The sequence below is a fragment of the Mangifera indica genome, chromosome 17 (assembly GCF_011075055.1).
Source record: "Mangifera indica cultivar Alphonso chromosome 17, CATAS_Mindica_2.1, whole genome shotgun sequence".
NCBI classification, from domain to species: domain Eukaryota; kingdom Viridiplantae; phylum Streptophyta; class Magnoliopsida; order Sapindales; family Anacardiaceae; genus Mangifera; species Mangifera indica.
In genome coordinates this window covers 6,634,364-6,778,542 of record NC_058153.1, presented here as the reverse complement: position 1 = coordinate 6,778,542, position 144,179 = coordinate 6,634,364, and the positions used below count along the sequence as shown (strand labels likewise).

Sequence of the window (144,179 nt, the reverse complement as noted above, 5' to 3'; positions counted from 1 at the left end):
GGATTATGGTGGTGGCTATGCATTTCCTCAGCAATGAAGAATGTGTTGGTTGTGAAGTTGAATTCATTATTCAAGACAAGGTATTTTATAACCATTGGCATAAAAACTTCACAGTCTCCACTTGCTACATCTTGTTTTAGTATGTCTTAGATAAACCTAAACTTTAACAATTATGGGAGCTCTAATGAGAGGATATCCTTTGCAATATAAAAATTACTTGTCTTCATAAGGTGTGGCAGTGTCTTTTATGGTGCTATCAACTTATTCATTATCTCTTTATAAGTATTATATGTGGCGAAGTCGTATAGTAACAACGTCCACTTGCTCAAAACCAAGACGTCGTATACCTAGTGTTGGTTGTCAAAGTTAATGGGAAATAATACTTGGCAAACAATCCATGTGACAAATATGATTTAACATTACCTAAACCAAACAAACAAGTTAAAATTTGCCATCTTCTCAACATTGCTCCATGCTCGAAAATATTTATTTAGCGATTGGAGGACGACATCATTAATTTGATGTATGAAAAAAGAAGGCCACTTTATTTCCAAACACATGTGTTTGAACTTTCAACATAAGCTGAGAGTAATGCCATGAACTAGGTAAATATCGTAGTCCAGTTACTATCCGGATAAGATTTTTGAAGTATTCCTAGGAATGATTCAACATGATGTGTTCGAGAAGAAGTTAAATCCTAAATTGAATAGGAGTACCAAAATAAATTAAAACATAAGAATAATGCATATTATGTTATTCAATCATCGCCCCGTTGTGACCAATAGGATCCACTAGGCACCATTGCTTATAAGGCCAACCGTCTCATCGAGTCTAGTGAGGAGGACACCTCTGGTGTCATTATTTGAAACATTATCATATCATACATTGAATTCTCTATAGAACTAGCCCAATATCAAGTCGATAGGTTAAACATTTATGGCCTATTTGTTTTTCACTTGACTAGCCTTTTGTGTCTTGGTTGGATCTTTGAACATACTTATCAATTGTTTTTCTTTTTGAAAAACATGACCAAATGTTGAATGTTTTTCAATGTCAGAGCCTTCTCAACTTTCTTAGGTGGGACATTTATGGGAATCATCATGCTGGGGCACATCACCTTCTTAGGGCATACCATTCACCTGAATAAATAACGTTTAATGTCATTTTATTATAACATATGCAAATAAAAGAAAAAGACAATTAAAAAGAATATGAACCTACAATAGTCCTAATATTTGAACATATGAATCATCAAGTGTTGTCATCTGAGACATTATAAAGGATTAAAGTTTCTACATCTCCCAACGAAGCATCATGGTTTGTTATTGATGGAGTTATATATCTCCCCTTAAAGTATTACAACCTGTTACTAATGAAGTTTTTGCATCTCTTCACGCATCATCACTACTTGTTGTTACAAGAGTTGTTACAACTTGCCCTGCATTATATCAGCTTACTAGTCAAGGTGTTATTGTATTTGACTGTTGACCATGGAGGCATATTACGAGATGAGCTGTTAGAGACGAACCTCTAATATATTACTACAAGTAGTCCTATGAAATAAATGCCTTGCGGGGGAGGCCTTTTAAGACTCTTGATAGTGGGAGGCATAAGAGGTAGACATACATGAAGGTATATTGATGGAAATGACGCTAAAGAGTTGGTGGTTGCCTAGTCAATCTTGAAAGGTTCATATAGGGAATTGAGGGCTGACTACCTATGTAAGGGATACCCGAGCAAGGGGAGTTGGCATGGGGAGATTAGGGTTGACCACCCATACAAAGGAAACCCAAGTTAGGGGAATTGGTATGGGGAATTGGCATGGGCAACTTTTATAATTAGTATTTATGATCGTTTGTATGAATTTTAACAATCTCAAACAAGCTATGCTTATCAGGAATACAATGGGAAATCTCATAATCAGGTTACATAACAATAAGGATTGGCCTCTTGTTAGACCGATATTTCTGTAGACAATACTTGTATCTTGTCTACATGCCCCGCCATATTGAGTTAATTGTTTTATTTTATGACACCAAACACCAAAGATAGCGATTGAATGCATCAAATGCAAAAACTGATCTTTTATGATGTTTCTATCTGCCCTTAATAGTCCCATATGCGATAAATATAATGTGACAAACTTCATCTCATCATCTCCCCATATTTGTGCCTCCACTACGCTCTGGATTTCATTATAATTTAATGACCTATTCAGACCTATGAAGTATTCCTCCTTTAATTAAGGCGTTCCTAAATTATTAACATAATTTGACACCTCCGTATCATGCTCGAACAACAAACCAATCACTACAACAAACTCTACAGGGCTGAATTGAACATTAACATTGTTTATTTTGAACCAAAGTTCTCTTATTGAGTCCTCGTGGTTAATCATATGAGTAGCATGGAATGAATAAAAACAACGCTACACTAGGGCTTTTACAATTCCATAAAACATCTAAAACTTATTGTTTGAAACATCTCTCTCTGAATCATTATTAGCTTCTCTTTAATAAAACTTACTATGTCCATCTTCATCAGAGCGAAAAGGTGCATGTGAAATTAGAACGCCTTTTCCTAGTTGTTAACCGCATATTCCTGACATAATGAGAAAGGTGATAATTTATTACAAATGCAGTAACCAACAAAAAACAATAACCAACTCAAATAGATCTAAGATCCAAATCAGCAAGATAAGGTTAATGACCACGCCAACCTTGGGTTAGCCAAGTCGCTAACTCATTCTTTTAATAAAATAACAATCTCTAACTATAATAATGCTCAACTAACTAACAAATCAACCCAATCTTCGTACCCAAGCCTCATTTTCCTACCCAATCCCTAAATCTAACCAAATTACGCATCAACTGAAAACAAGGTTGGGTTGGCTAGGTCGTCAAGGGTTGGCCAACTGGCTAACCAATTCTTTCAAACAAAAACATAGCTGCCAACTAAAAATCATGCTCAACCAAACAAAAAGCAACAATACAACAAGATTTTTCATACCCGACAACTAAATCTAAGAAAACAATGCATTCATCATCAACATGCCATCAACAAGGAAGAATTGCTCACTTGTCATGCTATCATTGCATCGCCGTCGGAGTTGTTTGATGTTGCATTGTCATCAGAGTTGTTTGCGATATCTAAATGTTGCGTTGTCATTGGCTATTCTTGGTGAAGTGTTGGTTTGGAGAGTTTTATTTCAAACAAAACATGAATAATGTTAAGCAAGGATATTTTGGAGTTTCTGTAGATTTTGTGGTATAAATACAAAAGTATGATATTTATATATGGCAATTACCTTTTATGGTAAAAATTTCAATATCTTTTTATTTATTTATTATTTAGGGATTGACTACTTGCAAGCATCCCCATCGTAGTCAACAAACCGGCTCAGTTTCACCGAGATGAAACAAAAGTAAAACACAAATCACGCGCATACACGACAAATTACACTTGCTGTCTCAGTCGCAGTGTCGGCCGATAAATAAAACACCGCAATTTTCTCGTCTTTCCCCGCAATCAACTCTGTCTGCAGACCACGTGTACTCTCACTTTTATTTGCTTCAAAATTTATAAAATCCAAATAACAGTAAAACAAATATTTCACACACTTCTTTTTCACTAGAAATTCTACTATGTTATAACAAAATGAGCTGGGAAAGAGACAACTGAAAACCATGTTTAGCCGTGACATTTTGAACTTCTTGATCAAGAAAGATGTTAGAAAAATTCTGAAGCGCAAGGATAGTGATGCTGGTGAAAAGGGTATTTTCTTTCTGTTTTCACTTAATAATTTTTTTCCTTAATTTTTTTAGTTAATAATGTTTCTTTATTTTTTTGAGCTTGTATCTAGGTTATGTAATGTTGTCTTAATTTACTTAAATTACTAATTTTTTTAATTTGCTGATTTGAAGCAAAAATGGTAAATTCTGGTTTGAATATGTTTTGAGTCTAGGCATACACTAGATTCAGTTGAATTGGTGGACGAGGATGGAGATGAATTTGCATGTAAATGACAGGGAAATTAATTTGAAGCTAAGTTAGCTTCAAGGGGTTCTTTTTGTTATAATGCTAATTTCATTATTGTGATAAAAACCAAAGTATTCATACATAAGTTAATAACTGTAATTGAACTGTTTTTTTTTTTTTTTTTTTGTACATTTTTGTATGGGGAATCTTGTGCCTGAGGCATTTTGGCATATTAGTTAACTTTTTCTCACAATGGGTGAATTCAGGGAGGGCTCTAGAAGAGCTGCAAGCCTCTTTGTTTAACAGATTTCGGTCTTCGGAGGGTGCCAAGCGTAGTGAACAACATATATTTGGCCCCATTGTTGCTCTTACATTCAACTTTGTGGTTGCAGTTGGCATTATTTTTATGAACAAATGGGTTTGTGTACTAACTTTTTTACGCTTGACGGATTCTAGATGTGTGTGCTTTTGGTAACTTGTTAGTTTTTTTTTTGTCTCTTTTCTCAGGTTCTTAAAAATGTTGGGTTCCACTTCCCAATTTGCCTCAGCTTTTTACACTATTTAATGAGCTGGACCTTGATGGCCATTTTAAATGCTTTTGGTCTCCTTCCATCGTTTCCTGCCTCAAAATCGAGCCGTTTATCTTTATTCACTCTCGGTTTTGTTATGTGTTTTTCTACCGGCCTTGCTAATGTTAGCTTGAAGTACAATAGGTGAAATTAATGGGTTTCTATTTGCTGCCTCGAGTTTTTTTTCTCTGTTTACCAGTCTGAAGTTGTTGATTCTGTATACTTTTCTAGTGTGGGGTTTTATCAGATGGCCAAGATTGCTGTTACACCATCCATTGTTTTGGCAGAATTTTTATGGTACAGAAAGAAAGTTTCTCTCTTAAAGGTAACTTTTCCTTTCTGGCATTTGTTTAACTACACCTTCATGTCCACACTAAAATTTGTATTATTATAAAATGGCTTCTTTTACCACCTCAGATGTAGTAATAGAGAGTATTGATTTGCTTATATCCACGTATGATTTATAGTCATCTTCAACTAGAGAAGTGTAATGTGCTTCATTGTTAGATAGGACACAGCTGTATGCATGCAAAAGATTGCCCTGATGTATATCCAGAGTAAAATTCTTATCATTGTAAATATGGATGATGCTCTACTAACATATATTGAACTTGTTGTTTGACTCAATACCCACATTGTGTATCTATCTGAAATGTATAAGAGAATAATCTAATTAAAAGTTTGTAGGCATAATTGTTTTTAGCGTTATTTTTTGGCCACTTGTCCATGTTAGGGTCCACTATTTCCATGTTATTTGGTTGTTATGTAACCTATACATCAAGTTGATTTCAGAATTCTGGTGATAAGATGAGAGGTCTACTTATATCTTCATTCTGTTAATATAATGTATCAAAAGAGATCAGAGAGCTTAATTCTTGAAATATCTATATGTTTAATTTGGTAGAATCATTTAATTCGGAATTTTCACATACGAACTGTTGGCTGTTGTTGAAAAAGGCAGAAGGTCATCCCTGTAATATGTCACCATCTTTTAAACATTTGATGTCTTAAAGTATATATGGAGGATTTGAATGTTTGCCTGGCATTTTTCTTCTAAACCTTTCATTTTCTGCTGTATTTAAAAACCTCAGAAAATTTCAGAAATCTCCATATCATTTCTATGTTTTTATTTTTTCTGTATTTGTTTAATCATATAGTTCTATAGTAATTTAAAATATGGTGCCTAAGTTGCTATGCTCTTAGGAGGGGGACAAATATAGGCACACCATGGATCAGCAAGTTCATAGTTATGTTGGAATGCATGCAGATCATTTCTCTCCTTTCTTTTGAGAACGACCAACAGTTGTCTACCATAAAGTTGTTGAATGTTTTTCTATGCCCTAAGAAAATAGATTTCTAGAATTTCACTTGTGCTGAAGTAACATCTGACAAGTTTTAAGAATAAGTTGGTTGATCTGGTCATTTATTACTTTTGACATCACCACTCGTAACAATAAATATGTCATTCATGTGAAGCTCTTTCTGAGTTCTTTCAGGTGATTACACTTACTGTTGTGTCCATTGGTGTTGCTGTTGCTACTGTAACTGATCTGCAATTTAGTCTCTTTGGTGCTTGTGTGGCATTGGCATGGGTAATTCCTAGTGCAACTAACAAGATACTGTGGTCCAATATGCAACAACAAGAAAACTGGACTGCCTTGGCGTATGTTATGTACCAGATTGAATACTCAGACTTTCATTTTTATTACTCTGTTACTACAATATTTCAAATTTGTTCTTTACCTTAGTTGTGAAATTGTCTTTCAGGTTAATGTGGAAGACAACACCAATCACTATGCTTTTCCTTGTTTCTTTGATTCCTATCTTAGATCCTCCTGGTGTCCTCTCCTTTGACTGGAACCTCACTAACACATTGGCAATTCTTATGTCTGCTTTTCTTGGCTTCTTGCTTCAGTGGTCTGGTGCTTTAGCTCTTGGGTAAGTGACATTTTTTCATTCTGATTAAACTGGATGTGCCATACCTTTTTGTTGTGTGGTTGCAAATGTAAGAGTTTCAGTCCCTGCCTTTATTGCATTTGGTTAGTTGCGGTCTATGCATTTTTTCTATTGAGATCAGGATTCAGGGTGATAATTTGGTGAATTAAAGACTAAGACTGTAAGACTATTATTAAGGTCACATGAATTCAATGGCAGAAAATGTTTCTTCGTGACCTGGCAATTAGTTTGAAGCTTGCTATGAAATGTTTGGCCACATGATTTTTTTAAATTAAAAAAAAAAGTTTTTAAGTTCAGCTCATACAGACTTTTAGTGCCAGTATTTTTCAAATTCATATTTCTTTATGCAGTTTGTTGGAGCAGAATGTAAATAATTAATGGCTTCGTTTTCTTTTTTGCATATTGTCCACCATGTTTTTGGAAACTTAAACTGTGGCAGTCATTGAATGGGAGATTTGTTGTCCCTATCAAATTGACAACAAATTTGCTGGTCATTTATGTTCATATCACTTGAATATGCTATCCTATCATTGCTATCGTAAAGTACCTTATTGGGTTCTTATGATTGTTATTGAAATTATAATGACCACAAGAAAACTTATATTTTTGATGTATGATTTATTTTAAAAGAACCACTAGTATTAGTTATTCCATTTATTGTCACTCAAAGTAGTTTAGTGCTTTAACTAGGCTATGGTACCATTGTTGTCATAGTAAAACTCTATTGGGTCAACGATGCTTAAAACCACACCAAGTTTAGAAATGAAATTCTTGATGCAAACTGCATCCTTGGTCGCATTCAATAATCCTATGTACTTAGCCTATGTTGTAGAATTCGCCAAAGTGTTTTGCTTTGAGCTTTTCCAATAAACTGCAACCCCATTGAAACAAAATACATAACGTGACTATGATTGATAGTCATCTTTATCAGTCTAGAGATTGATATCACTATATTCTTTGACAATAAACTCATCATTCTATCTAGAAACGAGAAAACATTTTTATTCCTTCTCACGTACTTAAAAGTTTTTTTGACTATCTATAGTGATGCTCACTTGGATCCAATTATATCTATGACAGGTACTTAAGACATATGAGACATAAACCCGAGTGCACATATGGAACCTTACTTGTCTTTTCTCTCTCATTTTGTATGCTAGGACACGTCTTTAGAAAGATACATGCTTTGTGTCACAAGGAAAAATTCCTTCTTGGACTCTTCTATGCTGAATCATTTTAGCAATTTGTCTAAGAAGTATATAGGTTGCTTCTCCCAAGTCCTTTATAGAGAAGAACTTGGATAAAAAAAGTTTTTACTAACTGCAAGTTTAGATATCATTTCTAATAAATAATATGTTATCGACATAGAATATTAGAAATACAACTATGTTTCCATTGACCTTCTTGTACATAAAGGGCTTATTTTCGTTTTTGATAAAACTGAATTCGTTGATGACTTAATAAAAAATGAATGCTTTAGTTCTTTGAAGCTTGCTTGAGTTTATAAACGGAGCTCTACAACTTGTATAACTCACTAACTTTTCCTCTAAGAACAAAACCATTGTTCTATGTCTTATTTACATCCTTTAAAAGGTTTTCATTCTAGAACATGATCTTAACTATATATCAAATTTCGTAATCGTGGTATGTAGCAATTGTAAGTAAAATACAAATGAATTTTAACATTGCAATCAGTGAAGAGGTTTCATCATAGTTTTTGTTATGTCTTTTTTGAAAACCTTAGCAACTAACCAACCATCCATGTTAGTCTTCTGTAAGACCTATTTATACCTGGTGAATTTTATCCCTTTAGGTGGATCCCCTAGAGTCCATTATTGGTTCTAGTACATGAAATTCATCTTATATTTCATTGCTTTAAGTCATTTGATGATATTTGGATATGTTACAACACCATCGTAGGTCGTGGGTTTAACATCTTGTATGACCAGTACGTTGTTGTGCTAAATCATGAAAAATCCTTATTCTTAGGCTCGTGACATACTCTATCAGACCTATACAGCTCCTGTGTAGCTTGAGGTGGATCACTTGGTTTCTCTGGGTGTTGAATGACCTTCTTTGCTATATTTTTTTTGTCTTTGTTGAGCTATATCAACATCCCAAGGTCTTTGTGAACAAGATCACAGCCCATTCGACATTATTCTGTGTCAGGTGGTATTAGAGCCCAGGTTGCAATGGCTCCTCATTGTCTTAGCTCTTATAATGAGAACCTAGCTAACATTTATGACATATTTAGCATGAAGGAGATAGCAGCAGATTTTCAGCAAGATTTACAAGTCTATGAGCAATTTATATGTAATGATGCACAAATAATTCATGAGAGTTGTGATTCCAGAATTGGGGGAATGACTTGGTGATACACTTGTGAGCAAGGTGAACTTTGAATAACCCTCATAATTGAATGAAGAATCTGAAGTGAAATTAAGGTAGAAAATGAGGTAAGATCCAGAACTGACGAAAAAGTTGAAGATTTGAATGTTATTTGTATTAGATCAAAGATATTCTCTCTCCATTCAAGAGAATTCTGAAGTTGAACAAATTGATAAGATGAATGCTATCTGTGTTGATCAAGGTGATCTGCTCTTTGTTCAAAAAAAATCTAATCGTGGTAAATCCAAATAGAGAAGAGGAAAGCTTAACATGTATAATATTGATTAAAAATAGAGAAATGCAAACCAAACAATGCTTAGAGAAATTAAAACAATGACTAACACAAATTATAGCAAAAAAGGCATCATAGACTATTCAAAGAACTGCCTCCCTAAAGCCAAAGCTTCCCCATCCAAAAAGCCTCGCTAATGCTCGATGCCTCTAGGCTATTTTATTCCTTATGCTTAATAGTTTCTCCCCATCTCCCAATCCTGGTTGAGCATGTGGTCCTCACCCATGATTAGAGAATCATTTGCAATCTTCGCATTACGTAATCCCTTATTCCAACGACTACCCCTTTTTTGATACATATTCAAATTGGAGCTCTAACAGTGCTCAATTTTAACTATATCTATCTGGAACATGGCCTTCTAGTCCATCATTTTCTTGCATGACATTTGGAGTCTCTTGGTTTATTATAGATGATATGCTATGATAAGCTAATATGGAGGTAAAACTGAAAATGCTTGGGGGATTTAAATTCTAATGGAGCCTCCTATTCATTATTATTTTCAAAAGTGGATTCAAATTGACCAAAAAAAAAAAACCGTATAATAATTTAAGATTTGTAATTAATGTTTTCTGTTTTCAAAATTGTCACTTATTGTGGAACACACAGAGGTGGCAAAATTTATGTACTGTTGAATGGAGGAAACATCAAAAACAAGTTGCCTTTTATCAATGAAGGATTAAAGATTACTGAAACTTGTCTTGGAAGTGTCGGAACAAGAATGGAACCACTTTGGAAAAAAGTTTTTCTTGAAGTATTGTCTATGACAGTGCTTTATAGAGAAATTTGTTCAGTGTAAAAATATATGATTTATAAAATTTTTGAATTAATTTTATTTTAATATAGTTGCTAAGTTTATTTTATTTTATTTTTTTTTTGAAATTTCAACACTGAAGAGCCTTTATTTGGAAACAAAATCAAGAGGAAGAATTGCTGATTGGATGCTAGAGTTATAGCCAAACTGTCAACTGAAAACTAAGGGAGCTGTTAGCATCATAAATTCGGTGACGGTATTTTAATGTTACACAAGGGAGTCTCCGTTGCTGCTAGAGATGGCAACGGGGAGGGGATCTCAATCCCCATCCTTATTACGAGGATAAAAATGATTTCCCATCCCCTCTGCAGGAAGAAAAATGCTCTCCCCATCCCTGTGGGAAAAATTCCCTTTTTGTACCTGTAAAAAAAAATCTCCTCCCATACCTTCTAAACACAATATATATATATATATATATATATATATATATATATATTAAATAACAAAATTAAGTAAAATTAAAACCAACTTACTATTTCAAATGTCACAATTATAGTATATTAACTATTTTAATATGCACAACAAAAACCTAAATAAATTTGAAAAAATATAAATAATTTTAAACTATAAAGATATGTTAGTGTTTTAAGTAAATATATTAATATAAAGGGACAGGGCCGGGGGGGAGGGGGGAAGGGGGGCGGTTTGGGGACAGGACGGGATGGGACACATGTATCCCCGTCTTCGGCCTATCCCTGATTGTAGGGATTTTTTTCATCCTCATCCTGGTCTGTTTTTCCTTCCCCTTTCCCTTCCCTGTTTCTATTGAAGAATCCCCTTCCCGTTAGGGTCAGGGCCCCTAAAGTCGGGCCAAAATTGTCATCTCTCATTGTTGCTAGGAACTTCTCAATGTTGAGTTAATACATTGTGATTCCACATCAAGCATCTCATCTAATTGGACAAGTTCTTAGCCTCCAATTAGCATAGAGCACCTGTAGGAAATGTGGATTTTAGTGGTTTCATTGGTGTATGGATGAGATCACCTGGGAAAAAAAAGTTTAGCTTGGGGAATAATTAATTATAGATGTAGTACATGCTACTTCTGTTTTTCGTTGGACAATAGTTTGTAGACACATTTGTGGGTTGGTATAAGACTAAAGGATATAAATTTATTCTCCATAATTGATGAAGTGTAGTATAGCCCTGGAAAATTAGGATACTATATGTACTGTAAAGAAAGTATCGACAACTGAGTTGGAAAATTGGAATAGGAAAGAAATATATTGTATGATTACATCAGTTGGAGAATAAGCAATCAATTTTAAGTATAATTATGATGAAAACAGTTATAAGAAGATGGAAATGCTTTGCATTTTGGCAATATAGGGGGAGGCAGAGAATATATCTTTGAGTGACTGAACAGAGATTGAATATATCTTTGAGGGAATTGATCCTTAGAAAGATCTTAAGCAGAACTCTCTTATGTTTTTATTTTGTCCTCTTAAATATCTTTGGGATGATAGCTGGGGCATCTGCCTTGGCTTAGTTAGAATGTTAGACCGTTTTTTTTTTTTGACTAGGCAACCTTGTCTGGCACAGGTAAACCCCGATGCAGTTCAAACCCAAGTTTTCTTATTGGGGAATCATATAGCTCTACCACTTTTGCTAACCTTTAGGGTTAAAATGTTAGAGCTTGCTTTATTCTTATCCATTACTTTTACCTTTCTATTGTCAAGAAAAAGATATTTCATCACCTTTGTTAGTACTTTCCTTGGTCACTATAGAATTTTTATACCTTCACTTTGTAACTGGGGTCGGGTAGAAAACATGAATTTTGGGTTTAGGAGGAATGGAAGGTAGAAAGGTTTATATTATTTTTGTCTTTTAGTTAAATTTGAATGGATAGATTGATAACTTGACAGAAACACTGATAATCTCGGTAGGACGACAAATTCTATTGCTTTCAAAATTTTCCCACAAGAATGCCTTATATCTTTGGCTGCTGGAGTGTACTTCAGGATTAAGTGATGCTAACTTTCGCTTTCTTGAACTAAACTGCTTTTTCTTACTTGGGTTTTGAGTTAACTCTGAACAGTTGACAAATGATCTTGTCAATTTAGATGCTTGATATTTCTTAAATATTCTTCAAAAGGTTTACCCGAAAGAACTGTACAATTGGATACAGTTACTTTTTTTCTTGTGTTTTCAACTGATATATGTCGTTGAACACATGTAATAGCTTTTATATCTTAAAATCATACCTTTCAATGTTATTCTTTGCTTTTTGTTTTTGTTTTTGTTTTTATATCTTAAAGATGTTGGATATTGCTTTGATGGTTATACAAGCAGGTTTAAGTTGCAGTTAAATATTTGATATTGAGTTGATTTTATTCTCTTTCTCCTTCAGGGCAACATCAGCTATCTCACATGTGGTCCTCGGACAATTCAAAACCTGTGTTATACTTCTTGGAAATTACTACCTCTTTGGTTCAAATCCAGGCACAACCAGTATTTATGGAGCGTTTGTAGCTATTGCGGGTATGACTTTTTACACCTACCTTAATTTATACAATAAGAAGCCACAATCAGGTAAACCGTCTCCAAGAAATGGTTCCTTTTTACCCAAATCAAAACTGAGCAAAGAAAATGGGGGAAACCATGATGTTTATGGTACTGAAACTGTTTAATAACGTGCATATCGTGCTTGAGCAATGAGAAATTTCATCGGATCATGCATTCATAATCCTTAAATCACTTCCAGGATACTTTGCTTATGTTTATCTTAATGTGATTTTAATTAGTTTTAGTTTAGATCTAACCAAAGTGTGAAATTTGGCTGGATTAATTGCTGATGTTTTTTACAGCACAAAATTTAGAAGGGCTTGTTTGTAGATTGTGGAGTTGTTTGGTAATCTCTTCTCTGGGCTGAATCATTGTACATGTAAATTATTTGAGAGATTGTTTCCACTGATGCAAGCAATTTTATCACTCTTTCATATATGTATTCTTTGTGCTTTATTTAATTATTTAATTTTCTCTTCTTCTTGTCTTAAGAAATTTTAACATTTATCAAGTCTTTTACTGTTTTGTCTATAACTACCAGTTCTGTTGCTTGCTTGATAGATTTCTTCTGGGGTCATGATTAGCTCATGGGATTGGAAATGGAATGATTTGCTTTCAGTAGAAAGTCTTGTTGGAATGGAATCCTTCGAAGGATTCCATTCCAATACATTATTTTGATGCTGTACTTAAACCGGACTAATTAAAATCTTCAACTGATTATTAAAAAAAAAAAAATCTAATTAACGAGTGAAATCTTGAGCTCTTGCAAATGAAATTATATGCTTATGAAAATTTTATATATTTTGTATTCAATCATTGTTATTACATGCAAACTCCAAAAGTGGTAACAGAGCAATCTGGCTCATTCTATGATCCATACGACAGGCCTTCAATGTATTCATGATTACTTGGTTAGTTCTCTATTTGTTTATCAGTTTGGAGATAATAGACAGTATTGAAAACTAAAGTGGTACTCAGATCTTTATAAGCTCTGTCAAAATGTTGAAACAATTATAGTGTATTTGTCTGACACAGTTGTCTTGGGCATTACATGCAATTTGATGATCTCTCTTACATAATTTTGACTCAACTGATTTATACTTGTAGTATCTCTGATCGGGATGAAGAATTTTGACATAATTAACCACTATCTACAGTGTATTATAACCACCTCTAACTCTTAGCAAACCAATAATTAAAATGTATTGTTATTTTCACTCGAGAATATTCAAAGGTTGTAACCTTCTTGATAGTCGTTGATGTTTGGCTTTCACCTATTGACATACCAAACATCGAGACGCTTAATCTGTTAAGTCTTTTATACATGACCATTAGAATGATCTTTTCAAATCTTGTTACATTGTGGGCAATGTGAAGGGAATTATGAGTCTTTAAAAGAATCTTACTCTTCAACTCATCATCTTATGAAACACAAACTCGACCTTTAAGCCTCAATATGCCATCAACAACACTAAAATTTGCCTTAGCACCCTTGATGACTTTTAGGCACATCCGAATACACTAATCATCCAAAACTTGCGTATCACAAATCTTCTCCGATAATTGGTTGAACCTCTAAATCCCTTGTATGCTTCTACTAGCCTTGTTTAACTACAAAACAACATAACAAAATATGTGTGTGAAAATACTCAATAAATAGGTGACTTATCATGACCCCAAAATAATAAATGAATTCATCTTGGCATTCGAATATTATACTTGTGTTATTGACATTCCTAATGTCTATACCTAGATATTTTCTAACATCCTTAATGTCTATCCAAATTGAACTTTGACATCCTACCTTCCTTTCTTCAAAGGATATTGTTATTTCAAATGACTAGTCCTCAATTTATGGTATCATTCAAACACTTAGCTCCATATTTCAAACATTAAATGTCCTATGAAAGCAAATATGATATGACATCTTATATTTCTAACTACTACTGGTGTATAGAGTACATTATTTGTTGGGCTTTTGGTTGTTTAAGCATTAAAACCTCGGCTACACAAGAAATTTGGTTGTGGTCCCTCCGTTTCCATGTATGCATAGCTATAGGACTATTGACTAAAAAACCATCATTGTATGACCACTAACACCGACGTATACATGAAACATCTTGCTAAACACATGAGAATAAACCAATCTAGTTCCTTTTTCCATGAACCCCTTAGTAAAATGAACTACTTGCATGCCCTATAAGGCTAGCCAATTAGAGCGCCATGGCATGACATAACCCAGAGGCACAATGGGTCATATCGAATTTGTCCTAGCACGACCTAACATGTCATGTCTTAGTGAAAATAAGTATTTCATTTCTTTTGTTGATAATAACATAAAATAATGTTATATGTATTGCTAAGAAGCAAGTACCAAACTCTTGTTAAATTTATTTTTTACATGAATGAAGCTAAGAATCAACTCAATAAGAAGATTAAAGTGTTGCAAAGTGACTGAGGTGATGAGTATGAATGACTGTTTCATGATATTTGTACACTACACATTATTATACACGAAACCAAAATAACTTATTTGCGGTATTCAAATAGATTTGTTGAGCGAAAGAATTGATGAACATAATAAGTTTTGGGTTGTTTTCAAACATGTGGACGGAAGCCATCTTATTAGCCAATTACCTTTTAAATAAGGTACCCCATAAAAGAAAGGACAAAAGCCTTTATGAATTATGCAAAAGAAGGAAACTTTCATACAAATACTTGCGAGCATGTGGTGTCTTGCCAAAATAGTTGTACCAATACCAAAAAAGGTAAAATTAAGTTTGATAACGGTTGATTACATTTTCAGTAGTTATGCATATAATATTAGTGTTTATCGGTTTCTTATGTGTGAGTCTAACATCCTAGATATACACAAGTACATGATAATAGAATCTACAAATACATAATTCTTTGAACATGTATTTCCTTGTAGATTCATAAAAGAGTCAACTTTGTTTAAACGAACTTCTTCAAATATATTCAAAAACAAGAACAAGAGGTTGAAATGAACCAAGACATAGCAAAAGAACTAGGTCAATGAAATCTTTTAGTCCAAATTTTCTAACTTATCTATTACAAATTAGAATAGGAACCTCAAACTTTTCAAAAAATTGCGAGCTTTTCAAAAGGACCTTTTTCAAAAGTTGTTAAGAGTAAAATTGATTCTATCCTTAAAAATCACACAAGGGAACTAGTGGTTCTTCCTCTAGTATGTAGACCTTTAGGGTCCAAATGGATTTACAAGACAAATTTAAAAGTAATGGATCAATTAACAAGTACAATGCTAGAGTGGCCCAGATTACTTTGATACTTATTCACCTACGACAAGAATAAATTCTATTAGGATAATACTCGTGATTGCATCTTTACGAAATCGTGAAATTCATTAAATGGGTGTAAAAATAACTTTTCTTAATGAAGATTTGGAAGAAAAAATCTACATGGAAGAACCCCAAGGTTTTTCACCTTAGGGCAAGTGTAGAAAGTTTGTAAGCAAGTCAAGTTTTTTATATGGATTAAAATAATGGCATGAAAATTTTGATAATGCAATGATGGCTAGTGGATTCAAAATCAGTGAATGTAACAAATATGTTTATGTCAAAGAGACTAATGATGGTTATATCATTCTATGTCTTCATGTTTATGTCATGTTCACTATTGACAGTAATGCTAAAATGATCAATTGTATCAAAGATATGTTGAATTCAATATTTGACATGAAATATGTTCATTATGCTATAAAAATTAATGATTATAGTATAGTAAAAACACCATTAGATACTGGCAAACATTTATCGAAGAACAAAAGAAAGAGTATTTCTCACTTAAAGTACTCTAGAATTATAGGAAGTTTGATGTATCTAATAAGTTGTACTGGACCAAACATAACTTACATGGTTAGTAAATTGAGTAGATACATGAGTGATCCTAGAGTTAATCATCGGAAAGCAATAATAAAAATACTTATGTATTTATTGTGCATTCAAAGTTATGGACTACATTATACTAGATATCCTGTTGTGGTATAAGGATCACTTAAAAAAAAGGCTTTAATGAGGAAAAAAAAAACCTAGCAGGTAAATATATTTTTGTTAAAACTACTAATTTTATAATTTTATTGAGAAATTATTTATACTTTTGTTAACTTTTAAAGAAATTATTCTTTTAACAATGAATTTTTTAAATCTTTTATTATAAATTGAGTAGATACACGAGTAATCTTGAAGTTGATCATTAGAAAGAAACAATAAAAATACATAGGTATTTATTATGTACTTGAAGTTATGTGTTATATTATATTAGATATGTAACTGTAGTAGAAGGATCACTGAAAAAAAAAAAGTTTTAGTGAGAAAAAAATGACTAATAGATGATTATTTATTCATGAAAAGTACTAATTCATGGTTTTATTGAGAAATTATTTATACCCTCATTAAATTTTTAAAAAATCAAAATTTTAAATATTTATACTTTTTAACATAAACTTTTTGAACCTCTCACTAAACTGACAACTTCATCATTATTAAGCTAATGTATAGTGGGAACATATCTTACATAGGCTAAAATATGAAATAGATGGCATCCTTTATGTCAAAGATGGTAAAAGAAAATAAAACTCTCTCAACCCTTACTGTTTTTAATTCTATGGCTGAGCCAAATACTTGAACTGGAACTGTTAAATTGACATTCACTTTTCATTTTGATTCCCATTAAGGGTGTTTAAAATTATCCAGTAACCAAATCAAACAGATTTTTGAACAGAAAGCCAAACTAAAAAATAGATTATTCAAAAAATCGATTTAGATATTGGTTAAAAAATATAGAAAAATCGATTTTTCAGTTCGGTTACCAATTTATCTAATTTTCAAAACTGCTTAACTAAACTGAACCGGTTTTTAAAGAATTTAATAAAAAATTAATAAAATATTGAATATATTTTCAAAAAAATTAGAAAAAAATAATAAAATATGATATTTTTTAAAAATTCGATTCAAAAATCAATTAACCAAAATTTCGGTTTGGTTAATTAATATTTTCGGTTTGGTTTAAGATCGGTTAATCTTTAAATTGGTTTTGTTTCGGTTTATGATTTTTTTAAACCGAAAATTTGGTTTGGTTAAAAAAGTTGGCAAACTGGTTTGGTTAACCGGTTTTGAACACTCCTAATTCTTACTCAGAGATGTTTTACCATGGGTAAGTTTTGATAGAAAATTTTGTAGAACCAATTGATTCTAGTTTCACCCTTAAGAAATTGAAACCGACCCAAAACCAAATTCGAAATCGTATGATAAAAAATGTTTGAGTACCCATCATATAGTATGAATTAATGTAAATTAGTGTTAACTAATTGAGAATAACATTCATTAAAATTTCAAAATATAATTGATTTAGGTTTAACAATGAAATCATAGTATAACAAAAAAAAATATTATTTAATTTTAAAATAATTAAAATATTTGTAATATGTCGACTTTGATACTATCTTTGTAAAAGTACATTTATCTTATAGTAAACACATTAAGGGGGTTGGGTCAGTTCAAGTCTTCTTATTTTGGCATGACTCATGGGGGCTTGACACATATTGTAGTAACCAATGTCTTAACCTGCGGGTCGTGAAATTTGACTCAATACTGTACATAATTTTTTTTTAAAATTATTAATTATTTTTAAAAAAATTATTATATATTTATTATTAGATAAGGAATCCAAATAATTTATATGGGGAATCCAAAAGTATTCATTAATGTTATGGAAAATTACAAAAGTGATAATAAAATTATTATTAATTTTACGGGAAAACCAAAATATCATTATTTTTATAGAGAAAATTAAAAAATAGTATGAAAAATCTAAAAGACAACAAAAAATAATAAAAAATTGAAAAAAAAATAAAAAATATATAATTAGTAGGTTGACCTGTTAAAGGTCCGACATTGCACGACTCGTTGTAACATGGGTCGTGTTATGGACCTATATTTGTGGCTGTGAATACTTGTGGCTGTGAAGGTCTTAGGCCCAGCATACCAGGTGGGCTATCCAAAGTAAACTCGAGACAACCCATTGTTGTATCTATTCTATAGCCCTAAGTTTCTTTTTTTTTTAAGTGGATATAATGACGTAAACTAGGTATCTAATATAAAAAACTTAGAGTTTACTAGTGAATATGTGTTCACACTAGGAGGTGTAATTGTTCCATGAAAATCCTTTAAACATATTGTTATAGCTAGATCCACTATAGAATCTAAGTTTATAGCTTTGGATAAGTGTGGTGAAATAGTCAACCAGCTACACCAATTCTAAAATGATATTACAAAGAGGCCAAAACCTATTCTAGGAATTTGCATTCATTGTGATAATCAATTTGCAATTAGAAGAATATAGAACAATATGTATAATGGTAAATCTAGACATATAAGATATCAACATAATATCATTAGATGATTAATCTCAATTGGAGTTATCTTTATTGACTAGGTAAAGTCAAAAAATAATTTAATAGATTCGATAACTAAAGAGTTAAATAAACAGATTGTTGACAAAATTATCAAGGGAAATAAGACTAAAGCCTACAAAATAATAAATTGATATAACAAAAACTTAACTTATTTGACTAAAAATCCCAAGAATTAGGTTCAAAGAGACTACTTAATTATAAAGACTTAGATGGGTCACAATGAGAACTATTGTCGATGCATTCCTGTGATTTAGATGAAATAGTGATGCCAATAGGAAAAAAGGTTAAGCAAAAGTTTTTTAATGATTTTTTATGCTTTGGAATTTTGAGCAGAGTAATATAGTTTACTTTTAAAGAGATCATCCATGTGAAAAAGAAATAAAACCTCTTCTAAAGGAATTGTTAGAGCTTCATTCTAAAGAAATTATAACAAAACTAAGGATATGTTCATGGCCAAAACAAACATAATACTGAGAATTAAATAATGTCAGAAAGGATTCTTCTGTGAAGTATGTCATCATTTACATAAATGATATAATAGTTTAAAGATATCTCGTCTATTAATCAGTCAGTCAAATAAAAGTATTTTCACAAGAAAAGGTTCAAAAGGTAACACCTATCTATGTTATGTAGGTTTCAACCATTAAACTCCATCACTACGTTTGTATATAGGTATGTTTAATTCATTCATGTGGGGGATTGTTCAAAATTGAATGAATTTATCTAATTTTTTAAGAGGTTAAGAAGTTAAAAGGTGAAAAGATGTTGAAAGTAATGGAGTTGAAGGTGAAAGCTTTCGATTTATGGTGATATTCATTGCCTTGTGCTCCTTAGAGTAGTAAAAAAATAAGGCTCCTTCTCTCATTTTAAACATGCAAACAAAGAAGGAAATGAGATAATGGAAACGAACTAAAAGATGTGAGTAGTTTGGTTGTTGAACAAACAAAGATAAGTCGGATGATGTCATTCACAAGATGTTGACGAATGAAGTGGCAATCATTTTCAATAGGCGAGAAGACTTGTTCCACAGAAGGTGCAGAGAAAACTCGCACTCTCACCCTTCAATTTTCAAAGACCTGAATACCCATCCATGATCAAATTTCTATTAAAATTTTTAGTTAGAGTTGACGATAAAATTGTTATTTTAATAATATTATTAAAAATACATATAACTTATTATATTTTTCTCCTTAAGTTTTAAAACTAACCATTTCACCTTTATCCAAAGTTTTCTAACTTCAAAAAATCATATTTTCCCTTCAAATCTAGGGTTTCCATATTTTTCCAATTTCAACCACCCCTATAACTTTAAAAAATTACAGTTTCACCTCATTTTTGAATTTCAGTTTTTGGCATCCTCTCTGTCCATCTCTAATGTCCTTATTCACCTGAGCTGAGCTAACATCGACCTTGCTTTGTCGCTCTATCCACCAGCGACATTGATGATAAGAAATGTCTTTGTGACAAAAAGATCCTCATCTCTTCGTCGCACGATATGACCAAACATCTTCAGTGCAACAAAGAGACATATCTTCATCACACGATATTTTTCCATCGCCAGTGGATAGCTCAAGTAAGGCAAGGATGACATCGGCTCAAACCCGACTCAAGCAAAAAGGAGGACACTAAAGATGGATTGAGAGGATGTCAAAAATTGAAGTTCAAGAAATGGGTGAAATATAGTTTTTAAATGGCCAAAGGACTATTTCCCACCCAAAGTATGTCCAAAGAAAGTTTTTAAATGGATGATAAGAAATGTCTTTATGACAAAGATGTCTTCTCCTAGGAAGACGATCGTCTACCCAGACGAAGACTGGGGAGACGAAGTGTTTTATCTCCCGACGAAGCTCTTTAACTTTTCAGATGAAGACGATTCCAGATTTAGGCTGATTGACATTTTAGAGAAGGGAAGAGAGGTCGTCGAAGCATGGTGGTGCATCAGGAAAGCTTCATCTTCAGTGATGGCGTCAGATTTGGCATCGAGGATTGAAAATTAAACCTTAGGGGGGAATGCTATTTTTTAAAAACTTGGCCTAGGGGGAAATGATTAGTTTTTAGGGTTTAGGGGAGAAAACTAGATTAAATTTTAATTTATTTTTAATATTATAGATAAAATAACGATTTTACCTTTTAAACCGTTAATTTTAACAGCCCATGGGTGAGTAAATGAGATTTTCAAAGTTAACAGAGGGAAACTTGAGAAAATAACATATCTTAGGTGGAAAATAGTCCTTTGGCCTTTTCAAATTTATGAGGGATGATTGAAATTGGAAAAATATGGAAACCCTCAGTTTAGGGGGGAAAAATATGATTTTTTAAAGTTAAAAAATTTTGGATAGAAGTGAAATGGTTAGTTTTTAAAACTTAGATGGAAAAACTAATGAATTATATTTTTTAATATTATTATTAAAATAACAATTTTATTATTATCTCTAACTAAAAATTTTAATAGAAATTTGATCGTAGGTGAGTGTTTAGGTTTTTAAAAGTTGGAGGGTAAAACTTTGAGTTTTCATTATACCTTGGGTAGAAACAAATCTTTTGGCCTTTTCAATATATTTAGTCCATTCATGAAACACATCATTTTGAGATATTTGAATCGCACTCCAATTATCACAATAAATAGAGCTGGTTGAAGAGTAAGAAACACCTATATCAATGAGTAACCAACAAAGGTATAAAAGTTTGGCAATAGCATAAGCTAGAGCACGATATTCAACTTCAATACTAAATTAGGTAGTCATAGTCTGTTTGTTACTTTTATAAGCTATTAATGAATCTCCCAAGAAGAAACAATATTCAGTAGTAGAATATTAGTCAGTAGGATCACCAATCCAAATAACATCAGAGTAACCAATCAACTCTAATTTAGAATGAGAGGAGAAATTAAGACCATGAAACAGGATACCTTTAAGATATTGTAGGATTTGAAGGATTGCAATAAAATGAGTAGTCCTCGAGGCACACATGAACTGACTAACTAGATGAAAAATATAAGTTATATCATGATGAGTGACAGTAAGATAAACCAAGCTGCCAACCAATTGGCGATAACGTGTTGGATCAAATAGTAGTGTGTCATCCATAAGTGTTAAGTGGATATTAGGCTCAAATGGGATAGTAACTGTTTTATTATCAGAGAGTCCAACATGATCAAAGTAAATTGGAAGCATACTTTGCTTAACAAAGATAATGACCATCAGTAATAGAAGATACTTCAAGTCCTATAAAGTAACTGAGACGTTTGAGATCTTTCATTTCAAATTATTGACAGATATAATGTTTGAGGTCAAAGATACTTAAAATATCACTACAAGTGATGATTATATAGTAACAAGAGAACAAGTATGCGATTAGTTTGTCAGATAAATAAAATAAAATCATAGAGGCTAGAAGTGAAGCCAAGACAACATATTGTAACGGTGAACTTAGCAAACTAGACATGAGGGCTTGCTTAAGACCATATAAGGTACATCAAAGCCGACAACCTTGCTTTGGACTATTTGAGTAACGAGGGGGTGGTTGCAGGTAGACTTCCTCATCAAGATCACCATTAAGGAAGACAATTTTTACATTCACCTAAAATAATTTCCATTGTTTAGCTGTTACAACAGTTAATAAACTTCTGATCGAGGTGATATAAGCAACAGGGGAAAAAGTCTCTTCATAGTCAATCTTATAGTCTTGTGTATAACCTTCAATAATGAGTCAGCTTTATAACGTTCCACATAACCATTTGAGCAAGTCTTAATTTGGTAAACCCATTTACATCTAATAGAATTCTTTCCCGGTGGAAGATCAGTTATATCTCAAGTATGTGTTTTCTCCGAAGCCTATATCTCTTCCAATATTTCTAGTTGTCAAACGAGGTCAAAACTAGCCTCTCGATAAGAATAAGGTTCATACAATGAATTAATGGTAGAAAAATAGTGATAATCACTAAGTTTGATAAAATGCTCTTTTACCTATGTTGAGCAACAAAAAGCATTGGCAAATGGACTCTCATTATGAGATGGGAAACTTTCAAGAGGAGTAGGGTCCCCAAGTAGAATCGATTTTGATGAAAAGGCCAAAGGTGACAATGGATTGAACTCTACAAAAATACCTATATCATATTCATTAAGAAATAATTGAATATTGGGATTAGTGAAAAAAATAGTATGAAGGTAAGGAGAACTCATGAAATTCGGATATGGAAGAGAACATGGTGTGTTCCCAAAAGGTAACATGTCAAGAGATGCAAAGGCATTTTGTGACAGGATCCCAACAATAAGAACTTTTGTGTTTTATCCTATATCCAAGAAAACAATATAACCAAACATGAGGTTTGAGTTTAGTATGTTAATGAAGCTGAAGAAGAACAAAACAAGAACAACCAAAAACTTTACAAGTATTATAGTTGGGAGATCTACTAGACAATTCTTTAAAGGGAGATACATTGTGAAGAATGGAGAAAGGGATATGATTAATAGTGTATATGACTATGAGTGTAGCTTCTCCCCAAAAGGGACATGAGGTTGAAATAAGTAAAACACGAACAAAATCCAAAATATGTCTATGTTTACATTTAACACAACCATTTTGTTGAGAAGTTATAGGGCAAGAATATTAGATAAGAGTGCCTTGTTGCTGAAGAAAATAGACAAGATAAGAGTTTTGATACTTCACGACATTATCAGTATGTAATATCTTGATTGTTTGAAAAAACTAGGTCTTAATCATGGTTGCAAAGATAATGTAAATTTGAAGAATCTCAAATCTATTTTTCGAGAGATATATCCAAGTAAATCGTGAGTAGTCATTAACAAACAGAACAAAATATTAGGAACCTCTTATAGTTGGGGTCGGAGAGGACCTCATATATCAGAATATACTAATTGAAAAGCTGTAGGACAAGAATAATTACTTTTATTAAAAGATAATATTAGTTGCTTTGCAAATTGACAATGTAAACAATTAGGAGACTTAGTTTTAACGGAACTTAACATGCCACTAGACAGTAAAGGGCGTAATTTATTCAAAGATATATAATCTAAACATAAATGCTAACGATGAAGGGGAGTGGGGGTAATGACCAAAATGGTACGAGGAAGTTATGAGATATGAAGGAAATTAAGCTCAAACAATTGTCCCACTCTACGAATTGTCCCAAGAATTTGTCCCATATGAAGATCTTACACTCAACAACCATAGAAAGAAAAATGTAAGTCAAAACCAAGTTCACAAAGATGTCTAACATAGATAAGAGTTAAGGCTAACTTAGGTACTAAAAAGGTATTAGAAGTGTGAGATGAGATGTAGAAATAGGACCAATATGACTAATATGCATGTGAGAGCCATTAGAAATATGCATTACATGAGTGATGGGGTTTGTGTATGTAAAGGAAAGAAGAGAAAAGTTAGAGGTCATATGATTACAACATTCTGAGTTAAAAGCCAATAGGATGTACTTGGTGTCATAGATAAAACAATGGAGGATGAAACATTAGAAGAGATAACCTGTTTCAAAAGAGATTCTAGATCACTTATAGTAAATCTAGGTTAAGGAGAAAATGGCTTAGTGACGAGTTCAACAACAATAGCAATGGAATGGGATTTAGTTTGTCCTTCTTTGGATTTAGGAGGTCTAGTGGGGCAATTTTCTACAATATGCCCAAGTTGATAACAATAACAACACTCAATGGTAGGACATTTAGAGAGAATATGACTAGTCTTGTGATAATATTTGCAAACCTTCTTATTGGAGTGAGACTGTGGAGCATAAGAGTTTGTTAGAGCACTAGAAGAGGTAGTCAAAACAATGTCTAAGGAATGAAACTTTATAGGGCCTAAACATGTCTTTTCGAAAATAAGTTTAGCAATGACATTATCAAAGGTTGGAAGAGGGTCCCTATGTAACACTATTAACTCACTTGAACAAGATCAAAATCAGAATTGAAAGCCATAAGGAAATGAATGAGATGCATTTGGCCCTTACTAACTTTTGCTTGAGTGAGTTGTTTCCAAAAGAGTTGTATTTGTGCCAAGAAATCATTGATGGATTGTTTTGCCTCTTGTTTCACATTATGAATTGAGCTCTATATCTAGTATTGGTAGGCAAGACCAATAATTGTATATTTGCTAGCAAAAAATTCCCAAATTTCTTTGGCAATCCAAATTGCTCAAACTAGATAAGTATGAAAGGAAGAATTGTATCGCAGATGTAAGTAATGACTTAATGATTTTTACTTTCCCATTCATCAAGGTGATCAAGGCACTTGTCTTCATTCTCATCAGTTTGTTAGATAGGTTTGGAAACTTGACCTATGACTACTCACCAAAGATGGCGTCCAATAAGAAAGTTTCAGATACATTAGACCCAAAGATTGTAATTGGCCCCATTTAAGATTATTTGAATGGAATGAGAAACTTCAATTTTGTCCATTTTGAGAATGGAGATAGCTAATGACAAAATAGAGTTGTTTAGATAGACGACTACTAATAATAAAAACTAATTTGACGGTGACTTATGGTGATAAAGGCAGTTGAAGATAGATCGACAACTGACAATCGATGATCAATAAATCAAGCTATATGAGAGGCAAGACATGACAGGTAAAGCACGCCAGTGAATAATAGTGACATAATACTATGCAAAATAGAAGAGAAAAAAATTGAAAAATTTTTAAGAAAAGAAAAAGGAATCTAAAAACTCTCATACCATGTTAGCAACAAAAAAAATATTATTTTATACTTTATTTGATATAAAAGGAGTTTATAAAATAGATATTTATACAATAATGAAAAATATATACATGTTTGTTGATTGATTGAGAAAATCAAATTTTGATCGATTGATTAAAGAAACCATGTTACTAACATAAATTTTGTTTTGATACAAACAAACCTTTGGCCTCGCAATTTAATCTCTAGTAATATATCTTCTACCAACTAATCGGGTAAGTTAGCTTACATTATATTAATTCAATAGGAATTGGAATTCATAGCTAATCGATATATTGGATCCAATGCTGACGAGCATATGATGAATTAACCTCCCAAGCACTGACTCCAATGCAATATATATATATATATATATATATATATATATATATATATATATATATATATATATATCATACACACACACACACATACAGGAAACTTATTCACAATGTTATGTATGTGCCTAGTCTAGCTCAGAATCTTTTGAGTTTGGGTCAATTATTGAAGAATAGTTATTATGCCACATTTGACAACGGAGAATATTTTATCTTTGACAAAAAAAAGCACTAAATTGGTGTATTCCATGAAGATGTCAGCAAATAAAATGTTTCCTATCAATTTTTCACATCTTGATTTTAATGCCTTTAAAGTCTCATGTGATGATGCAATGTTGTGGCATAGAAGATATGCACATCTTAGTTTTGGTGGGTTGAATATACTATATAAAAAAAAAATGGTTTCAAGCCTACCATTGATGCAGTTTATTGATAACAAATGTGAACCTTGCATTTTTGGAAAACAACATCAGGATAAGTTTCAAGAAGGAAGTCTTAAAGAGCTAGCAGACCGTTAATGCTTATTCATACAGACATTTGTAGTCCTATGCAAACTCCATCCTTGAGTGGAAGTAAGTATTTTCTCATCTTTGTTGATGATTTTCGAGAATGACTTGGGTGTATTTTTTGAATGAGAAATCAGAGGCTTTCAATTATTTCAAACAATTCAACGTAATCGTAGAAAAGGAATCTGGAAACTCAATCATAAAATTAAGGACTGACCATGGGGGTGAATTTACTTCCCAAGAATTTCAATTATTTTGTAGAAATGTTGGTATACAAAGACAATTAACGACTAGCTACACACTGCAACAAAATGGTGTAGCGGAGCGAAAAAATAGAACCATCATTGAAGCAGCTAAGAGTATGTTACGAGACAAGAATCTTCCAAACAAGTTTTGGGCAGAGGCAGTAGCTACAATAGTGTATGTAATCAACCGATCACCAACACGAGCACTTGAAAAAAAAACTCCTTATGAAGCTTGGTGTGGTAAGCAACCAAATGTGAGGCACTTGAAGATTTTTGGATCCATTGCCTATGCTTTTGTTCCAACAGAATTAAGGAGGAAATTGGATGAGAAAAGTGTCAAGTGTATTTTCATCGGATACAGTGAAGAAACAAAAGGCTACAAGCTCTTTAATCCCATCACCAAAAAATTAATTATTAGTCGGGATGTTATTTTGAATGAAGATTAAGCTTGGGTTTGGGAAGATGATGCTCCACAGACTTATAAAGAAATTTTAGATATTGATTCAGAGTTTACAAATACTCTTTTTGATGTTCCTTTTACTACAGAATCTATTACAAATTCTCCTCCAAAGAAAGTAAAAAGTTTATCAGACATTTATGCTTCCACAGAATTTGTCTTTTTTGTTGCAGAGCCCACTTGCTTTGAAGATGCAGTCATTAGTGCAGAATGGGTGAAAACGATGAAAGAGGAGATAGCAGCCATTAAAAAAAATCAGACATGGACTTTGGTAGACTTGCCAGAAAAAAAAATGCAATTGGCTTAAAATGGATCTACAAGTCAAAGTTTAATCCAGATGGTACCTTAAAGAGGAATAAAGCTCAACTGGTTGTGAAGGGCTATTCTCAAGTTTCAGGTACAGATTTTACAGAAACATTTGCTCCTGTTGCACGCTTAGATACAATGAGGTTAATTTTAGCTATAGTTGTTTATCATAATTGGCCTATTTTACAATTAGATGTTAAATCAGCCTTCCTTAATGGTGATTTAACTGAAGATGTATATGTTGAACAACCCAAGGGGTTTGAAGTTAAAGGAGCAGAACATAAAGTGTATAAATTACACAAAGCACTCTACGGGCTCAAACAAGCGCCACGAGCATGGTATAGCAAAATTGATTCTTATTTTGCTAAAAATAATTTTCAAAAAAGTGTTAGTGAACCCACTTTGTATGTTAAGAGTTGTGGAGATGATTTTTTGATAATATGCTTATATGTAGACGATATAATTTACACTGGAAATTCCTTTGAGATAATGGAAGCCTTTAAGGAGTCCATGATGAAGACTTTTGAAATGTTTGATTTGGGACTACTCCATTATTTCTTGGGTTTAGAAGTTGTGAAAGATGCAGTGGAATATCTCTTCATCAAAAAAAGTATGTTGTGGATCTTTTGAAGAAATTTAGAATGTCAAATTGCAAAGCTGCCAATAGTCCACTTAATGTGAATGAAAAATTGAATTTAGATGATGGAGTTGAAAAAACAGATGAAAAGTATTTTTGAAGCATGGTGGGTGGTTTGATATATCTCACAAACACACGACCAGATCTTATATTTGTCATAAGTCTCATCTCTTGATTTATGCATAGTCCAAGCAAACATCACCTTGGAGCAGCCAAAAGAATTATGAGGTATGTCTAGGGAACAATCAGCTATGGGATCAGGTATGAGCAGAGTACACGCAATGAACTTTTGGTTTTCATGGATAGTGATTAGGCTAGTTGTTTAGATGATAGGAAAAGTACAATAGGATATATTTTTTGTCTGGGGACTGGAGCAGTTTCGTGGATGTCAAAGAAGCAACAAGTCACTGCCTTATCTAGCACAGAGGCTGAATATATAGCTACTACAGCCACAGCTTGTCATGATGTCTGGATAAGAAGAATATTGCAAGATTTGAAGCATAAGCAAGCCCAACCAACAACAATTTTTTGTGACAACAGATCCACCATTGATATCACAAAAAATCCAGTTCACCAAGGAAGAAGCAAGCACATTGAGACTCGATTTCATTTCATTAGAGAACTAGTTACCAAAGGAGAGATTAATTTGCATCATTACAAAACTGAAGACCAACTTGCTGACATGTTAACAAAAGCTTTGATTGAAAGAAAATTCGAGAAGCTGCGAAGTATGGTTGGAGTAGTTTCCCTTGCTTGAATTAAGGGGGGAATGTTGACTAATTCAACAACTTAGCTTATTACGTGTCTTTTTTAGACTTATTCAACAAGTTTGTGGCTCATTTTGGTCCTAATCTTATGAGTTGTCCTTGTCTTAAGGAGAAAATAATTGAGATAAGTTAATATTTTATTTATTGCTATTTTCCAACGTCACAAGTCTATATAAAGGCTTGTTAATGAATTTTCAGTATACTCTCTGCCACTCATTTAATAAAGAAGAGATTAGAGTTGTTTTCTCAAAATATTTGTGTCTAATTTGATTTACTTTCTGACTAACAACAATATTGAACAATGAATTCATCGATGATGAGTCGGATCTGCCGACAACCACATGAAGTTTCCCATCTTCACAGATTTCAGCATCGGCCTATAATGGCTCATGTTCATTAAGATATACAACATCAAAATCAATCCGGAAAGAGAAAAATATTGAAAATTACATAATAAAATAATAAAAAGAAAAGAAAAATAATAAGAAATTAATATTAATGGATACCTCATATTTGTAAGAGCAAGTATAGGTTTTAGAAATCATTACTTGTATAGTTTGACCTGTTTTTGACCCTTACCCGTTTTACTCACATCGGGCCTAACCTACCTGTTTGCCAAACTATTTTGGAGAATGAAAACAATAGATAATTTCAAATCAATTCAAATTGTGCAAGGTTAATTTGAACGTATATAAAGTTTGGTTATAGTTGAAAAATTTTGACACAAATCTAATTCGAATTGGATTAAAGTTGAGTCTCTAATCCAAAACCCGAATTGATACGATACGAATACCCAGTAACATATACAATAATATATTTACATGAATAATGAATCATAATGAGTTCAAAAATGAAAATTGAAACTCAAATAAGACCATAGTCATATTGGTATTTTAATATGAATAAAATTTCAATTTGAGGTTTGAAACTGGGAGAATTATAATGTTTAACACGATCAAACTAATTAGATATTTATACAAATAAAATTTCTATTAAAATTAAAATTTAAGAAACTAAACTAAGGAATTTATTATATTTATAAGTATTATATATAAAATATTTGATATAAAATTACAAACTATCTTGTTAGAATTAGGCCTATTAATCGGACCTAACTTGTTCAAGCCTAAACCCAAAAATTTCGGGCTTGGGCTTTAGGTATACCCATTCAAGTTTTATAATGTTTGGTCAAGCCCAATTCAATAAATTGAATCAAGGTTCGAATCTATTTCGGACTTGCCAATTTAAATTTGAAAAACTATAAAAATATTCATACTATTTTAAAAAATTATTAAAAAAAACATCCCACTAAAAAGAATGACTAACTTTAACAATCATAAACTATCATTAAAATTTATAGTTAATATTCTTTGAGGTTCATGAAAACAAAATTAAAAAAAAATTGTTTTAGACATCAAACTAATGCATAAAATAATTTAATCTTGTAATATGAATGATTTAAGAAAATATAATTAAAGAAATCTTATAATCCCATTAAATATAAATTAAAAAGTTCAACTTGAAAAAATTTAGTTTTAGCTACACTTACGTATGTAACATTTAAACTTATTTCAAATTTATTTTTTTTCAAATATAAAATGGATTAACAAATATTTCTAAATATGGCATTAACATAAATTAAAAAATGCTACTCTTTTTGGGCTTTGTTCAAGCCCAAGCTTGATAATGTGATGAGCAAATTTTTTTTGTTCAAGCCCACTCAAGACTGAAATTTTGTTCAACTCGAAAGTAATTTTTGGGGTCAAATAATTGAAACTCGACTTTACCCACCCTAATTGATAGGTCTATTTAGAATATATTAGATAATTTAATAAAAAAATAAGGTTTAAATAGAGATTAAATGATAGTAAATGGTATGTCAATGCATTCAACGGATAGTATCAATTAAAAGATTTTCACTCGTAAATATTTATAAGGCAATTGACTATTTCCCACCTAAGGTTTGGTGCAAACTTAACTTTCTATCCATTAACTATAAAAAATTTAAATACTCACACATTTGCTAAATTTTATGTTACTGTCAAGAGTTAAATTTCATGTTATTTAAAAAAAAAAAAAGTCTTTTTCCCACAATAGTTTTAAAAACTAATAATTTTTCCCCTAGTCTTAAATTTTCCAAGTTTAAAAATCGACTTCCCCAGCCCCCCCCCCCCCCCCCCAGTCTAGGGTTTGCACAACCTCCATATTTTTTGCATTGACACCACCCCCAAGCCTTCTAAAAAACTTTAAGTTTCACCCTTACTCCAATCTAGGGTTTTCAAATTGTTGTCGGTGACTTTCTCCTTTCCTTTCAGGTATCTCCACCATTAAGAATGAGTCGTCAGTGTCCATCTCCATGCCATATCGTCATCATTCAATGCAAAAAGTTGATTGAAATCGAGCAAGATCTCTTGCTTGATTTTGGTTAGCCTTTGCATCAAACGGTGATAATATGACATGGAGATGGATGCCAACAACTCATTCTCGATGATGGAGATGTCAAAAATAGAGTAAGAAGGTCACTGGTGGCAATTTGGAAATTGAAGGTAAAGTGGGGGTGAAACTAAAATTTTTTAGAAGGTTGGGGGTGATTGTTAATAGGGAAAAAATATAATTGTGCAAACCCTAGGCTAGGAGGGGTGGGGGGAAGTCAATTTTTAAACCTTGGAAATTTGAGGCTAAGGGTGGAATTATTACTTTTTAAAACTAAGGTAGGAACAAGATTTTTTAAATAAAATTTTAAAATAATATTTTTACTCTTAACAGTAACAGTGAAATTTAGTAGAATGGTGGGCATTTGAATTTTTGATAGTTAACGGATGGAAAATTGGGTTTGCACCAAACCTTGGGTGGGAAATAGTCATTTGGCCTATTTATAAACTATATATATATATATAGAGAGAGAGAGAGAGAGAAAGAAAGAGGCATGTGAGTATGTATTGTTCTAAAACCAAAGAGTTCTTCCCTATGTACGGGCATGAGTAGTACTACAAAGGCTTAAAGATATAATGATTTTTCATCATCAACCAATATACACAATGTAAAGTATTGTAGAAATAAGGTTAAGGTAATAGTCATTAGAATCTGATTAAACTTTAATATCTACTACTATGTAATGTGAATACAGAAGAACAATTTAAAGAATAAAAAGAATGAGACATAAAAATTTTAATGCGGTTTGACCTGATGGTCGAAATGCATATGTTAACAGTGTAACTATTAACTTAGATGTATTAGGTAAAGAATGAATGTAATAAATAAGTAGGTTTGAGTGGCTCAAAGGATAACATACAACTTCCGGTGCTTTGCCTTCAGTTTTTCTTCTATGAATCTCTCTCCCAAAATGTCGTGTGTGTGTATATATATATATATATATATTTATTTATTTATTTATAAAGCAACATTTAAGGAGAAATTATATTCAAATTAGGATAATCAGGGGATTCCTAATTCAAATAAGATTTTAAGAATTTTTTCTTAATCTAATCAAACTAAAAAAAAAAAATTATTTACAATATTTGAAATATCCTAATTTGGAAGGTGAAAATGGCATCCCATTGTTGATACGGATGAGAAACAATATTTACATTATGAACATATTTCTAGATAAGCAAATAACTTCTCGTGACCTTGAGCTGGAAAATCTAACTGTATCTTTTGTTGGTTGTCAAATAGGAAATAGTTAATCCACTACCTAGTCATTGGTCTTGATAACTTAGATCTTTGAAAAGGGTGCTTACCAGATAGAAATTCTACAAGTGGGATAATATTGAATAATAATTCCCTCCCAGCTCTTGGAGTGCAATAAGAACTACTAGAATATTAGTCATTATTTACATTGAATAGGTTGTTGCAATGTGGAGATAACCATATCTTTTTTATTTGATATCATAATGACTTTGTAAATTTTGAGCTATGTATCAATCTTATCATTTCATTTTCTCATTGAATGTGATCAATCGTGCACTATTTCATCTCAAGATGGCCAACACATGTATAAGGGTACGATTGAACGACTAACATGGATTATTATTAACTTCTATGTCTTAGCTATAAAAGGAGTGGGAGGGCCACTTAAGCTTCTTATATTTTACAAAATGTTCTTCTCTTATTATTTTTGTTAGTCTTCTAAAGGTTTGGTCTTCTTGTTAATCAAAGAAATATCATTATCGACCTATGAGATGATGAGTCTCTCAATCCTAAGAATCTTCAATTGTGTAGATTCTAATAAGTTTTATTTTTTCATTTACATAGGTGAAAGTTAAGGTGATCATCTAGCTTTGACAAAAAAGGAAAGTTCAAAGTCTTAGTCATATTTAGAGGGAGAGGGAATGAAGGATAAGTTATTTGACTTTCTAGATCAATCAATAACATGTATATGCTCGCTTACCATTGTAGTGAAAAAATTATGTACATCTCGTGGATGCATGAAGGTGCCTTATACATGAAGTCTTTCCTTATACAGGTGTGTTGTTAAACCTCCATAAGTTACCACAATCCTAGGGCATATTCAATGTTTCATTATTTCCTTGGCTCAGGGTCCGTCTTAAGGGCTCAACATTCTTATAGTACCCATCTTTCCTATGAGGGCAATACTATGGTGATGATTTATACTTATGGAATTATCTCTTATCTGATGTCGTATGAATGCTCTTGTGTATGCTAGTAGTTTTTAGGCCTTATTCTCTCCACTTATATGTAGAGAGAAAATGACATGAAGGTATGTCTTGGATTCATAGGTAGAGTTGATGTAAACCCCATAGGTATGTCTTAAGGGTAAAATCATTATTTTTGCTTAAATTTATTTTTGAGTTCAAATTTACAAATTCTAACAAAATATTCTTGATCTGTGTAGAAAGTTGTATAGGATGATATAAACTTCAGAAAAGTGATGACTTTAACAAAGTGATGATATAAACTTAGGGGTAAAACCAGTTTGACACAAATTTGTTTACTATTGATTTAATAAAGAGTCTATGGATCATACACAAAAAGGAATTAATCAAACTCTACAGCATAAGATTTTTTTAGTCGAATCCAAGTTAAATCCGATCTGGATTTGAGATTGAAGGTTTTGAGTCTTGGAAAGGTTTTTAAACTCAAAAATATATTTTATAATACTTAAAAACTAAAGTGAAATAATTCTGAATAGTTAAGATTGTATATGATAAAGTAAAAGATTGGATTTTATTAGACATAGCAATTGGGTTGGGCCAAATTGAGGCCCGACCAGGTATTGTAGCACCATGGGCCTTTTATAGTAGGTCGTGGGCTTTAATATTAGGCCCATAAGCAAGCCCAACCTAACTCAATACTGTTCACAAATTTAAATAAAAGAAAAAGGTAGAAGTAAGGCTTCTGCACAGAAGCCTTTATGGCTTTTGTCCGCCACAAGCAGATGCCTTGGCTTCTACTTGTGGCAATTATTTTTTTAATTTTTAATTTTTTTAATTCAAAATAATCAAAATCTTTTTTATTTTCAATTTTATTTATAAATCTCTCAATTTTAATTCTTTTATTATATTCTCAATCTCGTTTTATTTCATCAAATCTCTTTCAAAAACTGTATGAATTTGTAAATAATAATCTTTTGTGTTTATAATTTTACTTTTATTTTAATTTTATTATTACAAAATATTACAAATGAATTCAATATCAAATGAATCCAATGTCCAATAAATTCAGAAATTTGGATGTTAAGGACAAGTAGATAAATAGTATAGTATATATATTTTATTTATGTTTGTAATTATACAGTATGTATTGTACTATGTTATAAACTTATAATATTTTTGATCATGTAACCATGGTATTCTTTCATCACAAGTGAAAAATTATAAATAAAATGTTTGGGGTACTATCTTTGGTTTTAATATTTGAAAAATAATTTGTATTTAATAGTTTTAACTAAAATTTTGAAAAAATTGTTTAAATGGGTCGACCTGATTAAAGCCCGTGAACCAGTCTAATTCGATCCTATATATATAGGGTCATGCTTTGAACCTTCAAAAATTCATAGGTCGGTCTAGCCTAAAGCCCCATTATTGTGTGGGTCCAAGGCCTAATCCGACCTATGAGGCCAATGAGTTGTGCCAAAGCCAAGAACGCCTCGAAAATTTATGATTCCATTGCATCATGAGTCTAAAATAATATATAAGAAAAAAATTATAATATATATATATATATATATATATATATATATATATAAAATAAAATAAAACCCATGTGTGTGGGACCGCAAGTGTGCACATATGTGTACACACACAAAGTTTCTGACATAAAATTAGTGAGAACACATAGTCATACGGAAAAGTTTCAACTGTCATCATCGAAACTTTTGAGGAGATGAGGAGATCAGTCTCTTTTGGACCATCGTCGTCGTCCAGACGAAGGTGTGTACATATGTTTACACATTCTAAGTTTCTCACATAAAATTAGTGAGAACACATACTCACGCGGAAAAGGGGGTCTTGGCCGCCAAGGTGGGAAAAGGGCATTTTCTTCTCATAGAAGCAAGAGACAGGCACACATTATATGTGTGAAAAAACAATAGTGTTATCTATGTAGTTTTTATATAAATAATTTATATTATTATGTAATTAAATAATTAAATGAGAATATATTATTATTTATGTATAAAATTATATTTATAATATTATTTATAAAAAAAAACCTAATCACATGTATGAATTTCTCTTCCATCAATGAATTTCTTACAAACCACACATACCATCTTCAAAGTTCTAGCAACATTTGAGCATAGTTTCAACTTCTTTTCTTATTTGTTCTCTATGTAGATTCCAAAGTTTAAACTTACATTTGGTTTTAAGAATGACTTCATAACTTGTCATCTTCAATGAAATTCAAAAGAATTGTTTACATATGTATATTCAATAAACCTCTTATGAGTATAAATAATATGTTTGTAAATCAATTATCTTATACAAAAAGGTTTTTTTCTGTTATATTTGTTTATTTATTAAAATTTTTAATCGTTATTCTGTCGTTTAAATATTGTAAATTTCTTACGCCACAAGCATGATGCAATGAGCTCTGCCAATTTTTGTTATCCATTGAGTTTGTAAACATAAAATCTGACACATTACTATTTGTGTTTCAACAAAGTCCACCAATTATGTATCTATTAAATATATGGATGATTCGATTATTTTAAATAATAATGATGGACTTCTTCATAAATTCATCAATCAATTCTTTGAAAAATTCTCAATCTAAGAGCTTAATAGACTCCCCAATTTTAGGAGTTGAAGTTCTTCCCACTAATCATGCTATATATATATATATATATATATATATATATATATATATATATATATATATATATAAAATAAAATAAAAAATGGGGCCTGCAAGTGTGTGTGCGTATATATATATACACACAATGTTTCTCACATAAAATTAATGAGAACGTACATTTATGCGGAAAATGGAGCCCGAGCAGCCTAGGTGGAAAAAGGGGGCATTTCTTCTCACGGAAGAAAGGGATAGGCGAATTTCATGTGCATACAAAAAACAATAAATTAAAAAACAATATTATATGTATAATTTTATATATAAATAATTATATTTTATTATGTGATTAGATAATTAAAAATTAAAAATAAAATAATAATTAATTATATAATAACATATTATTAATTATGTAATTATTATAGAAAAAAAATCTAGCTACAAGTATGAATTTCTCTTCCTTTCTTGAATTTCATACAGACCACACATACCATCCTCAAAATTTTAGTAGCCTTTGAGCATGGTTTCAACTTCTTTTCTCATCCGTGCTCTGTGTAGATACCAAGGTTCAAACTTACACTTGGTTTTGGGAATGACTTCATAATTTGTCTTCTTCAATAAAATTCAAAAGAGTTGTCTATACAAATATATTCAATAAACACCTTATGAGTATAAATAATATGTTTGTAAATTAATTATCCGACAAGAGCGATCCGAAATGGGTTTTTTGCGTTATATTTGTTTGTTTATTAAAATTTTTAATCACTATTCCGTTACTTGATGGCCACAAGTTCCCCACACCACAAGCATAATGCAATGAGCTCTTCTAATTTCTGTTCTCCATTGGATTTGTAAACACAAAATTTGAGACATCATTATTTGTGTTTCAACAAAATCAGCTAACCATTTATTTATTAGTGTATGTGGATGATTTGATTTTTACAAGTAGTGATGATGGACTTCTTCACAAATTCATCAATTAACTCTCTGCAAAATTTTCAATCAAAGATCTTGGTAAACTTTTCAACTTTTAGGAGTTGAAGTTCTTCCTACCAAACATGGTATCCTACTATCTTAACAAAAATGCATTCATCATTTTTTGGACAAAACAAAAGGCCAAAGGACTATTTCCCACCCAAAGTATGCTCATTTCTCAAGTTTTCCTCCGTTAACTTCGAAAATCTCATTTACCCAGCCATGGACCGTTAAACTTAATGATTTCAAGGGCAAAATCGTTATTTTATCTAAAATATTAAAAATAAACTTAAATTTGATTTTATTCCCCCGTAAACCCTAAAAAGTAACAATTTTCCACTAACCTAAGTTTTCAATAACTACATTTTTCCCCTAGGGTTTTCAAACTTTCAAATCCAATTTTTTCAGCTACGATTGACGATCTTCAAGCACCTACTCTTCCTTTCTGGCACCTCCTTTTTTTGGTCATGCATCTTCTGATGTTATGTTACTTTGTCATCAACGAAGACGATGCGTCTTCGTCTCTAAATGAAGACGATTCATCTTCGTCAAAGACAAAGAATTTGTCTTCGTCGACAATGACACCACACAACATTGGAAGATGCATGGTGGGAAGGAGAAGGCACCGAAGAGGAAGAGTAGGTGCTTGAAGATTGTCAATTGTCATCGAAAAATTGGATTTGAAAGTTTGGAAACCTTAGGGGGAAAACATAGTTTTTGAAAACTTGGGTTGGAAAAAATTGTTAGTTTTTAGAGTTTATGAGAGAGAAATGATATGACTAACAGACTTAATTAATTTTAATGGTTTATAGGTGAGTAAATGAAATTTTCAAAGTTAATAAGGGAAAACTTGGGAAATAAGCATACTTTGGGTGGGAAATAGTCTTTTGGCCCAAAACAAAATTGTTTGAGGCCAAGGATACCATTACACTTATGTCTCCCAACAACATACCAACACTACATGATATGACATCTCTAATTAATCCTACTTAATGTCGCTCTGTGGTAGGTGCATTGCAATATCTCTTTTTAACAAATCTAGACATTGTCTTTGTTGTTAATAAATTATTTTAGTTCATGTACTATCTAATTACTCAACAATGGTCTACTATATAATGGCTACTTCGATATCTTTGTGGCACTGTTACATATGGGTTATTTCTTTGTAATAATTCTCTCATGTCGCTTCAGGGTTTTTTAGATGCCGAATGGGTTGGCTACATAGATGATCACACATCCACTAGTGCTCATCTTGTTTTTCTTGGCCACAATGCAATTTCTTAGAGTTCTAAGAAACAATGATTAGTTGTCTACTCCTCCACCAAAGTGTAATATCGTGTTATAGCCTTTATCACTGTTGAAATCATATGACTATAATCCTCGCTGCAAGAACTTGGAGTTCATTTAGCCACTGTTCTTGTTGTACATTGTGATAACATTGATGCAACTTACTTATGTACAAATTTAGTCTTCCACTTGAAAATGAAGTACATTGCTATTGATTTTCATTCTGTATGTGATAAAGTCCAAAATGGCAAACTACGAGTCTCTCATGTCTCTTCCAAAGATCAACTAATAGACGTTCTCACAAAACCTTTATCATACCAATGACTACAATTTCTTTGTTCCAAGATTAGTGTTCTCTCATTGAACATCATCTTGAGTGAGCATAATAAGGAAAGATCATAATCATAATAAACATATGAGAATTATAGTCAACATTGCTTGATTCAGTTTGATCCTGATTCCAATTTGATCTAATATAATTCACAAATTCTTCATCATGAACATCTGAATAACAAAGAGTCAGTGAAATACAAGAATTGGTCAATTATTCAGTTATTGTGCAATCAAAAATTTTCATTAACTAATATCTCGTCAAGTTTGAGGCACATAAGTAGTGTATCTCTCATAATAAACTTTAAATTATATTATTTGATTTCAATAAGAATAGTCGAATATAATTAAATTAACAACACAATTACATAATTGTCATAGATTTAAGTGATTGTCACCATCCAATCAGATGAAAATAAGTAGTGGTGTCACTACTAATAAAGTGTGTATAACCTCATATATGTTCATGAATATCAAGAAAATAAGTAGTGGTGTCACTGCTAATAAAGTGTGTATAACTTCATATATGTTCATGAATATCAAGATAAAGCATAAGGCCATGATGGTGCTATTTGGTTAGAGAAGTTAAAATTGACATGACTGATTTATGTGTGAAATATTTTTGAATTAATTGTTACAAATCTTAGTTTAAAGCTAAGGCTATAAATGATTTGATAAATTTTTGAAATATTGGCACTAATAACAGTTCAATTTGAAAAGACTTTTTATAAATTTTTGATAAATTTGATAAATTTTTAAAAGTATTTTTATCTTAAAAAATTAATAAATAAAAATAAATTATAATAAAATCAATATTATTTGATAATATTTTAATATTTAACATCAAAATGGTAAAATTATCCTTATAATATAAGATTATTAAAATCTTTTATTATCAAATAAAATAAATAAAATTATAAATTATAAAAATAATTTTTAAATATTCGAATCAAATGCTGGCCTTTGTTTCTTCAACAAGTCTAGATTATATTCCTGACTTAATGTCAATTAGATCTTTGAAAGTCAAAAGTGATTGACATTAATAAAAAGAAAAGGAAGAAAAAAAATAAAGTAAAAGGAAAAAGAGACATAAAGATAGCTTAAAAAAACAGGAGGCTTAAAGCCAAAGCTAAACATCATGGCCTGTCTGTCGATTCCCCATGACTTTTTGGTTTTTGTTTTCCTCCGTTGGAGTACCAAAAAAGTTGATATGACGTTGGACCCACCTCAAAAGTTTGAAGCACATACCTATTTTGGACCTACGGGAGGAAGAAGGAAACTTCAAGATTCAACATTGAAGCAAACACCCAACCTAAAAAATCATAATTAAAAAAAATATATATAAAGATATTATCATTTAAAACACACAAGTTTATTGAACTATCATAAAAAAATATACCTTTAAAAAATTATCATTCAGACAACACATAAGGATATTTAACTTTTATATATAAATATGTCATTATAAATAAATAATTTGAATAAAATTATTTTTAATTTTATTGAATTTTTTAGTTTCTAAATTTTTAATGTCTTTTTAGGTTTTGTATTTAAATTTTTTATTACACTAATTTGTTATTAAATTTTAGGGGTATATTATTTTGCGATTTGTACAATTATATATAATGATAAAATAGGAAAAGATTAAAGTTATAAAGTAAAAGCCAAAAGATTATTCCCACTCAAGATTACATAACCGTAGAGTTTTAAAAATTCAAATACCACCCACGTATTGTCAAACTTAACCAAAATTATTAGTTATAAGAGATAAAATTATCATTTAACTATTAAACCCTACAACATAAAAGTTTATGTCATTTTTCCCTCTTGATTTGAAAAACTAACAATTTTTCCTTAGAATTAAATTTTGAATAATTAACTTTTCCTCCTAACGTTTTTCTTCTTTCTTCAATGACCAAAATTTGTTTTCGCCAATAGTCGACATTTCTATCATCTTCTTCTCCCACCACTAGCCTTCCTACCGAAGCAAATTTGTTAAACAAAGACATATTGCCTTCGTCCGACAAAATTGTTTTTGTGGAAAGGTCAACGATGGAAAAAGAAGATGGTGGGAATGGATTCCGATTGTTGGGGAAAGAAGAAAAAGCCTAAGGGGAAAAGTTAATTTTTCAAAACTTAATTTTGGGGAGAAATTACTGGTTTTTCAAATTAAGGGAAAAATTAATAAAAACTTTTAAGGTTTAATAGTTAAATAACGATTTTACTTTTTTCCCTAATAAAAAATTCCAATAGATGTTGAATAATAAATAAGTGTTTAAGTTTTTAAAACTCGGCGAGTATGTATTTTAAAACCGACTAAACTTTGGATGGGAATAATCTTTTGGCCCAAAGTGAAACATTCAACAACAGCCTTATTACGGTGGCCTTATATTATATTATCTAGGAAATTCTTGCAGCTTCTATCACTTCTTTTCACTTTACACCTCTCTACCCTCTCACTTCTTTAACTTATACCTTACGTGATGATGCTTGTGAATTTTAACTTTATACCTTACTTGATGAAGCTTGTGAAGCAATCTATATGTTGATAATGAGCTTTTTACCGACATCGGTGAGACTGGAGGCGCTGTCTCACCTACCAAATGGCAATGAGAGGTCCTTATTGCCTGTTTTACACTCTATTCATTTATTATTATTATTTGACAAATTTTACTTTATATTCATAAACTTAAACATAACGCATCACAAAAGTTCTATCACTGTCCGAATAATCGAGACTCAAATGCTATAATAAAAGCTAGATAATGAAATATTGACATTTGAAACATATTTTGTCTCAATCTTCAGCCACAAATTGCTCGATCTTCATGAAAACTTGCATAAACTCTCAATTGAAATGCCAAAATACAAATGTTGAACACTTTGATTGAAAAATTGCATAGATGTTTCATTAAAATAGGGTCATTTATAATAATTTTAAATTTATTTAATATGTATAAGAACTTTTTTATACAAATTATGAATTGAATTAAAAATAAATAAATTAAATTAATAAATATTACATATCAAATAAATAATGTTACTACATTAATTTAGAAGGAATAATTACAAAATCGTTATGTTTCTTTTTCTTTAAGGTAAAGAGATCTCATTTAATTAGGTCAAACCTCGAAATGACATCGGATGTCGGCCCATTACTAATTTTCCTTTAGCCAAAAGACTTATTCCCACCTACGGTTTGGTGAAATATTAAATTCTCATATGTTAACTTTTAAAAATCTATATACTAATCTTTTTATTAAAATTCATTATTAGAATTATTAAAAAACCTAAAAATTTGTTATATTTCTCTCTTACTTCAAAAAAATAACAATTTCTTTCTATCTAAAGTTTAAAAACTTACTTTTTTCCTCTAGAGTTTTAATTTTTTTCCATAGAGTTTTCGACGAGCTTCTGCATACTCTCTTTCTCTCAACACTTTTTCCTCTCCGACACTCCATTCCTTGCAAACATTGCCAATTTTGTATATTGCCTAGGAACAAAAACTGGATTTAAAACCCAAGAGTGGGTTTCAAATTAGTATGAACCATCATTAGGGCTAGGTTTCATCTATCGTCTTTCTTAATGCATCATCTCTGTCGTCATCTTCCTTCGTGTGTCATCATTTGTCCATCTTCCTTTGGACATCATTCGCCGTCTCATTTCCTTCGTTGACAAAATCAAGCATTTTATTCGTGTCGATCTAGAGGGATAAAGAGCATTGAAGAGGAGAGAGAATACTACCAGAAAAAGAACAATGAAGAAACTCATTGGAAAATCTAAGAAAAACTTAAAATCTTAGGAAGAAATAATCACTTTTCAAATTTTGAATAAAAAATATTTGTTAAATTTTTAAATTAAGAAGGAAAAATATAATAACTTTTTAGTGTTTTTAATATTTTTAGCTAAATAATATTTTTATTTTTAATCCTAATAATAAATTTTAACAAAAAAGTGAATATACAAATTTTTAAAAATTAACAAATAAAAATTTAAAATTTTATCATATCTTACATGGAAATAAGTCGGTTGGCCTTATCCTTTATCATCAAGAAATCTAATTCTTTCATATTGTCAACTCTCAAAATACCCTACCATGTGTCAGTGAGCATATGAATTAGCTCATAAATCTTGAATTTTATTAACTTATTAAGAAAACATTCTGTCAATTGAATGCGTGAATTAACTATTAAATTAATTGTAAAATTGTATTTACTTTTCATTACAGTTTTAAATTTAATAAATATAATTCCTAAATTTCATTCTTTTTAAATTCTTGGTCAAACAGTACTTTCCCATTCATCCTTAATTTCATCAATTAACTTTATTTGTCAAAGAGACAATAAAATAATTAACTTTAATTATGCAAAAGTGAAGAATATTTTATGATGAAAAACGAAAAGCCGGCAGGTGATCCCGCAGCGATTAAAGTTTCGCATGAATTTCTCAATACGATAGACGAATTCTTTGAATATCTCACAAGTCTTTTACACAATATTTTGAAAAAACAGACTAAATTGATTGGTTCAATCAATTCAATCAAAAACCGTCATGCCATTCACTCTAATTTTTATGTAATTATTAACCAATTAAAAAAATTAGTTAAATTAAATCAAAATCAATTATATAAGTAATACAAAAACTTTAATTTATAATAATTTTGTAGATATTTGGTTGTAAATGTAAAAATGTCTGTGTTATTAAAATTTAAAGTAAAAAACTTGTAATAAATTAAATACAGTTTATGTGAATTATTTATATTTTAATATTGAGCATATAAATAAATAGATTTAAAATCATACCGATATTTTTTAGTAATACATTTGAGAATATTTAATAAACGATGCTTATATTAATTAATGAAATAATTATATATTATTAAAAAATATTTATTCAGTTTTTTATAATTATTTATTTTATTGTAGTGATTTAGATTGAAATTGGTTAATTAAATAATTAAATCGATTAAACCAATTAAACTATAAACCAATAAAGAAATCAAGTGACTTCTCATTTAATTTTCAAAACTTTTATTTTTGGTAAGTAATTTTCAGAACATCTGTTTCATAAGGCCAATGAACTATTTCCCACCCAAAGTATGCGTGTTTCATAAGTTTTTCCCTTTAACTTTGAAAATCTCATTTATCTACCCATAGACGATTAAAATTAATTGAGTCCGTTAGTGATATTATTCCCCCCCGAAACCTTAAAAACTAACAATTTCAACCCCAACCAAACTTTTAAAAAACAACGTTCCCCCCCTAAGGGTTTCCAAACTTTCAAATAAAGTTTTCTGACAAAGAAAAACTTCTCTGACGATCTCCAGACAACATACCCACCCTCCCGCGCTTCCTCCTTCCAACTTGGTAGGCATCGTCTTCGTTCTTCGATGACGACGAAGACAAGTTGTCTTCGTTCTCCGACAAAGATGGCTTCCTGCTAGTCGAAAGGAGTGCTGCTAGAAGGAGGATGCACTGGAGGGTGGGTACGTTGCCTAAAGATCACTGGAGAAGCTCTTCTTCATCGGAAAACTTTATTTGAAAGATTGGAAACCTTATGAGGGAAAACGTTGTTTTTAAAAAGTTTGGTTGGAGGTGAAATTATTAGTTTTTAGGGTTTATAAGAAAAAATGAATTTAAATTTAAGTTTATTTTTAATATTACAGATAAAATAATGAATTTATCTTGAAAATCATAAATTTTAATCATTTATAGATAAACAAATAAGATTTTTAAAATAAAAAATGAGAACTTGACCAAAAAAGGTATACTTTGGGTGGGAAATAGGCCTTTGGCTGTTTCACAAAACTTCTGAAATCCTCAAGTTCCAAGTAATTTCAAAGCAACTAAAATCCTGATCGTTGGACAGGCTTCAGTCTAAAAAAGCCGTGGAAATCAACTAGCCGTTAAATGTTTGAATAAGTTTGAAATGGGCGAAGACTTCAAAGACACAGATTTCGCTGAAACTTTCGTTCACATTAAAAAAAGAGAAATATGACATCTCAAAAATTGAAAACATACCCTCAATTTCTTTAATATATTCTATATCTAATTATTAAGTAGATAAAATCATTTTAAATATTATTTAAATAATTTATAGCTTGCTCGTATAGGATAAATCCGATTCTGACGGATCCCTTCGGCCAAAGCCAGATGGCAAATGAAAACAGAACTGAGAAGCACGTTGTAGAAAACATACCACGATGTTCATGGCCACGCGTACAGTACAGGCATACACGCAAGCCACGCTGCACGACATCATTTGTAACTGAGTTTGATCATAAAGCCAACTGAATTTAATAAATAAATATAACCGCTTAATTTGATTACCGACAGACAATAACCAGTATATAATCTATTTATTGGGGCCAAAGAACTATTTCCACCCAAGGTATACTGCAAGCTCAAGTTTTTACTCTTTAACTATGAAAATATCAAACATCTACTCATAAGCAATTAAAATTAACGATGATAAGGATAAAATCGTCATTTTTTCTATAATATTAAAAAATAAACTAAAATATAATCTATTTTTACCCCCCTAAACTTTAAAAACTAAAATTTTCCTTCAGCTTAAGTTTTAAAAAATAGCAGTTTTACCCTAAGGTTTCGCTTTGAAATCTCTGATGACATTACTGATGACCTCTCCCTCCCGAAGCATCCTCTCCTTCCGGCGATCTCTTTCCTCCCATTTGGACGCCCGATCGACGTCAGAGAAACCGTGGAACACAAAGAACTTTGTTAGGGAAGACGAAGTTTTTCGTCTCCCAAGACTTCTTCGATACCAATCGAGAGTCCAAATGAGAGGAAAGAGATAGCCTGAAGGAGAGGTTGCTTTGGGAGGGAGAGGTCGTTGGCAATAGAGCCGGAGATGTCGCTAGAGATTTCAAAACGAAACTCTAGGGTGAAACTGTCATTTTTTAAAACTTAGACTGGGGAAAAAATTTTAGTTTTTAAAGTTTAGGGGGGCAAAAAAAGATAAAATTTTAAGAGATTAGGGTTCTATGAAATTTAACCGGTCATGGGTAGGTGTTTGGTGTTTCCATAGTTAAAGGGTGGAAACTTGATATTTCAGCATACCTTGGGTGGGAAATAGTCGTTTGGCCATTTATTGGGGGTTCCGAAATCAGAACCCGCTCTTAAAAATCAGAACCCGCTCTTAAAAGCAAAATACTAGACTCTCACTTGACCCTGGGAAGAAGCTCCGGCAACAGGTATACTAAAACAAGTAAACATATGAAAACGCAGCGCGTTTTATTTCAACAGTTTTAATTTTTGTTTTGTCCTTTACTTGTCGTTGTTTTAGTCTTTTGCTTAGTTAATCGTCTTTTTTGTTGAAAGTCTGGATACAATTTTCTTACTATTAAAAATGAATAAAAATAGAAGGTAAATTATAAAAAAGGACTTGAAGACTTTTTCTACAAAGTATAGAAAGGAGTGATTGTTTTGCTAAGAGAGGAAGCGGTTTGTTTTTATGAGTAGCTTGGCGGAAGAATCGGAAGTGAGATTGAGGGTGCCATCTCTCCTGCGACAGTGAAAATGGATAACATAGTAAGGGAATCGTCTACTGACATGGAGGCAGCTACGTGTTTCTCTGATGAAGACAAAAATCCTTTCATCATCACTAGAACTAAGGACGCTACCATCGAACGGCTCAGGCGTTGGAGAGTATGTTTCTTCTCCGCTTTGTTTCAGCTTGTAATTGATTTTACTGATCAGGCATTTCTTTAGATGTAATGGAGAATGACTGTTTGGCTCAACTCTCAGTTATTTATTAACTTAGGATTTTCTGGCTCAGTAGGTGTTGCATTTTAATTTTAAGTATGTTGTTCTACTTTTTCTTTTGCTTTAAGTTGATTTTTGTGCTTATTCTAATTTCAATTGGCTATTTATAATTTGATCCAACTTTTATTGTTTATTATAATAGAGAATGACCGTTTAGTTCAAGTCTCAGCAATTAACTTATGATTTCCTTACTCAATAGGTGTTTCATTCTAATTTTAAGAATATTGTTCAACATTTTTTTAAAAATTTTATGCTTGTTATTTCTTTTTTCTTTTTTCCTTCCGGGAATTCTTTTATTTTTTTGGTTAATTGGCTATTTATGAGTTGATTCAACACTAATTTGAGAGCAAATCTGTATTTGTTTAATTTTTATGGAGAAAGAAATTGACTATGATGCAGAAGCCATTCTGATATTCCAAGTATGCTGCAGGAATTAACAAAATATTTTCGTTCTTTAATTACAATGGAGAGTGACCATTTAGTTCAAGTTTGAGTTATTAACTTATGATTTTCTTACTCAATAATAGGTGATGCATTTTGGTATTAAGTACGTTGTTATACATTTTTTTCACTTGCATTCACTTTATTTTTTATTCACCTGTGGGGATTTTACTTTTGCTTTCTTCAATTAGCTATTTGCAAGTCAATCCAACATTAATCTTGGAACAAATCTGTATTTGTTTAATTATAATGGAGAAAGAATTTGATTATAGCACAGAAGACGTTCTATTATTTAAGTATGATGCAGGAGTTAGCAAAATATATTCATTTTACATATGGTAAATAAATGTGATTATGTTTTTGGAAAAGTCATTTAGCCGTTTGTATCCAGTTTACTTAATTTTCATTGACTATGTATTAGTTTATATTTTTAATTTATGTGAATTTTAAAAATTGTTTAATGTATTTGTGAAAGTATTTTCAAAGAAGCATTTGGGGCTTTTAAAATTGATAATTTAGCAATAATGTGTATATGTTTCAGTTTTGTGTATATATGAGGTCTTGGTTCATATGCAACTGCATATTGATGGATTAGTTAGGAGTAACAGTGTTAGGTGTAACAGTCTCGAGTTTAATGAAATCACTCAGTTTAGGCATCATATTATCTTATGTACCATGTTACTCTGATGGCACAGTGTTTTCCTAATACAAGGTTTTGTTGTTTATTGAAGATGATTTAAAATTTTTTTTTTGATGGCTGTACTTACTAAATTTGTTCTGCTGTAGCAAGCAGCCCTTGTGTTAAATGCCTCTCGTCGATTCCGGTACACATTGGATCTTAAGAAGGAAGAGGAGAAGAAAGAATCATTGAGGAAAATTAGAGCACATGTGGAAGCCTTACGAGTATACCATTTATCATAGAATAGATTTTTTTGCATAAATGAAGTCAGACACACACGTATATGTATATATTTTATCGTTGTGCTTTTTTGTTTTAGGCTGCATTTCGCTTCAAAGAAGGTGTTCTACCAGGCAATGGTACTAATCTTTTTGGTGCCTAAGATTACATGAAGTATTCATTAGCATCAGAATCATACAATATATTTTTAATAAGGCTATTTACTTTTAATATTTTCACTGGAGTAGCATTCTTCTTTGCGTGATATCCTTCTTCATAATCTTATTGTTCTACTTCATATGTTGCATATTGTTAGAACAGGGTTTGTTGGATCATTTAAATTCTCTATTTGGATTTTCTTAGATGAATTCTCTCCCTGCCTAATTGTAAACTTTGACTGTACCTTATAGGCTATTCTCTCTCTTTTGCTTTCTGCAAATCATACTGAGACTACCAATGCTGTCTCATTTATTCTGTAAATCCATTTTGATAGTTTTTTTCTTTAGAAGGAAGTTAATTTTTGTTCTTTACTTGGTTTCTTTAGTATGATGTGATTGTGAGTTTACTTTTTGTTTTTACTTTGTGTTTGATATCAGTATTTGGAGCTGATCCTATATAGATTCAACAATTATCATTCATTCAGTGCTTTTAATATTCAGGTGAATCACCGCAATTTTCTTTAGTTCCTAATGGTGATTTTCCAATTGGGCAAGAACAACTTACTTCATTGACAAGGGATCATAATATTTCGGCCCTACAGCAATGCGGGGGGGCAAGTCCACCTTCACTTGTGTTTTTGTTTTATTTTTCTAAAAATTTTTAGGCTATTTTTATTGATTTTCCTTTTTTTTTTTTTCGTATTTCTGCTGATGCATTAGGTTAAAGGGCTATCTGATTTGTTAAAAACAAATTTAGAGAAGGGAATTAATGGTGATGATGCAGACTTGCTGAAACGAAGGAATGTATTTGGATCAAACACTTATCCCAAGAAAAAGGGAAGAAGTTTTTGGGTAAATTTTATTATGAAATTGAATCTTTTGATTGTAGTTTTTCTTTTCTTAGTACTGAATTTCTTTACGAACCTTTTTTCTTTTAAGAGATAATTTGTGATAATTTATTCAACTTATATGTGCTATATCATAGATGTTCCTCTGGGATGCATGGCAAGATCTGACTTTGATCATATTGATGGTAGCTGCGGTGGCTTCTTTGGCACTTGGCATAAAGACAGAGGTAAGCCAAGGCTGGGCATAGCCTGATTATGCTTCTGTTTTTGGAGTCTACATTGTTAGAGGAAGTCATTGGGAGAGTTCATAGATGAGTTCTTGGAATTTTTGAACCTTTCTTCCTGTTTCATTCCTGAGGCTACTCAATACATCTGCTGTAATAAATAAGGAAAGAGAAAGAGGATCTCCTTGTCATAATCTTCTAGTAGCATGAGTAATATAGATTCTCAAAATCAACAAATTAACAATTATCAAATAAATTGAACTTTTGCCATCAATTTACTGTAATCATCTTCACTGCCACAAGTCAACTTGAAGCTGTTAATCTTCCGGAAAAGGCCAAAGCTTGCTAACAGTTTTATTGCTACTAATTTGTGAATGGTATAGTTTAAGTTAGTACTATTGCTGCTGTTTCTATAATGAAATGGCTGACAATGACTGGGAAGCACCAATGGATCAACAATCATCACAAGAGCATTCTGTCTTCTGTCCTGGTGTTTGTTACTAGTAGCTGTCTTTGGAATTCAATTTTGAGTTGTTGAGAATCTTAGGTTTGAACTCTGCACATGCTATATGTAGTTTCATCCTTATTACTTTATTATTTCCATAAATTATACAGGGTATTAAGGAAGGATGGTATGATGGAGCGAGCATTGGCTTTGCAGTTATTCTAGTTATTGTTGTGACAGGTATGAAATTAAATTTGTACAGTTGCATTTTAGGGAATAAGGTGTCTGTACTCTATTGTTTATGTACTTGGGTTAATCATAGGCCTGGAAGGTGTTAAGCTTGTGTCAGTAATTATGGTTTATACATTTGATAACATTTTTTTATGTTGCTCAAAATCTTGAGTTAAATGACCATGGAATGAAATGCTTTGGTAGTTTTGATTATAATAATCAAAACCATCTAGTGCTTTTAGAGTCATCTAAAGAGTGCAAAATTGTATTGAGTGCATTTATTAAGTCTGTTTTAATTTGGATAAGTCTATTTATATTTTGAAATGAAAAATCTCCTTTGTTGATATGTGTGTGTGTGTGTGTGTGTGTGTGTGTGTGCACACATGAGGATTTTATGATGCATTACTGCATGAAAATTTCATTATCCAGGTGCCGCATCATAAAAATTGTATTCTGTGTGTGAAAGTGTGAGACCATTAGGGTTAGTGCTATTGCCAATTGGTTAGGGTTGATAAGTTTAATTCATGTCAGTTTTAGATTAACTAATTTCACATGTGTTGGTCTGAAAAATTTCTAAATCTATTTATTTGTGATTCGGATTCGGAACAAGTAGGTAAGAAATAAGAGAGAAAGAATGGATGAGACCTAAAGAAAGGGGAGAGGACTAGAGTAATTACAAGGGGGAAAAAACCCAGGAGCTAGGTGGATAAATGCAATTTTCACTAGTCAAATATAAGATATAATAAGGAATAAAACATTTGAGCCAAGTGTTGAACAAGACAAAAATCTTCAGTAGAATCTGAATTCTTACTTTTATAAAAAATCTAATTATTTAAACTGAATCTAATTGAAATAAGCTAAAATCTAATCAAACATCTAAATTTCAAATATGATGAGACTCTTGGGTTTGTAATGAATTGAAAGTGAGAAAAAAAATGTGGCAATTAAATTAATACTAAACTCTTTATTGAAATAAAAAATTAGAATTACAACTCAACGGGGCCACTCTTCTGACAAACTCTTTTGAATAACAACTTTTTTCCTCCTACACAATGCTAATTTTCTATATTTGAGCTTTCCCACCCAAATGAAAATTCTAGTCCTAATCAATTTGATTACCATAACCCAATTGGTAATTATTGAGCCACTCTTATTTGACCTTAAATAAATGTTGTTCCTAAATAACAAATATTATTCCTATATAATTAACCATTCCTAATTAAATATAATCCTGAATAATATTTGATTAAATATTTCCTAAATAATATCTTGGACTATGTAATAGGAAATATTTCTTTAATTGTGTAATATATAGCTAAAAAAAGGGTCCTTGACATAGGTTGGTTTGAAAAATTGCCAAAATTGTGTCAGCAAAATGTTGTCAATAGACTAGATAAAGCCAAACCTTTTATCATTTGTGGATGTAGGATATATTAATGCAGGTATCTACTGTTGATACAAGGTGATCCACTAGCTTAGGAGTGGTTGAATGAAGCTTTTAGTACCATTGGCATAGCTTTGAAGTTGTTTCAAGGACAATGATTCTTCAAACATGGAAGTTATGTTGACTAGGTAGTTTTGGGTACAAGACATGCTAAAAAAATAAGATATTTAAAGGTTGTTGAGCTAAACCCTTGTCATAAAAATTTCTTGCTCACATAATTATGATATATAATTTGCTGGATATAATGTATTTTATTATTACTAGTATTATTAATATAAATTCACTTGTTGAGAGTGGTTTGAGGATTCAAATTAAATTTCAACAATGGTTTTAGATGTATAATGATATGAACTTTAGAAGAACCACACTTCAAGAGTTAGCTATTATTATTGGAGGGTCTAAACCATATAAATCGTACACTAAAAGTCCATACTTTCTAATATGGGATCCAATGCTTATGCCTAGCATTTTGAATCTTAACATATCACCACTTTTTTAGCCTTGACGTCCCATGCGAGCTGGTTGTATACTAGCTCCTAGCTAGCCCTAGATTAACACTTCAACATCGACATCACCACCTACATCACATTGGGAGACGTGATAATATCTCTGATACCAAATGATATGAACCTTAGATAAGTCATACTTTAAAAGCTAGCTATTAAAATTTGAGAGTTCAAAGCCATATATATCCCACACTAAAAGCTCATACTTTTGAATATAGGATCCAAATCTCATATCTTGCACTTTGGATCCTAACATATAACAATAAACTAGGTCTTGAACCTTTCTTGTTTTGTTCAACTTCATTTGATTGATTTATGTTGACCTTTCATTCTGCATATGCCCTTATAGCTACTTGTATATCTGTATATTTTTCTTTTAGAACACTGGTCTTGAATATGTGTAGTTATTATTATTATGTAATGTGTCTTTTGTGAATTAGTATGTAAATGGAAACATATTTAGTTATGAAGAAGTTCTAACCAAGATAGATGACATTAGGGCATAGCAATTTTGATGGTGGGTGTTTATATGATTCTACTTTTGAATAAGTTGCATACTAGATATGAGCTACCACATATTTCCAGTTGATACGTAATGGATACAGTTGCCTTACCTGAATTGTGTACTTTACTTAACTCAAGGTTGTTCATTATTTGTAAACTTAAGTTTAAACAGGTCATGTTATCTAACTTGACTACTTTATTCCTTGTTAGCTATAAGTGATTATCGACAATCTCTTCAATTCCAAAACCTTAATGAGGAGAAGCAAAACATACATATGGAGGTAAATTCTTGAATGGCTAATATACTTGATGGTGGATATTGTTTTTCTTCAATTTTTATATTTATAGGTGTAGTGTTCTAGGTCATTAGAGGCAGTAGAAGAATAGAAGCCTCAATATATGATATCGTTGTTGGTGATGTTGTGCCCCTCAACATTGGTGATCAGGTAAGTTGTTTGCAATTTTTAACATTATTTATTTGACATTCTATGAACATGTTGATAGATCACTATTGAATGATTATGCAAAACTCAGCTAAACACACACAAAAACCAAATTCACAAGCACAAAGAATTGTATGGGGAAATCAAATATTATATATGTTGTAAGTTGATGGTAACAACCAATCCAAACTCTACTTCAACTATTCGAGGAATCAATATCCTCTCTAATACAAAGTTTCTAAAAAGTAATCATATCCCTCTAAGAAGCGTCACTCCTTGCATATATTCCTTCCAATTCATTATAATATTCCCTTTTTCTCCCCTGTTGCCATGTAGCCTTCTCTTATAATTGTTTTACCCTTCAATTCTTTTTCTCCTTCAAGTGCTCATTTTCTTCTTTGTATATATATCTTGAGTGGTCTATCACTCAACCTATTTCACCTTGTCTTCAAGGTTAAAAATTTGGAAATTTTGCCTGAATTAAATCAAAATCTTTCCAAGAGCTTTCAAATGTAATACGTACTTGGGTTTTACTTCCTTTAAGACTATAATGTTTCTTCAAACCAGCAAAAACCTCCTACAGACACCTGCACGAATAAATCTAGCCACACACACGCAACAACTATGGAACAATGTAACCACAATTTGGAAGATAAATGACTGCTTGTATTTATTTATTATCCATGCTACAATGGCCTAAATTATTTCCAGTACAATCAAACTATTGTTTGAACTATTCTCATTGCAATGGAACTGTATAATTAAACAATTTGCATGACATTCAAGAGGCCAACACTCTCTTTTTGGTCTTCTTTCTTTTGCAAATTCTCCTATGCTTTCCCCCTTCTTCCTTCCTTGGCTTTTTTATTGTAATTTTTTCTTTGAGTTTTGCCAACTAGGATTTCTAAATCTCCAGCTCCCACTTTCCTTTCCTATCACCAATTGCCTCCTTTGACTTTGCTTTCCTTGGATTTCCAAATCTATAGCTTCCTTTTGCCTTTCTTTCACCAATTGCCTCTTTTTACTTTGCTCTCTTTTTTTACGTGAAACATAAAAGTTGGACCTAACATTACCCCTTCTATCCAAAGACACTTTGTTCTCAAGATGAAAGTGGGGAAGAGCTCTTTAAAGGTTTTATACACCTCTCAAGAATTCTCACAATCGGATAGTTGGTGTCATTTGACAAGTATCTCAAGTTCACCGTGAGGTAACGATAGTCTAATATCTCTAGTGATTGAACTTCAAGTTTAACATCCTCTAATAAGCATTTTGGTAAGGGTTTGTTGATTATGGCTAGGCCTATCCGTTTCTTTGATTGCGACACATGGAAAATGGAGTGTATTTTGACCATTGAAAAAAGGGACAATTTGTGTGCAACCTATCCAACCATCTCTATAATCTCATAAGGGTCATAGAAATGTGAACTAAGTTTTTCATTTGGGCAAGATGCTAATGAAGAAAAATGATAGGGCTGTATCTTGGGAAATACATAGTCTTTTACTTTATATTGCCTTTCTCTTCTCCCCTTCTTTGCAAACCTCTTCATCATTTGAGCTTTAATTAGCTATTAACTCCTTTCATAGACCAATTTTTTTAAACTCCTAATGAGAAGAGCTTTATTGATAAAAACAATAGGTCGCCTCTCTTGAATCAATATAACCTCTAACCCCAAGCTTAAAACATTTGTATCAACCGCAAATTCTTTAGAAAAGTCGGGTATCCCCATATTTAGAGAAGTCAGACATTGCAAGTACAAGGACATATATCATAGCTTTTTTAAGGCCTCAAAAGCCCTTATAACCTTTTTATTCCACCTAAATGCATTCTTTTTAAGTAGCTTTGTCAACAAATTGGCTATCTTACCATACCTCTATACAAACTCCAATATTATCCCATAAGTCTTAAAAATCCCAAGTCTCTCAGATCTTGTGGTACTGACCATTCCCTTATGTATTGGATATTTTTGGGGTTTGCTTCCACCCTTCAGGCCAACACAGTGTGACCTATTCGATCCTGTCCAAAGGAATACTATTGATCACTAGTTGATTGTCTCTTATGAGATTTAACACTATTTGTAAGTGAACCAAATGTTACTTAAGTTGCCTATCATACACAAGGAATTTGTCAAAGAACACCAATACAAATTTATGCAAATATGGTCTAAACATATCATTCATCAAACTTTAAAGAGTTGTTGGGGTGTTGGAAAGACCAAATGACATTACTAACAACTCGTAATGGCCATCATGAGTCTTGAAGACTCTTTTCTCCATATCTTCCCATACACAGATCTGATGATATTCAGATTTTAAGTCCAATTTACTGAATACGGTAGCTTTTAATAGTTCATCTAACAACTCATTTATTGTTAGTATAGGAAATTTATCGAGTATTGTAACTTGATTTAAGACTTGGTAATCTACACAAAATCTCCACCTATTATTTTTTTTTTTGACCAAGAGTACTGGATTGAAAAATGAGTTTATACTCAGTTGAATTATTCTTGTAGTTAATATCTCTTGCACTATTTTTCAATTTCATTTTTTTAGAAGTGGGGTTACCTCTAGGGATGATTATTAGGTGGTTATGCTTGCCTAATTAGTTTGATTGCGTGGTCCTAATTTCATTTTGAGAGGAGACTTGTAGGTTCTTAAAGAGTGTTTCAAACTTCCTTAACATTTCTACCACTTTCGACTGCCACATTTGCTCATTGTCCTCATTTTAAGTGTTAAATTTCATCATCTCCATCTAGTAACCTTTTCCGCCATTTTTCATTGAATTCACTAGCATTCTTAGCGAAACTTCCAGTCTTGCTAATAACACATCTTGTATTTTTATTTTTTTTCCTTCCCACTCGAACTTTATGGTTTTCTCCCTCTTATTAATCTTCATTTCTCTTAATTTACAAAACCAATCTACTCCAAATATAGCATCGACACTTTTTATATTAAATGGGAAAAAAATATGAGTTATAAAATTACCTTGGAATTGGAGGTTGGCTTCTTTGCAACGGCTAATGCTTCGAATTTTTTTGTTCATCTCTCAATGTCATTGTAGAGTGAGCTAGTCTTGTTAAAATTTTTAGTTTGGTAACCAACTTACTTGAGAGGAAATCATGAGTGGCTTCGATGTCCAAGAGAATTACCACCTCTTTCTCTTATATTTTTTTCAATGAGCTTAGTAGTTTTAGGTGAATCTAGACCTAATACCGAACTGGAATCTAGATTTAGCTTCAATTCTTTGTCTTTGATTACAACTTCTTCGAACTCTTTTTTATAAGAAACTTCTCCCTTCTCTTCCTCCAAAGTGATCATAATCCACAGTTGTCGAAACTTGCATTGATAATTCAAAGTGTATTTCTCTTCACCTAAAGCATAATCCTTTCTCCTATTTGGATTGTAATTCTTCATTGGAAAGAATTTCGTCTTGGCTTGGGTTGGAGGAAGATGCCCTTACATTGTTAGAAAATTTATGAGAAGGGTTGTTCCAATTTGTAAGTGGTCCTTTTTTGTTCGAAAGTAGGTAATGGATAGTAACTTGATTTTGGTTTGGGTATGGGTTACGGAATCACATTGGTCTTGGTTGGTCATTGGAATTGGGTTATGGGATGGCTTGGTTTTGGGTTTGATTAGAGGAAGGGTGTGGGTGGGGTTGATGTAGAGAATGTGATTGGGTTGAGTAATTATGTGTAAAGTGTGAGCCTGTGTTGAAGGTGTTAATAGAAAATTGAGTTGGACTTAAATTGTTGGCTTTTGTGTAGGTGTGGGCAAACTTGGATTAGGGTTGAGCATCAATGACCTAATTTTTCTTTTTGATCTGTTGTGCTCTCTTTATAACGTCTTTGAGATTTCGGGGAGAAAACAGTTTGGCCTTCGCCCAGATGTTTTCTCACAACCCATTAATGAATGCCCCAAGGAAAATGTTGTCTAACATATCACTTAACAACACCAAAATTGACTTAAAATAACATTCGAATTTGCTTATAGACTCACCTTATTAGAGTGGCTAGAGTTCCTCATATGAAGTTTTATCCTGTGATAGTCAAGTCCTTTGCAATAGGTTATGTTTCAACTTATCCCAACCAATGAAAGAGTGTCAGGATTCTCTCCATTACAACAAATTCAATGTGATCCCCTTCATACAAATTATCGTTGTTGTCATCTTCTTATTTTTTGTTACTCGGTTAATAATAAAGGAACTTTCAGCTCGAAAAACCCACTCAATCAAGTCTCACCTAAAATGATAGTTAATCCAAGGTGACAATGATAAGTTTCTTGTCTTACTCCTGAATATCACTAGTGTGGTTAACACTAGCCACACCTTCTCGTACCTTATTTTCATTGGTCTCATTAAGGGTGGTGGTGTAACTTCTCACACTGACAACAAATGTGAGGGAGATGGTTGGTGTTCCATTGGTGTCTTGTCTCCATTGCCATTGCCACCACGTCAACATTTCCCACAATTCACGTAATAATACCAGGTTGATACATACTTGGATTTTTTTCTCTCAAGACCGCAATTTTTCTTTAAACTAGCAAGAACCTCCTACAAACTCCTATACCAACAGATCTTGTCACACACACATAATAACTATGGAACAATGTAACCACAATCTAAAATTGACAACTTGTATTTATTGTCCAGGCTTCAATGACCTAAATTATTTTTGGTATAATAAAACTATTGTTTAAATTATTCTCATTACAATAAAATAGTGAGATGCAACAATTTGCATGGGGTTCAAGAGGTCAACACTCTCTTTTTAGTCTTCTTATTTTTTGTAAATTCTTCTATGCTCTCCTTCTTCTCTTTTCCTTGCTTTTACTATTTGTAATTATGCCCTTGAGTGTTGCCAATTGTGATTTCCAAATCTCTAGCTCTTACTTACCTTTCTTTCACCCAATTCCCCCTTTGACTTTCCTTTCCTTGGATTTCTAAATCTCCAGCTCCTTGTTGCCTTTCCTTCACCAATTGTCTTCTCTGACCTTGCTTTCCTTTTTTGCTTAAAACATAACAGTGGACCTAACAAAATCTAGGAGCCCTTGTCACTATAAAGGGACTTGCACACCCCTATCCTCCAATTTTCATACATTTTTCATTGTTGCATGCAAAAGTTGCTGTTTTAGATCAATAGACAAGCATAAAGGAAGAGGTTGTCTATTAATCTTATCTCTAATTGATTTTTTTAGTTGAAATATATAGAAAACATGATGAATTTTTGCATTTGGTGGTAGGGCTAGTTTGTAAGCTACTTCTCCAATATACTCCAACACTTTATAAAGGTCATAAAACTGTTCGCTACGTTTATTGTCGGAGTGTCGAGCTGAGCGTAAATAGAACGGTCATAGCTTAAGAAAAACCCAATCACTCATCTACAATTTTGCTTCCATTTTATTGGTATCTGTATATTTTTTTATTCGTTATTGAGCTTGAACAAGTTAGTTTTTAACTCACCTAAATTAATTTGTGTTCTTGAAGCTTATTAGATACTTCTTCATTGAAAGAATGTTCTCCCATAAAAAGTGTTGGAAGATTGCGACCGTATAAAGCCTTAAACAAAGTCATACCAACAAGTCCATGGAAGGCCATGTTAAACCATTATTTGGTCCATAGTAGCCATTTAATCTATTTTCTTGACTCTACACCTACAAAACAATTAAAATAAGTTTTCAAATTATAATTCACCACTTACTTTTCACCATTGGGTTAGGGATGATAGGTTGAACTATATTGTAACTTTGTATCCATGGTTCTAAAAAGTTTTGACCAGACATCAGAAAAATCTTGTTGCAATCTAAGACAATTGAGGTAGAATAGTCATGTAATTTCACGACATCTTCAGCAAACATATCAGCTACTTCCTTAGCTATGAATGAATAACAAAGTGACAATAAATAGACATATTTGATTAGCATATCAATCACTAATAGGATAAAATTGAACCCCTGTGATTTTGACAATCCACCCATTGATAAATGCTCCTTTCAACAACTCCTTTATGTTTTTAAACAACATGACTAATGTTTTAAATTGAGCTTTGTATTCCCCAACTATTCTCATTTGTTTCAACGCCATAACTTGTTCATGTGGATTTTCATTTTGTGTCGACCTGAAACGTCTTAGCAAAGCGATCTTAAACTCTTCCCACATAGTGACTGGACATTGTGTTACAATCCATTGAAACCAATTCAAAGCTGTATATTTCATACACATTATCGTCGCTCAAGATTTTCTCTCATCCTTGTATTTGGTTTTTTTGAAAATGCCTCCTATCTCTATACACCTACCCCATAAGATCTTCACCACCAAAAACTGGTAACTCTAGTCGTTAGATTTCTGCTCGATTGATTTGACCTCCATTTTGACCTAATTCTCCGCTTCCAATTGATAATTTTGAATCTGAAACTTGTTTGTGTACTGAAGTTTTTGTTGCTTGAGTTGATCCTTCCACACCTATCATCTTTCAACAATTTTTTTTCATCCAAAGAGATTTTACATCTTTTACGAATGATCTCAAAAGCTCAATGGAATCTCTCATCTTAGACACATCTTCCTATATTTTCAACTCTTGGTTCCATTCTGGTTTCAACCATATTCTTGCTTTGATACCATTTTGATAGACTGTTGAATAATCCCGCAATACTTAGCCAAACACACACAACATACAAGCCAATCCATGACCAAATTTACAAGCATAGAAAATTGTATAAGGAAATCAGATGTTATTTTTGTTGTAAGTTGTTGGTAACAACCAATCCACACTCTACTTCGGCTATTCAAGGTGTCGATATCCTTGTCAATATTGAGTTTCTTCATAGTATTCATATCCCTCTGACAAACATCACTCCCTACATATATTCTTTCCATTTTGTCAAACTCTTCCTTTTTCTCTCTTACTACAATGTAGCTTTCCTTTATAATCGTCTTACCCTTCAATTCTTTTTTTTCCTTAACTTGCTCCTTCCCTTCTTCTTTTATATACCTTGAAAGGTCTATCACATGCTCCTTGAATATTGCTGACTAGGTAGTGGCTTCCAATATGTAATTTTAATGAATTTTAAATATGCACTACTTATTCTACTATTAAACTTTGTCTCTAGGTCCCTGCTGATGGAATTGTAATTTCTGCTCACTCGTTTTACATTGATGAATCTAGCATGACTGGAGAGAGCAAGATTGTAAGACTCTTATTAATTTCTTATATGTTTGACTTACGTTTGTATGTATTTTTTATAACTCTTAATGTTTTACTTGTAGGTTCACAAGGACTCGAAGGATCCATTTCTGATGTCTGGCTGCAAGGTTGCAGATGGCAATGGTGTCATGCTTGTAAGAATTAGATAATTCTCTCTCTTTTTTTTTTTGGGTATAGTCCATGCTAGTGGCATCTTATTATGACATGCTAGTTTTTTTGGTTATATATATTGCAATAGCCATGAGTTTCCAAAATGAGATGATTAGTATTTGTTCTTCTAGTAAATATACAAGTGAATATTATTTCTTATTTAATGTGGATCATGACTATTATCCAGAGCCCTACTCTCAAGTTTGTCGAAGCATTAACATACTAATGGTTCTTCACTAATTTTAGCTAGAGAATTTTATCATAGTCCGAGTTCTAGAGTTGACAAATAAAAATAGATTTAATGGAAAATAAACCCAAACCCTATATCTAAAATTCAATTGCCACTATTTTGTGTTAGACACAGTTGGTTACTACTACTCTCACCACCATCATCATGTTCTCACTTTTCTGTATCACTCTGCAATGGTATCTCTTGGATATAAACACTTAAATGTCATATGTAATAACAACAAAATTTTTGGTCTACCATGAACTAGTGTTATCCAGAGCTCTACTATTCATCTTCATTATAAAGAAACACTATTTTTTTAGTGTTTCCAAGCTTGACATCTTTATAAGAGAATCTCAAGCTACTTTGTCGTCTTTGGGCGTGGAGCCAATAGAAGTTTTCCAGAGCATTATTTTGTGATTGTTGTATAATCTCTATCAGTTTTGGCCTCATTGAGTATTTGTTTGTTAGGTGTTGATGGTATGCTCTTGGGTTATTGAGAGGTGAACATGCATTGTTGAGGATTAGGGTGATTAGTTAATAAAATTGAACAGAAATACTTGTGTTATATGAACCCAATATGATTTAATATTTTTTTTGAGGAGATTAAGAGTGAAGTCAAGTTATGTAGTGTTCTTTTCATTTAAGTATGACCTAATTTTACATGCCTTGTAAGACTGCCAAGTCAGAAAGACCCTAATGATCTTTTGAAACTATTGAATGCACCTTGATTTAGGCCTCTTGTTTTTTTTTTTTTTTGGTTGATATTTTCAAGGAGGTTTTGGGTAATTTAAGGGGATATTTAACAGTTTTAAAAAATAACTGGGTTGCTTAAGACTTTGTAATCTCTTACGGGGACAGATAAAACTAACACTTCAATCATACATTATGTTTTTTCTGTTTGTGGTATACAAATGAGGCAAGAACAAGTATGTACAACAAACAGTATGAACTAGATTATTATAGTGGAGGTCTTGGCAAATATTTAACGAGATCTTATCTCTATAATTTTTTATTTTAATACGAAATTATGAAATTGTAATGAAATCTAAGAAAGTTGAGGTTACAAGGGTGTGCCAGAGGTCCTCTCCCAAAATAGAAAAAATAGAAGAAGAAAGTAGGAAATAGATATGAGAAGAGGAAAAGTAAAGTTACATTTGATTTGGAATTTGTATTTGAAAATAATGATGTAAGAAATTTTTACCAAATGTGCATGGCTGAAATATTTTCTGGATGTGATTTTTAAATTCATTTAAAATATAATAGAAAAAGCCATTCCCAGTTAGATTTCATTTTTTTTTTTTGAATTTGAAAAGGTTTCAGAAGTCATTTTGAACTCATTTTGTGGTATTAGAGGCATATTATATGGATGCCCATGAAAAACATGTTATGAGAAATTTAAAATATAATTTTGAATTTGTAGCATTATTCTTGCATTAAATTGTATGAGAAGTGATCAATCATAAAATAAAAAAAAAAAAAAAGAAAAATTGGGAATGGAGCAGTATCCTCTATCTAATTTCTTTTCCTAAACCCAACGTTTACTTGCGTCTCCTTAGCATAAACTTAGAATTGTGCTCATTCAACTGTATAATAGTTGATGTAAATTAACACCACAAAGTGGAGCCAATCCAAGTCAAATGAGTACCATTTAAACAAAATCTGGAGAATCTGAATTCAGAAATGGAAAATCTAACCAACAAAATAATAACTGAAAGTTTCTTGTGATATAATAGTAAGGGTCCAATACAAGAATGATTGATAGGCTCGAAATATGATTGCATTTGTCCTATTAAAAAAAAAAAAACAAGTTAATAATTTTATTCTGCAGGGGCATACTTTTATGTAGTTTATAATGTTTAAATTAAGTTTGAACCATGTTTCTGTTAATGAGACTCCACTTCTTGGATTTATTTTGTTGCTCCTTTTATGATATTAGCTTGGGAATACTCCTTTTCTTCCTACACTTATTTTCCTGTTTGTCAAATCTATGTGCATGGGAGGGGAACCTTGTGTGTCTTCCATCTATCTATATTTCTTTTATGCTGTTGGTTCCTTAACCAGATCTGTTTTTTCTTATTTTGACTTGATATACTGTAGTTGTGTGCTGGTGGTTACAAAGTGTCTGTAATAATACAAAAAATACTTAGTTGCCTTTTGATATGCATTGGATAGTGGTTGTAGCAAGAATATGCCTTCGTAATGTAGGGCACTTTTCTTTCAGATGGGGGAACAATTATGACAATACTTTCACTGATGTATAACTGCAACATTGTGTGGATTGGAGATTGTGAGAACCTTTCTTTTTATTGTAAATGATGATCTGTGTCTGTGGTTTCTATTGGCATTTGTCAACTTGCTTACATATCTGTCCTCTTGCAGGTAACCAGTGTTGGGACTAATACTGAATGGGGAATGCTCATGGCTAGCATTTCAGAGGACACTGGTGAAGAAACACCTCTGCAGGTTAGGTTTTTTGTGATTATTGTTTATAACACTTCATGTTTTTTATGTTATGATTACCGAATCTTTTTTTGAATTTTACAAAGGTACGCCTAAATGGGGTTGCAACTTTTATTGGGATTGTTGGGCTCACAGTGGCTTTCATAGTCTTGGTTGTCCTTTTAGCTAGGTAACTCAGAGTTAGTATATGCATCTTCTCTTCCTCAAGCTATTTATCTTCCTATCCATACATAGAATTAATAAAGTCTTATGTATGACATATATCTTTGAATTTGTGCAGATACTTTTCTGGCCATACCAAAAATGAAGGTGGAATCACTCAGTTTAAAGCAGGAAGGACCAGTGTTGGTGATGCAGCAGATGGAGCCATTAAAATTTTGACTATTGCCGTATGTTCTATTATTTTCCATTTCATAGGTTCTCATGTGCTTGCAAGCTTGCCTAGGCTTCCCTTTGTTTATGACTGATATCTGATATCCCGCAGGTGACTATTGTTGTAGTTGCAGTTCCTGAAGGGCTTCCCCTGGCTGTTACCTTAACGTATGTCTATCTGTTCAAAGTTCTTTTATATTCTCAATCTGTTCATGTATGTAGTGGAAGTCACCTGGTTTTGACAATATTACACACTATTTTATGTCACAATCTGCGCATAGTTTCAATGTGTATGTATATTTATTGTTCTTCCCCTTGTTTCCCTTTTCTTAGTTGTTCTTATTTTCTCTGAATATGATGCAGACTTGCCTATTCAATGAGGAAAATGATGGCAGACAAAGCGCTGGTATTATAAATTCTTTTATCCTTGGTCTTCAAATGAATTCTACATATCTTAATTCATTGTGAAATGCAGGTGAGAAGGCTTTCTGCCTGTGAGACAATGGGCTCAGCCACAACTATTTGCAGTGATAAGACCGGAACTCTAACTTTGAATCAGGTTAATTATATTGCTTATTCCTTGTATGATACAATGTCCAGACTATGCATTTCTGATCATATTGTATTAGAGTGACTTATAGTTGATTCATTGCCTAAAGCAATGCTAACAGAAGTTGTAGTATATGCGCTGAAGAGAGATGCTTGTTCTGTGGAGGGCATTATTAGCTTTCATTAGGCCATGTCTTGCCAATTCCCAATTAATGCTTGTTCACTGAATTTTCTAAGTGTAACAGAGTGTGGATGGGCTAATTTGTTTCAATTTGAAATATATATTTTGCAGATGACAGTTGTTGAAGCTTATGTTGGTGAGAAGAAAATCGATTCTCTGGATGGCAATCAGTTGCCTCCTATGCTGACCTCATTACTTATTGAAGGCATTGCACAAAATACAACTGGCAGTATCTATGTGCCTGCAGTAAGCTAAATAGGATTATGCTATTCTAATTAGAATAATTGACAGCATCGACTCAAATATTCACTTTTCTTACAGTCATAATTATAATATGCTTTTGCTTTTTCAGCAGGGTGATGCAGATGTAGAGGTTTCTGGATCACCAACAGAAAGAGCAATTCTTTATTGGGGAATTAAGGTGTCATTTTACGTTATTCTCATTGCTATTCCATGGTGAATTTAGAATTTAAGAAAAAAATCTTATTCATTGATAACATTGCAGCTTGGGATGAACTTTGAAGCTGTTAGATCTGAGTCTTCTGTTATTCATGTTTTCCCATTCAACTCTCAGAGAAAACGGGGTGGAGTTGCATTGCAATTGGTAATGTGACTACATAGTTATTATTCCAGAGTCAGCTGATTTTTGCATGCTTACCTCAGTTATTATTGGAAAGGGAATTGAATTCTTATTTCGGCTTCAAGTGATATATTTATGAATTTGATACATTTTGTATCTGAACCTAAAGCATTCAACAGAGTTCCCTTTTTCTTTTCAATAATTTTTTTTCTGTATACCGGTGGTCCTGAATATTAATGATGTGTACGTGTATGTAAATTCAAACAGTGTAGTACTAGAATGTGTGACCACTAGCAAGTCAAGTTGTGGTCCAAGAAGGATCTTTTTCATTAATTTTTTTCATTAACAAAATAATTTTAACTGTGATTGTGGTACATTCCCAAGGAACAGTGCCATTCCCAGGGAACATCAATTAGATTTGTTGATATATTCACTAATGTGTAGATTTTTATTTGAGAGAGCAAAGTATCTGTATATACATCTTGAGAAGAAACAGCTTAGATCAGATTTTAATTCAGTCAAGCAAATTAGTTAGTAAAAATTAAAAATATGCTAAGTTCATTAATCTTCTTGTGGAAGGAGGTCTTCAAGTAACCCCCGAATACAAGTTTGTGTTTGGTTATGATTTTACATAACACGTCTTTTTCACTGTTATAAGTTTGCAATGGATAAGTTTAGGAAGTACAAACAAATTTAATGAACAATAATGGATTTTACTTATTCTTCAGATGATTATTATAGCATCTGCTGAACAATTGAATCTCAAACTTCATTATTATTATTTCATTTTGGGTTCAAAATAAATTCTTATGAGCCAGGGAGGATCTGTAATATTGGAGATACACTGTTGCATGTTTATATATAGTGAACTTTTACCCCTCTTCTTTGATCCTCTTGTCCTTCAACATACAGCCTAATTCTGAAGTTCACATACACTGGAAAGGAGCTGCTGAAATAGTTTTGGCCTCGTGCACTCAGTACATTGACTCAAATGATTGTTTGGTAGCCATGGATGAAGAAAAGGTTTGAAAAAATAGCTTCCTTTTGAGGAAAGCATTATGTTTTTTTTCATTATGCATGCCTTTCCTTTATGGTTTTTTTTTTCACTTTTTTTTTTTTTTTGGTAATTATTCTTTTATTTTTGTTTTTGGAGGGAGGATTGGTTAAGGTGGGGAATTTGTTTTTTTTTTGGGATTAAATCTTACATGTGAATATTCTTGGATCTGTTGTAGTAGATATTGTTGAGTGTCAAAAGGTTTAAACCAAGATGTATAATCCAGTTAATGTTTGTGTTTGTTTTTGGGCTTTCCATTTCTGTTGCAATGTGTTTCATGACCCTTGTGTTGATCTGCAGGTGAACTTTTTTAAGAATGCTATTGAAGATATGGCTTCTCGTAGTTTACGTTGTGTTGCAATTGCGTATACAAAATATGATAGACAAAGTGTTCCAGTGGATGAGGAGCAACTTTCTCAGTGGGTATTGCCGGAAGATGACCTTGTTTTGCTGGCTATTGTGGGTTTAAAGGTATACATGATTGTCTTCGTGAAACACAAACTAAAAGACCTTGCATCTGAGTGAATTCTAGGGACTAATTTACTTGTTTCAATCTCTTATTTGAGTAAAGAGCTATGCTGCATCTGTTTGATGACTTTCTCCTTTATAGTTTTACCGATTGGCTAACCTCTTTCGTGCCTCAGCATCTTATAGTACCTAACTTGTTATGAAATTATTATTATTATTATTTTAAACTTAATTATTTTGCATTAGATGGCATTATTGGCTAAACTAAGAGATTCTACATGGCAATCGTGTCCTTTCCTCTTCAAAATTGTACACTGATCACTACCTTGGGAGGACACTGTTAAATATTTTGTGATATTTTGCCAATTGTCTTTGGGCATTTTTTCTTTCTCTCTCTAATATTCTTATTTGGTGGACATTACTTTCCTACCATGATCTGTAAAGAATGGGCATATTAGAAGCAATTATGTCATTACATATGTGCTTCCATGGATTTTTATTGGGACAAAGCTATAAGTTGTGGGTATCTCTTTGAGATTTTCCATCACCTCTTTTTCTGGATGTTACCCATAATGAGTAGTTGGCATCTCCTATGACATGAAAGGGAGTATTCAACTTACCTGTTATAGCCTGAACTGATTTCCTCAGCAAAGGGTATCTTTTCTATATTTAATGACCCATACATGTATAGATACTATGGTTAGCTTATTCACTGCTTTATTTTCAACTGAGTGCCCCCTGAACACAACCCCCCCCCCCCCCAAAAAAAAGAAAAAAGCTTATACAGTGAAATATATGCAGGATCCATGTCGTCCCAATGTCAAAGATGCAGTGCAACTATGCCAGATTGCTGGCGTAAAGGTATTTTAAAATTTTCAAGTTTAGCTTCTTAACATGGTGACAACTCATGTAATCTGATATTTCCAGTTCTGGTTGATCGATACATTTGATTTTCATTCTTTGTATTCTGTTGACTTAATCCTCGGAGCTGCATGCTTGGCACTAATCCATGCAGTGGCTTCTTTGGAAGATATCTCTTTTTGGTTGGCAATTGTATCATTTGACAGTCTGTGTTTCTCTTCTGAATTTGTCAGCATGTCCCAATATGTTTAAATTTGTTTTTGGTATATGATGCCATGTTCTGCATATGAGTGGCAAAGGTTTTTATTTCCTTGGTGCAAATGCTCTACACTTGAAATCCCAGTTACATGGAACCGACCTTTTTTTCAGCCTTCCAATTTATTCTGTGCTGAGAAGTGATTCGTAAAGTTTTTATTTTGTTGTGAACTTTCCCTTACATTTTTTTCTTAAAGCATAAGTTTTAAGCTAAGTTTCTTTGCCTGGAAAAATTAAAAAAAAAAAAAAAACTTGTTATGCTCATAGTGGAATTGGAAAGACTGCTTGTAATGGTGTCACATATTGGGCTAATATCCAGTAACAACCTGTCTGTGTTGTGTAGTTTTGTTTGTATTTCTGTTTCTAGGGTTTACAATTAATGAAATAAATCTTATTAGATTTTTGTTTCATCCATTCTCTTTCTTCTGGGCTGATAGGTCTGCAATATTATCAAAATGAACTTGATGCTTATTTTTTTAAAGTATAATTTTTTTTCCTAAGAACTGTGTAGATTTTAGTGTCAGTTGTGAATGGTTGCATTGTGGCTAAGCTTTTTTTGGTCTCCAAAGTTCAAATTTTCATTTATGTCCTGTAATTTCATGATTGTTTTTCCAACTAGCATATCTTATGGGTGGTAATGTTTCTGTCTACTTGCCCTTAAAGTTTCTTCTCCTAGTGAATTTTTGTTTTTGAAATATCATTAATTTCAATGCATTGTGAAACTTATACTAGTAGAGGGGCATGCCTCATTTTAACTCTGGATTTCGTAGAAGTTGGAATTTTTTGAAGTAATGAAATTATGGTTCTACTGTTGATTTTTAGCTCTTCAAGTTTTCTCAACTGGCTAAACTGAGATTTTTGTGGAATGCATGGTTTCTTGAAGCTGTAAATAAAAAAATTCAAATCTTATTTGTACATATGTATATCATTATAGCATTGATTCAATGCCCACTTCTCTTTATTAGGGTCCTTGTATTTTTATTTATTTTTACTTTTGGGGTTCTAAAAACCTCTAACTGAGGGCTACTTCCAGACTTTACAAGCCTGGCATTCAAGAAACTTGTAGGATACAATATTGTGAATAGATGACTAGATTTTAAATTTTTGACCTTTTTGTTAAGAGTCAAAGGCTTTACTACTAAGCACAACCCTTCTGGTTTGCTTAGAACGTACAAAAGTATGAAATATTATGATTAACCTTGTATTCTTATTTTAGTTTAATTTTTTCATCTGAAATACATGGGTAACAGTTCTGCAGTATTCTTTCACATTTGTCTGTTTTGAGTGAGATGCCTTTTATCATTTATATTTTGTTTTTATCTGATGAAATAGTTGAACAGACTTTCATTGTGAACAACAGGTGCGCATGGTGACAGGTGATAATATTAAAACTGCAAGAGCAATTGCTTTGGAATGTGGAATATTAACTTCAGAGATGGATGCTACCGAACCTAATATTATTGAGGGAAAATATTTTCGTGCCTTGTCAGTTGCACAAAGAGAAGAAATTGCTGAGAAGATTTCAGTATGATTCAGTATCCATCTTTTTCTTTTCTTTCTTTTCCCTTAATTGTTTGTGTAAACTTTTTGTATGGCGGAATTTGTGGTGTCTGACTTTTAGAAAGATGAAAATTTCATTTTATGTTAGGTAATGGGACGTTCTTCTCCCAGTGATAAACTACTACTTGTGCAAGCATTGAGAAAGAGGGGACATGTTGTTGCTGTAACTGGAGATGGTACTAATGATGCTCCTGCACTACATGAGGTGTGACATTGTCATCCTACTTATTCATTATTATAAAACATGTATACAAATTTCACACAGCTTTAATAATACCATTGCTTTCAAATTATCCAGAGTCTAATCTCAACTGGTCAACATTGATTGGGGATTTGCTGATTTTATTTATTTTTTTATATTTCTTTCCACTGGACAAGGGTATTTAATTGTATGTTTTGGGGGATGGGTGATTGCTATAAGCAATTTTACCAACCGGATTGGTGTTACAAATGCCCTGATTGTCTGCATTTTATTTAGTGTTGTTTGTAAAATGAATTTATTTGGTAAAGATTTCTAATGTTGATAATTATGTTTAATAAGTTGTCGTACAATTAAGGATTCTAATGGTCCTGTGCTGAGACAAGAGTAGTTGAGTTGATGAACTTGTAATTACTGTTATTTTGCTTATCTATGATTACCTATCTTCATAATTCCATCTCATTTTCACTTATTAGTTAAAGATTCTGTTTTCGAGTTCAGGCAGATATCGGTCTTGCAATGGGTATTCAAGGGACAGAAGTCGCCAAGGAGAGCGCAGATATCATTATCTTGGATGATAATTTTGCTTCAGTTGTGAAGGCTAGTCTTTGTGCTACGAACATTTATCATTGCTATTGATGTGGGAAATTCTTGAATGGCATCTGTCCTGAATTAGTTTTTGCATGTATGGCTGAATAATTTCAGGAAAAAAGCAGTGTGGCATTGACCAAATTGTTTCTTTCATTGTGAAGCTAAATTACCTTGCTTTGTTTGCTGTTTTGAGCAAAATGAATATCAGATTAAAAATTAAATATACTAGTTGAATGGAACGATCTGAGATACTTACTCTAAGCTTTAAGAAATAATTTTTTAACGGGAATCATGTTTGGAAAGAGAATTCATTTAGGGATATTGCATTTATTGTTTTCGATATGCCACATGAGCACATGGTTTGTGTTGTTTTCTTTTACAATGCAGTATATCTTGTTTGACACAAATTATTAGAATTGAATCGCTCACCATTTAACTATTTTTCTTTTGGGTCAAAACATCCTCTATTAAACTTACCTTCTTTCTGAATTTAGGTCGTGAGATGGGGCCGGTCAGTCTATGCAAATATCCAGAAATTCATCCAGTTTCAGCTTACTGTTAATGCCGCAGCTCTTATTATTAATTTCGTGGCTGCAGTTTCCTCAGGTGATGTTCCCCTAAATGCAGTACAGGTTTGTTTCTCTTTTCTTAGACCCTCTCTCTCTCTAAACAATTGTCTGCAAGCGTGGGCTTATTGATTCTCCTTATTATTTTTATTTATCCAGCTTCTTTGGGTTAACCTTATCATGGATACACTTGGAGCCCTAGCATTGGCTACTGAACCACCAACAGATCACCTGATGCAAAGGCCCCCAGTTGGTCGAAGGTAGAAAATTGAAAAGTGTTGCAGAACCAATTTTCTGTTAAAACTGAATTCATGTTTGTTTACAGGAAGACTTAGGGGTGTTTGGAATGAATAGATCATGAATTATAGGATAAACTTAAATAGACAGGAACCTATACTCAAACTTACAGACACTGGTTTAGTTGCTTGTTTCATTATGTTTGCTTGTTTTTGTTATGTGTGAAAATTTGGTATATCTGATGTAGGAGAGGAAGGGGAAAAGGGGAGGAAATAGAGAAAGGGAAAGAACGAAGGGAAGAAATGGGGGAATTTATGCATCAATGATAAGCCTATCATAAATGACAATCCAGTCTTAAACTCTAGATCCCTGAGCTGTATGTTAACTTCTGTCATGTCCTGAGGGTCTCTATGATAATCAATATATATCGTTAATCTTAATCAATGAATGTTCAGTTTGGATTAGAATGACATGGCTAAACAAATTAAACGTATTTTAAAATTTATTTTGTATTTAATAGTTAATTGGTTTGGGTGATATCGGGCTGTAGCTAGAAATTTCCTTTGCAGTGTTTAATCATTTTGTGTACTAATGACATCCTGCATATTTTCCAGAGAACCACTTATAACTAACATAATGTGGAGGAACCTTATAATACAGGTATGTATACTTAAGTTTTCGAAATTATAAATATTTTATTCTTGTTACAAAGAAAGTTTTTGTGGTTGCTAGTGGATATCTGCATTCTTGTATAACCAATATTGTCAATGGTATTATGTAACTTTCAGGCTATCTATCAATTGAGCGTTCTGCTCGTTTTAAACTTTGAAGGAAAGAATTTACTTAATTTGGAGGGGGATGATCGGAACCATGCTAACAAAGTAAAAAATACACTGATTTTCAATTCTTTTGTCCTTTGTCAGGTAAGTCACAATTCCAATCAGTAGGAATATTTAGTTAATTTTTGTAACCTTAATATTTTACTTTATGTAGATGGGACTAAGCTGTTAATTACTAAAGAAAATTAGATTTGCTATCGTGCTTTACAATGATCTAAATTACCAAGAGTGTGGTTTCTTTTGTCTTGTAGTAAGAGTGCAACCTGTCTACTGCTAAAATTAAACGAAGAGAATAAAAATTTCCTATTTCTTCCTAATTAGAAGCTGCTATACTGTTTTGGCTTAGTTTTAAAGTGATACATTGTCTGGCTAGTGGCCAATATTTTTTGTGAATAACTGATACTGCTGAAAGGCATGATGAAGTGATAATGGATTGGAATGCAGATCTTTAATGAATTTAATGCTCGAAAGCCAGATGAAAAGAATATTTTCAGAGGTATTACTAAAAACCATATTTTCATGGGTATAGTGACACTAACCATCGTACTTCAGGTGAGACTTACGTAATCAACTTTGTTGTCTTCTTGGGCTTTATAGCTGTTCAATTGCCTTTTGATAATTTGTTTGTTGCATGCAGATAATCATCATTGAGTTTCTTGGGAAGTTTGCGAAAACTGTCAAGCTCAACTGGAAACAGTGGGTCATCTCAGTTGTTATTGGTCTTATCAGGTTATTAGACCCTTCTGTGTATTCTTTGTGCCCAGCTTATTTCTTTTTGAATGAGTTTGTTCTGCCTGAACTCCGTAACATCCAATCATGTCCTGTTCTACTCCTTGGCCACAAGTAGAGACTCATTTTGTACCCACTGCACCTACTTCTTCTCTTACTTGACACTTCTCTTATAAAAGGGATAGTTTATATGAGATAAAATATCTGGGTAATGAATCCAGACTCCCTACCACTAATCTCACCTTCTTGAATCCATATCATAACTACCTTAAACCTTTAACCTCAAGTTTGACGTTGCATAATTATTTAGTTTATTATCATCAATTTGTTTTCTAACCAAGGGGAACTGCCTTCCTTTTTTCTTACAGTTGGCCCCTTGCCTTTATTGGGAAATTTATTCCTGTACCAGATACTCCGATCAGTAACTTGTTCAAAAGAAGACGTATACCAAGAAATTCTCAATGTAAGAATCTTGCCTTTTCTTTCTAGCCCATTTATAAAGACTAAATGTTGTTTTGATGTAGTAATTAATTTGTTTAGTTTATTCTTCCTTTGCCTGAACTGCAGCAATCAACTAAAAGTGAATATACTAGCCTTGTTGAAACCTATCTCACTCGGCACACCGGTACAACTTAAATTTTACGAGTTTCAACCCATACAAAAGCATTATAATTAGTTTGTTTTTGGTTTACTGAGCTTGTTTACATATTCTAACAAGGATGGTTATTCTGATGGGTACTTTACTGACATTAAGGAAAAAGAAATTGTAGTTCAGGAAAATACATCATGTGGAAATCACACCGAGCACAACATATATGCAAGAAGAGAAATTGATTGCTTTATGTACAATCTGGGAACATAACACCAATTTATGTATGAATTTCTATATTTTGTCATCATATTTGATATGTTTTATTTTCTTTTTTGGGGCTAATTTCATTATATAAATATTTAGCTTGGTCCCCCTTGAAATTGAATCCTAACTCTGCCATTGGTTGTAGAGAAGAAAAATGAATTTTTAAAAAACCATGAATCACGTACAACTGGATCCACTTCATTGCTAGAAGTAGTTATCTTTATAATATAAGATTATCAAAATATTTTATTATCAAATAAAATAATATAAATAATAAATTATAAATTATAAAGTAATTTTTAAATAGTGGAATGAAATGCGGCCTTTGTTTCTTCAACAGCTCCATATTATATTCCTGACATAATGTCAATTAGATCTTTGAAAGTCAAAAGTAATTGACATTAATTAAAAAAAAAAGAAAGAAAAAAAAAAAGTAAACGGAAGAGGAGCCATAAGATAGCTTAAAAAAACAGAAGGCTTTAAACAAAGCTAAACACCATGGCCTGTCGATTCTTCATGACTTTTTGGTTTTTGTTTTCCTCTCCTGGAGTACAAAAAAAGTTTATAAGACGAAGGAAACTTCAAGACTCAGCATTGAAGCACACACCCAACCACCAAAATCATAATTAAAAAATATATATAAAGATACTGTCATTTAAAACACACAAGTTTATTGAATTTTCATAAAAAAAATATATACCTTTAAAAAATTATCATTCAGACAATACATAAGGATATTTAACTTTTTTATATAAATATGTCATTATAAATAAATAATTTGAATAAAATTATTTTTAATTCTACTGAATTTTTTAGTTTCTAAATTTTTAATGTCTTTTTAGGTTTTGTATTTAAATTTTTTTATTACACTAATTTGTTATTAAATTTTAGGGGTATATTATTTTGTGATTGTACAATTATGTATAATGATAAAATAGGAAAAGATTAAGGTTATAACGTAAAGGCCAAAAGATTTTTTCCCACCCAAGGTTTAGTGCATTTTATACATAACCATGAGTTTTAAAAATTCAAATATCACCCATGAGTTGTCAAACTTAACAAAAACTGTTAATTATAAGAGATAAAATTATCATTTAACCATTAAATCCTAAAAATTTATATCATTTTTCTCCTTTGATTTGAAAAACTAATAATTTTTTCTCAAGATTAAGTTTTGAAAAATTCACTTTTCCTCCTAAGGTTTTTCTTCTTTCTTCAATGACCAAAATCTATTTTAGCTATAGGTTGGTCTTTTTGCCATCTTCTTCTCCCACCACCAGTCTTCCCATTGAAACAAATTCGTTGAACAAAGACAAACTGTCTTCATCCGACAAAACTGCTTCTATGGAAAGGTCAACGATAGGAAGGTTGGTCGATGGTGGGAAGGCTGGTCGATGGTGGGAATGGATTCTGATTGTTGGGGAAAGAAGAAAAAACCTAGAGGAAAAAATTAATTTTTTAAAACTTAATCTTGGGGGGAAATTATTAGTTTTCTAAATTAAAGGGAAAAATGATAAAAACTTTTAAGGTCTAGTAGTTAAATGATGATTTTACTTTTTTCTCTAACAAAAAATTTCAATAGTGTTGAATGATAAATAGGTGTTTAGGTTTTTGAAACTCGGTTGGTGTATATTTAGAAATTGACTAAACTTTGGATGGGAAGAAGTCTTTTGGCCTAAAGTAAAACATTCAACAACAGCCTTTTTATGGTGGCCTTATATTATCTGAGAAATTCTTGCAGCTTCTATCACTTCTTTTTACTTTACACCTCTCTATCACTTCTTTTACCTATACCTTACGTGATGAAGCTTGTGAATTTTAACTTTATACCTTACTTGATGAAGGTTGTGAATTTTAACTTTATACCTTACTTGATGAAGGTTGTGAACTTTTTTCCGAGAGTCGGTGAGCCTGGAGGCGCTCTCTCACCTACCAAATGGCAATAAGGATATCTTATTGCCTATTTTACACTCTATTCATTTATTATTATTATTTGACAAATTTTACTTTATATTTATAAACTTAAACATAACGCATCAGAAAAGTTCTATCACTGTCCGAATAATCGAGACTTAAATGCTATAATAAAAGCTAGATAATGAAATATTGAGATTTGAAACATATTGTCTCAATCTTCAGCCTCAAATTGCTCGATCTTCATAAAAACTTGCCTAAACTCTCAATTGAAATGCCAAAATACAAATGTTGAACACTTTGATTGAAAAATTGCATAGATGTTTCATTGAAATAGGGTCATTTATAATAATTTTAAATTTATTTAATATGTATAAGAACTTTTTTATACAAATTATGAGTTGAATTAAAAATAAATAAATTAAATTAATAAATATTGCATATCAAATAAATAATGTTACTACATTAATTTAGAAGGAATAATTACAAAATCTTTATGTTTCTTACTCTTTAAGGTAAAGAGATCTCATTTAATTAGGTCAAACCTCGAAATGACATGGATGTCGGTCCATTACTAATTTTCCTCTTGCCAAAGACTTATTCCCACCCAAGATTTGATGAAAAACTAAATTTAAACTTTCAAATAAAGTTTTCCGACGAAGAAGAGCTTCTCCCCAAGGGTTTCCAAACTTTCAAATAAAGTTTCCGACAAAGAAGAGCTTCTCCGACGATCTCCAGGCAACATACCCACCCTCCGGCGGGTCCTCCTTCAGGACCCGCTCTTAAAAGCAAAATACTGACTCTCACTTGACCCCGGGAAGACGCTCCGGCAACAGGTATACTAAAACAAGTAAACATATGAAAACGCAGCGCGTTTTATTTCAGCAGTTCTAATTTTTGTTTTGTCCTTTACTTGTCGTTGTTTTAGTCTTTTGCTTAGTTAATCGTCTTTATTGTTGAAAGTCTGGATACAATTTTCTTACTATTAAAAATGAATAAAAATAGAAGGTAAATTATAAAAAATGACTTGAAGACTTTTTCTACAAAGTATAGAAAGGAGTGATTGTTTTGCTAAGAGAGGAAGCGGTTTGTTTTTATGAGTAGCTTGGCGAAAGAATCGGAAGTGAGATTGAGGGTGCCATCTCTCCTGCGACAGTGAAAATGGATAACATAGTAAGGGAATCGTCTACTGACATGGAGGCAGGTACGTGTGTCTCTGATGACGACAAAAATCCTTTCATCATCACTAGAACTAAGGACACTACCATCGAACGGCTCAGGCGTTGGAGAGTATGTTTCTTCTCCGCTTTGTTTCAGCTTGTAATTGATTTTACTGATCAGGCATTTCTTTAGATGTAATGGAGAATGATTGTTTGGCTTAAGTCTCAGTTATTTATTAACTTAGGATTTTCTGGCTCAGTAGGTGTTGCATTTTAATTTTAAGTATGTTGTTCTACTTTTTCTTTTGCTTTAAGTTGATTTTTGTGCTTATTCTAATTTCAATTGGCTATTTATAATTTGATCCAACTTCTATTGTTTATTATAATAGAGAATGACTGTTTAGTTCAAGTCTCAGCAATTAACTTATGATTTCCTTGCTCAATAGGTGTTGCATTCTAATTTTAAGAATATTGTTCAACATTTTTTTAAAAATTTTATGCTTGTTATTTCTTTTTTCTTTTTTCCTTCGGGGAATTCTTTTAGTTTTTTGGTTAATTGGCTATTTATGAGTTGATTCAACACTTATTTGAGAGCAAATCTGTATTTGTTTAATTTTTATGGAGAAAGAAATTGACTATGATGCAGAAGCCATTCTGACATTCCAAGTATGCTGCAGGAATTAACAAAATATTTTCATTCTTTAATTACAATGGAGAGTGACCATTTAGTTCAAGTTTGAGTTATCAACTTATGATTTTCTTACTCAATAATAGGTGATGCATTTTAGTATTAAGTATGATGTTATACATTTTTTTTATTTGCATTCACTTTATTTTTTGTGCACCTTTGGGGATTTTACTTTTGCTTTCTTCAATTAGCTATTTGCAAGTCAATCCAACATTAATCTTGGAACAAATTGTTTTTATGAGTAGCTTGGCGAAAGAATCGGAAGTGAGATTGAGGGTGCCATCTCTCCTGCGACAGTGAAAATGGATAACATAGTAAGGGAATCGTCTACTGACATGGAGGCAGGTACGTGTGTCTCTGATGACGACAAAAATCCTTTCATCATCACTAGAACTAAGGACACTACCATCGAACGGCTCAGGCGTTGGAGAGTATGTTTCTTCTCCGCTTTGTTTCAGCTTGTAATTGATTTTACTGATCAGGCATTTCTTTAGATGTAATGGAGAATGATTGTTTGGCTTAAGTCTCAGTTATTTATTAACTTAGGATTTTCTGGCTCAGTAGGTGTTGCATTTTAATTTTAAGTATGTTGTTCTACTTTTTCTTTTGCTTTAAGTTGATTTTTGTGCTTATTCTAATTTCAATTGGCTATTTATAATTTGATCCAACTTCTATTGTTTATTATAATAGAGAATGACTGTTTAGTTCAAGTCTCAGCAATTAACTTATGATTTCCTTGCTCAATAGGTGTTGCATTCTAATTTTAAGAATATTGTTCAACATTTTTTTAAAAATTTTATGCTTGTTATTTCTTTTTTCTTTTTTCCTTCGGGGAATTCTTTTAGTTTTTTGGTTAATTGGCTATTTATGAGTTGATTCAACACTTATTTGAGAGCAAATCTGTATTTGTTTAATTTTTATGGAGAAAGAAATTGACTATGATGCAGAAGCCATTCTGACATTCCAAGTATGCTGCAGGAATTAACAAAATATTTTCATTCTTTAATTACAATGGAGAGTGACCATTTAGTTCAAGTTTGAGTTATCAACTTATGATTTTCTTACTCAATAATAGGTGATGCATTTTAGTATTAAGTATGATGTTATACATTTTTTTTATTTGCATTCACTTTATTTTTTGTGCACCTTTGGGGATTTTACTTTTGCTTTCTTCAATTAGCTATTTGCAAGTCAATCCAACATTAATCTTGGAACAAATCTGTATTTGTTTAATTATAATGGAGAAAGAATTTGATTATAGCACAGAAGACGTTCTATCATTCAAGTATGATGCAGGAGTTAGCAAAATATATTCATTTTACATATGGTAAATAAATGTGGTTATGTTTTTGGAAAAGTTATTTAGCCGTTTGTATCCAGTTTACTTAATTTTCATTGACTATGTGTTAGTTTTTATTTTTAATTTATGTGAATTTTAAAAATTGTTTAATGTATTTGTGAAAGTATTTTCAAAGAGGCATTTGGGGCTTTTAAAATTGATAATTTAGCAATAATGTGTATATGCTTCAGTTTTGTGTATATATGAGGTCTTGGTTCATACGCAACTGCATATTGATGGATTAGTTAGGAGTAACAGTGTTAGGTGTAACAGTCTCAAGTTTAATGAAATCACTCAGTTTAGGCATCATATTATCTTATGTACCATGTTACTCTGATGGCACAGTGTTTTCCTAATACAAGGTTTTGTTGTTTATTGAAGATGATTTAATATTTTTTTTTTTATGTCTGTACTTACTAAATTTGTTCTGCTGTAGCAAGAAGCCCTTGTGTTAAATCCCTCTCGTCGATTCCGGTACACATTGGATCTTAAGAAGGAAGAGGAGAAGAAAGAATCATTGAGGAAAATTAGAGCACATGTGGAACGCTTACGAGTATACCATTTATCATAGAATGGATTTTTTTGCATAAATGAAGTCAGACACACACGTATATGTATATATTTTATTGTTGTGCTTTTTTGTTTTAGGATAAAATTCGCTTCCAGGAAGGTATTCCACAAGGCACTGGTACTAATCTTTTTGGTGCCTAAGCTTACATGATGTATTCATTAGCATCAGAATCATACAATATATTTTTAATAAGGCTATTTACTTTTAACATTTTCACTGGAGTAGCATTCTTCTTTGCGTGATATCCTTCTTCATAATCTTATTGTTCTACTTCATATGTTGCATATTGTTAGAACAGGGTTTGTTGGATCATTTAAATTCTCTATTTGGATTTTCTTAGATGAATTCTCTCCCTCCCTAATTGTAAACTTTGACTGTACCTTATAGGCTATTCTCTCTCTTTTGCTTTCTGCAAATCATACTGGGACTACCAATGCTGTCTCATTTATTCTGTAAATCCATTTTGATAGTTTTTTTCTTTAGAAGGAAGTTAATTTTTGTTCTTTACTTGGTTTCTTTAGTATGATGTGATTGTGAGTTTACTTTTTGTTTCTACTTTGTGTTTGATATCAGTATTTGGGACTGATCCTATATAGATTCAACAATTATCATTCATTCAGTGCTTTTAATATTCAGGTGAATCACCACAATTTTCTTTAGTTCCGAATGGTGATTTTCCAATTGGGCAAGAACAACTTACTTCATTGACAAGGGATCATAATATTTCGGCCCTACGACAATGCGGGGGGGCAAGTCCACCTTTACTTGTGTTTTTGTTTTATTTTTCTAAAAATTTTTAGGCTATTTTTATTGATTTTCCATTTTTTTTTTTTTTGTATTCCTGCTGATGCATTAGGTTAAAGGGCTATCTGATTTGTTAAAAACAAATTTAGAGAAGGGGATTAATGGTGATGATGCAGACTTGCTGAAACGAAGGAATGTATTTGGATCAAACACTTATCCTAAGAAAAAGGGAAGAAGTTTTTGGGTAAATTTTATTATGAAATTGAATCTTTTGATTGTAGTTTTTCTTTTCTTAGTACTGAATTTCTTTACGAACCTTTTTTCTTTTAAGAGATAATTTGTGATAATTTATTCAACTTATATGTGCTATATCATAGATGTTCCTCTGGGATGCATGGCAAGATCTGACTTTGATCATATTGATGGTAGCTGCGGTGGCTTCTTTGGCACTTGGCATAAAGACAGAGGTAAGCCAAGGCTGGGCATAGCCTGATTATGCTTCTGTTTTTGGAGTCTACATTGTTAGAGGAAGTCATTGGGAGAGTTCATAGATGAGTTCTTGGAATTTTTGAACCTTTCTTCCTGTTTCATTCCTGAGGCTACTCAATACATCTGCTGTAATAAATAAGGAAAAAGAAAGAGGATCTCCTTGTCATAATCTTCTAGTAGCATGAGTAATATCGATTCTCAAAATCAACAAATTAACAATTATCAAATAAATTGAACTTTTGCCATCAATTTACTGTAATCATCTTCACTGCCACAAGTCAACTTGAAGCTGTTAATCTTCCAGAAAAAGGCCAAAGCTTGCTAACAGCTTTATTGCTACTAATTTGTGAATGGTATAGTTTAAGTTAGTACTATTGCTGCTGTTTCTATAATGAAATGGCTGACAATGACTGGGAAGCACCAACGGGTCAACAATCATCACCAGAGCATTCAGTCCTCTGTCCTGGTGTTTGCTACTAGTAGCTGTCTTTGGAACTCAATTTTGAGTTGTTGAGAATCTTAGGTTTGAACTCCGCACATACTATATATAGTTTCATCCTTATTACTTTATTATTTCCATAAATTATACAGGGTATTAAGGAAGGATGGTGTGATGGAGCGAGCATTGCCTTTGCAGTTATTCTAATTATTGCTGTGACAGGTATGAAATTAAATTTGTACAGTTGCATTTTAGGGAATAAGGTGTCTGCACTCTATTGTTTATGTACTTGGGTTAAACATAGGCCTGGAAGGTGTTAAGCTTGTGTCAGTAATTATGGTTTATACATTTGATAACATTTTTTTATGGTGCTCAAAATCTTGAGTTAAATGACCCTGGAATGAAATACTTTGGTAGTTTTGATTATAATAATCAAAACCATCTAGTGCTCTTAGAGTCATCTAAAGAGTGCAAAATTGTATTGAGTGCATTTATTAAGTCTGTTTTAATTTGGATAAGTCTATTTATATTTTGAAATGAAAAATCTCCTTTGTTGATAAATGTGTGTGTGTGCGTGTGTGTGTGTATGCACACACACAAGGATTTTATGATGCATTACTGCATGAAAATTTCATTATCCAGGTGCTGCATCATAAAAATTGTATTCTGTGTGTGAAAGTGTGAGACCATTAGGGTTAGTGCTATTGCCAATTGGTTAGGGTTGATAAGTTTAATTCATGTCAGTTTTAGTTGATTAACTAATTTCACATGTGTTGGTCTGAAAAATTTCTAAATCTATTTATTTGTGATTCGGAACAGGTAGGTAAGAAATAAGAGAGAAAGAATGGATGAGACCTAAAGAAAGGGGAGAGGACTAGAGTAATTACAAGGGGGAAAAAACCCAGGAGTTAGGTGGATAAATTCAATTTTCACTAGTCAAATATAAGATATAATAAGGAATAAAACATTTGAGCCAAGTGCTAAACAAGGCAAAAAATCTTCAGTAGAATCTGAATTCTTACTTTTATAAAAAATCTAATTATTTAAACTGAATCTAACTGAAATAAGCTAAAATCTAATCAAACATCTAAATTTCAAATATGATGAGACTCTTGGGTTTGTGATGAATTGAAAGCGGGAAAAAAAATGTGGCAATTAAATTAATGCTAAACTCTTTGTTGAAATAAAAAATTAGAATTACAACTCAATGGAGCTACTCTTCTGACAAACTCTTTTGAATAACAACTTTTTTCCTCATACACAATGCTAATTTTCTATATTTGAGCTTTCCCGCCCAAATGAAAAATCTAGTTCTAATCAATTTGATTACCATAACCCAATTGGTAATTATTGTGCCACTCTTATTTGACCTTAAATAAATGTTGTTCCTAAATAACAAATATTATTCCTACATAATATTCTCAAACTTTTCCTAGATATTATTCCAATATAATTAACCATTCCTAGTTAAATATAATCCTAAATAATATTTGATTAAATATTTCCTAAATAATATCCGGGACTATGTAATAGGAAATATTTCTTTAATTGTGTAATATATAGCTAAAAAAAGGGTCCTTGACATAGATTGGTTTGAAAAATTGCCAAAATTGTGTCAGCGAAATGTTTTCAATAGACTAGATAAAGCCAAACCTTTTATCATTTGTGGATGTAGCATATATTAATTCAGGTATCTACTGTAGATACAAGGTGATCCACTAGCTTAGGAGTGGTTGAATGAAGCTTTTAGTACCATTGGCATCGCTTTGTAGTTGTTTCAAGGACAATGATTCTTCAAACATGGAAGTTATGTTGACTAGGTAGTTTTGGGTACAAGACATGCTAAAAAAAAAAGATATTCAAAGGTTGTTGAGCTAAACCCTTGTCATAAAAATTTCTTGCTCACAGAATTATGATATATAATTTGCTGGATGTAATGTATTTTATTATTACTATTATTATTAATATAAATTCACTTGTTGAGAGTGGTTTGAGGATTCAAATTAAATTTCAACAATGGTTTTAGATGTATAATGATATGAACTTTAGAAGAACCACACTTTAAGAGTTAGCTATTGTTATTGGAGAGTCTAAAACCATATAAATCGTACACTAAAAGTTCATACTTTCTAATATGGGATTCGATGCATTTCAAATCTTAACATATCATCACTTTTGTAGCCTTGACGCCCCATGCGAGCTGACTGTATACTAGCTCCTAGCTAGCCCTGGATTAACACTTCAGCATCGACATTACCACCTATGTCGCATTAGGAGTCATGATAATATCTCTGATATTAAATGACATGAACCTTAGATAAGTCATACTTTAAAAGCTAGCTATTAAGATTGGAGAGTTCAACGTCATATATATCCCACACTAAAAGCTCATACTTTTAGAACACTATGATTTATGTTGACCTTGCATTCTGCATATTCCCCTATAGCTACTTGTATATCTGTATATTTTTCTTTTAGAACACTGGTCTTGAGTATGTGTAGTTATTATTATTATGTAATGTGTCTTTTGTGAATTAGTATGTAAATGGAAACATATTTAGTTGTGAAGAAGTTCTAACCAAGATAGATGACATTAGGGCATAGCAATTTTGATGGTGGGTGTTTATATGATTCTACTTTTGAATACGTTGCATACTAGATATGAGCTACCACATATTTCCAGTTGATAGGTAATGGATACAGTTGCCCTAGGTACTTTACTTAACTCAAGGTTGTTCATTATTTGTAAACTTAAGTTTAAACAAGTCATGTTATCTAACTTGACTACTTTGTTCCTTGTTAGCTATAAGTGATTATCGACAATCTCTTCAATTCCAAAACCTTAATGAGGAGAAGCGAAACATACATATGGAGGTAAATTCTTGAATGGCTAATATACTTCTTGATGGTGGATATTGTTTTTCTTCAATTTTTATCTTTATAGGTGTAGTGTTCTAGGTCATTAGAGGCGGTAGAAGAATAGAAGCCTCAATATATGATATCGTTGTTGGTGATGTTGTGCCCCTCAACATTGGTGATCAAGTAAGTTGTTTGCAATTTTTAGCATTATTTATTTGACATTCTATGAACATGTTGATAAATCACTATTGAATGATTATGTAAAACTCAGCTAAACAAACACAAAAACCAAATTCACAAGCACAAAGAATTGTATGGGGAAATCAAATATTATATATGTTGTAAGTTGATGGTAACAACCAATTCAAACTCTACTTCAACTATTCGAGAAGTCAATATCCTCCCTAATACAAAGTTTCTAAAAAGTAATCATATCCCTCTAACAAGCGTCACTCCTTGCTTATATTCCTTCCAATTCATCATAATATTCCCTTTTTCTCCCCTGTTGCCATGTAGCCTTCTCTTATAATTGTTTTATCCTTCAATTCTTTTCCTACTTCAGATGCTCGTTTTCTTCTTTGTATATATATCTTGAGTGGTCTATCACTCAACCTATTTCACCTTGTCTTCAAGGTTAAAAATTTGGAAATTGTGCCTAAATTAAATCAAAATCTAGCCACACACACACAACAACTATGGAACAATGTAACCACATTTTGGAAGATAAATGACTGCTTGTATTTATTTATTATCCATGCTACAATGGCCAAAATTATTTCCAGTACAATCAAACTATTGTTTGAACTATTCTCATCGCAATGGAATTGTATAATTAAACAATTTGCATGACATTCAAGAGGCCAACACTCTCCTTTTGGTCTTCTTTCTTTTTGCAAATTCTCCTATGCTTTCCCCTTTCTTCCTTGGTTTTTTTTTTTTGCAATTTTGTCCTTGAGTGATGCCAACTAGGATTTGTAAATCTCTAGCTCCCACTTTCCTTTCCTATTACCAATTGCCTCCTTTGACTTCGCTTTCCTTGGATTTCCAAATCTATAGCTTCCTCCTGCCTTTCTTTCACCGATTGCCTCTTTTGACTTTGCTCTCTTTTTTTACGTGAAACATAAAAGTTGGACCTAACATTACCCCTTCTATCGAAAGACATTTTGTTCTCAAGATGAAAGCGGGGAAGAGCTCTTTAAAGGTTTTATACACCTCTCATGAATTCTCACAATCGGATAGTTGGTGTCATTTGACAAGTATCTCAAGTTCATTGTGAGGTGAGTAACGATAGTCTAATATCTCTAGTGATTGAACTTCAAGTTTAACATCCTCTAATAAGCATTTTGGTAAGGGTTTGTTGATTATGGCTAGGCCTATTCGTTTCTTTGATTGCGACACATGGAAAATGGGGTGTATTTTGACCATTGAAAAAAGGGACAATTTGTATGCAACCTACCCAATTTTTATAATCTCTTAAGAGTCATAGAAATGTGAACTAAGTTTTTCATTTGGGCAAGATGCCAATGTAGTAAAATGATAGGGTTGTATCTTGGGAAATACATAGTCTTTTACTTCATATTGCCTTTCTCTTCTCCCCTTCATTGCAAACCTCTTCAGTATTTCTTGAGCTTTAATGAGCTATTAACTACTTTCATAGGCCAATTTTTTTTTAACTCCTAATGAAGAGAGCTTTATTGGTAAAAACAATAGGCCGCCTCTCTTGAATCATTATAACCCCTAACCCCAAGCTTAAAGCATTTGTATCAACCACAAATTCTTTAAAAAAGTCGGGTATCCCCATATTTAGAGAAGTCGGACATTGCAAGTACAAGGACAAACATCATAGCTTTTTTAAGGCCTCAAAAGCCCTTATAACCTTTTTATTCCACCTAAATGCATTATTTTTAAGTAGCTTTGTCAACAAATTGGCTATCTTACCATACCTCTATAAAAACTTCGATATTATCCCATAAGTCTTAAAAATCCCAGGTCTCTCAGATCTTGTGGTACCGACCATTCCCTCATGTATTGGATATTTTTGGGGTTTGCTTCCACCCTTCAGGCCAACACAATATGACCTAAATATTCTATTCGATCCTGTCAAAAGGAATACTTTTTATTGTTGATCACTAGTTGATTGTCTCTTATGAGATTTAACACTATTTGTAAGTGAACCAATTGTTACTTAAGCTGCCTATCATACACAAGGAATTTGTCAAAGAACACCAATGCAAATTTATGCAAATATGGTCTAAACGTATCATTCATCAAACTTTAAGGAGTTGTTGGGGTGTTGGAAAGACCAGACGACGTTATTAACAACTCGTAATGGCCATCATGGGTCTTGAGGACTCTTTTCTCCATATCTTCCCATACACAAATTTGATGATATTCAGATTTTAAATCCAATTTACTGAATACAGTAGCTTTTAATAGTTCATCTAACAACTCATCTATTGTTAGTATAGGAAAGTTATCGAGTATTGTAACTTGATTTAAAACTTGGTAATCTACACAAAACCTCCATCTACTATTTTTTTTTTTTGACCAAAAGTATTGGATTGAAAAATGAGTTTATACTTAGTTGAATTATTCTTGTAGTTAGCATCTCTTGCACTATTAGGTGGTTATGCTTGCCTAATCAGTTTGATTGCATGGTCCTAATTTCATTTTGAGAGGAGACTTGTAGGTTCCTAAAGAGTGTTTCAAACTTCCTTAACATTTCTACCGCTTTCGACTGCCTCATTTGCTCATTGTCCACATTTTAAGTGTTAAATTTCATCATCTCCATCTAGTAACCTTTCCTGCCATTTTTCATTGAATTCACTGGCATTCTTAGTGAAACTTCCAGTCTTGCTAATAAAACATCTTGTATTTTTATTTTTTTTCCTTCCCACACGAACTTTATGGTTTTGTCCTTCTAATTAATCTTCATTTCTCTTAATTTACAAAACCAATCTACTCCTAATATAGCATCGACACTTTTTATATTAAATGGGCAAAAACACTTTTTATATTAAATGGAAAAAAAATATGAGTTATAAAATTCCCTTGGAATTGGAGGTTGGCTTCTTTACAATGGCTAATGCCTCTAATTTTTTTGTTCATCTCTCAATGTCATTGTAGAGTGAGCTGGTCTCGTTCGAATTTTTAGTTTGGTAACGAACTTACTTGAGGGGAAATCATGAGTGGCTTCGCCGTGCAAGAAAATTACCACCTCTTTCTCTTATATTTTTTCAATGAGCTTAACAGTTTTAGGTGAATCTAGACCCAATACCGAACTGGAATCTAGATTTAGCTTCAATTCCTTGTCTTTGATAACAACTTCTTCGGACTGTTTTTTATAAGAAACTTCTCCTTTCTCTTCCTCCAAAGTGATCATAATCCACAGTTGTCGAAATTTGCATTGATAATTCAAAGTGTATTTCTCTTCACCTAAAGCATAATCCTTTCTCCTATTTGGATCGTAATTCTTCATTGGAAAGATTTCGTCTGGGTTTGGGCTGGAGGAAGATGCCCTTACATTGTTAGAAAATTTATGAGAAGGGTTGTTCCAAGTTGTAAGTGGTCCTTTTTGTTCGAAAGTAGGTAATGGATAGTAATTTGATTTTGGTTTGGGTTTGGGTTACGAAATCGCATTGGTCTTGGTTGGTCATTGGAATTGGGTTATGGGATGGCTTGGTTTTGGGTTTGATTAGAGGAAGGGTGTGGGTGGGGTTGATGTGGAGAACGTGATTGGGTTGAGTAATTATGTGTAAAGTGTGAGCCTGTGTTGTGGGTGTTAATAGAAAATTGAGTTGGACCTAAATTGTTGGCTTTTGGGTAGGTGTGGGCAAACTTGGATCAGGGTCGAGCATCAATGACCTAATTTTTCTTTTTGATCTGTTGTGCTCTCTTTATAACATCTTTGAGATTTCGGGGAGAAAACAATTCGACCTTCGCCCACATGTCTTCTCATAACCCATTAATGAATGCCCCAAGGAAAATGTTGTCTAACATATCACTTAACAACACCAAAATTGACTTAAAATAACATTCAAATTTGCTTATAGGCTCACCTTATTAGAGTGACCAGAGTTCCTCATATGAAGTTCTATCCTCTGATAGTCAAATCCTTTGCAATAGGTCATGTTTCAACTTATCCCAACCAATGAAAAAGTGTCAAGATTCTCTCCATTACAACAAATTCAAAGCGATCCCCTTCATACGAAATATCGTTGTTGTCATCTTCTCATTTTTTGTTAGTCGGTTAATAATAAAGTAACTTTCAGCTCGAAAAACCCACTCAATCAAATCTTCACCCACAAAGATAGTTAATCCAAGGTGACGATGATAAGTTTCTTGTCTTGCTCCTTGAATATCACTAGTGTGCTTAACACTAGCCACACCTTCTCGTACCTTATTTTCATTGGTCTCATTAGGGGTGGTGGTGTAACTTCTTACACCGACAACAAATGTGAGGGAGATGGTTGGTGTTCCATTGGTGCCTTGTCTCGATTGCCATTGCCACCACATCAACATTTCCCACAATTCATGTAATAATACCAGGTTGATACGTACTTGGATTTTTTTCTCTCAAGATTGCAATTTTTCTTTAAACTAGCAAGAACCTCCTACAAACTCCTATACCAACAAATCCTGCCACACACACATAATAACTATGGAACAATGTAACCACAATCTAAAATTGACAACTTGTATTTATTGTCCAGACTTCATTGACCTAAATTATTTTTGGTATAATAAAACTATTGTTTGAATTATTCTCATTACAATGAAATAGTGAGATGAAAGAATTTGCATGGCGTTCAAGAGGCTAACACTCTCTTTTTAGTCTTCTTATTTTTTGTAAATTCTTCTATGCTCTCCTTCTTCTCTTTTCCTTGCTTTTACTCTTTGTAATTATGCCCTTGAGTGTTGCCAACTGTGATTTCCAAATCTCTAGCTCCTACTTACCTTTCTTTCACCCAATTCCCCCTTTGACTTTCCTTTCCTTGGATTTCTAAATCTCCAACTCCTTGTTGCCTTTCCTTTACCAATTGTCTCCTTTGACCTTGCTTTCCTTTTTTGCTTAAAACATAATGGTGGACCTAACAAAATGCAAGAGCCCTTGTCACTGTAAAAGGACTTGCACACCCTCATCCTCCAATTTTCATACATTTTTTATTGTTGTGTGCAAAAGTTGCTATTTTAGATCAATAGACAAGCATAAAGGTCGAGGTTGTCTATTAATCTTATCTCTAGTTGATGTTTTTAGTTGAAGTATATAGAAAACATGATGAATTTTTGCATTTGGTGGTAAGGCTAGTTTGTAAGCTACTTCTCTAATATACTCCAACAGTTTATAAGAGTCATAAAACTGTTAGCTAAGTTTGTTGTTGGAGTGTTGAGCTGAGTGTAAGTAGTACGATTATAGCTTAAGAAAAACCCAATCACTTATCTACAATTTTGCTTCCATTTTATTGGTATTTGTATGCTTTTTTATTCGTTGTTGAGCTTCAACAAGTTAGTTTTTATCTCACCTAAATTAAATTGTGTTCTTGAAGCTTATTAGATACTTCTTCATTGAAAGAATGTTCTCCCATAAAAAATGTTGGAAGATTGTGACCGTATAAAGCCTTAAACAAAGTCATACCAGCAAGTCCATGGAAGGCCATGTTAAACTGTTATTTGGTCCATAGTAGCCATTTAATCTATTTTCTTGACTTTGCACCTACAAAACAATTAAAATAAGTTTTCAAAATATAATTCACCACTTACTTTTCACCACTGGATTAGGGATGATAGGTTGAACTATATTGTAATTTTGTATCCATGGTTCTAAAAAGTTTTGACCAAACTTGGTTCAAAAAAATCTGTTGCAATCTAGGACAATTAAGGTAGAATAGTCATGTAATTTCACGACATCTCGAGCAAACATATCAGCTACTTCCTTAGCTATGAATGAATAACAAAGTGATGACAAATAGACATATTTGATCAGCATATCAATCACTAACAGGACAAAATTGAACCCCTGTGATTTCGCCAGTCCACCCATTGATAAATGCTCCTTTCAACAACTCCTATATGTTTTTAAACAACATGACTAATGTTTTAAATTGAGCTTTGAATTCTCCAACTATTCTCATTTGTTTCAATGCCATAACTTGTTCATGTGGATTTTCATTCTATGTCGACCTGAAACGGCATAGCAAAGTGATCTTAAACTCTTCCCACGTAGTGACTGGACATTGTGTTACAATCCATTGAAACCAATTCAAAGCTGTATGTTTCTTACACATTATCGTTGCTCAAGATTTTCTCTCATTCTTGTATTTAGTTCTTTTGAAAAGGCCTCCTATCTCTGTACACCTACCCCATAAGATCTTCACCACCAAAAACTGGTAACTCTAGTCGTTGGATTTCTCTTCGATTAATTTGACCTCCATTTTGACCCAATTCTCCACTTATAGTTGATAATTTTGAATCTGAAACTTGTTTGTGTACCGTGGGTTTTGTTGCTTGAGTTGATCCTTCCACACCTATCATCTTTCAATAGTTGTTTTTCATTCAAAGAGATTTTACATCTTTTACAAATGATCTCAAAAGCTCAATGGAATCTGTCATCTTAGACACATCTTCCTATATTTTCAACTCTTGGTTCCATTCTGGTTTCATCCATATTCTTGCTTTGATACCATTTTGATAGACTGTTAAATAATCCCGTAATACTTAGCCAAACACACACAACATACAAGCCAATCCATAACCAAATTTATAAGCATAGAAAATGGTATAAGGAAATTAGATGTTATTTTTGTTGTAAGTTGTTGGTAACAACCAATCCAGACTCTACTTCGGCTATTCAAAGTGTCGATATCCTTGTCAATACCGAGTTTCTTAGTAGCATTCATATCCCTCTAACAATCATCGCTCCCTACATATATTCTTTCCATTTTGTCAAACTCTTCCTTTTTTCTCTCTTACTACAATGTGGCTTTCCTTTATAATCGTCTTACCCTTCAATTCTTTTTTTTTCCTTAACTTGCTCCTTCCCTTCTTCTTTTATATACCTTGAAAGGTCTATCACATGCTCCTTGAATATTGCTGACTAGGTAGTGGCTTCCAATATGTAATTTTAATGAATTTTGAATATGTACTACTTATTCTACTATTAAACTTTGTCTCTAGGTCCCCGCTGATGGAATTGTAATTTCTGCTCACTCGTTTTACATTGATGAATCTAGCATGACTGGAGAGAGCAAGATTGTAAGACTCTTATTAATTTCTTATATGTTTGACTTACGTTTGTATTTGTTTTTTATAACTCTTAATGTTTTACTTATAGGTTCACAAGGACTCAAAGGATCCATTTCTGATGTCTGGCTGCAAGGTTGCAGATGGCAATGGTGTCATGCTTGTAAGAATTAGATAATTCTTTTTTTTTTTTTTTTTTTTGGGTATTGTCCATGTTAGTGGCATCTTCTTATGAAATGCTAGTTTTTTTGGTTATATATATTGCAATAGCCATGAGTTTCCAAAATGAGATGATTAGTATTTGTTCTCCTAGTAAATATACAAGTGAATATTATTTCTTATTTAATGTGGATCATGACTATCATTCAGAGCCCCACTCTCAAGTTTGTCAAAGCATTAACATACTAATGGTTCTTCACTAATTTTAGCTGGAGAATATTATCATAGTCCAAGTTCTAAAGTTGACAAATAAAAATAGATTTAATGGAAAATAAACCCAAACCCTATATCTAAAATTCAATTGCCACTATTTTGTGTTAGCCACAGTTGGTTACTACTACTCTCACCACCATCATCATGTTCTCACTTTTCTATATCACTCTGCAATGGTATCTCTTGGATATAAACACTTAAATGTCTTATGTATTAGCAACAAAAGTTTTGGTCTACCATGAACTAGTGTTATTGAGAGCCTTACTATTCATCTTCATTCTAAAGAAACACTATTTTGTTAGTGTTTCCAGGCTTGACATCTTTATGAGAGAATCTCAAGCTACTTTGTCGTCTTTGGGCGTGGAGCCAATAGAAGTTTTCTAGAGCATTATTTTGTGATTGTTGTATAATCTCTCTCAGTTTTGCCCTCTCATTGAGTGTTTGTTTGTTAGGTGTTGGTGGTATGCTCTTGGGTTATTGAGAGGTGAACATGCATTGTTGAGGATTAGGGTGATTAGTTAATAAAATTGTATAGAAATACTTGTGTTATATGAACCCAATTTGATTTAATATTTTTTTTGAGGAGATTAAGAGTGGAGCCAAGTTATGTAGTGTTCTTTTCATTTAAGTATGACCTAATTTTACATGCCTTGTAAGACTACCAAGTCAGAAAAACCCTAATGATCTTTTGAAACTATTGAATGCACCTTGATTTAGGCCTTTTTTTTTTTGGTTGATATTTTCAAGGAGATTTTGGGTAATTTAAGGGGATATTTAACAGTTTTAAAAAATAACTGGGTTGCTTAATACTTTGTAATCTCTTACGGGGAGAGATAAAACTAACACTTTAATCATACATTATGTTTTTTCTGTTTGTGGTATACAAATCAGACAAGAACAAGTATGTAGAACAAACAGTATGAACTAGATTATTATAGTGGAGGTTTTGGCAAATATTTAACGAGATCTTATCTCTATAATTTTTTATTTTAATACAAAATTATGAAATTGTAATGAAATCTAAGCAAGTTGAGGTTACAAGAGTGTGCCAGAGGTCCTCATCCAAAATAGAAAAAATAGAAGAAGAAAGTAGGAAATAGATATGGGGGAACAATTATGACAATACTTTTACTGATGTATAACTGCAACATTGTGTGGATTGGAGATTGTGAGAACCTCTCTTTTTATTGTAAATGATGATCTGTGTCTGTGGTTTCTCTTGGCATTTGTCAACTTGCTTACATATCTGTCCTCTTGTCAGGTAACCAGTGTTGGGACTAATACTGAATGGGGAGTGCTCATGGCTAGCATTTCAGAGGACACTGGTGAAGAAACACCTCTGCAGGTTAGGTTTTTTGTGATTATTATTTATGACACTTCATTTTTTTTATGTTATGATTACCAGACCTTTTTTTGAATTTTACAAAGGTACGCCTAAATGGGGTTGCAACTTTTATTGGGATTGTTGGGCTCACAGTGGCCTTCATAGTCTTTTTTGTCCTTTTAGCTAGGTAACTCAGAGTTAGTTTATGCATCATCTCTTCCTCAAGCTATTTATCTTCGTATCCATACATAGAATTAATAAAGTCTTATGTATGACATATGTCTTTGAATTTGTGCAGATACTTTTCTGGCCATACCAAAAATGAAGGTGGAATCACTCAGTTTATAACAGGAAGGACCCGTGTTGGTGATGCTGTAGATGTAGCCATTATAATTTTGACTATTGGCGTATGTTCTATTATTTTTCATTTCATAGGTTCTCATGTGCTTGCAAGCTTGTCTATGCTTCCCTTTGTTCATGACTGATATCTGATATCCCACAGGTGGCTATTGTTATAGTTGCAGTTCCTGAAGAGCTTCCCCTGGCTGTTACCTTAACGTATGTCTATCTGTTCAAAGTTCTTTTATATTCTCAAGCTGTTCATGTATGTAGTGGAAGTCACCTGGTTTTGACAATATTGCACACTATTTTATGTCACAATCTGCGCATAGTTACAATGTGCATGTATATTTATTGTTCTTCCCCTTGTTTCCCTGTTCTTAGTTCTTATTTTCTCTGAATATGATGCAGACTTGCCTATTCAATGAGGAAAATGATGGCAGACAAAGCACTGGTATTATAAATTCTTTTATCCTTGGTCTTCAAATGAATTCTACATATCTTAATTCATTGTGAAACGCAGGTGAGAAGGCTTTCTGCCTGTGAGACAATGGGCTCAGCCACAACTATTTGCAGTGATAAGACCGGAACTCTAACTTTGAATGAGGTTAATTATATTGCTTATTCCTTGTATGATACAATGTCAAGACTATGCATTTCTGATCATATTGTATTAGAGTGACTTATAGTTGACAGAGGATACAATAGTGATTCATTGCCTAAAGCAATGCTAACAGAAGTTGTAGTATATGCGCTGAAGAGAGATGCTTGTTCTGTGGAGGGCATTATTACCTTTCATTAGGCCATGTCTTGCCAATTCTCAATTAATGCTTGTTCACTGAATTTTCTAAGTGGAGCAGAGTGTGGATGGGCTAATTTGTTTCAATTTGAAATATATATTTTGCAGATGACAGTTGTTGAAGCTTATGTTGGTGAGAAGAAAATCGATTCTCTGGATGGCAATCAGTTGCCTCCTATGCTGACCTCATTACTTATTGAAGGCATTGCACAAAATACAACTGGCAGTATCTATGTGCCTGCAGTAAGCTAAATAGGATTATGCTATTCTAATTAGAATAATCGACAGCATTGACTCAAATATTCACTTTTCTTACAGTCATAATTATAATATGCTTTTGCTTTTCAGCAGGGTGATGCAGATGTAGAGGTTTCTGGATCACCAACAGAAAGGGCAATTCTTTATTGGGGAATTAAGGTGTCATTTTACGTTATTCTCATTGCTATTCCATGGTGAATTTGGAATTTAAGAAAAAAATCTTATTCATTGATAACATTGCAGCTTGGGATGAACTTTGAAGCTGTTAGATCTGAGTCTTCTGTTATTCAAGTTTTCCCATTCAACTCTCAGAGAAAACGGAGTGGAGTTGCTTTGCAATTGGTAATGTGACTACATAGTTATTATTCCGGAGTCAGCTGATTTTTGCATGCTTACCTCAGTTATTATTGGAAAGGGAATTGAATTCTTATTTCGGCTTCAAGTGATATATTTATGAATTTGATGCATTTTGTATCTGAACGTAAAGCATTCAACAGAGTTCCTTTTTTCTTTTCAATAATTTTTTTTCTGTATACAGGTGGTCCTGAATATTAATGATGTGTACGTGTATATAAATTCAAACAGTGTAGTGCTAGAACGTGTGACCACTAGGAAGTCAAGTTGTGCTCCAAGAAGGATCTTTTTCTTTAAGTTTTTCATTAACAAGATAATTTTAACTGTGATTATGGTACATTCCCAAGGAACAGTGCCATTCCCAGGGAAGATCAATTAGATTTGTTGATATATTCACTAATGTGTAGATTTTTAGTTGACGCAGCAAAGTATCTGTATATATATCTTGAGAAGAAACATCTTAGATCAGATTTTAATTCAGTCGAGCAAATTAGTTAGTAAAAATTAAAAATATGCTAAGTTCATAAATCTTCTTGTGGAAGGAGGTCTTCAAGTAACCCCCGAATACAAGTTTGTGTTAGGTTATGATTTTACATAACACGTCTTTTTCACTGTTATAAGTTTGCAATGAATAAGTTTAGAAAGCACAAACAAATTTAATGAATAATAATGGATTTTACTTATTCTTCAGATGATTATTATAGCATCTGCTGAACAATTGAATCTCAAACTTCATTATTATTATTTCATTTTATGTTCAAAATAAATTGTTATGAGCCAGGGAGGATCTGTAATATTGGAGATACACTGTTGCATGTTTATATATAGTGAACTTTTACCCCTCTTCTCTGATCGTCTTGCCCTTCAACATACAGCCTAATTCTGAAGTTCACATACACTGGAAAGGAGCTGCTGAAATAGTTTTGGCGTCGTGCACTCAGTACATTGACTCAAATGATTGTTTGGTAGCCATGGATGAAGAAAAGGTTTGAAAAAATAGCTTCCTTTTGAGGAAAGCATTATGTTTTTTCTCTTTATGCATGCCTTTCCTTTATGGTTTTTTTTTTTCACTTTTTTATTTTTTTTGGTAATTATTCTTTTATTTTTGTTTTTGGAGGGAGGATTGGTTAAGGTGGGGAATTTGTTTTTTTTTTTGGGATTAAATCTTACATGTGAATATTCTTGGATCTGTTGTAGTAGATATTGTTGAGTGTCAAAAGGTTTAAACCAAGATGTATAATCCAGTTAATGTTTGTGTTTGTTTTTGGGCTTTCCATTTCTGTTGCAGTGTGTTTCATGACCCTTGTGTTGATCTGCAGGTGAACTTTTTTAAGAATGCTATTGAAGATATGGCTTCTCGTAGTTTACGTTGTGTTGCAATTGCATATACAAAATATTATAGGCAAAGTGTTCCAGTGGATGAGGAGCAACTTTCTCAGTGGGTATTGCCGGAAGATGACCTTGTTTTGCTGGCTATTGTGGGTTTAAAGGTATACATGATTGTCTTCGTGAAACACAAACTAAAAGACCTTGCATCTGAGTGAATTCTAGGGACTAATTTACTTGTTTCAATCTATTATTTGAGTAAAAGCTATGCTGCATCTGTTTGATGACTTTCTCCTTTATAGTTTTACCGATTGGCTGACGTCTTTCGTGCCTCAGCATCTTATAGTACCTAACTTGTTGTGAAATTATTATTATTATTATTTTAAACTTAATTATTTTGCATTAGATGGCATTATTGGCTGAAACTAAGAGATTCTACATTGCTATCGTGTCCTTTCCTCTTCAAAATTGTACACTGATCACTACCTTGGGAGGACACTGTTAAATATTTTGTGATATTTTGCCAATTGTTTTTGTTCATTTTTTCTCTCTCTCTAATATTCTTATTTGGTGGACATTACTTTCCTACCATGATCTGTAAAGAATGGGCATATTAGAAGCAATTATGTCATTACATATGTGCTTCCATGGATTTTTATTGGGACAAAGCTATAAGTTGTGGGTATCTCTTTGAGATTTTCCATCACCTCTTTTTCTGGATGTTACCCATAATGAGTAGTTGGCATCTCCTATGACATGAAAGGGAGTATTCAACTTACCTGTTATAGCCTGAACTGATTTCCTCAGCAAAGGGTATCTTTTCTATATTTAATGACCCATACATGTATAGATACTATGGTTACCTTATTGACTGCTTTATTTTCAACTGAGTGCCCCCTGAACTCACCACGACCACACCCCCCCCCCCCCCCCCCTCGCCAAAAAAAAAAAAACGCTTATACAGTGAAATATATGCAGGATCCATGTCGTCCCAATGTCAAAGATGCAGTACAACTATGCCAGATTGCTGGTGTAAAGGTATTTTAAAATTTTCAAGTTTAGCTTCTTAACATGGTGACAACTCGTGTAATCTGATATTTTCAGTTCTGGTTGATCAATACATTTGATATTCATTTTCATTATCTCTTTTTGGTTGGCAATTGTATCATTTGACAGTCTCTGTTTTTCTTCTGAATTTGTCAGCATGTCCCAGTATGTTTAAATTTGTTTTTGGTATATGATGCCATGTTCTGCATATGAGTGGCAAAGGTTTTTATTTCCTTGGTGCAAATGCTCTACACTTGAAATCCCAGTTACATGGAACCAACCTTTTTTTCAGCGTTCCAATTTATTCTGTGCTGAGAAGTGATTCGTAAAGCTTTTATTTTGTTGTGAACTTTCCCTTACATTTTTTTCTTAAAGCATAAGTTTTAAGCTAAGTTTCTTTGCCTGGAAAAATTTCAAACATATTGGAATTGGAAAGACTGCTTGTAATGGTGTCACATATTGGGCTAATATCCAGTAACAACCTGTCTGTGTTGTGTAGTTTTGTTTGTATTTCTGTTTCTAGGGTTTACAATTAATGAAATAAATCTTATTAGATTTTTGTTTCATCCATTCTCTTTCTTCTGGGCTGATAGGTCTGCAATATTATCAAAATGAACTTGATGCTTATTTTTTTACGGTATAATTTTTTTTTGCTAAGAACTGTGTAGATTTTACTGTCAGTTGTGAATGGTTGCATTGTGGCTAAGATTTTTTTGGTCTCCAAAGTTCAAATTTTCATTTGTCCTGTAAGTTCATGATTGTTTTTCCAACTGGCATATGTTATGGGTGGTAATGTTTCTGTCTACTTGCCCTTAAAGTTTCTTCTCCTAGTGAATTTTTGTTTTTGAAATATCATTAATTTCAATGCATTGTGAAGCTTATACTAGTAAGGGGGCATACCTCACTTTAACTCTGGATTTCGTAGAAGTTGGAATTTTTTGAAGTAATGAAATTATGGTTCTACTGTTGATTTTTAGCTCTTCAAGTTTTCTCAGCCGGCTAAACTGAGATTTTCGTGGAATGCATGGTTTCTTGAAGCTGTAAATAAACAAATTCAAATCTTATTTGTACATATGTATATCATTATAGCATTGATTCAATGCCCAGTTCTCTTTATTAGGGTCCTTGTATTTTTATTTGTTTTTACTTTTGGGGTTCTAAATACCTCTAACTGAGGGCTACTTCCAGACTTTACAAGCCTGGCATTCAAGAAACTTGTAGGATACAATATTGTGGATAGATGACTAGGTTTTAAATTTTTGAACTTTTTGTTAAGAGTCAAAGGCTTTACCACTAAGCGCAACCCTTCTGGTTTGCTTAGAACGTACAAAACTATCAAAAATTATGATTAACCTTGTATTCTTATTTTAGTTTAATTTTTTCATCTGAAATACATGGGTAACAGTTCTGCAGTATTCTTTCACGTTTGTCTGTTTTGAGTGAGATGCCTTTTATTATTTATATTTTGTTTTTATCTGATGAAATAGTTGAACAGACTTTCATTGTGAACATCAGGTGCGCATGGTGACAGGTGATAATATTAAAACTGCAAGAGCAATTGCTTTGGAATGTGGAATGTTAACTTCAGAGATGGATGCTACTGAACCTAATATTATTGAGGGAAAAAATTTTCGTGCCTTGTCAGTTGCACAAAGAGAAGAAATTGCTGAGAAGATTTCAGTATGATTCAGTATCCATCTTTTTCTTTTCTTTTCCCTTAATTGTTTGTGTAAACTTTTTGTATGGCGGAATTTGTGGTGTCTGACTTTTAGAAAAATGAAAATTTCATTTTATGTTAGGTAATGGGACGTTCTTCTCCCAGTGATAAACTACTACTTGTGCAAGCATTGAGAAAGAGGGGACATGTTGTTGCTGTAACTGGAGATGGTACTAATGATGCTCCTGCACTACATGAGGTGTGACATTGTCATCCTACTTATTCATTATTATAAAACATGTATACAAATTTCACACAGCTTTAATAATACCATTGCTTTCAAATTATCCAGAGTCTATTCTCAACTGGTCAACATTGATTGGGGATTTGTTTATTTTTTTTATTTATTTTTTTATATCTCTTTCCACTGGATAAAGGTATTTAATTGTATGTTTTGGGGGATGGGTGATTGCTATAAGCAATTTTACCAACTGGATTGGTGTTACAAATGCCCTGATTTTCTGCATTTTATTTAGTGTTGTTTGTAAAATGAATTTATTTGGTAAAGATTTCTAATGTTGATAATTATGTTTAATAAGTAGTCGTACAATTAAGGATTCTAATGGTCCTGTGCTGAGACAAGAGTAGTTGAGTTGATGAACTTGTGATTACTGTTATTTTGCTGATCTATGATTACCTATCTTCATAATTCCATCTTATTTTCACTTATTAGTTAAAGATTCTGTTTTCGAGTTCAGGCAGATATCGGTCTTGCAATGGGTATTCAAGGGACAGAAGTCGCCAAGGAGGGCTCAGATATCATTATCTTGGACGATAATTTTGCTTCAGTTGTAAAGGTTAGTCTTTGTCCTACGAACATTTATCATTGCTATTGATGTGGGAAATTCTTGAATGGCATCTGTCCTGAATTAGTTTTTGCATGTATGGCCGAATAATTTCCGGAAAAAAGCAGTGTGGCATTGACCAAATTGTTTCTTTCATTGTGAACCTAAATTGCCTTGCTTTTGTTTGCTGTTTTGAGCAAAATGAATATCAGATTAAAAATTAAATATACTAGTTGAATGGAACGATCTGAGATACTTACTCTAAGCTTTAAGAAGTAATTTTTTAATGGGAATCATGTTTGGAAAGAGAATTCATTTAGGGATATTGCATTTATTGTTTTCGATATGCCACATGAGCACATGGCTTGTGTTGTTTTCTTTTACAATGCAGTATATCTTTTTTGACACAAATTATTAGAATTGAATTGCTCACCATTTTACTGTTTTTCTTTTGGGCCAGAACATTCTTTATTAAACTTGCCTTCTTTCTGAATTTAGGTCGTGAGATGGGGCCGGTCAGTCTATGCAAATATCCGGAAATTCATGCAGTTTCAACATACTGTTAATGTCGCAGCTCTTATTATTAATTTCGTGGCTGCAGTTTCCTCAGGTGATGTTCCCCTAAATGCAGTACAGGTTTGTTTCTCTTTTCTTAGACCCTCTCTCTCTCTTAACAATTGTCTGCAAGCGTGGGCTTATTGATTCTCCTTATTATTTTTATTTATCCAGCTTCTTTGGATTAACCTTATCATGGATACACTTGGAGTCCTAGCATTGGCTACTGAACCACCAACAGATCACCTGATGCAAAGGCCCCCAATTCGTCGAAGGTAGAAAATTGAAAAGTGTTGCAGAACCAATTTTCTGTTAAAACTGAATTCATGTTTGTTTACAGGAAGACTTAGGGGTGTTTGGAATGAATAAATCATGAATTATAGGATAAACTTAAATAGACAGGAGGACACTGGTTTAGTTGCTTGTTTTTGTTATGTGTGAAAATTTGGTATAGCTGATGTAGGAGAGGAAGGGGAAAAGGGGAGGAAATAGAGAAAGGGAAAGAACGAAGGGAAGAAATGGGGAATTTATGCATCAATGATAAGCCTATCATAAATGACAATCCAGTCTTAAACTCTAGATCCCTGAGCTGTATGTTAACTTCTGTCATGTCCTGAGGGTCTCTATGATAATCAATATATATCGTTAATCTTAATCAATGAATGTTCAGTTGGGATTAGAATGACATGGCTAAACAAATTAAACGTATTTTAAAATTTATTTTGTATTTAATAGTTAATTGGTTTGGGTGATATCGGGCTGTAGCTAGAAATTTCCTTTGCAGTGTTTAATCATTTTGTGTACTAATAACATCCTGCATATTTTCCAGTGAACCACTTATAACTAACATAATGTGGAGGAACCTTATAATACAGGTATGTATACTTAAGTTTTCGAAATTATAAATATTTTATTCTTGTTGCAAAGAAAGTTTTTGTGGTTGCTAGTGGATATCTGCATTCTTGTATAACCAATATTGTCAATGGTATTTTGTAACTTTCAGGCTATCTATCAATTGAGCGTTCTGCTCCTATTAAACTTTGAAGGAAAGAATTTACTTAATTTGGAGGAGGATGATCGGAACCATGCTAACAAAGTAAAAAATACACTGATTTTCAATTCTTTTGTCCTTTGTCAGGTAAGTCACAATTCCAATCGGTAGGAATATATAGTTAATTTTTGTAACCTTAATATTTTACTTTATGTAGATGGGACTAAGCTGTTAATTACTAAAGAAAATTAGATTTGCTATCGTGCTTTACAATGATCTAAATTACCAAGAGTGTGGTTTCTTTTGTCTTGTAGCAAGAGTGCAACCCGACTACTGCTAAAATTAAAAGAGAATAAAAATTTCCTATTTCTTCCTAATTAGAAGCTGCTATACTGTTTTGGCTTAGTTTTAAGTGATACATTGTCTGGCTAGCGGCCAATATTTTTTGTGAATAATTGATACTGCTGAAAGGCATGATGAAGTGATAATGGATTGGAATGCAGATCTTTAATGAATTTAATGCTCGAAAGCCAGATGAAAAGAATATTTTCAGAGGTATTACTAAAAACCATATTTTCATGGGTATAGTGACACTAACCATCGTACTTCAGGTGAGACTTACGTAATCAACTTTGTTGTCTTCTTGGGCTTTATAGCTGTTCAATTGCCTTCTGATAATTTGTTTGTTGCATGCAGATAATCATCATTGAGTTTCTTGGGAAGTTTGCTAAAACTGTCAAGCTCAACTGGAAACAGTGGGTCATCTCAGTTGTTATTGGTCTTATCAGGTTATTAGACCATTCTGTGTATTCTTTGTGCCCAGCTTATTTCTTTTTGAATGAGTTTGTTCTGCCTGAATTCCGTAACATCCAATCATGCCCTGTTCTACTCCTTGGCCACAAGTAGAGACTCATATTGTACCCACTGCACCTACTTCTCTTACTTGACACTTCTCTTATAAAATGGATAGTTTGCATGAGATAAAATATCTGGGTAATGAATCCAGACTCCCTACCACTAATCTTACCTTCTTGAATCCATATCATAACTACCTTAAGCCTTTAACCTCAAGTATGACGTTGCATAATTATTTAGTTTATTATCATCAATTTGTTTTCTAACCAAGGGGAACTGCCTTCCTTATTTCTTACAGTTGGCCCCTTGCCTTTATTGGGAAATTTATTCCTGTACCAGATACTCCGATCAGTAACTTGTTCAAAAGAAGACGTCTACAAAGAAATTCTCAATGTAAGAATCTTGCCTTTTCTTTCTAGCCCATTTATAAAGGCTAAATGTTGCTTTGATGTCGTAATTAATTTGTTTAGTTTATTCTTCCTTTGCCTGAACTGCAGTAATCAACTAAAAGTGAATATACTAGCCTTGCTGAAACCTATCTCACTCGGCACACCGGTTCAACTTAAATTTTACGAGTTTCAACCCATACAAAAGCATTGTAATTAGTTTGTTTTTGGTTTACTGAGCTTGTTTACATATTCTAACAAGGATGGTTATTCTGATGGGTACTTTACTGACATTAAGGAAAAAGAAACTGTAGTTCAGGGAAATACATCATGTGGAAATCACACCGAGCACAACATATATACAAGAGAAATTGATTGCTTTATGTACAATCTGGGAACATCACACACACTTATGTATGAATTTCTATATTTTGACATCATATTTGATATGTTTTATTTTCTTTTTTGGGGCTAATTTCATTATATAAATATTTACTTGGCCCCCCTTGAAATTGAATCCTAACTCAGCCACTGATTGTAGAGTAGAAAAATGAATTTTTTTAAAACCATGAATCACGTACAACTGGATCCACTTCATTGCGAGAAGTAGTTATCTTTATAATATAAAATTATCAAAATCTTTTATTATCAAATAAAATAATATAATTTATAAATTATAAATTATAAAGTAATTTTAAACAGTAGAATCAAATGCGGCCTTTGTTTCTTCAACAACTCCATATTATATTCCCGACATAATGTCAATTAGATCTCTGAAAGTCAAAAGTAATTGACATTAATAAAAAGAGAAGGTAATCTATCTTTTATTCTTTTATTTGATTTGTCAGTAATAAAAGATTACAGTAATCTTTTATTACTAATGCTGACGTAATATAGGTGGCAATCTGATTACCATATTCACTTTAGGTATTTAAAGATTACCAATATAATTTTGATTTTATTATAATTATATTATTATTCATTAATTTTTTAAGACAAAAATAAATTTATTTTTAATTAATATGACAAATAATATAAAAATATTTAAAAATAATTATATTTAAGGGTATTTAAGTAAAATAATTTATTAGTAATATTTTATTACCTTTAACCAAACATAATAATTATTTATACTCAGTAATCTTCTAAGTAATATATCTTTAAGGTAATCTTTCTATTTTGGTAATAAAACATTACTCAAACCAAACGCCCCATAAGGTTATAAAGTAAAGGCCAAAAGACTTATTCCCACCCAAGGTTTAGTGCATTTTAAATACCTAATCATAGAGTTTTAAAAATTCAAATACCACCCATGAGTTGTCAAACTTAACCAAAACTGTTAGTTATAAGAGATAAAACTATCATTTAACCATTAAACCCTAAAACATTATATCATTTTTTCCCCTTGATTTGAAAAACTAATAATTTTTTCTCAGGATTAAGTTTTAAAAAATTCACTTTTCATCTTAAAGGGTTTTCTTCTTTCTTCAATGACTAGAATCTATTTTAGCCATTGTTCGGCCTTTCTACCATTTTTTTCTCCCACCACTAGCCTTCCCACTAAAACAAATTCATTGAACAAAGACAAATTGTCTTCGTCTGACAAAACTGCTTCTGTGGAAAGGTCAATGATGGGAGAAAAAGATGGTGGGAAGGCTGGTCGATGGTGGGAACAAATTCCGATTGTTGGGGAAAGAAGAAAAAACCTAAGGGAAAAAGTTACTTTTTTAAAACTTAATCTTGGGGGGAAATTATTAGTTTTCTAAATTAAAGAGAAAAATAATAAAAACTTTTAAGATCTAGTAGTTAAATGATAATTTTACTTTTTTTTCTAATAAAAAATTTCAATAGATGTTGAATGATAGATAAGTGTTTAGGTTTTTGAAACTTGGCTGGTGTATATTTTGAAATTGACTAAACTTTGGATGGGAAGAAGTCTTTTGGCCTAAAGCAAAACATTCAACAACAGCTTTTTTATGGTGGCCTTATATTATCTGAGAAATTCTTGCAGCTTCTATCACTTCTTTTACTTGTACCTTACGTGATGAAGCTTGTCAATTTTAACTTTATACCTTACTTGATGAAGCTTGTGAAGCAATCTATATGTTGATAATGAGCTTTTTACCAAGAGTCGGTGAGACTGGAGGCGCTATCTCACCTACCAAAGGGCAGTAAGGATATCTTATTGCCTGTTTTACACTCTATTCATTTATTATTATTATTTGACAAATTTTACTTTATATTTATAAACTTAAACATAACGCATCACAAAACTTCCATCACTGTCCGAATAATCGAGACTCAAATGCTATAATAAAAGCTAGATAATGAAATATTCAGATTTGAAACATATTGTCTTAATCTTCAGCCTCAAATTGCTCGATCTTAATGAAAACTTGCATAAACTCTCAATTGAAATGCCAAAATACAAATGTTGAGCACTTTGATTGAAACATTGCACAGATGTTTCATTAAGATAGGGTCATTTATAATAATTTTAAATTTATTTAATATGTAAGAATTTTTTTATACAAATTATGAATTGAATTGAAAATAAATAAATTAAATTAATAAATATTGCATATCAAATAAATAATGTTACTATTGTTATGAATTTAATACACAAGTATAAAAAGACAAATGATTAAAGAAGAATTGAGAAGGAAAGAGAGAAAGCAATTGAAAGAATAATTTTTATATATGAACTGGATGAAATGAAGAGAAGAGAAGAGAAGAAAAAATTGTAAATGTTTCATAAGGAGGGGGGGTGTATATTTATAGAAAATTTGCCACCCCTCCAGCCAATAAAAATGGTTTCTTCCAAGCTAAGTTTCTAAGGCATTTAATGTCTTTCCATCTCTTTCGGCCAAAGTAAAAAATATTGGGTGGAAAAATCCACTATGCATAACACTCCCCGTTAGATTTCCACCACTTACAGATAATTATATTACCATTGCTAAGGAAAAACCCATGGGATAAAAACTAAAGCAAAGGAACATAATTATTAAATATCCTATAAGTTGACGTTGGGCATGCTTAAATTGCCTCATTAAAAACCTTACTAGGAAAACCCAGTGGAACAAAACCTAGTGAAGGGAAAAAGAGTACAATGCACCTTTTGTCCAATACTTCAAAATTTTGCCTGATGAATGCTCCCTCTGATGAACGCTCCCTCTTTTTGTAGTAGGATTAACTTGGTTGCTTATTGAGCCGCCGCATATTGATGTTATACACTAATTTCTCAAATGTTGATGTCGGTAGTGTCTTAGTGAACAAATCTGTAAGATTCTCACTAGATCTTATTTGCTTGACATCAATCTTTTTACTTTGCTAGAGCTTATGAGTGTAAAAAAACTTCGGTGAGATATGTTTGGTTTTGTCTCCTTTGATGTATCCACCTCTAATTTGGGCTATACATGCTGCATTGTCTTCATATAATATGGAAGGAGTGTTTGTTCTAGAAGGAAGACTGCATGCATTTCGGATATGATGGATGACAAACCGTAACCATATACATTCTCGGCTAGCTTCATGGAGAGCTAAAATTTTTGAATGATTTGAAGAAGTTGCAACTAAGGTCTGCTTGGTGGAGCGTCATAATATAGTTGTGTCATTATAAGTGAAAACATATCCCATTTGTGAACGGGTCTTATGGGGGTCAGAAAGATAACCAGCATTTGCATATCCAACCAAACTAAGATTTTTAAGGGATTTGACAGAATTGAATAATCCAAAATCTCTAGTTCCACATAGGTAACGGAGTATATGTTTGATTTCGTTCCAATGACGACAGGTTGGTGTAGAGCTAAAACGGACAATAAATTAACTACAAAGGATATATCCGATCTCGTGCATTGGGCCAAATATAATAAGACTCCAATGACATTAAGATATAGTACTTCATGACCAAGTATCTTTCATCTTTTTCTTTAGGACGAAATTGGTCTTTTTTTGGATCAAGAGACTGAACAACCATTGGGGTGTTCAAAGGATAAGTCTTATCTATATTAAAGCGTTTTAATAATTTTTCAATATACGCTGATTGACGGATAAGTATTCCATTTGAATTGTGCTCGATCTGTAGGCCGAGACAATATTTTGTTTTTCCCAAATCCTTCATTTCAAATTCTTTTTTAAGATATTTAATAGTTTTTGAGAGTTCTTCAAGAGTCCCAATTAAGTTCATGTCATCAACATAAACTGCAACAATAGCAAATCCCGATTCTAACCTTCTGATAAAAACATATGGGCATATAGGGTCATTCACATAACCCTCTTTGTTCAAATATTCATTGAGGCAATTGTACCACATACGTCCGGATTGTTTTAATCCATACAATAATCGTTGTAATTTAATTGAGTACAAGCCTCTTGAATTGACCCTTTTTGCTTCAAGTAATTTATATCCTTCAAGGAGTTTCATATAAATTTTAGTGTCCAAATTTCCATACAAATAAGCAGTAACTACGTCCATTAGATATCCAGTCCTTCAAAGACTGTTAAACTGATTAAATATTTGAATGTGATTATATCCATCACAGATGTCTATGTTTCATCAAAGTCTATACCGGACCTTTGGGAAAGTCTTGGGCTACAAGTTTGGCTTTATATCTAGCAATTTTATTTTTCTCATTTATTTTTCTCACAAATACCTATTTATATCCAATGGGTTGTACGTCTTGAGGTGTTGGAACTACAGGCCCAAACACTTTACGTTTTGCTAGAGAAGCTAATTCTGTTTGAATTGCTTCTTCCCATTTAGGTCAATCATATCTTTGTTTGCACTCAGCCATAATACGTGACTCAAAATCATCATCATTCAGAATTTCGGTAGCTATTGCAAATGAGAATATATCATCAACTATAATTATTTCATGATTCCACATTCCTTGTGTATGAACATAATTTAAAGATATTTCAATATTCTCATTTTTCTGTTCTTCAGGATTCTATACCACTTCAAGGGTTTATGCCACTTCAGGGGTTTGAGTCTCTTCAAAGACCATAACCTCTTCTGAAGGAGTATTTGTTTGATTATTTACCTTTCTTTTTTTAGGAACAATGTCCTTTGATCAACAGGTCTACCACATTTCTGGCGTGAGGTAGATGGATCAGTCACGATTCGAATGGACTGTTCAACAGTCACATTGATTCTTACTAGTGTATTAGAAGCTGAAACATGTGATCTTGTCACTTTTGTCGTATCTATAAATGCATCAGGCATTTGGTTGGCAATAATTTGTAATCGCACTATCTTTTGCACTTCAGTTTCACTTTAGGATGTGCGAGGATCTAAATGAAACATGGTAAATATATACCAAGTAAGTTCATGTCTAACTTCAAGAGGCATTTTCTTTTCCCCTAAAGACGAGAAAGTTGTCTCATTAAAGTGACAATCTGCAAATCGTGCAATAAAAAGATCACCTATTAGTGGTTCTACGTATTTGATAATGGATGATAAATTATATCCAACATATATTCCCAAACGACATTGGAGTCCCATTTTTGTATGTTGAGGGGACACAATAGGGATATATATAGCACAACCAAATATTCTCAAATGAGATACATTAGGTTGGTAACCAATGACCAATTGTAAGGGAGAATATTGATGATAAGAAAAAAGTTGTAAGCGAATTAACGCTGTAGCATGTAATATAGCATGTCCCCACATAGAAGTAGGTAATTGACTTTTTAATAATAAAATGCGTGCAATTATCTAAAGTCGTTTGATAAGAGACTTAGCTAATATATTCTGTGTGTGGACATGCGGGACTAGATGTTCAACCTCAATCCCTATAGACATACAATAATCATCAAATGTTTTGGATGTAAATTCACCAGCATTATCTATCTGTATAGACTTGATTAAATAATTTGCGAAATGTGCCTTTAATTTGATAATTTATGCTAACAGTTTAGCAAATGCAACATTTCGAGTAGGCAATAAACAAACATGAGACCATCGTGCAGATGCATCAATTAAGACCATAAAATAACGAAATAACCTACTTGGTGGATGAATGAGTCCACATATATCCCTTTGAATCATTTGCAGGATTGATGGGGATTCACCTCCAATTTTGGAGGGAGATAGTCTTATTACTAATTTGCTTTGAGAACAGGTAGTGCATAATTGTTCACTAGACAATAAAATTTTATGATTATGTAATGTATGTCAATGTGAATTTTCAATAATCCTACGCATTATTGTAGATCTTAGGTGGCCTAAACGATCATGTCAAAACATAAATACTTTTAGATCAACGAACTTCTGATTCGATACTGCGTATGTTTCAATTGCCTTTATGATTGTACAATACAATCCAAATGATAAAGCAGACAATTTTTCTAGTATAAGCCTTCTTCTAGAGGCATTACTAGTTATACAGATGAATTATGTACCATTTTCACTTATGGTTTCAAAATGATAACCATTTTTTCTTATATCTTTAAAACTCAGTAGATTTCTTCTGGATCTTCTTGAATATAATGCATCATTGACGCTTAATTTGGTCCCATTGTTTAACATAATTGTGACTCTTCCGGAGCCTTCTATCAGATCAATTGATCTTGATATGGTATTTACTTTAGCTTCGATTAATGCTAAAGTTAAGAAAAATTTCTTTTCTTTGAGAATTGTGTGTGTTGTTGCACTATCCACCAAACACGTCTCCCACATCAGCTTTTGAAGTCAACGCTTCAATTTTGGAGTCCATTTCCTTTCATTCAAAAATTACGTTAGTTATAACGTATATAAAATATTGAAAAAAAAAGAACATGATACTGAAAGACAAAATAATATTTATAACTCCAAAATATAGATGATGAATTTATAAAAATCTTGGGCATCTTTGTCACTATTCAAGTGACTCATATTGTTATTCTTTGAGAGAGGATTTGAAACATTAAGAATCATTAGATTGAAAGGATCTAACTTATTAAAAATTTAATTCTTATGAGTGCTTAATATAGATCCACCCAATGTTTATGTATACTACAGGTACATCACCAATGACATTTATAACCATACTTATTATTTTGTGGTTTACTTTACATTATAATTTACTTCGTCTCAATCTTGGTCCACTTCTGGTGGTATGACTGAGATTTCTATTATTTTTCACATTCATAATAACTACTTTTGGTAGTTGCGTTCACTTCAAGGAATGATATATAACAAGAAAATATTAATTCAGAATTTTCTTTTCCAATATTACTACTACAGGAGCATAAAATAAAATGTGGGGAATGTTGCAGAGTTATACTAACTATAGAGTCATTGGGGGTATTATTAAATCTGATGTTCAAATCTATCTTTCAAATTTCTTCACAAATTTAATAGATTTATTATTATATCCATATTTCGGCTTGCAATCCTTAAGAGATATGATGCCGAAAGATAATAGCCTTGTATTTTCCTTCTGGGACATTTTATTTAGTTAGTTTTTCAAGGCTCATAAATTCTAGGTGGAGACTCATGCAAAAAACTCATTTAATATTATCCATCCAATTTTAGAAAATTCAGGTTCAATTATTGTCATATTTACAAAACTTCTGGTTTTATAGACAATATATATGAGTTAATCTTTGAAACTTCAGGTTCATATATTATCTCATATGTACAAAACAGTTGATTTTATAGGAGAAATATTGAGATTAATTTTGAAAGCTTCAGATCCATATATTATCCCATATCTACAAAACTTTTAGTTTTGTAATTAGTATTTAGAATATTATAATATGTATTTTGATTATATTTTGGACTTCAAGTCCATATTTTTCACACTTTATGTAAACTTCAGGTTGCAAAGGTGATATCATTATTTTAAAATAAAGACTTTGATGAAACTTGAGACTTCCAGCCCATATATATGTATTCTCATGATTTTACAAACTTCAAGTTACAAATCGTAAAACTTGGGACTTCGGGCCCATATATATATTTTCACGATTTTACAAGTTTCATGTTGTAAATCGGATATAAATAAAAAGAAATATTCAAATAAATAAAGCTACGAATAAATAAATATTCAAATAAATTGAATACAATAAAAATAAACTTTTAAATAATATCAGGACTTTTGGTCCAGATTCTTGGTTTTTGTAAACTTCAGGTTACAAATTATATTTATGACTTCAGGTCTAAATTTATGATTTTGTAAACTTCGAGTTACGAATGATATTCAAGATTTCAGATCAAGATTTATGATATTCAGGACTGCAGGTCCAGATTCATAATTTTGTAAACTTCAAGTTACAAATAAGATTCAAAACTTCAGATTCAGATTTATGATATTCCAGACTTCAAGTCTAGATTCAAGAGTTTCAGGATTTTAGGTCCAGATTTACAATTTTGTAAACTTCGGGTTGCAAATATTGTATAATTATAAAGAAAAATTAAGTAGAAATATAACAGAAATTAAAAATCAACTGGGACATTACAACTGGGATATCCGTATTTATAATATTTAAGTAGTATAACGATATAATAGAAAGATATAATATACCTAAGTTGATCGTGTTGATAACGTGTTATGAATTTAATACACAAGTATAAAAAGACAAATGATTAAAGAAGAATTGAGAAGGAAAGAGATAAAACAATTGAGAGAATAATTTTTATATATGAACAGGATGAAATGAAGAGAAGAGAAAATTGTATATATTTCATAAGGAGAGGAGGGGAGGGGGGGGGGGGGGGGGTATTTATAGAAAATTTGCCACCCATCCAACCAATAAAAATAGTTTCTTCCAAGCTAAGTTTCTAAGGCACTTAATGCCTTTCCATCTCTTTCGGCCAAAATAAAAAATATGGGGTGGAAAAATCCACCATGTATAACAACTGTTATAAATATAATAATATAATTAAAGATGATGAAGCTTTGAGAGAGAGATTTATAATGGAGTAAAGTAGAAATAAAAGCAAAGAAATTGAGAGTGTATTTATCGGATACAAAGAGAATTATATATTCAAAGTGAAAAATGAGGGGGTTATTTATACAAAAATTTTTACCAACTCCCCTCGACAATTTGGCTTTCTCACATAAAAGAAATTTAATGCATTCCTTTGAATTTCCACTTCCATCGTCATATAGCCACCATTCCATAAATACTTTCCCATGGAGTTGCTTTGACTTGCTTAGGTGGAAAGCCACCTAGATATGTAACAACAACTACATTAATTTAGAAGGAATATTTACAAAATCTTTATGTTTCTTACTCTTTAAGGTAAAGAGATCTCATTTAATTAGGTCAAACCTCGAAATGACACGGATGTCGGTCCGTTACTAATTTTCCTCTTGCCAAAGACTTATCCCCACCCAAGATTTGATGAAAAACTAAATTTAAACTTTCAAATAAAGTTTTCCGACAAAGAAGAGCTTCTCCCCAAGGGTTTCCAAACTTTCAAATAAAGTTTCCGACAAAGAAGAGCTTCTCCGACGATCTCCAGGCAACATACCCACCCTCCGGCGGGTCCTCCTTCAGAACCCGCTCTTAAAAGCAAAATACTGACTCTCACTTGACCCCGGGAAGAAGCTCCGGCAACAGGTATACTAAAACAAGTAAACATATGAAAACGCAGCGCGTTTTATTTCAACAGTTCTAATTTTTGTTTTGTCCTTTACTTGTCGTTGTTTTAGTCTTTTGCTTAGTTAATCTTCTTTTTTGTTGAAAGTCTGGATACAATTTTCTTACTATTAAAAATGAATAAAAATAGAAGGTAAATTATAAAAAAATGACTTGAAGACTGTTTCTACAAAGTATAGAAAGGAGTGACTGTTTTGCTAAGAGAGGAAGCGGTTTGTTTTTATGAGTAGCTTGGTGAAAGAATCGGAAGTGAGATTGAGGGTGCCATCTCTCCTGCGACAGTGCAAAAGGATAACAGAGTAAGGGAATCGTCTACTGACATGGAGGCAGGTACGCGTTTCTCTGATGACGAAAAAAATCCTTTCATCATCACTAGAACTAAGGACGCTACCATCGAACGGCTCAGGGGTTGGAGAGTATGTTTCTTCTCCGCTTTGTTTCAGCTTGTAATTGATTTTACTGATCAGGCATTTCTTTAGATGTAATGGAGAATGACTGTTTGGCTCAACTCTCAGTTATTTATTAACTTAGGATTTTCTGGCTCAGTAGGTGTTGCATTTTAATTTTAAGTATGTTGTTCTACTTTTTCTTTTGCTTTAAGTTGATTTTTGTGCTTATTCTAATTTCAATTGGCTATTTATAATTTGATCCAACTTCTATTGTTTATTATAATAGAGAATGACTGTTTAGTTTAAGTCTCAGATATTAACTTATGATTTCCTTACTCGGTAGGTGTTGCATTCTAATTTTAAGAATATTGTTCAACATTTTTTTAAAAATTTTATGCTTGTTATTTCTTTTTTCTTTTTTCCTTGGGGGAATTCTTTTATTTTTTTGGTTAATTGGCTATTTATGAGTTGATTCAACACTAATTTGAGAGCAATTCTGTATTTGTTTAATTTTTATGGAGAAAGAAATTGACTATGATGCAGAAGCCATTCTGATATTCCAAGTATGCTGCAGGAATTAACAAAATATTTTCGTTCTTTAATTACAATGGAGAGTGACCATTTAGTTCAAGTTTGAGTTATTAACTTATGATTTTCTTACTCAATAATAGGTGATGCATTTTAGTATTAAGTATGTTGTTAGACATTTTTTTTATTTGCATTCACTTTATTTTTTATGCACCTTTGGGCTTTGCTTTCTTCAGTTAGCTATTTGCAAGTCAATCCAACATTAATCTTGGAACAAATCTGTATTTGTTTAATTATAATGGAGAAAGAATTTGATTATAGCACAGAAGACGTTCTATTATTTAAGTATGATGCAGGAGTTAGCAAAATATATTCATTTTACATATGGTAAATAAATGTGATTATGTTTTTGGAAAAGTTATTTAGCCGTTTGTATCCAGTTTACTTAATTTTCATTGATTATGTGTTAGTTTTTATTTTTAATTTATCTGAATTTTAAAAATTGTTTAATGTATTTGTGAAAGTATTTTCAAAGAGGCATTTGGGGCTTTTAAAATTGATAATTTAGCAATAATGTGTATATGCTTCAGTTTTGTGTATATATGAGGTCTTGGTTCATATGCAACTGCATATTGATGGATTAGTTAGGAGTAACAGTGTTAGGTGTAACAGTCTCGAGTTTAATGAAATCACTCAGTTTAGGCATCATATTATCTTTTGTACCATGTTACTCTGATGGCACAGTGTTTTCCTAATGCAAGGTTTTGTTGTTTATTGAAGATGATTTAAAATATTTTTTTTGATGTCTGTACTTACTAAATTTGTTCTGCTGTAGCAAGCAGCCCTTGTGTTAAATGCCTCTCGTCGATTCCGGTACACATTGGATCTTAAGAAGGAAGAGGAGAAGAAAGAATCATTGAGGAAAATTGGAGCACATGTGGAACGCTTACGAGTATACCATTTATCATAGAATGGATTTTTTTGCATAAATGAAGTCAGACACACGCGTATATGTATATATTTTATCGTTGTGCTTTTTTGTTTTAGGCTGCAATTTGCTACAAGGAAGGTGTTCTACAAGGCAGTGGTACTAATCTTTTTGGTGCCTAAGCTTACATGAAGTATTCGTTAGCATCAGAATCATACAATATATTTTTAATAAGGCTATTTACTTTTAATATTTTCACTAGAGTAGCATTCTTTGTTGTGTGATATCCTTCTTCATAATCTTATTGTTCTACTTCATATGTTGCATATTGTTAGAACAGGGTTTGTTGGATCATTTTGATTCTCTATTTGGATTTTCTTAGATGAATTCTCTCCCTCCCTAATTGTAAACTTTGACTGTACCGTATAGGCTATTCTCTTTCTTTTGCTTTCTGCAAATCATACTGGGACTACCAATGCTGTCTCATTGATTCTGTAAATTAATTTTGATAGCTTTTTTCTTTAGAAGGAAGTTAATTTTTGTTCTTTACTTGGTTTCTTTAGTATGATGTGATTGTGAGTTTACTTTTTGTTTTTACTTTGTGTTTGATATCAATATTTGGAACTGATCCTATATAGATTCAACAATTATCATTCATTCAGTGCTTTTAATATTCAGGTGAATCACCACAATTTTCTTTAGTTCCTAATGGTGATTTTCCAATTGGGCAAGAACAACTTACTTTATTGACAAGGGATCATAATATTTTGGCCCTACAGCAATGCGGGGGGGCAAGTCCACCTTCACTTCTGTTGTTGTTTTTTTTTTTCTCAAAATTTTTAGGCTATTTTTATTGATTTTCCTTTTTTTTTTCGTATTTCTGCTGATGCAATTGGTTAAAGGGCTATCTAATTTGTTAAAAACAAATTTAGAGAAAGGAATTAATGGTGATGATGCAGACTTGCTGAAACGAAGGAATGTATTTGGATCAAACACTTATCCCAAGAAAAAGGGAAGAAGTTTTTGGGTAAATTTTATTATGAAATTGAATCTTTTGATTGTAGTTTTTCTTTTCTTAGTACTGAATTTCTTTACGGACCTTTTTTCTTTTAACAGATAATTTGTGATAATTTATTCAACTTATATGTGCTATATCATAGATGTTCCTCTGGGATGCATGGCAAGATCTGACTTTGATCACATTGATGGTAGCTGCGATGGCTTCTTTGGCACTTGGCATAAAGACAGAGGTAAGGCAAGGCTGGGCATAGCCTGATTATGCTTCTGTTTTTGGAGTCTACATTGTTAGAGGAAGTCATTGGGAGAGTTCATAGATGAGTTCTTGGAATTTTTGAACCTTTCTTCCTGTTACATTCCTGAGGCTACTCAATACATCTGCTGTAATAAATAAGGAAAGAGAAAGAGGATCTCCTTATCATAATCGTCTAGTAGCATGAGTAATATCGATTCTCAAAATCAACAAATTAACAATTATCAAATAAATCGAACTTTTGCCATCAATTTACTGTAATCATCTTCACTGCCACAAGTCAACTTGAAGCTGTTAATTTTCCGGAAAAAAGGCCAAAGCTTGTTAACAGTTTTATTGCTACTAATTTGTGAATGGTATAGTTTAAGTTAGTACTATTGCTGCTGTTTCTATAATGAAATGGCTGACAATGACCGGGAAGCACCAACGGGTCAACAATCATCACAAGAGCATTCAGTCCTCTGTCCTGGTGTTTGTTACTAGTAGCTGTCTTTGGAACTCAATTTTGAGTTGTTGAGAATGTTAGGTTTGAACTCTGCACCTGCTATATATAGTTTCATCCTTATTACTTTATTATTTCCATAAATTATACAGGGTATTGAGGAAGGATGGTGTGATGGAGCGAGCACTGCCTTTGCAGTTATTCTAGGTGTTGTTGTGACAGGTATGAAATTAAATTTGTACAGTTGCATTTTAGGGAATAAGGTGTCTGTACTCTATTGTTTATGTACTTGGGTTAAACATAGGCCTGGAAGGTGTTAAGCTTGTGTCAGTAATTATGGTTTATACATTTGATAACATTTTTTTACGTTGCTCAAAATCTTGAGTTAAATGACCATGGAATAAAATGCTTTGGTAGTTTTGATTATAATAATCAAAACAATCTAGTGCTTTTAGAGTCATCTAAAGAGTGCAAAATTGTATTGAGTGCATTTATTAAGTCTGTTTTAATTTGGATAAGTCTATTTATATTTTGAAATGAAAAATCTCCTTTGTTGATAAATGTGTGTGTGTGTGTGTGTACACAAGGATTTTATGATGCATTACTGCATGAAAATTTCATTATCCAGGTGCTGCATCATAAAAATTGTATTCTGTGTGAAAGTGTGAGACCATTAGGGTTAGTGCTATTGCCAATTGGTTAGGGTTGATAAGTTTAATTCATGTCAGTTTTAGTTGATTAACTAATTTCACATGTGTTGGTCTGAAAAATTTCTAAATCTATTTATTTGTGATTCGGAACAAGTAGGTAAGAAATAGGAGAGAAAGAATGGATGAGACCTAAAGAAAGGGGAGGGGACTAGAGTAATTACAAGGGGGAAAAAACCCAGGAGTTAGGTGGATAAATTCAATTTTCACTGGTCAAATATAAGATATAATAAGGAATCAAACATTTGAACCAAGTGTTAAACAAGACAAAAAATCTTTAGTAGAATTTGAATTCTTACTTTTATAAAAAATCTAATTATTTAAACTGAATCTAACTGAAATAAGCTAAAATCTAATCAAACATCTAAATTTCAAATATGATGAGACTCTTGGGTTTGTAATGAATTGAAAGCAAGAAAAAAAATGTGGCAATTAAATTAATGCTAAACTCTTTGTTGAAATAAAAAATTAGAATTAGAACTCAACGGAGCTACTCTTCTGACAAACTCTTTTGAATAACAACTTTTTTCCTCCTACACAATGCTAATTTTCTATATTTGAGCTTTCCCACCCAAATGAAAATTCTAGTCCTAATCAATTTGATTACCATAACCTAATTGGTAATTATTGAGCCACTCTTATTTGACCTTAAATAAATGTTGTTCCTAAATAACAAATATTATTCATACATAATATTCTCAAACTTTTCCTAGATTTTATTCCTATATAATTAACCATTCCTAATTAAATATAATCCTAAATAATATTTGATTAAATATTTCCTAAATAATATTCGGGACTATGTAATAGGAAATATTTCTTTAATTGTGTAATATATAGCTAAAAAAAGGGTCCTTTACATAGGTTGGTTTGAAAAATTGCCAAAATTGTGTTAGCGAAATGTTTTCAATAGACTAGATAAAGCCAAACCTTTTATCATTTGTGGATGTAGGATATATTAATTCAGGTAACGACTATAGATACAAGGTGATCCACTAGCCAGGAGTTGTTGAATGAAGCTTTTAGTACCAGTGGCATCGCTTTGAAGTTGTTTCAAGGACAATGATTCTTCAAACATGGAAGTTATGTTGACTAGGTAGTTTTGGGTACAAGACATGCTAAAAAAAAAAGATATTCAAAGGTTGTTGGGCTAAACCCTTGTTATAAAAATTTCTTGCTCACATAATTATGATATATAATTTGCTGGATATAATGTATTTTATTATTACTATTATTATTAATATAAATTCACTTGTTGAGAGTGGTTTGAGGATTCAAATTAAATTTCAACAATGGTTTTAGATGTATAATGATATGAACTTTAGAAGAACTACACTTTGAGAGTTAGCTATTGTTATTGGAGAGTCTAAAACCATATAAATCGTATACTAAAAGTCCATACTTTCTAATATGGGTTTCGATGCATTTCGAATCTTAACATATCATCACTTTTGTAGCCTTGACGCCCTATGCGAGCTGGCTGTATACTAGCTCCTAACTAGCCCTGGATTAACACTTCAGCATCGACATTACCACCTACGTCGCATTAGGAGGCATGATAATATCTCTAATATCAAATAATATGAACCTTATATAAGTCATACTTTAAAAGCTAGTTATTAACATTGAAGAGTTCAAAGCCATATATATCCCACACTAAAAGCTCATACTTTTAGAACACTATGATTTATGTTGACCTTGCATTCTGCATATGCCCCTATAGCTACTTGTATATTTGTATATTTTTCTTTGAGAACACTGGTCTTGAGTATGTGTAGTTATTATTATTATGTAATGTGTCTTTTGTGAATTAGTATGTAAATGGAAACATATTTAGTTATGAAGAAGTTCTAACCAAGATAGATGACATTAGGGCATAGCAATTTTGATGGTGGGTGTTTAGATGATTCTACTTTTGAATAAGTTGCATACTAGATATGAGCTACCACATGTTTCCAGTTGATAGGTAATGGATACAGTTGCCCTAGGTACTTTACTTAACTCAGGGTTGTTCATTATTTGTAAACTTAAGTTTAAACAGGTCATGTTATCTAACTTGACTACTTTGTTCCTTGTTAGTTATAAGTGATTATCGACAATCTCTTCAATTCCAAAACCTTAATGAGGAGAAGCGAAACATACATATGGAGGTAAATTCTTGAATGGCTAATATACTTCTTGATGGTGGATATTGTTTTTCTTCAATTTTTATATTTATAGGTGTAGTGTTCTAGGTCATTAGAGGCGGTAGAAGAATAGAAGCCTCAATATATGATATCGTTGTTGGTGATGTTGTGCCCCTCAACATTGGTGATCAGGTAAGTTGTTTGCAATTTTTAGCATTATTTATTTGACATTCTATGAACATGTTGATAAATCACTGTTGAATGATTATGCAAAACTCAGCTAAACAAACACAAAAACCAAATTCACAAGCACAAAGAATTGTATGGGGAAATCAAATATTATATATGTTGTAAGTTGATGGTAACAACCAATTCAAACTCTACTTCAACTATTCAAGAAGTCAATATCCTCCCTAATACAAAGTTTCTAAAAGTAATCATATCCCTCTAACAAGCTTCACTCCTTGCTTATATTCCTTCCAATTCATCATAATATTCCCTTTTTCTCCCCTGTTGCCATGTAGCCTTCTCTTATAATTGTTTTACCCTTCAATTCTTTTTCTCCTTCAGATGCTCATTTTCTTCTTTGTATATATATCTTGAGTGGTCTATCACTCAACCTATTTCACCTTGTCTTCAATGGCCTAATTGTGCCTGAATTAAATCAAAATCTAGCCACACACACACAACAACTATGGAACAATGTAACCACAATTTGGAAGATAAATGACTGCTTGTATTTATTTATTATCCATGCTACAATGGCCTAAATTATTTCCAGTACAATCAAACTATTGTTTGAACTATTCTCATCGCAATGGAACTGTATAATTAATCAATTTGCATGACATTCAAGAGGCCAACACTCTCCTTTTGGTCTTCTTTCTTTTTGCAAATTCTCCTATGGTTTCCCCTTTCTTCCTTCCTTGCCTTTTTTTTTTGCAATTCTGTCCTTGAGTGTTGCCATCTAGGATTTCTAAATCTCCAGCTCCCACTTTCCTTTCCTATTACCAATTGCCTCCTTTGACTTTGCTTTCCTTGGATTTCCAAATCTATAGCTTCCTTCTGCCTTTCTTTCACCGATTGCCTCTTTCGACTTTGCTCTCTTTTTTTACATGAAACATAAAAGTTGGACCTAACATTACCCCTTCTATCGAAAGACACTTTGTTCTCATGATGAAAGTGGGGAAGAGCTCTTTAAAGGTTTTATACACCTCTCAAAAATTCTCACAGTCGGATAGTTGGTGTCATTTGACAAGTATCTCAAGTTCACTGTGAGGTGAGTAACGATAGTCTAATATCTCTAGTGATTGAACTTCAAGTTTAACATCCTCTAATAAGCATTTTGGTAAGGGTTTGTTGATTATGGCTAGGCCTATTCGTTTCTTTGATTGCGACACATGGAAAATGGGGTGTATTTTGACCATTGAAAAAAGGGACAATTTGTATGCAAGCTACCCAATCTTTATAATCTCTTACGGGTCATAGAAATGTGAACTAAGTTTTTCATTTGGGCAAGATGCCAATGTAGAAAAATGATAGAGTTGTATCTTGGGAAATACATAGTCTTTTACTTCATATTGCCTTTCTCTTCTCCTCTTCATTACAAACCTCTTCATCATTTCTTGAGCTTTAATGAGCTATTAACTACTTTCATAGACCAATTTTTTTTTAAATCCTAATGAAGAGAGCTTTATTGGTAAAAACAATAGGCTGCCTCTCTTGAATCATTATAACCCCTAACCCCAAGCTTAAAGCATTTGTATCAACCACAAATTCTTTAAAAAAGTTGGGTATCCCCATATTTAGAGAAGTCTGACATTGCAAGTACAAGGACAAACATCATAGCTTTTTTAAGGCCTCAAAAGCCCTTATAACCTTTTTATTCCACCTAAATGCATTCTTTTTAAGTAGCTTTGTCAACAAATTGGCTATCTTACCATACCTCTATACAAACTTCGATATTATCCCATAAGTCTTAAAAATCCCTAGTCTCTCAGATCTTGTGGTACCGACCATTCCCTCATGTATTGGATATTTTTGGGGTTTGCTTCCACCCTTCAGGCCAACACAATATGACCTAAATATTCTATTCGATCCTGTCAAAAGGAATACTTTTTATTGTTGATCACTAGTTAATTGTCTCTTATGAGATTTAACACTATTTGTAAGTGAACCAATTGTTACTTAAGCTGCCTATCATACACAAGGAATTTGTCAAAGAACACCAATACGAATTTATGCAAATATGGTCTAAACATATCATTCATCAAACTTTAAAGAGTTGTTGGGGGTGTTGGAAAGACCAGACGACATTGCTAACAACTCGTAATGGCCATCATGAGTCTTGAGGACTCTTTTCTCCATATCTTCCCATACACAGATTTGATGATATTCAGATTTTAAATCCAATTTATTGAATACAGTAGCTTTTAATAGTTCATCTAACAACTCATCTATTGTTAGTATAGGAAATTTATCGAGTATTGTAACTTGATTTAAAACTTGGTAATCTACACAAAACCTCCATCTACTATTTTTTTTTCTGACCAAGAGTATTGGATTGAAAAATGAGTTTATACTTAGTTGAATTATTCTTGTAGTTAGCATCTCTTGCATCTCTTGCACTATCAGGTGGTTATGCTTGCCTAATCAGTTTGATTGCGTGGTCCTAATTTCATTTTGAGAGGAGACTCGTAGGTTCCTAAAGAGTGTTTCAAACTTCCTTAACATTTCTACCACTTTCGATTGCCTCATTTGCTCATTGTCCACATTTTAAGTGTTAAATTTCATCATCTCCATCTAGTAACCTTTCTCGCCATTTTTCAGTGAATTCACTAGCATTCTTAGCGAAACTTCCAGTCTTGCTAATAAAACATCTTGTATTTTTATTTTTTTTCCTTCCCACTTGAACTTTATGGTTTTGTCCCTCTAATTAATCTTCATTTCTCGTAATTTACAAAACCAATCTACTTCCAATATAGCATCGACACTTTTTATATTAAATGGGCAAAAACACTTTTTATATTAAATGGAAAAAAAATATGAGTTATAAAATTCCCTTGGAATTGGAGGTTGGCTTCTTTACAACGGCTATTGGCTCGAATTTTTTTGTTCATCTCTCAATGTCATTGTAGAGTGAGCTGGTCTCGTTCGAATTTTTAGTTTGGTAACGAACTTACTTGAGGGGAAATCATGAGTGGCTTCACTGTTCAAGAGAATTACCACCTCTTTCTCTTATATTTTTTCAATGAGCTTAATAGTTTTAGGTGAATCCAGACCCAATACTAAGCTGGAATCTAGATTTAGCTGCAATTCTTTGTCGTTGATAACAACTTCTTCGGACTGTTTTTTATAAGAAACTTTTCCTTTCTCTTCCTCCAAAGTGATCATAATCCACAGTTGTCGAAATTTGCATTGACAATTCAAAGTGTATTTCTCTTCACCTAAAGCATAATCCTTTCTCCTATGTGGATCGGAATTCTTCCTTGGGAAGAATTTAGTCTTGGCTTGTGCTAGAGGAAGATTACCTTACATTGTTAGAAAATTTATGAGAAGGGTTGTTCCAAGTTGTAAGTGGTCCTTTTTTGTTCAAAAGTAGGTAATGGATAGTAATTTGATTTTGGTTTGGGTATGGGTTACGGAATCGCATTGGTCTTGGTTGGTCATTGGAATTGGGTTATGGGATGGCTCGGTTTTGGGTTTGATTAAAGGAAGGGTGTGGGTGGGGTTGATGTAGAGAATGTGATTAGGCTGTGTTGTGGGTGTTAATAGAAAATCGAGTTGGACTTAAATTGTTGGCTTTTGGGTAGGTGTGGCAAACTTGGATTAGGGTCGAGCATCAATGACCTAATTTTTCTTTCTGATCTGTTGTGCTCTCTTTATAACGTCTTTGAGATTTCGGGGAGAAAACAATTCGACCTTCGCCCACATGTCTTCTCATAACCCATTAATGAATGCCCTAAGGAAAATGTTGTCTAACATATCACTTAACAACACCAAAATTGACTTAAAATAACATTCGAATTTGCTTATAGACTCATCTTATTAGAGTGACCAGAGTTCCTCATATGAAGTTTTATCCTATGATAGTCAAATCCTTTGCAATAGGACATGTTTCAACTTATCCCAACCAATGAAAGAGTTAAAAGATTCTCTCCATTACAACAAATTCAATGCGATCCCCTTCATATGAATTATCGTTGTTGTCATCTTCTCATTTTTTGTTAGTCGGTTAATAATAAAGTAACTTTCAGCTCAAAAAACCCACTCAATCAAATCTTCACCCACAAAGATAGTTAATCCAAGGTGACGATGATAAGTATCTTGTCTTACTCCTTGAATATCACTAGTGTGGTTAACACTAGCCACACCTTCTCGTACCTTATTTTCATTGGTCTCATTAGGGGTGGTCGTGTAACTTCTTACACCGACAACAAATGTGAGGGAGATGGTTGGTGTTCCATTGGTGCCTTGTCTCGATTGCCATTGCCACCACATCAACATTTCCCACAATTCACATTATAATACCAGGTTGATACATACTTGGATTTTTTTCTCTCAAGACTGCAATTTTTCTTTAAACTAGCAAGAACCTCCTACAAACTCCTATACCAACAAATCCTGCCACACACACATAATAACTATGGAACAATGTAACCACAATCTAAAATTGACAACTTGTATTTATTGTCCAGACTTCAATGACCTAAATTATTTTTGGTATAATAAAACTATTGTTTGAATTATTCTCATTACAATGAAATAGTGAGATGAAAGAATTTGCATGGCGTTCAAGAGGCCAACACTCTCTTTTTAGTCTTCTTATTTTTTGTAAATTCTTCTATGCTCTCCTTCTTCTCTTTTCCTTGCTTTTACTCTTTGTAATTATGCCCTTGAGTGTTGCCAACTGTGATTTCCAAATCTCTAGCTCCTACTTACCTTTCTTTCACCCAATTCCCCCTTTGACTTTCCTTGGATTTCTAAATCTCCAGCTCCTTGTTGCCTTTCCTTCACCAATTGACTCCTTTGACCTTGCTTTCCTTTTTTGCTTAAAACATAACGGTGGACCTAACAAAATCCAGGAGCCCTTGTCACTGTAAAAGGACTTGCACACCCTCGTCCTCCAATTTTCATACATTTTTCATTGCTGCGTGCAAAAGTTGCTATTTTGGATCAATAGACAAGCATAAAGGTAGAGGTTGTCGATTAATCTTATCTCTAGTTGATGTTTTTAGTTGAAGTATATAGAAAACATGATGAATTTTTGCATTTGGTGGTAAGGCTAGTTTGTAAGCTACTTCTCCAATATACTTCAACAGTTTATAAGAGTCATAAAACTGTTAGCTAAGTTTGTTGTTGGAGTGTCGAGCTGAGCGTAAGTAGTACGGTTATAGCTTAAGAAAAACCCAATCACTCATCTACAATTTTGCTTCCAATTTATTGGTATCTGTATGCTTTTTTATTTGTTGTTGAGCTTCAACAAGTTAGTTTTTTTCTCACCTAAATTAAATTGTGTTCCTGAAGCTTATTAGATACTTCTTCATTGAAAGAATGTTCTCCCATAAAAAGTGTTGGAAGATTGCGACCGTATAAAGCCTTAAACAAAGTCATCCCAGCAAGTCCATGGAAGGTCATGTTAAACTGTTATTTGGTCCATAGTAGCCATTTAATCTATTTTCTTGACTCTGCACCTACAAAACAATTAAAATAAGTTTTCAAATTATAATTCACCACTTACTTTTCACCACTAGGTTAGGGATGATAGGTTGAACTATATTGTAACTTTGTATCCATGGTTCTAAAAAGTTTTGACCAAACTTGGTTCAGAAAAATCTTGTTGCAGTCTAAGACAATTGAGGTAGAATAGCCATGTAATTTCACGACATTTCGAGCAAACATATCAGCTAATTCCTTAGCTATGAATGAATAACAAAGTGACGACAAATAGAGATATTTGATCAGCATATCAATCACTAACAAGACAAAATTGAACCGCTGTGATTTTGACAGTCCACCCATTGATAAATGCTCCTTTCAACAACTCCTATATGTTTTTAAACAACATGACTAATGTTTTAAATTGGGCTTTGAATTCCTCAACTATTCTCATTTGTTTCAATGCCATAACTTGTTCATGTGGATTTTCATTCTGTGTCGACCTGAAATGGCATAGCAAAGCGATCTTAAACTCTTCCCATGTAGTGACTGGACATTGCGTTTCAATCCATTGAAACCAATTCAAAGCTGTATGTTTCTTACACATTATCGTCGCTTAAGATTTTCTCTCATTTTGGTAGTTGGTTCTTTTGAAAATGCCTCCTATCTCTGTACACCTACCCCATAAGATCTTCACCACCAAAAACTGGTAACTCTAGTCATTGGATTTCTCTTCGATTGATTTGACCTCCATTTTGACCCAATTCTCCACTTATAGTTGATAATTTTGAATCTGAAACTTGTTTGTGTACCGTAGGTTTTGTTGCTTGAGTTGATCCTTCCACACCTATCATCTTTCGATAGTTCTTTTTCATTCAAAGAGATTTTACATCTGTTACAAATGATCTCAAAAGCTCAATGGAATCTCTCATCTTAGACACATCTTCCTATATTTTCAACTCTGGGTTCCATTCTGGTTTCGTCCATATTCTTACTTTGATATCATTTTGATAGACTGTTGAATAATCCCGCAATATTTAGCCAAACACACACAACATACAAGCCAATCCATAACCAAATTTATAAGCATAGAAAATTGTATAAGGCAATCAAATGTTATTTTTGTTGTAAGTTGTTGGTAACAACCAATCCATACTCTACTTCGGCTATTCAAGGTGTCGATATCCTTGTCAATATCGAGTTTCTTAGTAGCATTCATATCCCTTTGGCAATCATCACTTCCTACATATATTCTTTCCATTCTGTCAAACTCTTCCTTTTTTCTCTTTTACTACAATGTAGCTTTCCTTTATAACTGTCTTACCCTTCAATTCTTTTTTTTTCCTTTAACTTGCTCCTTCCCTTCTTCTTTTATATACCTTGAAAGGTCTATCACATGCTCCTTGAATATTGCTGACTAGGTAGTGGCTTCCAATATGTAATTTTAATGAATTTTGAATATGTACTACTTATTCTACTATTAAACTTTGTCTCTAGGTCCCTGCTGATGGAATTGTAATTTCTGTGCACTCGTTTTACATTGATGAATCTAGCATGACTGGAGAGAGCAAGATTGTAAGACTCTTATTAATTTCTTATATGTTTGACTTACGTTTGTATGTGTTTTTTATAACTCTTAATGTTTTACTTATAGGTTCACAAGGACTCGAAGGATCCATTTTTGATGTCTGGCTGCAAGGTTGCAGATGGCAATGGTGTCATGCTTGTAAGAATTAGATAATTCTCTCTTTTTTTTTTTTTTTTTTTTGGGTATGGTCCATTTTAGTGGCATCTTATTATGAAATGCTAGTTTTTTTGGTTATATATATTGCAATAGCCATGAGTTTCCAAAATGAGATGATTAGTATTTGTTCTTCTAGTAAACATACAAGTGAATATTATTTCTTATTTAATGTGGATCATGACTATTATCTAGAGCCCTACTCTCAAGTTTGTCAAAGCATTAACATACTAATGGTTCTTCAATAATTTTAGCTGGAGAATATTATCATAGTCCGAGTTCTAAAGTTGACAAATAAAAATAGATTTAATGGAAAATAAGCCCAAACCCTATATCTAAAATTCAATTGCCACTATTTTGTGTTAGCTACAGTTGGTTACTACTACTCTCACCACCATCATCATGTTCTCACTTTTCTATATCACTCTGCAATGGTATCTCTTGGATATAAACACTTAAATGTCTTGTGTATTAACAACAAAATTTTTGGTCTACCATGAACTAGTGTTATCCAAAGCCTTACTATTCATCTTCATTCTAAAGAAACACTATTTTGTTAGTGTTTCCAGGCTTGACATCTTTATGAGGGAATCTCAAGCTACTTTGTCGTCTTTGGGCGTGAAGCCAATAGAAGTTTTCTAGAGCATTATTTTGTGATTGTTGTATAATCTCTCTCAGTTTTGCCCTCTCATTGAGTATTTGTTTGTTAGGTGTTGGTGGTATGCTCTTGGGTTATTGAGAGGTGAACATGCATTGTTGAGGATTAGGGTGATTAGTTAATAAAATTGTATAGAAATACTTGTGTTATATGAAACCCATTTGATTTAATATTTTTTTTGAGGAGATTAAGAGTGGAGCCAAATTATCTAGTGTTCTTTTCATTTAAGTATGACCTAATTTTACATGCCTTGCAAGACTACCAAGTCAGAAAAACTCTAATGATCTTTTGAAACTATTGAATGCACCTTGATTTAGGCCCTATTTTTTTGGTTGATATTTTCAAGGAGATTTTGGGTAATTTAAGGGGATATTTTACAGTTTTAAAAAATAACTGGGTTGCTTAAGACTTTGTAATCTCTTACAGGGAGAGATAAAACTAACACTTCAATCATACATTATGTTTTTTCTGTTTGTGGTATACAAATGAGACAAGAACAAGTATGTACAACAAACAGTATGAACTAGATTATTATAGTGGAGGTTTTGGCAAATATTTAACAAGATCTTATCTCTATAATTTTTTGTTTTAATACGAAATTATGAAATTGTAATGAAATCTAAGAAAGTTGAGGTTACAAGAGTGTGCCAGAGGTCCTCTTCCAAAGTAGAAAAAATAGAAGAGGAAAGTAGGAAATAGATATTAGAAGAGGAAAACTAAAGTTGCATTTGATTTGGAATTTGGAAAAGAAATTTGTTTTTGAAAATGATGATGTTAGAAATTTTTACCAAATGTGCATGGCTGAAATATTTTCTGGATGTGATTTTTAAATTCATTTAAAATATAATAGAAAAAGCCTTTTCCAGTTAGATTTCTGTTTTTTTTTTTTTTTTTGAATTTGACAAGGTTTCAGAAGTCATTTTGAACTCATTTTGTGGTATTAGAGGCATATTGTATGGATGCCTTTGAAAAACATGTTATGAGAAATTTAAGATATAATTTTGAATTTGTAGCATTATTCTTACATTAAATTGTATGAGAAGTGATCAATAAAAAAAAAAAAAAAGAGAGAGAGAAAATTGGGAATGGAGCAATATCCTCCATCTAATTTCTTTTCCTAAATCCAACGTTTACTTGCCTCTTCTTAGCATAAACTTAGAATTGTGCTCATTCAACTGTATAATAGTTGATGGAAATTAACACCACAAAGTGGAGCCAATCCAAGCCAAATGAGTACCATTTAAATAAAATCTGGAGAATCTGAATTCAGAAATGGAAAATCTAACCAACAAAATAATAACTGAAAGTTACTTGTGATATAATAGTAAGGGTCCAATACAAGAATGATTGATAGGCTCGAAATATGATTGCATTTGTCCTATTAAAAAAGAAAAAAACAAGTTAACAATTTTATTCTGCAGGGGCATACTTTTATGTGGTTTGTAATGTTTAAATTAAGTTTGAGCCATGTTTCTGTTAAAGAGACTCCACGTCTTGGGTTTATTTTGTTGCTTCTTTTATGATATTAGCTTGGGAATACTCCTTTTCTTCCTACACTCATTTTCCTGTTTGTCAAGTCTATGTACATGGGAGGGGAACCTTGTGTGTCTTCCATCTATCTATCTTTTATGCTGTTGGTTCCTTAACCAGATCTGTTTTTTCTTATTTTGACTTGATATATTGTAGTTGTGTGCTGGTGGTTACAAAGTGTCTGTAATAATACAAAAAATACTTAGTTGCCTTTTGATATGCATTGGATAGTGGTTCTATGCCTTCATAATGTAGGGCACTTTTCTTTCAGATGGGGGAACAATTATGAAAATACTTTCACTGATGTATAACTGCAACATTGTGTGGATTGGAGATTGTGGGAACCTTTCTTTTTATTGTAAATGATGATCTGTGTCTGTGGTTTCTCTTGGCATTTGTCAACTTGCTTACATATCTGTCCTCTTGTCAGGTAACCAGTGTTGGGACTAATACTGAATGGGGAATGCTCATGGCTAGCATTTCAGAGGACACTGGTGAAGAAACACCTCTGCAGGTTAGGTTTTTTGTGATTATTGTTTATGACACTTCATGTTTTTTATGTTATGATTACCAGATCTTGTTTTGAATTTTACAAAGGTACGCCTAAATGGGGTTGCAACTTTTATTGGGATTGTTGGGCTTGCAGTGGCCTTCATAGTCTTGTTTGTCCTTTTAGCTAGGTAACTCAGAGTTAGTATATGCATCTTCTCTTGCTCAAGCTATTTATCTTCGTATCCATACATAGAATTAATAAAGTCTTATGTATGACATATATCATTGAATTTGTGCAGATACTTTTCTGGCCATACCAAAAATGAAGATGGAATCACTCAGTTTATAGCCGGAAGGACCAGTGTTGGTGATGCTGTAGATGGAGCCATTAAAATTTTGACTATTGGTGTATGTTCTATTATTTTTCATTTCATAGGTTCTCATGTGCTTGCAAGCTTGTCTATGCTTCCCTTTGTTCATGGCTGATATCTGATATCCCACAGGTGACTATTGTTATAGTTGCAGTTCCTGAAGGGCTTCCCCTGGCTGTTACCTTAACGTATGTCTATCTGTTCAAAGTTATTTTATATTCTCAAGCTGTTCATGTACGTAGTGGAAGTCACCTGGTTTTAACAATATTGCACACTATTTTATGTCACAATCTGCGCATAGTTTCAATGTGCATGTATATTTATTGTTCTTCCCCTTGTTTCCCTTTTCTTAGTTGTTCTTTTTTTCTCTGAATATGATGCAGACTTGCCTATTCAATGAGGAAAATGATGGCAGACAAAGCGCTGGTATTATAAATTCTTTTATCCTTGGTCTTCAAATGAATTCTACATATCTTAATTCATTGTGAAACGCAGGTGAGAAGGCTTTCTGCCTGTGAGACAATGGGCTCAGCCACAACTATTTGCAGTGATAAGACCGGATCTCTAACTTTGAATGAGGTTAATTATATTGCTTATTCCTTGTATGATACAATGTCAAGACTATGCATTTCTGATCATATTGTATTAGAGTGACTTATAGTTGACAGAGGATACAATAGTGATTCATTGCCTAAAGCAATGCTAACAGAAGTTGTAGTATATGCGCTGAAGAGAGATGCTTGTTCTGTGGAGGGCATTATTACCTTTCATTAGGCCATGTCTTGCCAATTCTCAATTAATGCTTGTTCACTGAATTTTCTAAGTGGAGCAGAGTGTGGATGGGCTAATTTGTTTCAATTTGAAATATATATTTTGCAGATGACAGTTGTTGAAGCTTATGTTGGTGAGAAGAAAATCGATTCTCTGGATGGCAATCAGTTGCCTCCTATGCTGACCTCATTACTTATTGAAGGCATTGCACAAAATACAACTGGCAGTATCTATGTGCCTGCAGTAAGCTAAATAGGATTATGCTATTCTAATTAGAATAATCGACAGCATTGACTCAAATATTCACTTTTCTTACAGTCATAATTATAATATGCTTTTGCTTTACAGCAGGGTGATGCAGATGTAGAGGTTTCTGGATCACCAACAGAAAGGGCAATTCTTTATTGGGGAATTAAGGTGTCATTTTACGTTATTCTCATTGCTATTCCATGGTGAATTTGGAATTTAAGAAAAAAATCTTATTCATTGATAACATTGCAGCTTGGGATGAACTTTGAAGCTGTTAGATCTGAGTCTTCTGTTATTCAGGTTTTCCCATTCAACTCTCAGAGAAAACAGAGTGGAGTTGCTTTGCAATTGGTAATGTGACTACATAGTTATTATTCCGGAGTCAGCTGATTTTTGCATGCTTACCTCAGTTATTATTGGAAAGGGAATTGAATTCTTATTTCGGCTTCAAGTGATATATTTATGAATTTGATGCATTTTGTATCTGAACGTAAAGCATTCAACAGAGTTCCTTTTTTCTTTTCAATAATTTTTTTTCTGTATACAGGTGGTCCTGAATATTAATGATGTGTACGTGTATATAAATTCAAACAGTGTAGTGCTAGAACGTGTGACCACTAGGAAGTCAAGTTGTGCTCCAAGAAGGATCTTTTTCTTTAAGTTTTTCATTAACAAGATAATTTTAACTGTGATTATGGTACATTCCCAAGGAACAGTGCCATTCCCAGGGAAGATCAATTAGATTTGTTGATATATTCACTAATGTGTAGATTTTTAGTTGACGCAGCAAAGTATCTGTATATATATCTTGAGAAGAAACATCTTAGATCAGATTTTAATTCAGTCGAGCAAATTAGTTAGTAAAAATTAAAAATATGCTAAGTTCATAAATCTTCTTGTGGAAGGAGGTCTTCAAGTAACCCCCGAATACAAGTTTGTGTTAGGTTATGATTTTACATAACACGACTTTTTCACTGTTATAAGTTTGCAATGAATAAGTTTAGAAAGCACAAACAAATTTAATGAATAATAATGGATTTTACTTATTCTTCAGATGATTATTATAGCATCTGCTGAACAATTGAATCTCAAACTTCATTATTATTATTTCATTTTGGGTTCAAAATAAATTGTTATGAGCCAGGGAGGATCTGTAATATTGGAGATACACTGTTGCATGTTTATATATAGTGAACTTTTACCCCTCTTCTCTGATCGTCTTGCCCTTCAGCATACAGCCTAATTCTGAAGTTCACATACACTGGAAAGGAGCTGCTGAAATAGTTTTGGCGTCGTGCACTCAGTACATTGACTCAAATGATTGTTTGGTAGCCATGGATGAAGAAAAGGTTTGAAAAAATAGCTTCCTTTTGAGGAAAACATTATGTTTTTTTTCTTTATGCATGCCTTTCCTTTATTTTTTTTTTTTTCACTTTTTTATTTTTTTTGGTAATTATTCTTTTATTTTTGTTTTTGGAGGGAGGATTGGTTAAGGTGGGGAATTATTATTTTTTTTTTGGGATTAAATCTTACATGTAAATATTCTTGGATCTGTTGTAGTAGATATTGTTGAGTGTCAAAAGGTTTAAACCAAGATGCATAATCCTGTTAATGTTTGTGTTTGTTTTTGGGTTTTACATTTCTGTTGCAATTTGTTTCATGACCCTAGTTTTGATCTGCAGGTGAAATTTTTTAAGTATGCTATTGAAGACATGGCTTCTTGTAGTTTACGTTGTGTTGCAATTGCATATACAAAATATGATAGACAAAGTGTTCCAGTGGATGAGGAGCAACTTTCTCAGTGGGTATTGCCGGAAGATGACCTTGTTTTGCTGGCTATTGTGGGTTTAAAGGTATACATGATTGTCTTCGTGAAACACAAACTAAAAGACCTTGCATCTGAGTGAATTCTAGGGACTAATTTACTTGTTTCAATCTATTATTTGAGTAAAAGCTATGCTGCATCTGTTTGATGACTTTCTCCTTTATAGTTTTACCGATTGGCTGACGTCTTTCGTGCCTCAGCATCTTATAGTACCTAACTTGTTGTGAAATTATTATTATTATTATTTTAAACTTAATTATTTTGCATTAGATGGCATTATTGGCTGAAACTAAGAGATTCTACATTGCTATCGTGTCCTTTCCTCTTCAAAATTGTACACTGATCACTACCTTGGGAGGACACTGTTAAATATTTTGTGATATTTTGCCAATTGTTTTTGTTCATTTTTTCTCTCTCTCTAATATTCTTATTTGGTGGACATTACTTTCCTACCATGATCTGTAAAGAATGGGCATATTAGAAGCAATTATGTCATTACATATGTGCTTCCATGGATTTTTATTGGGACAAAGCTATAAGTTGTGGGTATCTCTTTGAGATTTTCCATCACCTCTTTTTCTGGATGTTACCCATAATGAGTAGTTGGCATCTCCTATGACATGAAAGGGAGTATTCAACTTACCTGTTATAGCCTGAACTGATTTCCTCAGCAAAGGGTATCTTTTCTATATTTAATGACCCATACATGTATAGATACTATGGTTACCTTATTGACTGCTTTATTTTCAACTGAGTGCCCCCTGAACTCACCACGACCACCCCCCCCCCCCCCCCGCCAAAAAAAAAAAAACGCTTATACAGTGAAATATATGCAGGATCCATGTCGTCCCAATGACAAAGATGCAGTACAACTATGCCAGATTGCTGGTGTAAAGGTATTTTAAAATTTTCAAGTTTAGCTTCTTAACATGGTGACAACTCGTGTAATCTGATATTTTCAGTTCTGGTTGATCAATACATTTGATATTCATTTTCATTATCTCTTTTTGGTTGGCAATTGTATCATTTGACAGTCTCTGTTTTTCTTCTGAATTTGTCAGCATGTCCCAGTATGTTTAAATTTGTTTTTGGTATATGATGCCATGTTCTGCATATGAGTGGCAAAGGTTTTTATTTCCTTGGTGCAAATGCTCTACACTTGAAATCCCAGTTTCATGGAACCAACCTTCTTTTCAGCATTCCAATTTATTCTGTGCTGAGAAGTGATTCTTAAAGTTTTTATTTTGTTGTGAACTTTCCCTTAAATTTTTTTCTTAAAGTTTTAAGCTAAGTTTCTTTGCCTGGAAAAATTTAAAACATATTGGAATTGGAAAGAATGCTTGTAACGGTGTCACATATTGGGCTAATATCCAGTAACAACCTGTCTGTGTTGTGTAGTTTTGTTTGTATTTCTGTTTCTAGGGTTTACAATTAATGAAATAAATCTTATTAGATTTTTGTTTCATCCATTCTCTTTCTTCTGGGCTGATAGGTCTGCAATATTATCAAAATGAATTTGATGCTTATTTTTTTTACAGTATAATTTTTTTTTGCTAAGAACTGTGTAGATTTTAGTGTCAGTTGTGAATGGTTGCATTGTGGCTAAGCTTTTTTTGGTCTCCAAAGTTCAAATGTTCATTTATGTCCTGTAATTTCATGATTGTTTTTCCAACTAGCATATCTTATGGGTGGTAATGTTTCTGTCTACTTGCCCTTAAAGTTTCTTCTCCTAGTGAATTTTTGTTTTTGAAATATCATTAATTTCAATGCATTGTGAAGCTTATACTAGTAGGGGGGCATGCCTCACTTTAACTCTGGATTTCGTAGAAGTTGGAATTTTTTGATTTAATGAAATTATGGTTCTACTGTTGATTTTTAGCTCTTCAAGTTTTCTCAGCCAGCGAAACTGAGATTTTCGTGGAATGCATGGTTTCTTGAAGCTGTAAATAAAAAAATTCAAATCTTATTTGTACATATGTATATCATTATAGCATTGATTCAATGCCCACTTCTCTTTTTTAGGGTCCTTGTATTTTTATTTGTTTTTACTTTTGGGGTTCTAAAAACCTCTAACTGAGGGCTACTTCCAGACTTTACAAGCCTGGCATTCAAGAAACTTGTAGGATACAATATTGTGGATAGATGACTAGGTTTTAAATTTTTGAACTTTTTGTTAAGAGTCAAAGGCTTTACCACCAAGCACAACCCTTCTGATTTGCTTAGAACGTACAAAACTATCAAAAATTATGATTAACCTTGTATTCTTATTTTAGTTTAATTTTTTCATCTGAAATACATGGGTAACAGTTCTGCAGTATTCTTTCACGTTTGTCTGTTTTGAGTGAGATGCCTTTTATTATTTATATTTTGTTTTTATCTGATGAAATAGTTGAACAGACTTTCATTGTGAACAACAGGTGCGCATGGTGACAGGTGATAATATTAATACTGCAAGAGCAATTGCTTTGGAATGTGGAATATTAACTTCAGAGATGGATGCTACTGAACCTAATATTATTGAGGGAAAAAATTTTCGTGCCTTGTCAGATGCACAAAGAGAAGAAATTGCTGAGAAGATTTCAGTATGATTCAGTATCCATCTTTTTCTTTTCTTTCTTTTCCCTTTTGTTTGTGTAAACTTTTTGTATGGCGGAATTTGTGGTGTCTGACTTTTAGAAAAATGAAAATTTCATTTTATGTTAGGTAATGGGACGTTCTTCTCCCAGTGATAAATTACTACTTGTGCAAGCATTGAGAAAGAGGGGACATGTTGTTGCTGTAACTGGAGATGGTACTAATGATGCTCCTGCACTACATGAGGTGTGACATTGTCATCCTACTTATTCATTATTATATAACATGTATACAAATTTCACACAGATTTAATAATACCATTGCTTTCAAATTATCCAGAGTCTAATCTCAACTGGTCAACATTGATTGGGGATTTGTTTATTTTATTTATTTATTTATTTTTTTATATTTCTTTCCACTGGATAAGGGTATTTAATTGTATGTTTTGGGGATGGGTGATTGCTATAAGCAATTTTACCAACTGGATTGGTGTTACAAATGCCCTGATTTTCTTCATTTTATTTAGTGTTGTTTGTAAAATGAATTTATTTGGTAAAGATTTCTAATGTTGATAATTATGTTTAATAAGTAGTCGTACAATTAAGGATTCTAATGGTCCTGTGCTGAGACAAGGGTAGTTGAGTTGATGAACTTGTAATTACTGTTATTTTTCTTATCTATGATTACCTATCTTCATAATTCCATCTCATTTTCACTTATTAGTTAAAGATTCTGTTTTCAACTTCAGGCAGATATCGGTCTTGCAATGGGTATTCAAGGGACAGAAGTTGCCAAGGAGAGCTCAGATATCATTATCTTGGATGATAATTTTGCTACAGTTGTGAAGGCTAGTCTTTGTCCTACGAACATTTATCATTGCTGTTGATGTGGGAAATTCTTAAATGGCATCTGTCCTGAATTAGTTTTTGCATGTATGGCTGCATAATTTCAGGAAAAAAGCAGTGTGGCATGGACCAAATTGTTTCTTTCATTGTGAACCTAAATTACCTTGCTTTGTTTGCTGTTTTGAGCAAAATGAATATCAGATTAAAAATTAAATATACTAGTTGAATGGAACGATCTGAGATACTTACTCTAAGCTTTAAGAAATAATTTTTTAATGGGAATCATGTTTGGAAAGAGAATTCATTTAGGGATATTGCATTTATTGTTTTCGATATGCCACATGAGCACATGGTTTGTGTTGTTTTCTTTTACAATGCAGTATATCTTGTTTGACACAAATTATTAGAATTGAATTGCTCACCATTTTACTGTTTTTCTTTTGGGCCAAAACATTCTTTATTAAACTTACCTTCTTTCTGAATTTAGGTCGTGAGATGGGGCCGGTCAGTCTATGCAAATATTCAGAAATTCAGCCAGTTTCAGCGTACTGTTAATGTCGCAGCTCTTATTATTAATTTCGTGGCTGCAGTTTCCTCAGGTGATGTTCCCCTAAATGCAGTACAGGTTTGTTTCTCTTTTCTTAGACCCTCTCTCTCTCTTAACAATTGTCTCCAAGCGTGGGCTTATTGATTCTCCTTATTATTTTTATTTATCCAGCTTCTTTGGATTAACCTTATCATGGATACACTTGGAGCCCTAGCATTGGCTACTGAACCACCAACAGATCACCTGATGCAAAGGCCCCCAGTTGGTCGAAGGTAGAAAATTGAAGTGTTGCAGAACCAATTTTCTGTTAAAACTGAATTCATGTTTGTTTACAGGAAGACTTAGGGGTGTTTGGAATGAATAGATCATGAATTATAGGATAAACTTAAATAGACAGGAAGACACTGGTTTAGTTGCTTGTTTCATTATGTTTGCTTGTTTTTGTTATGTGTGAAAATTTGGTATATCTGATGTAGGAGAGGAAGGGGAAAAGGGGAGGAAATAGAGAAAGGGAAAGAACGAAGGGAAGAAATGGGGGAATTTATGCATCAATGATAAGCCTATCATAAATGACAATCCACGAAGAGAATGATGTGGCTAAACAAATTAAACGTATTTTAAAATTTATTTTGTATTTAATAGTTAATTGGTTTCGGTGATATCCGGCCGTAGCTAGAAATTTCCTTTGCAGTGTTTAATAATTTTGTGTACTAATGACATCCTGCATATTTTGCAGAGAACCACTTACAACTAACATAATGTGCAGGAACCTTATAATACAGGTATGTATACTTAAGTTTTCGAAATTATAAATATTTTATTCTTGTTGCAAAGAAATTTTTTGTGGTTGTTAGTGGATATCCGCATTCTTGTATAACCAATATTGTGAATGGTATTATGTAACTTTCAGACTATCTATCAATTGAGCGTTCTGCTCGTATTGAACTTTGAAGGAAAGAATTTACTTGATTTGGAGGAGGATGATCGGAACCATGCTAACAAAGTAAAAAATACACTGATTTTCAATTCTTTTGTCCTTTGTCAGGTAAGTCACAATTCCAATCAGTAGGAATATTTAGTTAATTTTTGTAACCTTAATATTTTACTTTATGTAGATGGGACTAAGCTGTTAATTACTAAAGAAAATTAGATTTGCTATCGTGCTTTACAATGATCTAAATTACCAAGAGTGTGGTTTCTTTTGTCTTGTCGCAAGAGTGCAACCCGTTTACTGCTAAAATTAAAAGAAGAGAATAAAAATTTCCTATTTCTTCCTAATTAGATGCTGCTATACTGTTTTGGCTTAGTTTTAAAGTGATACATTGTCTGGCTAGTGGCCAACATTTTTTGTGAATAATTGATACTGCTGAAAGGCATGATGAAGTGATAATGGATTGGAATGCAGATCTTTAATGAATTTAATGCTCGAAAGCCAGATGAAAAGAATATTTTCAGAGGTATTACTAAAAACCATATTTTCATGGGTATAGTGACACTAACCGTCGTACTTCGGGTGAGACTTACGTAATCAACTTTGTTGTCTTCTTGGGCTTTATAGCTGTTCAATTGCCTTTTGATAATTTGTTTGTTGCATGCAGATAATCATCATTGAGTTTCTTGGGAAGTTTGCTAAAACTGTCAAGCTCAACTGGAAACAGTGGGTCATCTCAGTTGTTATTGGTCTTATCAGGTTATTAGACCATTCTGTGTATTCTTTGTGCCCAGCTTATTTCTTTTTGAATGAGTTTGTTCTGCCTGAATTCCGTAACGTCCAATCATGCCATTGTACCCACTGCACCTACTTCTTCTCTTACTTGACACTTCTCTTATAAAATGGACAGTTTGTATGAGATAAAATATCTGGGTAATGAATCCAGACTCCCTACCACTAATCTCACCTTCTTGAATCCATATCATAAGGACCTTAAACATTTAACCTCAAGTATGACGTTGCTTAATTATTTAGTTTATTGTCATCAATTTGTTTTCTAACCAAGGGGAACTGCCTTCCTTATTTCTTACAGTTGGCCCCTTGCCTTTATTGGGAAATTTATTCCTGTACCAGATACTCCGATCAGTAACTTGTTGAAAGAAGACGTCTATGAAGAAATTCTCAAATGTAAGAATTCCGTAACATCCAATCATGCCATTGTACCCACTGCACCTACTTCTTCTCTTGACACTTCTCTTATAAAATGGACAGTTTGTATGAGATAAAATATCTGGGTAATGAATCCAGACTCCCTACCACTAATCTCACCTTCTTGAATCCATATCATAACTACCTTAAACATTTAACCTCAAGTATGACGTTGCATAATTATTTAGTTTATTATCACCAATTTGTTTTCTAACCAAGGGGAACTGCCTTCCTTATTTCTTACAGTTGGCCCCTTGCTTTTATTGGGAAATTTATTCCTGTACCAGATACTCCAATCAGTAACTTGTTCAGAAGAAGACATCTACGAAGAAATTCTCAATGTAAGAATCTTGCCTTTTCTTTCTAGCCCATTTATAAAGACTAAATGTTGCTTTGATGTAGTAATTAATTTGTTTAGTTTATTCTTCCTTTGCCTGAACTGCAGCAATAAACTAAAAGTGAATATACTAGCTTTGCTGAAACCTATCTCACTCGGCACACTGGTGCAAAAATTTTACGAGTTTCAACCCATACAAAAGCATTGTAATTAGTTTGTTTTTGGTTTACTGAGCTTGTTTACATATTCTAACAAGGATGGTTATTCTGATGGGTACTTTACTGACATTAAGGAAAAAGAAATTGTAGTTCAGGGAAATACATCATGCGGAAATCACACCGAGCACAACATATATACAAGAGAAATTGAGTGCTTCATGTACAATCTGGGAACATAACACCCATTTTTGTATGAATTTCTATATTTTGTCATCATATTTGATATGTTTTTTTTTTTTTTTGGGGGGGGGGGGGCTAATTTCATTATATAAATATTTAGCTTGGCCCCCCTTGAGATTGAATCCTAACTTAGCCACTGATTATTGAGTAGAAAAATGAACTTTTTAAAAAACCATGAATCACGTACAACTGGATCCACTCCATTGCTAGAAGTAAACGGTAAGAATTTTAACAATTGCAAGTGCAAGTGCAATTATGGGTGTGAAAGAAAGCACGGAAAATGCAGCTGTGATAATAACTAATTCTCCAGTCAAAGGAACAATAAAAACACCCACTAAAAGCAGGATGATTGAGGGGATATAATGTTGATCATAAGCAATGAAGCTTGTCTTCTTGATTATGATCATAAATTACCTATCTTGTTTGCTTTGTTCAATTCTTAGTGCTTGTATTTATCTTGTTTGCTTTATTCCATCCTAAATGGACTCCCAATATACTAATTCGTAAATTTATTGATGGAGAAAATAAAGATTATAATCAATAACCTCATATCTCCAACGCTTCGTTAAGAGATTACTGATGATGCTCCACCTCTTAAAGTACAAAGCTACTTTGTAATTGGATTCTTCAAAGTTGATCTAATCCTTCTCAAAACCCTATTTTTTATTGAACTAAAAGCTTAACCCTAATTAGACTCCCATTTTAATTGGTAATATTATTTATCTAACTTAAATCTTAATCGGACTCCCAATATACTAATTTCTAATAAGCTAATATTGATAATCAATATAAATAGTTAGTTAGATTGATAATTTTAATTTACCATTTATTTAATAAATTCCTAAATTACTAATTTCCCTAAATTACCCATGTGCCTAACAAAATACATAACTAGAAGATGTAGCTAATAAAATACATGTGAAATAAGCAGACAAATAAGGGAAATTATCGATAATTCATATGCTTTCTTTTCTTTAATATTAGTCAAAAGGTAGGAGTTTGTGTTTACTTACAGTCAATTACAATGCAGTGCTAGCATTCCATTCATGTATTGTTTTCTGGTTTTCCTGTACTTCTCAAGTAGCATCAAATAGATTCCAATAACATTCTCAAACGAAATCTCCCTACAAAACTTAGATTTAACCTGCATGAATGCTGCTTCTGCCTCACACTTGTTTTGAACATATGAAGGGAGCATTGTTTCAACTCTCCTGAAAGGAGAATTCCCATCAAGTCCACCAAACGGTTCTTTCTTCCAGTCGAGAAACTGAAGCCACCTAACCCGTTGAAAGGGATCGACATTTTTTCGTATATCCATTTCAACACTACTGAGTACTTCCAAGAACCTTGATTCTGAGCTAATTTTATCAATCAATTGGGTGAAGATAGTTTTCTGGTTCAGATAAAGCCAGTCATCAGTTTCCAATGGCAAAGAAACAGCTGCAACCAAGCATGCCTTTCGAAACGTGGGATCAGAATCTCCCATCTGTAAAATGACAAGATGCAACAGATTTACAGACATGTATTTCTGAATTTCAGTTAAAGATTCATGATGTTCTTGGGCTTGGCTCCAACAATAAAGTGCAACATGGGCAAATCCCTCCCACCTGTGTTTAAAGTAAAAAGCAGAAACAAGAATATTAGAAACAGAATATCTTTAAGCTGAACATTTCACTTAAATTTCTAAATTTTATCATTCCATCATTGCCATCTTCACCAATTTTCAAATATTAATTTTTTAAAACAATAAAATCATTAATTTTTTAGGCACATTTAATAATTTCATTAAACTAAATGTTTTACATGTATTAAAGATTTTGCTTTAATTTAAACTGTGTTTAAATTGGCATCAAAAGCAAATCTCTAAACAGAAAACATGCTTAAGATATGTTACAACATATTCAGTAATTACACAATTTTTACACATACTTATACATCCAATTCATCAGAATTGGGTAATATAGATTTTTATCATCTACTGCCAATAATCAATATATATATTTTCACGAACATGAAGCATATGAAAGATACACCAACGCGACAGTTTTTACTAAGACTGCCCAAGACCTTGCCTCTGTGTCCCTCAAACAAAGATGTCTGTATCTATCATTCTGCCAAGAACAAAGGCCAGTTCCCCATTATACAAGGTAGCAAGCTTCTAACTGATCTTTTTTCCGTCAAAACCTAAAATATCTAATTCACATTTCATCACAATGCCTTTCAAGCTTGTACCGAGAACTTTGAATTCACCCCGCATCAAACTACTTTCTAAGGATTTTTCAAACATTCTATATGATAAAAATAATAAAAAGGGTGCATTTAAGGTTACACATGAATTCAAAGTGAAAATTTTACTAAAAATTAAATCTATAGACAATCCTCGATCATACTTATTTTTATTTAACATACCATTCAAATTCCTTTCAAAAAGTTAGGTGTGGATATAATATCATACAATCTAACTTACGATGAATTAATGGTGTTATATATAAAAAAATACAATATTTAATAAAAAGGTTAATGTTTATATGCAAAATTCTATTTTAATAATAAAATATATTTCCCCATCAGAAAAAGAATTGATTGGGTTAACTATAACTTACTCAAATGGAGGTTCAACCTCAATACCAAGCGTCAGATGCAAGGAATACCCAGCAGACTCAGAGGGTTTACCATTATCTGTACATGCCTCATGAAGAAATCCTCTTGGAATGTATAAGATGTCCCCTTTCTCCAGCGAAAATTGCCTGTATTCATTCTTTGAACTCTCAACCTCAACACCATTTACGATAGCTCGGGGATAATACAAACGAGGTAACTGCACACAGGGTTGAGAAAAAACCTTCCATTGTTTAGATCCAAAAAGTTGACACACAAATACACAGTGATCATCATAATGACATGCCAAACCCTGAGAATTAGGAGGTGTCAAGTACATATTGGCACCTACTGATGGTTGACCAAACAATGAAGCAAAACTGTCTGAAATTGCAGCTACACTCTCAATGCGGAACTCCATGCCTCGCACAGAAATTGTATAACCCTCTTTACATGCTTCTTCACATTTTGAAAAATCATCACCATATATAAAATAAGGAGCTTTGATGCTGCAAATGTCTAAACATCCTGGGAAAAAATGCACCTCACTTCTTGAGTGTTTCTCTGTTCTTAAAACTCGCATGTCCTGGTCATAGATGAGAGGGCAACCCAATCTATTTCTCACCTCCTTCAAGAAACTAAGGATGTTTAGTTCATCTGAAGCAATAGGCAGACAAGAAATTAGACACTGAATGGTAGATGAAAGAAAGGAATGAAATGATTCATTGATATTTATAGATTTTGCAAAAGAGCTGAAAAGGTCATTCTCCTCTATCAAAGTATCTGGATCCCTTCTTATAAGAAAGGGTGAGACCTCCCAGTAATTTAACATGAACTTTTCAAAAGTAGCCTCTCTGGAATCAAAAATGCTTCTTTTGACCATCTGATGCCCTGAAACTTTTGTAAGACTTTTAACATTAAGGGCAAGCCTAAAAGTACTTTCTGCCAGAGTATTGACGGTAATATTGCTTACACAAAAATGCCTCTCTTCAGTGGATCTAATAATATTAGAGAATAGCATTTGATAGCGAACTTTTAACCAGAGCTCTTTCAAAAAGACTAAAAAGCATTCAGATAGTCTCCTTGGGATCTTTTCCAATTGTTCGATGTTGCATGCATTAATAAGAATTAGAGTGGCCTCAAGATGCACCACTGAAACAGCATCTTCTTTAAACCCAATCCTGAGAGAGGTGATATCGCCATTTTCTCCAGTGTATAAAGAAACCATAGTTGATGAGATATGAACCTGAAGAAATTCAAATCTGATGGATGTTAACCCAGCCTGTATATAATCCACAACTCCATTACAGTTTACAACAGAAGTGCAACAAATCTAAGATACTGTTATATCCTAAACCATGTACATAATTCCTCTAAGAAAAATGGAAGACAATTTATCCTTTAAATAAACATTTTTAAAACATCATTGTCGGTAAAAGTATCTAATTTGTTCAAATCCATGATTCTGTGTCAATTTTATCCTCAAATGTCCATTATTTAATTCAACTGATAAAAGAAAACAAAGTTCTTCAGGAAAAGAAGAAGGAAAGATTAATTTTAAGCTTCTTTCACACACCCAGCGAAACAGACATTGTTACATGTGAGATCAAACAGAAGAAAAATATAAAATCAAGGATGTCCTATTGCATATAATTAATTCAGATACACCACTCAATCTCTTGGACCAAAGGTTAGTTGTTGTTAATCCAAAAATGAGTTGGAGGAAATTTTTTTAAGGGATATAGGTAATAATTAGCAATAGAAGACATGCATGACTAGAAAGGTGATTGCACACCATTTTCATGCTGTCAAAACTGCATCTGAAATCCATTTCTAGGGATTAGCAATAGAATGAAAATTTTAAATTAAGGATATTACCAGAGATTCGCATATGAATTCAACACACATTAAGCAGTGGTAAGACTCAATATAAAAGGGATGTTATCAACAAGCACAGCAAGAAGAGAGCAATATCCATTTCCAAACATGTGGAGATTGATAGACATTTTATCAAGGAGAAACTAGACTCCAAGGATGATATGTAATCCTTAAGTTCCTCCAATCAGCTGGCAGAGGTGCTGATTGAAGAATATATAGGCTCTACATTCATCAAATCCTAGGCAAGCTGGGAATACAGAATAGCACCAACTTGGGAGTGGGGTGATGTGGAGTGTTGACAGCTTTTAAAATCAAAGAATTAATTGAGAGTTGGAGAATTGATTGACAGCTTTGCAGATTTGAAAGTTTACCAAATATGTAAAGTTTTAGATTATATAGCTATTTAACTTTACCGTGCACAAGTGTAGGAAATTAATCTGTATTGTTTCTTTCCTATCAAATATACAGAACTCAATTTTCGCAGAATTGTCTCAAAAAAAAAAAAACTTAAAAAGCTTTTACAGACAGTTCATTCAAATTTCAACATATCTCTGTTAAGAGAAACTTCACAGTGTTGAACAAGAAATAAGCCTGCTTTATCAATGATTAATAGATAACACTGGGAACTCAACTGAATTCTAAAATTACTTTTACCATTCATCATAAACACTAATGAATTTAGGAAAAGTATAAATCTGACAAAAGAATACGAACAGCATATAGCCATAAATAAGGGGTAACCCAGGCCGCCTCATTCTTTCATAAAACTATCAGCTAGCTCTCTTCTATATGGGGAATCTCTCTAATTTCCTTTATAAAATATAATTGCTTTGATTTTATTATGTACAGGCTAGGCTTGTCTTATCACTGTTAGAAAAGTAGAAAATAAATAGAAAGAGCTCTATTAATTGATAATAATTAATAAATTGAAAGTGTAGCTTATAATAATGCTCACAGAAGCTGACGGAGAGCAGAGAATTTCAACAAGCGTTGTCTCGCAAGTGAAGTTGTGGATAAATCCAAAACAGCATTACAAGCAGCAATCCAAACTTCCCTGTTTGAATCCCCTAACAAACAAATTAAACCCTTTACAATCTCATCGTCCAAAGCAATTTGCTCATTACTTTCCAGAGATAAAAGTGAAGCCTTCCCCGCAACCTCTGCAGCAAGAAGCACAATCGTACCATCTCTGCAACAATAATAATTCTCAATATAAATGAAATTGAAAAAAAAAAAAAAAGATCAAAAATGGGTTAGCGTTTATATATTGATTACTTGGATTTGAGGAGAACGGGCAGCAAAGAGATAATGGGAATGGGAAGAATTGGTTCGGAAAGACGAAGAAGTTTGTTTAAGCATTTCTTAATCAGGGGTTTAGAGTTATTGGCTAGAGCTGCTAGCAAGATTGGGAAGAGAGCGTGAGAGCTGATCTCAGTTTCAGCCTTTCTCTTGCTAATTTCTGACCATGTCTGCTTTCTCTTCCTGCTCTCCATCTTCCTATTCTATCACGGTCTTACAGTTTTGAAACATGATTATAAAGGTTTTAGCTAAAGTATACCTTTGGGAACTTAATAGAAATAATCAAAATACAAGGGGCATAAGGAATGGACGGGTGTTAAACGGATATAACTGATACTGTACATTTTGATGAAAATGATAGCATATAAACTAGGTCTTAAATTCATTTCCAATTTTGAAATTGCATGGTCGCCCTACATACTTGAAACTCACCACAGGTGCACTGTTCACCGGTTACAAATTTGCAATTTCTCTCTATTTCTGATAGAAAAATGGCAAAAAAGATAGTAAATCCTTCCTTATTATATTTAATAACTTATAGTTTAGTGTAGAAATTTAAGTATTTTTGTGCACGTGTTTTGTAGCTTTGGTTTACTAGTTTGGATTTTTTATGAAATAGCTTGAATTCTTTATGATTTTGATAATATTTATTAATAGATTTTTAGTATAATACGTGTAAAATCGATTGATATTGATATTGGGTTTGAAAATGGTTGGTTTATGGTGATTTATAGAGATGATGATTTTGGTTTGAGTATAGGGCCCTGACCTTAACGATGAGAGAATTTTCCGATAGAAACGGGAGAAGAGATGAAGACAGAGATGAAAAAATTTTCACAATCAACGATGAGGATATATGTGTTCCCTCCTTGCTACCCTCCCCCCTCCCCATTCTTCATTTTTGTCTTTTTATATTAATATTTTTTATTAAAATAATAAAATATTTTTATAGTTTTAGATTATTTATGTTTTTTAAATTTATTTATATTTTTATTATACATATTAATGTAGTTAATATATAATATTTGTGATATTTGAAATAGTAGATTGATTTTTATTTTACTTA

General features: G+C 32.6%; 4 protein-coding genes across 14 annotated transcripts; 3 read left to right on the top strand and 1 right to left on the bottom strand.

Moving 5' to 3' along the window:
• The first annotated feature begins 3,388 nt into the window (after nucleotides 1–3,388).
• LOC123199917 (nucleotide-sugar uncharacterized transporter 1) lies at nucleotides 3,389–12,974 on the top strand. Of its 2 annotated transcripts, none has more exons than XM_044614959.1 (7): nucleotides 3,389–3,774; nucleotides 4,245–4,396; nucleotides 4,486–4,691; nucleotides 4,779–4,872; nucleotides 6,044–6,210; nucleotides 6,315–6,485; nucleotides 12,342–12,974. In XM_044614959.1, exons 1-7 carry the CDS (start codon nucleotides 3,687–3,689, stop codon nucleotides 12,619–12,621), a joined length of 1,158 nt encoding a protein of 385 aa, XP_044470894.1. In that variant the 5' UTR covers nucleotides 3,389–3,686; the 3' UTR covers nucleotides 12,622–12,974. The 2 variants fall into 2 exon arrangements, with proteins under 2 accessions (XP_044470894.1, XP_044470893.1); XM_044614958.1 differs by having other exon boundaries at nucleotides 6,044–6,219.
• A 32,883-nt stretch (nucleotides 12,975–45,857) lies between these two features.
• LOC123200298 (calcium-transporting ATPase 8, plasma membrane-type-like) lies at nucleotides 45,858–101,611 on the top strand. Of its 6 annotated transcripts, none has more exons than XM_044615436.1 (37): nucleotides 45,896–45,978; nucleotides 46,233–46,418; nucleotides 75,630–75,815; nucleotides 76,619–76,804; nucleotides 78,149–78,265; nucleotides 78,361–78,400; nucleotides 78,920–79,032; nucleotides 79,140–79,271; nucleotides 79,405–79,494; nucleotides 80,108–80,177; nucleotides 82,759–82,829; nucleotides 82,914–82,997; nucleotides 89,988–90,065; nucleotides 90,145–90,216; nucleotides 91,747–91,830; nucleotides 91,914–91,996; nucleotides 92,108–92,216; nucleotides 92,312–92,367; nucleotides 92,560–92,602; nucleotides 92,672–92,755; nucleotides 93,056–93,190; nucleotides 93,299–93,364; nucleotides 93,449–93,547; nucleotides 94,435–94,545; nucleotides 94,879–95,049; nucleotides 95,864–95,923; nucleotides 97,448–97,612; nucleotides 97,732–97,848; nucleotides 98,348–98,446; nucleotides 98,933–99,070; nucleotides 99,164–99,264; nucleotides 99,819–99,864; nucleotides 99,993–100,127; nucleotides 100,484–100,591; nucleotides 100,677–100,768; nucleotides 101,134–101,228; nucleotides 101,333–101,611. In XM_044615436.1, the coding sequence occupies exons 2-37, from the start codon at nucleotides 46,290–46,292 to the stop codon at nucleotides 101,341–101,343; spliced, it is 3,576 nt and encodes a 1,191-aa protein (XP_044471371.1). In that variant the 5' UTR covers nucleotides 45,896–45,978; nucleotides 46,233–46,289; the 3' UTR covers nucleotides 101,344–101,611. The 6 variants fall into 6 exon arrangements, 5 of the variants coding, with proteins under 5 accessions (XP_044471374.1, XP_044471371.1, XP_044471370.1 ...); XM_044615435.1 differs by having other exon boundaries at nucleotides 45,897–45,978; nucleotides 93,296–93,364; XM_044615439.1 differs by lacking the exon at nucleotides 76,619–76,804 and having other exon boundaries at nucleotides 45,858–45,964.
• Nucleotides 101,612–110,499: 8,888 nt separating this feature from the next.
• Nucleotides 110,500–137,258, top strand: LOC123200300 (calcium-transporting ATPase 8, plasma membrane-type-like). Of its 2 annotated transcripts, XM_044615441.1 has the most exons (36): nucleotides 110,500–110,773; nucleotides 111,043–111,228; nucleotides 112,565–112,681; nucleotides 112,777–112,816; nucleotides 113,336–113,452; nucleotides 113,560–113,684; nucleotides 113,818–113,907; nucleotides 114,522–114,591; nucleotides 117,156–117,226; nucleotides 117,311–117,394; nucleotides 124,358–124,435; nucleotides 124,515–124,586; nucleotides 127,220–127,303; nucleotides 127,387–127,469; nucleotides 127,581–127,689; nucleotides 127,785–127,840; nucleotides 128,036–128,078; nucleotides 128,148–128,231; nucleotides 128,532–128,666; nucleotides 128,775–128,840; nucleotides 128,925–129,023; nucleotides 129,911–130,021; nucleotides 130,355–130,525; nucleotides 131,334–131,393; nucleotides 132,915–133,079; nucleotides 133,201–133,317; nucleotides 133,820–133,918; nucleotides 134,404–134,541; nucleotides 134,635–134,735; nucleotides 135,200–135,245; nucleotides 135,374–135,508; nucleotides 135,869–135,976; nucleotides 136,062–136,153; nucleotides 136,488–136,582; nucleotides 136,850–136,944; nucleotides 137,049–137,258. In XM_044615441.1, the coding sequence occupies exons 2-36, from the start codon at nucleotides 111,133–111,135 to the stop codon at nucleotides 137,052–137,054; spliced, it is 3,258 nt and encodes a 1,085-aa protein (XP_044471376.1). In that variant the 5' UTR covers nucleotides 110,500–110,773; nucleotides 111,043–111,132; the 3' UTR covers nucleotides 137,055–137,258. The 2 variants fall into 2 exon arrangements, with proteins under 2 accessions (XP_044471376.1, XP_044471375.1); XM_044615440.1 differs by lacking the exons at nucleotides 110,500–110,773; nucleotides 111,043–111,228; nucleotides 112,565–112,681; nucleotides 112,777–112,816; nucleotides 113,336–113,452 and having other exon boundaries at nucleotides 113,518–113,684; nucleotides 128,772–128,840.
• Nucleotides 137,259–138,283: 1,025 nt separating this feature from the next.
• Nucleotides 138,284–143,356, bottom strand: LOC123200301. 4 transcript variants are annotated; one of them, XM_044615443.1, is made up of 5 exons: nucleotides 143,090–143,354; nucleotides 142,770–143,003; nucleotides 140,289–141,198; nucleotides 139,942–140,156; nucleotides 138,284–138,945 (listed from the first exon to the last, which is right to left on the bottom strand). In XM_044615443.1, the coding sequence occupies exons 1-5, from the start codon at nucleotides 143,305–143,307 to the stop codon at nucleotides 138,354–138,356; spliced, it is 2,169 nt and encodes a 722-aa protein (XP_044471378.1). In that variant the 5' UTR covers nucleotides 143,308–143,354; the 3' UTR covers nucleotides 138,284–138,353. The 4 variants fall into 4 exon arrangements, with proteins under 4 accessions (XP_044471378.1, XP_044471377.1, XP_044471379.1 ...); XM_044615442.1 differs by having other exon boundaries at nucleotides 139,942–141,198; nucleotides 143,090–143,353; XM_044615444.1 differs by having other exon boundaries at nucleotides 139,942–141,182; nucleotides 143,090–143,306.
• Nucleotides 143,357–144,179: the final 823 nt, after the last annotated feature.

What these genes read in the sequence shown, in the direction of transcription:
- LOC123199917 (XM_044614958.1), top strand. Translation starts at nt 3,687, where the DNA reads ATGTTTAGCCGTGACATTTTGAACTTCTTGATCAAGAAAGATGTTAGA. An exon ending in TAGTGATGCTGGTGAAAAGG is followed by an intron (nt 3,775 to 4,244) that starts GTATTTTCTTTC and finishes GGGTGAATTCAG; the next exon opens with GGAGGGCTCTAGAAGAGCTG. An exon ending in ACTGCCTTGGCGTATGTTAT is followed by an intron (nt 6,220 to 6,314) that starts GTACCAGATTGA and finishes ATTGTCTTTCAG; the next exon opens with GTTAATGTGGAAGACAACAC.
- LOC123200298 (XM_044615435.1), top strand. Translation starts at nt 46,290, where the DNA reads ATGGATAACATAGTAAGGGAATCGTCTACTGACATGGAGGCAGCTACG. An exon ending in ATGGCAATGGTGTCATGCTT is followed by an intron (nt 90,217 to 91,746) that starts GTAAGAATTAGA and finishes TCCTCTTGTCAG; the next exon opens with GTAACCAGTGTTGGGACTAA. An exon ending in ATTCTTTTGTCCTTTGTCAG is followed by an intron (nt 100,128 to 100,483) that starts GTAAGTCACAAT and finishes ATTGGAATGCAG; the next exon opens with ATCTTTAATGAATTTAATGC.
- LOC123200300 (XM_044615441.1), top strand. Translation starts at nt 111,133, where the DNA reads ATGGAGGCAGGTACGCGTTTCTCTGATGACGAAAAAAATCCTTTCATC. An exon ending in TAGCCATGGATGAAGAAAAG is followed by an intron (nt 130,022 to 130,354) that starts GTTTGAAAAAAT and finishes TTTGATCTGCAG; the next exon opens with GTGAAATTTTTTAAGTATGC. An exon ending in AAATTGCTGAGAAGATTTCA is followed by an intron (nt 133,080 to 133,200) that starts GTATGATTCAGT and finishes ATTTTATGTTAG; the next exon opens with GTAATGGGACGTTCTTCTCC.
- LOC123200301 (XM_044615442.1), bottom strand. Translation starts at nt 143,307, where the DNA reads ATGGAGAGCAGGAAGAGAAAGCAGACATGGTCAGAAATTAGCAAGAGA. An exon ending in TCTGCTCTCCGTCAGCTTCT is followed by an intron (nt 141,199 to 142,769) that starts GTGAGCATTATT and finishes AACATCCATCAG; the next exon opens with ATTTGAATTTCTTCAGGTTC. An exon ending in GAGGTTGAACCTCCATTTGA is followed by an intron (nt 138,946 to 139,941) that starts GTAAGTTATAGT and finishes CTTTAAACACAG; the next exon opens with GTGGGAGGGATTTGCCCATG.